This window comes from Carcharodon carcharias, chromosome 10, assembly GCF_017639515.1.
Source record: "Carcharodon carcharias isolate sCarCar2 chromosome 10, sCarCar2.pri, whole genome shotgun sequence".
NCBI lineage: Eukaryota > Metazoa > Chordata > Chondrichthyes > Lamniformes > Lamnidae > Carcharodon > Carcharodon carcharias.
The window spans coordinates 107,135,033-107,270,523 of NC_054476.1; positions in this window are offsets into that span (position 1 = coordinate 107,135,033).

The window sequence follows — 135,491 nt, forward strand, 5'->3', positions numbered from 1 at the left end:
AGGAGGAGATGGAGAGACTCAGGGTAATCTGAGGGTCAGGGTGTCGGGAGGAGATGGAGAGACTCTGGGTGAGGAGAGGATCAGGGTTTCAGGAGGAGATGGACAGGCTCAGGGTGTGGAGCGGTTCAGGGTTTCGGGAGAAGTTGGACAGGCTCTAGTTGAGGAGAGATTCAGACTGTCAGGAGGAGTTGGAGAGACTCTCGGTGAGGAGAGGGTCAGAGTGTCAGTAGTAGTTGGAGAGACTCTGGGTCAGGAGAGAGTCAGAGGGTCAGGAGTTGATGAAGAGACTCTGGGTTAGGAGATGGTCAGAGTGTCAGAAGGAGTTGGAGAGACACCGGGTGAGCAGAGGGGTAGGGTGTCATGAGAAGTTGGACAGATTCTGGGTGAGGAGCGGGTCAGAGTGTCAGGAGGAAATGGAGAGACTCATGGTGAGGAGAGGGTCAGAGTGCTGGAAGAAGTTGCAGAAACTCTGTGACAGGAGAGGATCAGAGTGTCAGGAGGAAATGGAGAGACTCAGGGAGAGGAGAGGGTCAGAGTGTCAGGAGGAGATGGAGAGACTCTGGGTAATCTGAGGGTCAGGGTGTCGGGAGGAGATGGAGAGACTCTGGGTGAGGAGAGAGTCAGTTTGTTGGTAGAAGTTGGACAGGCTCTGGGTGAGCAAAGGGTCAGTGTGTCAGGAGGCGTTGGACAGACTCTGGGTGAGGAGAGGATCAGGGTTTAAGGAGGAGATGGACAGACTCTAGTTGAGGAGAGGTTCAGACTGTCAGGAGGAGTTGGAGAAACTCTAGGTGAGGAGAGGGTCAGAGTGTCTGTAGGAGTTGGTCAGACTCTGGGTGAGGAGAGGGTCAGAGTGTCAGAAGAAGTTGGAGAGACACCGGGTGAGCAGAGGGGTAGGGTGTCAGGAGAAGTTGGACAGATTCTGGTTGAGGAGAGGGTCAGAGTGTCAGGAGGAGATGGAGAGAATCTGGGTTAGCAGAAGGTCAGGGTGTCGGGAGGAGATGAAGAGACTCTGGGTTAGGAGAGGTTCAGAGTGTCAGGAGGAAATGGACAGAATCTGGGGGAGCAGAGGGTCAGGATGTTAGGAGGAGTTGGTCAGACTCTGGGAGAGGAGAGGGTCAGAGTGTCAGGAGGAGATGGAGAGACTCTGGGTCAGCAGAAGCTCAGGGTGTCGGGAGAAGATGGTGAGACTCTGGGTGCGGAGGGGGTCAGTTTGTTGGGAGAAATTGAAAAGGCTCTGGGTGAGCAAAGGGTCAGTGTGTCAGGAGGAGTTGGACAGACTCTGGGTGAGGAGAGTTTCAGACTGTCAGGAGGAGTTGGAGTGACTCTGGGTGAGGAGAGGGTCAGGGTGTATGGTGAAGTTGGACATACTCTAGGTGAGGAGAGCGTCAGAGTGTCAGGAGCAGTTGGAGAGAATCTATGAGAGGAGAGGGTCAGCGTGTCAAGAGGTGTTCGAGAGAAGCTGGTGGAGGAGATGTTCAGGGTGTCAGGAAGAGTTGGACAGGCTCCGGGTGAGGAGAAGGCCAGAGAGTCTGGAGCTGATGGAGAGAATCTGGGTGAGCAGAGGGTCAGGTGTCAGGAGGAGTTGAAGAGATGCTGGGTGAGGAGAGGGTCAGGGTGGCGGGAAAAGTTGGAGAGACTCTGGGTGAGGAGAGGGTCGGAGTGTCAGGAGGAGATGCAGAGAATCTGGGTAAACAGAGGGTCAGAGTGTCAGGAGGATTTGCACCGACTCTGGGTGAGGAGATGGTCAGGGTGGTGGGAGAAGTTGGAGAGTCTCTGGGTGAGGAGAGGGTCCGAGTGTCAGGACAATTTGGAGAGTCTCTGAGTAAGCAGACATTCAGGGTGTTAGAAGGAGTTGGACAGACACTGGGAGCGGAGCGGGTCACACTGTCAGGAGGAGATGGTGCGTCTCTAGGGGAGGAGAGGGTCAGGTTGTCAGGAGAAGTTGGACAGACTCTGGGTCAGGAGAAGGTCAGGGTGTCAGGAGGAGTTGGACAGACTCAGGGTGAGGAGAGGGACAGAGTGTCAGGAGGGGTTGGACAGACTCTGGGTGAGGAGAGGGTTCAAGTGTCAGGAGGTGATGGAGAGACTCTGGGTTAGGAGAGGGTCAGGGTGTCTGTAGGAGTTGGTCGGACTCTGGGTGAGGAGATGGTCAGAGTGTCAGAAGGAGCTGGAGAGATACCGGGTGAGCAGAGGGGTAGGGTGTCAGGAGAAGTTGGACAGATTCTGGGTGAGGAGAGGGTCCGAGTGTCACGAGGAGTTGGAGAAACTCTGGGAGAGGAGAGGGTCAAGGTGGCGGCTGAAGTTTGACAGACATTGGTGAGGAGAGGGTCAGAGCATCAGGAGGATTTAGAGACACACTGGGTGAGAAGAGGGTCAGAGTGTCGGGAGGAGTTTGTCAGACTCTGGGTGAGGAGATGGTCAGAGTGTCAGAAGGAGTTGGAGAGACACCGGGTGAGCAGAGGGGTAGGGTGTCAGGAGAAGCTGGACAGATACTGGGTGAGGAGAGGGTCAGAGTGTCAGGAGGAGATGAAGAGACTCTGGGTGAGGAGAGGGTCAAGGTGTCAGGTGAAGTTGGACAGACATTGGTGAGGAGAGGTTCAGAGTGTCAGAAGGATTTGGAGACACTCTGGGTGAGGAGAGGGTCAGAGTGTCGGGAGGAGTTGGACAGACTCTGGATGAGGAGATGGTCAGAGTGTCAGGAGGAGATGGAGAGACTCTGGGTGAGGAGAGGGTCAGAATGCTGGGAGGAGTTGTAGAATCTCTGGGTAAGGAGAGATTCAGATTGTCAGGAGGAGTTGGAGAGACTCTGGTTGCGGAGTGGGACAGGGTGAGAGGAGGAGTTGGACAGGCTCTGGGAGAAGAGTGGGTCAAGGTGTCGGGTGAAGTTGGACAGATTCTAGGGGAGGAGAGGGACAGATTGTCAGGAGGAGTTGGACAGCCTCTGGTTGAGGAGAGGGTCAGTGTGTCAGGAGGAGATGGACAGACTCTGGGTGAGAAGAGGGTCAGAGTGTCAGGAGGAGATGGAGAGTCTCTGGTTGAGGAGAGGGTCAGAGTGTCGGGAGATGTTAGACAGATTCTGGGTGAGGAGAGGATCAGGTTCTCAGGAGGAGTTGGGGAGACGTCTGGTGAGCAGAGGGTCAGGTTGTCGGGAGGAGTTGAAGAGATCTGCGTGAGCAAAGGTTCAGGCTGTCAGGAGGAGTTGGACAGACTCTGGGTGCGGAGAGGGTCAGAGTGTCAGGAAGAGTTGGAGAGACTCTGGGTGAGGAGAGGGTCTTGTTGTCGGGAGGTATAGAAGAATCTCTTGGGCAGGAGAGGTTCAGGTTGTCAGGAGGTGTTGGAGAGCCTCTAGCCGAGGAGAGGGTCAGAGTGCCAGGAGGAGTTGGAGAGACTCAGGTTGAGGAGAAGGTCAGATTGTCATGAGGAGTTGGAGAGACTCTGGGTGAGCAAAGGGTCAGTGTGTCAGGAGGAGTTGGACAGACTCTGGGTGAGGAGAGTGTCAGGGTTTCAGGAGTAGATGGACAGGCTCTGGGTGAGGAGCGGGTCAGTGTTTCGGGAGAAGTTGGACAGACTCTAGTTGAGGAGAGGTTCAGACTGTCAGGAGGTGTTGGAGAGACTCTAGGTGAGGAGAGGGACAGAGTGTCAGTAGTAGTTGGAGAGACTCTGGGTGAGGAGAGGGTCAGGGTGTCAGGAGGAGTTGGACAGGCTCTGGGTGAGGAGAGGGTCAGGGTGTCGGGTGAAGTTGGACAGACTCTAGGTGAGGAGAGGGTCAGAGTTTCAGGAGGAGTTGAAGAGAATCTTGGAGAGGAGAGGGTCAGCGTGTCAGGAGGTGTTCGAGAGACGCTGGGTGAGGAGATGTTCAGGGTGTCAGGAAGAGTTGGACTGGCTCTGGGTGAGGAGAGGGCCAGAGTGTCAGGAGGTGATGTAGAGAATCTGGGTGAGCAGAGGGTCAGGTGTCAGGAGGAGTTGGAGAGACTCGGGTGAGGAGAGGGTCAGGGTGGCGGGAGAGGTTGGAGAGACTCTGGGTGAGGAGAGGGTCCGAGTGTCAGGAGAAGTTGGAGAATGTCTGGGTGAGCAGAGGTTCAGTGTGTTAGGAGGAGTTGGACAGACACTTGGAGAGGAGCGGGTCTCACTGTCAGGAGGAGATAAAGCGTCTGAAGGGGAGGAGAGGTTCAGGTTGTCAGGAGAAGTTGGACATACACTGGGTGAGCAGAGGGTCAGAGTGTCAGGAGGAGATGGACAGACTCTGGGTGAGGAGAGGGTCAGAGTGTCAGGAGGTGTTGGAGAGACTCTGGGTGAGCAGAGGGTCAGGGTGTCTGGAAAAGTTGGACAGACTCTGGGTGAGGAGATGGTCAGGGTGGCTGGAGAAGTTGGAGAGATTCTGGGTGAGGTGAGGGTCCGAGTGTCAGGAGAAGTTGGAGAGTCTCTGTGTGAGCAGAGGTTCAGGGTGTTAGGAGGAGTTGGACAGACACTGGGAGAGGAGCGGATCACACTGTCAGGTGGAGTTGCAGAGACTCCGGGTGAGCAGAGGGGTAGGGTGTCAGGAGAAGTTTGACAGACTCTGGGTGAGGAGAGGGTCAGAGTGTAAGGAGGAGATGGAGAGACTCTGGGTGAGGAGAGGGTCAGAGTGCTGGAAGGAGTTGGAAAAACTCTGGGTTAGGAGAGATTCAGAGTGTCAGGAGGAGTTGGAGAGACTCTGGGTGAGGAGTGGGTAAGGGTGACAGGAGGTGTTGGACAGGCTCTGGAGAAGAGTGGGTCAAGGTGTCGGGTGAAGTTGGACAGACTCTAGGTGAGGAGAGGGTCAGTGTGTCAGGAGAAGTTGGACTGACTCTGGATGAGGAGAGGTTCAGAATGTCAGGCGGAGATGGAGAGACTCTGGGTGAGGCGATAATCAGAGTGTTGGGAGGAGATGGAGAAACTCTGGGTGAGGAGAGGATCAGAGTGTTGGGAGGAGATGGATAGATTCTAGTTGAGGAGAGGGTCAGATTGTTGGGAGGAGAGGATCAGAGTGTTGGGAGGAGTTGGAGAGACTCTGGTTGAGGAGAGGGTCACAGTGTTGGGAGTAGTTGGAGAGACTCAGGGTGAGGAGAGGATCAGAGTGTCGGGAGATGTTAGACAGATTCTGGGTGAGGAGAGGATGAGGTTCTCAGGAGGAGTTGGGAAGATTTTGGGAGAGGAGAGGGTCAAGGTGTCGGTTGAATTTGGACAGACTGTAGTTGAGGAGAGGGTCAGAGTGTTCGGAGGAATTGGAGAAACACTGGGTTAGGAGAGGGTCAGGGTTTCTGTAGGAGTTGGTCAGACTCTGGGTGAGGTGAGGGTCAGAGTGTCAGGAGGAGTAGGAGAGATTCTGGGTGAGCAGAGGTTCAGGGTGTTAGGAGCAGTTGGACAGACACTGGGAGAGGAGCGGGTCACACTGTCAGGAGGAGTTGAAGCGTCTCTAGGGGAGGAGAGGGTCAGGTTGTCAGGAGAAGTTGGACAGACTCTGGGGGAGGAGAGGGTCAGAGTTTCAGGAGGAGATGGAGAGACTCTGGGTAAACAGAGGGTCAGAGTGTCAGGAGGAGTTGGACAGACTCTTGGCGAGGAGAGGGTCTGAGTGTCAGGAGGAGTTGGACAGACTCTGGGTGAGGAGAGGGTCAGAGTTTCAGGAGGTGATGGAGAGACTCTGGATGAGCAGAGGGTCAGGGTGTCAGGAGGAGTTGGACAGAGTCTGGGTGAGGAGATGGTCAGGGTGGCGGTAGAAGTTGGAGGGACCCTGGGTGAGGAGAGGGTCCGAATGTCAGGAGAAGTTGGAGAGTCTCTGGGTGAGCAGAGGTTCAGGGTGTTAGGAGGAGTTGGACAGACACTGGGAGAGGAGCAGATTACACTGTCAGGACGAGATGGTGCGTCTCTAGGGGAGGTGAAGGTCAGGTTGTCAGGAGAAGTTGGACAGACTCTGGGAAAGGAGAGGGTCAAAGTGTCAGGAGGAGATGGACAGACTCTGGGTAAACAGAGGGTCAGAGTGTCAGGTGGAGTTGGACAGACTCTAGGTGAGCAGATGGACAGGGTGTCAGGAGGAGCTGGACAGACTCTGGGTAATGAGAGGGTCAGAGTGTCAGGAGGTGATGGAGAGACTCTGGGTGAGCAGAGGGTCAGGGTGTCAGGAGGAGTTGGACAGACCCTGGGTGAGGAGATGGTCAGGGTGGCGGTAGAAGTTGGAGGGACTCTGGGTGAGGAGATGGTCCGAGTGTCAGGAGAAGTTGGAGATTCTCTGGGTGAGCAGAGGTTAAGGTGATAGGAGGAGTTGGACAGACACTGGGAGAGGAGCAGATCACACTGTCAGGAGGAGATGGTGCGTCTCTAGGTGAGGAGAGGGTCAGGTTGTCAGGAGAAGTTGGACAGACTCTGGGTGAGGAGAGGGTCAGAGTGTTTGGAGGAGATGGAGAGACTCTGGGTAAACAGAGGGTCAGAGTGTCAGGAGGTGTTGGACAGAATCTGGGTGAGGAGATGGTCAGGGTGGCGGTAGAAGTTGGAGGGACTCTGGGTGAGGATAGGTTCCGAATGTCAGGAGAAGTTGGAGAGTCTCTGGGTGAGCAGAGGTTCAGGGTGTTAGGAGGAGTTGGACAGACACTGGGAGAGGAGCGGATCACACTTTCAGGACGAGGTGGTGCGTCTCTAGGGGAGGAGAGGGTCATGTTGTCAGGAGAAGTTGGACAGACTCTGGGTGAGGAGAGGGTCAAAGTGTCAGGAGGAGATGGAGAGACTCTGGGTAAACAGAGGGTCAGCGTGTCAGGAGGAGTTGGACAGACTCTGGGTGAGGTGAGGGTCAGAGTGTTTGGAGGAGATGGAGAGAATCTGGGTAAACAGAGGGTGAGAGTGTCAGGAGGAATTGCACAGACTCTGGGTGAGGAGAAGGTCAAGATGTCAGGAGGAGTTGGACAGACTCAGGGTGAGGAGTGGGTCAGAGTGTCAGGAGGAGTTGGACAGACTCTGGGTCAGGGGAGAGTCAGAGGATCAGGAGGTGACGGAGAGACTCTGGGTTAGGAGATGGTCAGGGTGTCTGTAGGAGTTGGTGAGACTCTGGGTGAGGAGAGCGTCAGAGTGTCAGAAGGAGTTGGAGAGACACCGGGTGAGCAGAGGGGTAGGGTGTCAGGAGGAGTTGGACAGATTCTGGGTGAGGAGAGGGTCAGAGTGTTGGAAGGAGTTGGAGAAACTCTGGGTTAGGAGAGGATCAGAGTGTCAGAAGGAAATGGAGAGACTCAGGGAGAGGAGAGGGTCAGAGTGTCAGGAGGAGATGGAGAGACTCTGGGTAATCTGAGGGTCAGGGTGTCGGGAGTAGATGGAGAGACTCTGGGCGAGGAGAGAGTCAGTTTGTTGGTAGAAGTTGGACAGGCTCTGGGTGAGCAAAGGGTCAGTGTTTCAGGAGGAGTTGGACAGACTCTGGGTGAGGAGAGGATCAGGGTTTCAGGAGGAGATGGACAGGCTCAGGGTGTCGAGCGGGTCAGGGTTTCGGGAGAAGTTGGACAGACTCTAGTTGAGGAGAGGTTCAGACTGTCAGGAGGAATTGGAGAGACTCTGGGTGAGGAGAGGGTCAGGGTGTCTGTAGGAATTGATGAGAATCGGGGTGAGGAGAGCGTCAGAGTGTCAGAAGAAGTTGGAGCGACACCGGGTGAGCAGAGGGGTAGGGTTTCAGGAGATGTTGGACAGATTCTGGGTGAGGAGAGGGTCAGAGTGTCAGGAGGAGATGGAGAGAATCTTGGGGAGCAGAGGGTCAGGATGTTAGGAGGAGTTGGTCTCGCTCTGGGAGAGGAGAGGGTCAGAGTGTTAGGAGGAGATGGAGAGACTCTGGGTTAGCAGAAGGTCAGGGTGTCGGAAGAAGATGGAGAGACTCTGGTTGAGGAGAGGGTCAGTTTGTTGGGAGAAGTTGAACAGGCTCTGGGTGAGCAAAGGGTCAGTGTGTCAGGAGGAGTTGGACAGACTCTGGGTGAGGAGAGGGTCAGAGTGTCAGGAGGAGTTGGAGAGACTCTTGATGAGGAGAGGGTCACGGTGTCGGGTGAAGTTGGACATACTCTAGGTGAGGAGAGCGTCAGAGTGTCAGGAGAAGTTGGAGAGAATCTATGAGAGGAGAGGGTCAGCGTGTCAGGAGGTGTTCGAGAGACGCTTGTGGAGGAGATGTTCAGGGTGTCAGAAAGAGTTTGACAGGCTCTGGGTGAGGAGAGGGCCAGAGTGTCAGGAGCTGATGGAGAGACTCTGGGTGAGGAGAGGGTCGGAGTGTCAGGAGGAGATGCAGAGAATCTGGGTAAACAGAGGGTCAGAGTGTCAGGAGGAGTTGCACAGACTCTGGGTGAGGAGATGGTCAGGGTGGCGGGAGAAGTTGGAGAGTCTCTGGGTGAGGAGAGGGTCCGAGTGTCAGGAGAATTTGGAGAGTCTCTGGGTAAGCAGAGGTTCAGGGTGTTAGGAGGAGTTGGACAGACACTGGGAGAGGAGCGGATCACACTGTCAGGTGGAGTTGCAGAGACTCCGGGTGAGCAGAGGGGTAGGGTGTCCGGAGAAGTTTGACAGACTCTGGGTGAGGAGAGGGTCAGAGTGTAAGGAGGAGATGGAGAGACTCTGGGTGAGGAGAGGGTCAGAGTGCTGGAAGGAGTTGGAAAAACTCTGGGTTAGGAGAGATTCAGAGTGTCAGGAGGAGTTGGAGAGACTCTGGGTGAGGAGTGGGTAAGGGTGACAGGAGGAGTTGGACAGGCTCTGGAGAAGAGTGGGTCAAGGTGTCGGGTGAAGTTGGACAGACTCTAGGTGAGGAGAGGGTCAGTGTGTCAGGAGAAGTTGGACTGACTCTGGATGAGGAGAGGTTCAGAATGTCAGGCGGAGATGGAGAGACTCTGGGTGAGGCGATAATCAGAGTGTTGGGAGGAGATGGAGAAACTCTGGGTGAGGAGAGGATCAGAGTGTTGGGAGGAGATGGATAGATTCTAGTTGAGGAGAGGGTCAGATTGTTGGGAGGAGAGGATCAGAGTGTTGGGAGGAGTTGGAGAGACTCTGGTTGAGGAGAGGGTCACAGTGTTGGGAGTAGTTGGAGAGACTCAGGGTGAGGAGAGGATCAGAGTGTCGGGAGATGTTAGACAGATTCTGGGTGAGGAGAGGATGAGGTTCTCAGGAGGAGTTGGGAAGATTTTGGGAGAGGAGAGGGTCAAGGTGTCGGTTGAATTTGGACAGACTGTAGTTGAGGAGAGGGTCAGAGTGTTCGGAGGAATTGGAGAAACACTGGGTTAGGAGAGGGTCAGGGTTTCTGTAGGAGTTGGTCAGACTCTGGGTGAGGTGAGGGTCAGAGTGTCAGGAGGAGTAGGAGAGATTCTGGGTGAGCAGAGGTTCAGGGTGTTAGGAGCAGTTGGACAGACACTGGGAGAGGAGCGGGTCACACTGTCAGGAGGAGTTGAAGCGTCTCTAGGGGAGGAGAGGGTCAGGTTGTCAGGAGAAGTTGGACAGACTCTGGGGGAGGAGAGGGTCAGAGTTTCAGGAGGAGATGGAGAGACTCTGGGTAAACAGAGGGTCAGAGTGTCAGGAGGAGTTGGACAGACTCTTGGCGAGGAGAGGGTCTGAGTGTCAGGAGGAGTTGGACAGACTCTGGGTGAGGAGAGGGTCAGAGTTTCAGGAGGTGATGGAGAGACTCTGGATGAGCAGAGGGTCAGGGTGTCAGGAGGAGTTGGACAGAGTCTGGGTGAGGAGATGGTCAGGGTGGCGGTAGAAGTTGGAGGGACCCTGGGTGAGGAGAGGGTCCGAATGTCAGGAGAAGTTGGAGAGTCTCTGGGTGAGCAGAGGTTCAGGGTGTTAGGAGGAGTTGGACAGACACTGGGAGAGGAGCAGATTACACTGTCAGGACGAGATGGTGCGTCTCTAGGGGAGGTGAAGGTCAGGTTGTCAGGAGAAGTTGGACAGACTCTGGGAAAGGAGAGGGTCAAAGTGTCAGGAGGAGATGGACAGACTCTGGGTAAACAGAGGGTCAGAGTGTCAGGTGGAGTTGGACAGACTCTAGGTGAGCAGATGGACAGGGTGTCAGGAGGAGTTGGACAGACTCTGGGTAATGAGAGGGTCAGAGTGTCAGGAGGTGATGGAGAGACTCTGGGTGAGCAGAGGGTCAGGGTGTCAGGAGGAGTTGGACAGACTCTGGGTGAGGAGATGGTCAGGGTGGCGGTAGAAGTTGGAGGGACTCTGGGTGAGGAGATGGTCCGAGTGTCAGGAGAAGTTGGAGATTCTCTGGGTGAGCAGAGGTTAAGGTGATAGGAGGAGTTGGACAGACACTGGGAGAGGAGCAGATCACACTGTCAGGAGGAGATGGTGCGTCTCTAGGTGAGGAGAGGGTCAGGTTGTCAGGAGAAGTTGGACAGACTCTGGGTGAGGAGAGGGTCAGAGTGTTTGGAGGAGATGGAGAGACTCTGGGTAAACAGAGGGTCAGAGTGTCAGGAGGAGTTGGACAGAATCTGGGTGAGGAGATGGTCAGGGTGGCGGTAGAAGTTGGAGGGACTCTGGGTGAGGATAGGTTCCAAATGTCAGGAGAAGTTGGAGAGTCTCTGGGTGAGCAGAGGTTCAGGGTGTTAGGAGGAGTTCGACAGACACAGGGAGAGGAGCGGATCACACTTTCAGGACGAGGTGGTGCGTCTCTAGGGGAGGAGCGGGTCATGTTGTCAGGAGAAGTTGGACAGACTCTGGGTGAGGAGAGGGTCAAAGTGTCAGGAGGAGATGGAGAGACTCTGGGTAAACAGAGGGTCAGCGTGTCAGGAGGAGTTGGACAGACTCTGGGTGAGGAGAGGGTCAGAGTGTTTGGAGGAGATGGAGAGAATCTGGGTAAACAGAGGGTGAGAGTGTCAGGAAGAATTGCACAGACTCTGGGTGAGGAGAAGGTCAAGATGTCAGGAGGAGTTGGACAGACTCAGGGTGAGGAGTGGGTCAGAGTGTCAGGAGGAGTTGGACAGACTCTGGGTCAGGGGAGAGTCAGAGGATCAGGAGGTGATGGAGAGACTCTGGGTTAGGAGATGGTCAGGGTGTCTGTAGGAGTTGGTGAGACTCTGGGTGAGGAGAGCGTCAGAGTGTCAGAAGGAGTTGGAGAGACACCGGGTGAGCAGAGGGGTAGGGTGTCAGGAGGAGTTGGACAGATTCTGGGTGAGGAGAGGGTCAGAGTGTTGGAAGGAGTTGGAGAAACTCTGGGTTAGGAGAGGATCAGAGTGTCAGAAGGAAATGGAGAGACTCAGGGAGAGGAGAGGGTCAGAGTGTCAGGAGGAGATGGAGAGACTCTGGGTAATCTGAGGGTCAGGGTGTCGGGAGTAGATGGAGAGACTCTGGGCGAGGAGAGAGTCAGTTTGTTGGTAGAAGTTGGACAGGCTCTGGGTGAGCAAAGGGTCAGTGTTTCAGGAGGAGTTGGACAGACTCTGGGTGAGGAGAGGATCAGGGTTTCAGGAGGAGATGGACAGGCTCAGGGTGTCGAGCGGGTCAGGGTTTCGGGAGAAGTTGGACAGACTCTAGTTGAGGAGAGGTTCAGACTGTCAGGAGGAGTTGGAGAGACTCTGGGTGAGGAGAGGGTCAGGGTGTCTGTAGGAATTGATGAGAATCGGGGTGAGGAGAGCGTCAGAGTGTCAGAAGAAGTTGGAGCGACACCGGGTGAGCAGAGGGGTAGGGTTTCAGGAGATGTTGGACAGATTCTGGGTGAGGAGAGGGTCAGAGTGTCAGGAGGAGATGGAGAGAATCTGGGGGAGCAGAGGGTCAGGATGTTAGGAGGAGTTGGTCTCGCTCTGGGAGAGGAGAGGGTCAGAGTGTTAGGAGGAGATGGAGAGACTCTGGGTTAGCAGAAGGTCAGGGTGTCGGAAGAAGATGGAGAGACTCTGGTTGAGGAGAGGGTCAGTTTGTTGGGAGAAGTTGAACAGGCTCTGGGTGAGCAAAGGGTCAGTGTGTCAGGAGGAGTTGGACAGACTCTGGGTGAGGAGAGGGTCAGAGTGTCAGGAGGAGTTGGAGAGACTCTTGATGAGGAGAGGGTCACGGTGTCGGGTGAAGTTGGACATACTCTAGGTGAGGAGAGCGTCAGAGTGTCAGGAGAAGTTGGAGAGAATCTATGAGAGGAGAGGGTCAGCGTGTCAGGAGGTGTTCGAGAGACGCTGGTGGAGGAGATGTTCAGGGTGTCAGAAAGAGTTTGACAGGCTCTGGGTGAGGAGAGGGCCAGAGTGTCAGGAGCTGATGGAGAGACTCTGGGTGAGGAGAGGGTCGGAGTGTCAGGAGGAGATGCAGAGAATCTGGGTAAACAGAGGGTCAGAGTGTCAGGAGGAGTTGCACAGACTCTGGGTGAGGAGATGGTCAGGGTGGCGGGAGAAGTTGGAGAGTCTCTGGGTGAGGAGAGGGTCCGAGTGTCAGGAGAATTTGGAGAGTCTCTGGGTAAGCAGAGGTTCAGGGTGTTAGGAGGAGTTGGACAGACACTGGGAGAGGAGCAGATTACACTGTCAGGACGAGATGGTGCGTCTCTAGGGGAGGTGAAGGTCAGGTTGTCAGGAGAAGTTGGACAGACTCTGGGTGAGGAGAGGGTCAAAGTGTCAGGAGGAGATGGACAGACTCTGGGTAAACAGAGGGTCAGAGTGTCAGGTGGAGTTGGACAGACTCTAGGTGAGCAGATGGACAGGGTGTCAGGAGGAGCTGGACAGACTCTGGGTAATGAGAGGGTCAGAGTGTCAGGAGGTGATGGAGAGACTCTGGGTGAGCAGAGGGTCAGGGTGTCAGGAGGAGTTGGACAGACTCTGGGTGAGGAGATGGTCAGGGTGGCGGTAGAAGTTGGAGGGACTCTGGGTGAGGAGATGGTCCGAGTGTCAGGAGAAGTTGGAGATTCTCTGGGTGAGCAGAGGTTAAGGTGATAGGAGGAGTTGGACAGACACTGGGAGAGGAGCAGATCACACTGTCAGGAGGAGATGGTGCGTCTCTAGGTGAGGAGAGGGTCAGGTTGTCAGGAGAAGTTGGACAGACTCTGGGTGAGGAGAGGGTCAGAGTGTTTGGAGGAGATGGAGAGACTCTGGGTAAACAGAGGGTCAGAGTGTCAGGAGGTGTTGGACAGAATCTGGGTGAGGAGATGGTCAGGGTGGCGGTAGAAGTTGGAGGGACTCTGGGTGAGGATAGGTTCCGAATGTCAGGAGAAGTTGGAGAGTCTCTGGGTGAGCAGAGGTTCAGGGTGTTAGGAGGAGTTGGACAGACACTGGGAGAGGAGCGGATCACACTTTCAGGACGAGGTGGTGCGTCTCTAGGGGAGGAGAGGGTCATGTTGTCAGGAGAAGTTGGACAGACTCTGGGTGAGGAGAGGGTCAAAGTGTCAGGAGGAGATGGAGAGACTCTGGGTAAACAGAGGGTCAGCGTGTCAGGAGGAGTTGGACAGACTCTGGGTGAGGTGAGGGTCAGAGTGTTTGGAGGAGATGGAGAGAATCTGGGTAAACAGAGGGTGAGAGTGTCAGGAGGAATTGCACAGACTCTGGGTGAGGAGAAGGTCAAGATGTCAGGAGGAGTTGGACAGACTCAGGGTGAGGAGTGGGTCAGAGTGTCAGGAGGAGTTGGACAGACTCTGGGTCAGGGGAGAGTCAGAGGATCAGGAGGTGACGGAGAGACTCTGGGTTAGGAGATGGTCAGGGTGTCTGTAGGAGTTGGTGAGACTCTGGGTGAGGAGAGCGTCAGAGTGTCAGAAGGAGTTGGAGAGACACCGGGTGAGCAGAGGGGTAGGGTGTCAGGAGGAGTTGGACAGATTCTGGGTGAGGAGAGGGTCAGAGTGTTGGAAGGAGTTGGAGAAACTCTGGGTTAGGAGAGGATCAGATTGTCAGAAGGAAATGGAGAGACTCAGGGAGAGGAGAGGGTCAGAGTGTCAGGAGGAGATGGAGAGACTCTGGGTAATCTGAGGGTCAGGGTGTCGGGAGTAGATGGAGAGACTCTGGGCGAGGAGAGAGTCAGTTTGTTGGTAGAAGTTGGACAGGCTCTGGGTGAGCAAAGGGTCAGTGTTTCAGGAGGAGTTGGACAGACTCTGGGTGAGGAGAGGATCAGGGTTTCAGGAGGAGATGGACAGGCTCAGGGTGTCGAGCGGGTCAGGGTTTCGGGAGAAGTTGGACAGACTCTAGTTGAGGAGAGGTTCAGACTGTCAGGAGGAGTTGGAGAGACTCTGGGTGAGGAGAGGGTCAGGGTGTCTGTAGGAATTGATGAGAATCGGGGTGAGGAGAGCGTCAGAGTGTCAGAAGAAGTTGGAGCGACACCGGGTGAGCAGAGGGTAGGGTTTCAGGAGATGTTGGACAGATTCTGGGTGAGGAGAGGGTCAGAGTGTCAGGAGGAGATGGAGAGAATCTGGGGGAGCAGAGGGTCAGGATGTTAGGAGGAGTTGGTCTCGCTCTGGGAGAGGAGAGGGTCAGAGTGTTAGGAGGAGATGGAGAGACTCTGGGTTAGCAGAAGGTCAGGGTGTCGGAAGAAGATGGAGAGACTCTGGTTGAGGAGAGGGTCAGTTTGTTGGGAGAAGTTGAACAGGCTCTGGGTGAGCAAAGGGTCAGTGTGTCAGGAGGAGTTGGACAGACTCTGGGTGAGGAGAGGGTCAGAGTGTCAGGAGGAGTTGGAGAGACTCTTGATGAGGAGAGGGTCACGGTGTCGGGTGAAGTTGGACATACTCTAGGTGAGGAGAACGTCAGAGTGTCAGGAGAAGTTGGAGAGAATCTATGAGAGGAGAGGGTCAGCGTGTCAGGAGGTGTTCGAGAGACGCTGGTGGAGGAGATGTTCAGGGTGTCAGAAAGAGTTTGACAGGCTCTGGGTGAGGAGAGGGCCAGAGTGTCAGGAGCTGATGGAGAGACTCTGGGTGAGGAGAGGGTCGGAGTGTCAGGAGGAGATGCAGAGAATCTGGGTAAACAGAGGGTCAGAGTGTCAGGAGGAGTTGCACAGACTCTGGGTGAGGAGATGGTCAGGGTGGCGGGAGAAGTTGGAGAGTCTCTGGGTGAGGAGAGGGTCCGAGTGTCAGGAGAATTTGGAGAGTCTCTGGGTAAGCAGAGGTTCAGGGTGTTAGGAGGAGTTGGACAGACACTGGGAGAGGAGCGGGTCACACTGTCAGGAGGAGATGGTGCGTCTCTAGGGGAGGAGAGGGTCAGATTGTCAGGAATAGTTGGACTGATTCTGGGTGAGGAGAGGGTCTGAGTGTCAGGAGGAGATGGACAGACTCTGGGTGAGGAGAGGGTCAGAGTGTCAGGAGGAGATGGAGAGGCTCTGGGTGAGGAGAGGGTCAGAGTGCTGGGAGGAGTTGGAGAAACTCTGGGTTAGGAGAGATTCAGAGTGTCAGGAGGAGTTGGAGAGACTCTGGGTGAGGAGTGGGTCAGGGTGACAGGAGGAGTTGGACAGGCTCTGGTATAAGAGTGGGTAAGGGGTCGGGTGAATTTGGACAGACTCTAGGTGAGGAGAGGGACAGATTGTCAGCAGGAGTTGGACATGCTCTGGGTGAGGAGAGGGTCAGTGTGTCAGGAGGAGTTGGACAGACTCTGGGTGAGGAGAGGGTCAGTGTGTCAGGAGCATTTGGAGAGACTCTGGGTGAGCAGAGGGGTAGGGTGTCAGGAGGTGTTGGAAAGACTCTGTGTGAGGAGAGTGTCATAGTGTCAGGAGGAGCTGAAGAGACTCTGGTTGAGGAGAGGGTCAGAGTGTTGGGAGGAGTTGGAGAGACTCTGGGTGAGGAGAGGGTCAGAGTGTCGGGAGATGATAGACAGATTCTGGGTGAGGAGAGGATCAGGTTCTCAGAAGGAGTTGGGGAGACTTTGGGAGAGGAGAGGGTCAAGGTGTCTGTTGAAGTTGGACAGACTGTAGTTGAGGAGAGGGTCAGAGTGTCAGGAGGATTTGGAGATCCTCTGGGTGAGCAGAGGGTCAGAGTGTCAGGAGAAGTTGGAGAGTGTCTGGGTGAGGAGAGTGTCCGAGTGTCAGGAGAAGTTGGAGAGTTTCTGGGTGAGCAGAGGTTCAGGGTGTTAGGAGGAGTTGGACAGACACTGGGAGAGCAGTGGATCACACTGTCAGGAGGAGATGGTGCGTCTCTAGGGGAGGAGAGGGTCAGGTTGTTAGGAAAAGTTGGACAGACTCTGGGTGAGGAGAGGGTCAGACAGTTTGGAGGAGATGGAGAGCCTCTGGGTAAACAGAGGGTCAGAGTGTCAGGAGGAGTTGCACAGACTCTGGGTGAGGAGAAGTTCAGGTTGTCAGGAGGAGTTGGACAGACTCTTGGTGAGGAGAGGGTCAGAGTGTCAGGAGGAGTTGTACAGATTCTGGGTGTGGAGCGATTCAGAGTGTCAGGAGGTGATGGAGAGACCCTGGGTTAGGAGAGGGTCAGAGTGTTGGGAGGAGATGGAGAGAATCTGTGGGAGCAGAGGGTCAGGATGTTAGGAGGAGTTGGTCAGACAATGGGAGATGAGAGGGTCAGAGTGTGAGGAGGCGATGGATCAGATTGTGGGAAAGCTGAGGTTCAGGGTGTCGGGAGGAATTGGAGAGACACAGGGTGAGGAGAGGGTCAGTTTGTTGGGAGAAGTTGGACAGGCTCTGGGTGAGCAAAGGGTCAGTGTATCAGGAGGATTTGGACAGACTCTGGGTGAGGAGAGTGTCAGGGTTTCAGAAGGAGATGGAGCACCTCAGGGTGTGGAGCGGGTCAGGGTTTCGGGAGATGTTGGAAAGACTCTAGTTGAGGATAGGTTCAGACTGTCAGGAGGAGTTGGAGAGACTCTAGGTGAGGAGGGGGTCAGAGTGTCAGTAGTAGTTGGAGAGACTCTGGGTGAGGAGAGGGTCAGGGTGTCAGGAGGAGTTGGACAGACTCTGGGTGAGGAGAGGGTCAGAGTGTCACGACGAGTTGCACAGACTCTGGGTGAGGAGAGGGACAGAGTGTCAGGAGGAGTTGAAGAGACTCTGGGTTAGCAGAGGGTCAGGGTGTCAGGAGGAGTTGGACAGACTCTGGGTGCGGAGTGGGTCAGAGTGTCAATAGAAGTTGGACAGACTCTGGGTGAGGAGAGGGTCAGAGTGTCAGGAGGAGTTGGAGAGACTCTGGGTGAGGAGAGGGTCTTGTTGTCGGGAGGAGTAGAAGAATCTCTTGGGCAGGGGGGTTCAGGTTGACAGGAGGTGTTGGATATCCTCTAGCTGAGGTTAGGTTCAGAGTGTCAGGAGGAGTTGGAGTCTGGGTGAGGAGAGGGTCAGATTGTCAGGAGGAGATGGAGAGACTTTGGGTGAGCCAAGGGTCAGACTGTCTGGTGGATTTGGACAGAATCTGGGTGAGGAGAGTGTCAGGGTTTCAGGAGGAGATGGAGCACCTCAGGGTGTGGAGCGGGTCAGGGTTTCGGGAGATGTTGGACAGACTCTAGTTGAGGATAGGTTCAGACTGTCAGGAGGAGTTGGAGAGACTCTAGGTGAGGAGGGGGTCAGAGTGTCAGTAGTAGTTGGAGAGACTCTGGGTGAGGAGAGGGTCAGGGTGTCGGGAGGAGTTGGACAGGCTCTGGGTGAGGAGGGGGTCAGGGTGTCGGGTGAAATTGGACATACTCTAGGTGAGGAGAGCGTCAGAGTGTCAGGAGCAGTTGTAGAGAATCTAGGAGAGGAGAGGGTCAGCGTGTCAGGAGGAGTTGCACAGACTCTGGGAAAGGAGATGGTCAGGGTGGCGGGAGAAGTTGGATAGACTCTGGGTGAGGAGAGGGTCCAAGTGTCAGGAAAATTTGGAGAGTCTCTGGGTGAGCAGAGGTTCAGGGTGTTAGAAGGAGTTGGACAGACACTGGGAGAGGAGCGGGTCACACTGTCAGGAGGAGATGGACAGTCTCTAGGGGAGGAGAGGGTCAGGTTGTCAGTAGAAGTTGGACAGACTCTGGGTGAGGAGAAGGTCAAAGTGTCAGGAGGAGTTGGACAGACTCAGGGTGAGGAGAGGGTCGGAGTGTCAGGAGGAGTTGGTCAGATTCTGGGTGAGGAGAGCTTCAGAATGTCAGGAGGTGATGGAGAGACTCTGGGTTAGGAGAGGGTCAGGGTGTCTGTAGGAGTTGGTCAGACTCTGGGTGAGGAGAGGGTCAGAGTGTCAGAAGGAGTTGGAGAGACACCGGGTGAGCAGAGGGGTAGGGTGTCAGCAGAAGTTGGACAGATTCTGGGTGAGGAGTAGGTCAGAGTGTCAGGAGGAGGTGGAGAGACTCTGGGTGAGGAGAGGGTCAGAATGTCGGGAGGAGTTTGTCAGACTCTGGGTGAGAAGAGGGTCAGAGTGTCAGAAGGAGTTGGAGAGACACCGGGTGAGCAGAGGGGTTGGGTGTCAGGAGAAGTTGGAAAGATTCTGGGTGAGGAAAGGGTCTGAGTTTCAGGAGGAGTTGGAGAGACTGCGGGTGAGGAGAGGGTCAGTGTGTTTGGAGGGGTTGGAGAAACACTGGGAGAGGAGAGGGTCAAGGTGTCGGGTGAAGTTCGACAGACATTGGTGAGGAGAGAGTCAGAGCATCAGGAGGATTTGGAGACACTCCGGGTGTGAAGAGGGTCAGAGTGTTGGGAGGAGTTGTCAGACTCTGGGTGAGGAGATGGTCAGAGTGTCAGAAGGAGTTGGAGAGACACCGGGTGAGCAGAGGGGTAGGGTGTCAGGAGAAGTTGGACCGATTCTGGGTGAGGAGAGTGTCTGAGTGTCAGGAGGAGTTGGAGAAACTCTGGGTGAGGAGTGGGTCAGGGTGACAGGAGGAGTTGGAGAGGCTCTGGGAGAAGAGTGTGTCAAGGTGTCGGGTGAAGTTGGACAGTCTCTTGGTGAGGAGAGGGTCGGTGTGTCAGGAGGAGTTGGACAGACTCTGGGTGAGGACAGGGTCAGAGTGTCAGGAGGAGATGGAGAGCCTCTGGGTGAGGAGAAGGTCAGGGTGTCAGGAGGAGTTGGACAGACTCTTGGTGAGGAGAGGGTCAGAGTGTCAGGAGGAGTTGGACAGACTCTAGGTGATGAGAGGGTCAGAGTGTCAGGAGGTGATGGAGAGACTCTGCGTGAGCAGAGGTTCAGGGTGTCAGGAGGAGTTGGACAGACTCTGGGTGAGGAGATGGTCAGGGTGGCGGGAGAAGTTGGAGAGACTCTGTGTGAGGAGAGGGTCCGAGTGTCAGGAGAAGTTGTAGAGTTTCTGGGTGAGCAGAGGTTCAGGGTGTTAGGAGGAGTTGGACAGACACTGGGAGAGCAGTGGATCACACTGTCAGGAGGAGATGGTGCGTCTCTAGGGGTGGAGAGGGTCAGGTTGTCAGGAGAAGTTGGACAGACTCTGGGTGAGGAGAGGGACAGACTGTTTGGAGGAGATGGAGAGGCTCTGGGTAATCAGAGGGTCAGAATGTCAGGAGGAGTTGCACAGACTGTGGGTGAGGAGAAGTTCAGGCTGTCAGGAGGAGTTGGACAGACTCTTGGTGAGGAGAGGGTCAGAGTGTCAGGAGGTGATGGAGAGACTCTGGGTTAGGAGAGGGTCAGGGTGTCTGTAGGAGTTGGTCAGACTCTGGATGAGGAGAGCGTCAGAGTTTCAGAAGGAGTTGGAGAGACACCAGGTGAGCAAAGGGGTAGGGTGTCAGGTGAAGTTGGAAAGATTCTGGGTGAGGAGAGGGTCAGAGTGTCAGGAGGAGATGGAGAGACTCTGGGTGAGGAGATGGTCAGAGTGTTGGGAGGAGATGGAGAGAATCTGGGGCAGCAGAGGGTCAGGATGTTAGGAGGAGTTGGTCAGACTCTGGGAGAGGAGAGGGTCAGAGTGTCAGGAGGAGATTGAGAGACTCTGGAAAAGCAGAGGGTCATGGTGTCGGGAGGAGATGGAGAGACACTGGGTGAGGTGAGTGTCAGTTTGTGGGGAGAAGTTTGAAGGTGCTGGGTGAGTAAAGGGTCAGTGAATCAGGAGGAGTTGGACAGACTCTGGGTGAGGAGAGGGTCAGGGTTTCAGGAGGAGATGGAAAGGCTCAGGGTATGGAGCGGGTCAGGGTTTCAGGAGAAGTTGGACAGACGCTAGTTGAGGAGAGGTTCAGACTGTCAGGAGGAGTTGGAGAGACTCTGGGTGAGGAGAAGGTCAGAGTGTCAGTAGTAGTTGGAGAGAATCTGGGTGAGGGGAGGGTCAGGGTGTCAGGAGGAGATGGACAGGCTCTGGGTGAGGAGGGGGTTATGGGGTCTGGGTGAAGTTGGACATTCTCTAGGTGAGGAGAGCATCAGAGTGTCAGGAGCATTTGGAGAGAATCTAGGAGAGGAGAGTGTCAGCGTGTCAGGAGGTGTTCGAGAGACGCTGGTGGAGGAGATGCTCAGGGTGTCACGAAGAGTTGGACAGGCTTTGGGTGAGGAGAGGGCCAGAGTGACAGGAGGTGATGGAGAGATTCTGGGTGAGCAGATGGTCAGGTGTCAGGAGGAGATGGAGTGACTCTGGGTAAACAGAGGGTCAGAGTGTCAGGAGGAGTTGCACAGACTCTGGGTGAGGAGATTTTCAGGGTGGCGGGAGAAGTTGGAGAGACTCTGGGTGAGGAGAGGGTCCAAGTGTCAGGAGAATTTGGAGAGTCTCTGGGTGAGCAGAGGTTCAGGGTGTTAGAAGGAGCTGGACAGACACTGGGAGAGGAGCGGGCCACACTGTCAGGAGTAGATGGAGAGTCTCAAGGGGAGGAGAGGGTCAGGTTGTCAGTAGATGTTGGACTGAATCTGGTGAGGAGAAGGTCAGGGTGTCAGGAGGAGTTGGACAGACTCAGGGTGAGGAGATGGTCAGAGTTTCAGGAGGAGTTGGACAGACTCTGGGTGAGGAGAGGGTCGGAATGTCAGGAGGTGATGGAGAGACCCTGGGTTAGGAGAGGGTCAGGGTGTCTGTAGGAGTTGGTCAGACTCTTGGTGAGGAGAGGTTCAGAGTGTCAGAAGGAGTTGGAGAGACACCGGGTGAGCAGAGGGGTAGGGTGTCAGGAGAAGTTGGACAGATTCTGGATGAGGAGAGGGTCAGAGTGTCAGGAGGAGGTGGTGCGACTCTGGGTGAGGAGAGGGTCAGAGTGCTGGGAGTTGTAGAGACTCTGGATTAGGAGAGATTCAGAGTGTCAGGAGGTGTTGGAGAGACTCTGGGTGAGGTGTGGTTCAGGGTGACAGGAGGAGTTGGCCAGGCACTGGGAGAAGAGTGTGTCAAGGTGTCGGGTGAAGTTGGACAGACTCTAGGTGAGGAGAGGGACAGATTGTCAGGAGGAGTTGAACAGGCTCTGGGTGAGGAGAGGGTCAGTGTGTCAGGAGGAGTTGGACAGACTTTGGGTGAGGAGAGGGTCAGAGGGTCAGAAGGAGTTGGAGAGACACCGGGTGAGCAGAGGGGTAGGGTGTCAGGAGAAGTTGGACAGGTTCTGTGTGAGGAGAGTGTCTGAGTGTCAGGAGGAGTTGGAGAGACTCTGGGAGTGGAGAGGGTCAAGGTGTCGGGTGAAGTTGGACAGACATTGGTGAGGAGTGGGTCAGAGCGTCAGGAGGATTTGGAGACACTCTGGGTGAGGAGAGGGTCAGAGTGTTGGGAGGAGTTGGACAGACTCTGAGTGAGGAGAGGGTCAGTATGTCAGGAGGAGTTGGAGAGACTCCGGGTGAGCAGAGGGGTAGGGTGTCTGGAGAAGATGGACAGACTCTTGGTGAGGAGAGGGTCAGAGTGTCAGGAGGAGATGGAGAGACTCTGGGTGAGGAGAGGGTCAGAGTGCTGGGAGGAGTTGGAGAAACTCTGGGTGAGGAGAGATTCAGAGTGTCAGGAGGAGTTGGAGAGACTCTGGGTGAGGAGTGGGACAGTGTGACAGGAGGAGTTGGACAGGCTCTGGGAGAAGAGTGGGTCAAGGTGTCGGGTGAAGTTGGACAGACTCTAGGTGAGGAGAGGGACAGATTGTCAAGAGGAGTTAGACAGGCTCTGGGTGAGGAGAGGGTCAGTGTGTCAGGAGGAGTTGGACAGACTCTGGGTGAGTAGAGGGTCAGTGTGTCAGGAGGAGTTGGAGAGAATCTGGGTGAGCAGAGGTTTAGGGTGTCAGGAGAAGTTGGACAGACTCTGGGTGAGGAGAGGGTCAGAGTGTTGGGTGGAGTTGGGGAGACTCTGGGTGAGGAGAGGGTCAGAGTGTCGGGAGATGTTAGACAGATTCTGTGTGAGGAGAGGATCAGGTTTTCAGGAGGAGTTGGGGAGACTTTGGGAGAGGAGAGGGTCAAGGTGTCGGTTGAAGTTGGACAGACTGTAGTTGAGGAGAGGGTCAGAGTGTCAGGAGGATTTGGAGATACTCTGGGTGAGGAGAGGGTCAGAGTATCAGGAGAAGTTGGAGAGTGTCTGGGTGAGTAGAGGTTCAGGGTGTTTGGAGGAGTTGGACAGACACTGGGAGAGGAGTGGGTCAACTGTCAGGAGGAGATGGAGCATCTCTAGGGGAGGAGATGGTCAGGTTGTCAGTAGAAGTTGTACATACTTTGGGTGAGGAGAAGGTCAGAGTGTCAGGAGGAGATGGAGAGATTCTGGGTAAAAAGAGGGTCAGAGTGTCAGGAGGAGTTGGACAGACTCTGGTTGAGGAGAAGGACAGATAGTCAGGAGGAGTTGGACAGGCTCTGAGTGAGGAGAGGGTCATTGTTTCAGGAGGAGTTGGAGAGAATCTGGGTGAGCAGAGGTTTAGGGTGTCAGGAGAAGTTGGACAGACTCTGGGTGAGGAGAGGGTCAGAGTGTTGGGTGGAGTTGGAGAGACTCTGGGTGAGGAGAGGGTCAGAGTGTCGGGAGATGTTAGACAGATTATGGGTGAGGAGAGGATCAGGTTTTCAGGAGGAGTTGGGGAGACTTTGGGAGAGGAGAGGGTCAAGGTGTCGGTTGAAGTTGGACAGACTGTAGTTGAGGAGAGGGTCAGAGTGTCGGGAGGATTTGGAGATACTCTGGGTGAGGAGAGGGTCAGAGTATCAGGAGAAGTTGGAGAGTGTCTGGGTGAGTAGAGGTTCAGGGTGTTAGGAGGAGTTGGACAGACACTGGGAGAGGAGTGGGTCACACTGACAGGAGGAAATGGAGCGTCTCTAGGTGAGGAGAGGGTCAGGTTGTCAGGAGAAGTTGGACAGACTCTGGGTGAGGAGAGGGTCAGAGTGTCAGGAGGAGATGGAGAGACTCTGGGTGAGGAGAAGGTCAGGGTGTCAGGAGGAGTTGGACAGACTCTGGGTGAGGAGAGCGTCAGAGTGTCAGGAGGTGAAGGAGAGATTCTGGGTGAACAGAGGGTCTGGGTGTCAGGAGGAGTTGGACAGACTCTGGGTGAGGAGATGGTCAGGGTTGTGGGAGAATGTGGAGAGACTTTGGGTGAGGAGAGGGTCAGTTTGTTGGGAGAAGTTGGACAGGCTCTGGGTGAGGAGAGGGTCAGGGTTTTAGGAGGAGTTGGACAGGCTCTGGGTGTGGATCGGGTCAGGGTTTCGGGAGAAGTTGGAGAGACCCTAGTTGAGGAGAGGTTCAGACTGTCAGGAGGAGTTGGAGAGACTCTAGGTGAGGAGAGGGTCAGAGTGTCAGTAGGAGTTGGAGAGACTCTGGGTGAGGAGAGGTTCAGGGTGTCAGGAGGAGTTGGACAGGCTCTGGGTGAGGAGAGTGTCAGGGTGTCGGGTGAAGTTGGACATACTCTAGGTGAGGAGAACTTCAGTGTGTCAGGAGCAGTTGGAGAGAATCTCGGAGAGGAGAGTGTCAGCGTGTCAGGAGGTGTTCGAGAGACGCTGGTGGAGGAGATGTTCAGGGTGTCAGGAAGAGTTGGACAGGCTCTGGGTGAGGAGAGGGCCAGAGTGTCAGGAGGTGATGGAGAGACTCTGGGTGAGCAGAGGGTCCGGTGTCAGGACGAGTTGGTGAGACGCTGGGTGAGGAGAGGGTCAGGGTGGCGGGAGAAGTTGGAGATTCTCTGTGTGAGGAGAGGGTCAGCGTGTCAGGAGGAAATGTAGAGACTCTGTGTAAACAGAGGGTCAGAGTGTCAGGAGGAGTTGCAAAGACTCACCATCTCATCCATGAGATGGAGAGACTCTGGGTGAGGAGAGGGTCAGAGTGTTGGGAGGAGTTGGAGAAACTCTGGGTTAGGAGAGGGTCAGAGAGTCATGAGGAGATGGATAGAATCTGGGGGAGCAGAGGGTCAGGATGTTAGGAGGAGTTGGTCAGACTCTGGTTGAGGAGAGGGTCAGAGTGTCAGGAGGAGAAGGAGAGACTCTGGGTAAGCAGAGGGAGTCGGGAGGTGATGGAGAGACTCTGGGTGTGGAGAGGGTCATTTTGTTGGCAAAAGTTGGACAGGCTCTGGGTGAGTAGAGGGTCAGGGTTTCGGGAGAAGTTGGACAGACTCTAGTTGAGGAGAGGTTCAGACTGTCAGGAGAAGTTGGAGAGACTCTAGGTGAGGAGATGGTCAGAGTGTCAGTAGTAGTTGGAGAGACTCTGGGTGAGGAGAGTATCAGGGTGTCAGGTGAAGTTCGACATACTCTAGGTGAGGAGAGCGTCAGTGTGTCAGGAGCAGTTGGAGAGAATCTAGGAGAGGAGAGGGTCAGCGTGTCATGAGGTCTTCGAGAGACGCTGGTGGCGGAGATGTTCAGGGTGTCAGGAAGAGTTGGACAGGCTTTGGGTGAGGAAAGGGCCAGAGCGTCAGGAGGTGATGGAGAGACTCTGCGTGATCAGAGGGGCAGGTGTCAGGAGGAGTTGGAGAGACGCTGGGTGAGGAGAGGGTCAGGGTGGCGGGAGAAGTTGGAGAGGCTCTGGGTGAGGAGCGGGTCAGCGTGTCAGGAGGAGATGGAGAGACTCTGGATAAACAGAGGGTCAGAGTGTCAGGAGGAATTGGACAGACTCTGGGTGAGGAGATGGTCAGGATGGTGGGAGAAGTTGGATAGACTTTTGGTGAGGAAAGGGTCCGAGTGTCAGGAGAAGTTGGAGAGTGTCTGGGTGAGCAGATGTTCAGAGTGTTAGGAGGATTTGGACAGACACAGGGAGAGGAGCGGATCACACTGTCAGGAGGAGATGGTGAGTGTTTAGAGGAGGAGAGGGTCAGGTTACCAGGAGAAGTTAGACAGACTCTGGGTGAGGAGAGGGTCAGACTGGAGGAGATGGAGAGACTCTGGGTAAACAGAGGGTCAGATTATCAGGAGGAGTTGCACAGACTCTGGGTGAGGAGAAGTTCAGGGTGTCAGGAGGAGTTGGACAGACTCAGGGTGAGGAGAGGGTCAGAGTGTCAGGAGTTGATGGAGAGACTCTGTGTTAGGAGAGGGTCAGGGTGTCTAGGAGTTGGTCAGACTCTGGGTGAGGAGAGGGTCAGAGTGTCAGAAGGAGTTGGAGAGACACCGGGTGAGCAGAGGGGTAGGGTGTCAGGAGAAATTGGACAGATTCTGGGTGAGGAGAGGGTCAGAGTGTCAGGAGGAGATGGAGAAACTGGGTTAGGAGTGGGTCAAAGAATCAGGGGGAGAGGGAGAGACTCTGGGTAAGCAGAGGGTCAAGGTGCCGGGAGGAGATGGAGAGACTCTGGGTGAGGAGAGGGTCAGACTGGAGGAGATGGAGCGACTCTGGGTAAACAGAGGGTCAGATTGTCAGGAGGAGTTGCACAGACTCTGGGTGAGGAGAAGTTCAGGGTGTCAGGAGGAGTTGGACAGACTCAGGATGAGGAGAGGGTCAGAGTGTCAGGAGTTGATGGAGGGACTCTGTGTTAGGAGAGGGTCAGGGTGTCTAGGAGTTGGTCAGACTCTGGGTGAGGAGAGGGTCAGAGTGTCAGAAGGAGTTGGAGAGACAGCGGGTGAGCAGAGGGGTAGGGTGTCAGGAGAAATTGGACAGATTCTGGGTGAGGAGAGGGTCAGAGTGTCAGGAGGAGATGGAGAAACTCTGGGTTAGGAGTGGGTCAAAGAATCAGGGGGAGAGGGAGAGACTCTGGATAAGCAGAGGGTCAAGGTGCCGGGAGGAGATGGAGAGACTCTGGCTGAGGAGAGGGTCAGTTTGTTGGGAGAAGTTGGAAAGGCTCTGAGTGAGCAAAGGGTCAGTGTGTCAGGAGGAGTTGGACAGACTCTGGGTGAGGAGAGGGTCAGGGTTTCGGGAGAAGTTGGACAGACTCTAGTTGAGGAGAGGTTCAGACTGTCAGGAGGAGTTGGAGAGACTCTAGGTGAGGATAGGGTCAGAGTGTCAGGAGGAGTTGGACAGGCTCAGGGTGAGGAGAGGGTCAGGGTGTCGGGTGAAGTTGGACATACTCTAGGTGAGGAGAGCGTCAGTGTGTCAGGAGCAGTTGGAGAGAATCTAGGAGAAGAGAGGGTCAGCGTGTCAGGAGGTGTTCGAGAGACGCTGGTGGAGGAGATGTTCAGGGTGTCAGGAAGAGTTGGACAGGCTCTGGGTGAGGAGAGGGCCAGAGTGTCAGGGTGTGATGGAGAGACTCTGGGTGAGCAGAGGGTCCGGTGTCAGGAGGAGTTGGTGAGACTCTGGGTGAGGAGAGGGTCCAAGTGGCGGGAGAAGTTGGAGATTCTCTGTGTGAGGAGAGGGTCAGTGTGTCAGGAGGAGATGTAGAGACTCTGGGTAAACAGAGGGTCAGAGTGTCAGGAGGAGTTGCAAAGACTCCGGGTGTGGAGATGGTCATGGTGGTGGGAGAAGTTGGAGAGACTCTGGGTGAGGAGAGGTTCCAAGTGTCAGGAGAATTTGGATAGTCTCTGGGTGAGCAGTGGTTCAGGGTGTTAGGAGGAGTTGGACAGACACTGGGAGAGGAGCGTATCACACTGTCAGGATGAGATGGTGCGTCTCTAGGGGAGGAGAGGTTCAGGTTGTCATGAGAAGTTGGACAGACTCTGGGTGAGGAGAGGGTCAGTGTGCCAGGAGGAGTTGAACAGACTCAGGGTGAGGAGAGGGTCAGAGTGTCAGGAGGATTTGGACAGACTCTGTTTGAGGAGAGGGTCAGAGTGTCAGAAGGAGTTTGAAAGACACCGGGTGAGCAGAGGGGTACCGTGTCAGGAGAATTTGGACAGATTCTGGGTGAGGAGAGGGTCAGAGTGTCAGGAGGAGATGGAGAGACTCTGGATGAGGAGAGGGTCAGAGTGTATGGAGGAGTTGGAGAAACTCTGGGACAGGAGAGGGTCAAGGTGTCGGGTGAAGTTGGACAGACATTGGTGAGGAGAGGGTCAGAGCGTCAGGAGGATTTGGAGACACTCTGGGTGAGAAGAGAGTCAGAGTGTCGAGAGGACTTGGTCAGACTCTGGGTGAGGAGAGGGTCAGAGTGTCAGAAAGAGTTGCAGAGACACCGGGTGAGCAGAGTGGTAGGGTGTCAGGAGAAGTTGGAAAGATTCTGTGAAAGGAAAGGGTCAGAGTGTCAGGAGGAGATGGAGAGACTCTGGGTGAGGAGAGGGTCAGAGTGTTTGGAGGAGTTGGAGAAATTCTGGGAGCGGAATGGGTCAAGATATCGGGTGAAGTTGGACAGACATTGGTGAGGAGATGGTCAGAGTGTAAGGAGGATTTGGAGACACTCTGGGTGAGGAGAGGGTCAGAGTGTTGGGAGGATTTGGACAGACTCTGGGTGAGGAGATGGTCATTGTGTCAGGAGGAGTTGGAGAGACTCCGGGTGAGCAGAGGGGTAGGGTGTCAGGAGATGTTGGACAGACTCTGGGTGAGGAGAGGTTCAGAGTGTCAGGAGGAGATTGAGAGACTCTGGGTGAGGAGAGGGTCAGAGTGCTGGGAGGAGTTGGAGAAACTCTGGGTTAGGAGAGTTTCAGAGTGTCAGGAGGAGTTGGAGATACTCTGGGTGAGGAGTGGGTCACGGTGACTGAAGGAGTTGGACAGGCACTGGGAGAAGAGTGTGTCAAGGTGTCGAGTGAAGATGGACAGATTCTAGGTGAGGAGAGGGACAGAATGTCAGGAGGAGTTGGATAGACTCTGGTGAGGAGAGGGTCAGTGTGTCAGGAGAAGTTGGAGAGACTCTGGGTGAGCAGAGGGGTAGGGTGTCAGGAGAAGTTGGACACACTCTGGGTGAGGAGAGTGTCAGAGTGTCAGGTGGAGATGGAGAGACTCTGGTTGAGGAGAGGGTCAGTGTGTTGGGAGGAGTTGGAGAGCCTCTGGGTGAGGAGAAGTTCAGTGTGTCAGTAGGATTTGGACAGTTTCTGGGTGAGGAGAGTGTCAGAGTGTCAGGAGGAGCTGGAGAGTCTCTGGGTGAGGAGAGGGTCAGAGTGTTGGGAGAAGTTGTAGAAACTCTGTGTTAGGAGAGGGTCAGGGTGTTAGGAGGAGTTGGGCAGACTCTGGTAGAGGAGTGGGTTAGAGTGTCAGGAGGAGCGGAGGGACTCTGGGTAAGCAGAGTGTCAGGGTGTCAGGAGGAGAAGGAGAAACTTGGAGAGAAGTTGGGAGAAGTTGGAGAGACTCTGGTTGAGGAGAAGGTCAGGTTGTCAGAAGGAGTTGGACAGGCTCTGGGTGAAGAGAAGGCAGGAAGTCGGGAGGAATTGGAGAGACTCTGGGAGAGGAGAGGATCAGGGTGTCAGGAGGAGTTGGAGAGACTCCAGGTGAGCAGAGGGTCAGGGTGTCGGGAGGAGTTGAAGAGACTCTGGGTTAGCAGAGGGTCAGGGTGTCAGGAGGAGTTGGACAGACTTTGGGCGCGGAGTGGGTCAGAGTGTCAATAGAAGTTGGACAGACTCTGGGTGAGGAGAGGGTCAGAGTGTCAGGAGGAGTTGGAGAGACTCTGGGTGAGGAGAGGGTCTTGTTGTCGGGAGGAGTAGAAGAATCTCTTGGGCAGGGGGGTTCAGGTTGACAGGAGGTGTTGGATATCCTCTAGCTGAGGTTAGGTTCAGAGTGTCAGGAGGAGTTGGAGAGAGTCTGGGTGAGGAGAGGGTCAGATTGTCAGGAGGAGATGGAGAGACTTTGGGTGAGCCAAGGGTCAGACTGTCAGGAGGATTTGGATAGACTCTGGATGAGGAGAGGGTCAGGGTTTCAGGAGGAGATGGACAGGCTCTGGGTGAGGAGTGGGTCAGGGTTTCGGGAGAAGTTGGACAGACTCTAGTTGAGGAGAGGTTCAGACTATCAGGAGGAGTTGGAGAGACTCTGGGTGAGAAGAGGGTCAGAGTGTCAGTAGTAGTTGGAGAGACTCTGGGTGACGAGAGGGTCAGGTTGTTGGGTGAAGTTGGGCAGACTCTAGGTGAGGAGAGGGTCAGAGTTTCAGGAGGAGTTGAAGAGAATCTAGGAGAGGAGAGGGTCAGTGTCTCAGGAGGTGTTCAAGAGACGCTGGGTGAGGAGATGTTCAGGGTGTCAGGAAGAGTTGCACAGGCTCTGGGTAAGGAGAGAGCCAAAGTGTCAGGAGGTGATGGAGAGACTCTGGGTGAGCAGAGGGTCAGGTGTCAGGAGGAGTTGGAGAGACTCTGGGTGAGGAGAGGGTCAGGGTGGCGGGAGAGGTTGGAGAGACTCTGGGTGAGGAGAGGGTCCGAGTGTCAGGAGAAGTTGGAGAGTCTCTGGGTGAGCAGAGGTTCAGGGTCTTAGGAGGAGTTGGACAGACACTGGGAGAGGAGCTGGTCACACTGTCAGGAGGAGATGGAGCGTCTCTAGGGGAGGAGAAGGTCAGTTGTCAGGAGAAGCTGGACAGACTCTGGGTGATGAGAGGGTCAGAGTGTCAGGAGGAGATGGAGAGACACAGGGTAAACAGAGGGTCAGAGTGTCAGGAGGAGTTGGACCGAATCTGGGTGAGGAGAGGGTCAGAGTGTCAGGAGGTGATGGAGAGACTCTGGGTGAGCAGATGGTCAGGGTGTCAGGAGGAGTTGCACAGACTCTTGGTGAGGAGATGGTCAGTGTGGCAGGAGAAGTGGAGAGACTCTGGGTGAGGAGAGGGTCCGAGTTTCAGGAGAAGTTGGAGAGTCTCTGGGTGAGCAGAGGTTCAGGGTGTTAGGAGGAGTTGGACAGACACTGAGAGAGGAGCGGATCACACTGTCAGGAGGAGATGATGCATCTCTAGGGGAGGAGAGGGTCAGGTTGTCAGGAGAAGTTGGACAGATTCTGGGTGAGGAGAGGGTCAGAGAGTCAGAAGGAGTTGGTGAGACACCCTATGAGCAAAGGGGTAGGGTGTCAGTAGAAGTTGGACAGATTCTGGGTGAGGAGAAGGACAGAGTGTCAGGAGGAGATGGAGAGACTCTGGGTGAGGAGAGGGTCAGAGTGTTTGGATGAGTTGCAGAAACTCTGGGAGAGGAGAGGTTCAAGGTGTCGGGTGAAGTTGGGCAGACATTGGTGAGGAGAGGGTCAGAGTGTCAGGAGGATTTGGAGACACTCTGGGTGAGGAGAGTTTCAGAGTGTCGGGATGAGTTGGACAGACTCTTGTGAGGAGAGGGTCAGGGTGTCAGGAGAAGTTGGAAAGACTCTGGGTGAGGAGAGGGTCAGAGTGTTGGGAGATGTTAGACAGATTCTGGGTGAGGAGAGCATCAGGTTCTCAGGAGGATTTGGAGGTACTCTGGGTGAGGAGAGGGTCCGAGTGTCAGGGGAAGTTGGAGAGACTCTGGGTGAGGCAAAGTTCAGGGTGTCAGGAGGAGTTTGACAGACTCTGGGTGAGGAGAGGTTCATTGTGTCAGGAGGAGTTGGACAGGCTTTGGGTGAAGAGAATGTTAGGATGTCGGGAGGAGTTGGAGAGACTCTGGGTGAGGAGGGCGTAATTGTGTCAGGAGGAGTTGGAGAGATACCGGGTGAGCAGAGGGTCAGGGTGTTGGGAGGAAATGAAGAGACTCTGGGTGAGGACAGGGTGAGGGTGTCAGGAGGAGTTGGACAGACTCTGGGTGAGGAGAGGGTCAGAGTGTCACGACGAGTTGCACAGACTCTGGGGGAGGAGACTGTCAGGTTGTAAGGAGGAGTTGGACAGACTCCAGGTGAGGAGAGGGTCAGAGTGTCCGGAAGAGTTGGAGAGACTCTGGGTGAGGAGAGGGTCAGATTGTTAGGAGGAGTTGGAGAGACTCTGGGTGAGTAGAGGGTCAGTGTGTCAGGAGGAGTTGGACAGACTCTGGGTGAGGAGAGGGTCAGGGTTTCAGGAGGAGATGGACAGGCTCTGGGTGAGGAGACGTTCAGGGTTTCGGGAGAAGTTGGACAGACTCTAGGTGAGGTGAGGTTTAGACTGTCAGGAGGAGTTGGACAGACTCTGGGTGAGGAGAGGTTCAGGTTGTCAAGAGCACTTGGAGAGACTTTGGGTGAGGAGAGGGTCAGAGTGTCAGGAGGTGTTGGAGAGACTCTGGGTGAAGAGAGGGTCAGTGTGTCAGGAGGAGTTGGACGGACTCTGGGTGAGGAGAGGGTCAGTGTGTCAGGAGGAGTTGGAGAAACTCTGGGTGAGCAGAGGGGTCGGGTGTCAGGAGAAGTTTGACAGACTCTGGGTGAGGAGAGGCTCAGAGTGTCAGGAGGAGATGGAGAGACTCTGGGTGAGGAGAGGGTCAGAGTGTCGGGAGATGTTAGACAGATTCTGGGTGAGAAGAGCATCAGGTTCTCAGGAGGAATTGGAGATACTCTGGGTGAGGAGAGGGTCCGAGTGTCAGGAGAATTTGGAGAGACTCTGGGTGAGGCAAAGTTCAGGGTGTCAGGAGGAGTTGGACAGACTCTGGGTGAGAAGAGGTTCATTGTGTCAGGAGGAGTTGGACAGGCTTTGGGTGAAGAGAATGTCAGGGTGTTGGGAGGAGTTGGAGAGACTCTGGGTGAGGAGGGCGTTATTGTGTCAGGAGGAATTGGAGAGAAACCGGGTGAGCAGAGGGTCAGGGTTTTAGGAGCAAATGAAGAGACTCTGGGTGAGGACAGGGTGAGGGTGTCAGGAGGAGTTGGACAGACTCTGGGTGAGGAGAGGGTCAGAGTGTCACGACGAGTTGCACAGACTCTGGGTGAGGAGAGGACAGAGTGTCAGGAGGAGTTGGAGAGACTCTGGATGAGGAGAGGGACATGTTGTAGGGAGGAGTAGCAGAATCTCTGGGGGAGGAGATTGTCAGGTTGTCAGGAGGAGTTGGACAGACTCTAGGTGAGGAGAGGGTCAGAGTGTCAGGAGGAGTTGGAGAGACTCTGGGTGAGGAGAGGGTCAGATTGTTAGGAGGAGTTGTAGAGACTCTGGGTGAGGAGAGGGTCAGTGTGTCAGGAGGAGTTGGACAGACTCTGGGTGAGGAGAGGGTCAGGGTTTCAGGAGGAGATGGACAGGCTCTGGGTGAGGAGAGGTTCAGGGTTTCGGGAGAAGTTGGACAGACTCTAGGTGAGGAGAGGTTTAGACTGTCAGGAGTAGTTGGACAGACTCTGGGTGAGGAGAGGTTCAGGTTGTCAAGAGGACTTGGAAAGACTTTGGGTGAGGAGAGGGTCAGAGTGTCAGGAGGTGTTGGAGAGACTCTGGGTGAGGAGAGGGTCAAGGTGTCAGGAAGAGTTGGATAGGCTCAGGGAGAGGAGCGGGTCAAGGTGTCGTGTGAATTTGGACAGACTCTAGGTGAGGAGGTGGTCAGAGCGTCAGGAGGATTTGGAGACACTCTGGGTGATGAGAGGGTTAGTGTGTCAGGAGGAGTTGGACGGACTCTGGGTGAGGAGAGGGTCAGTGTGTCAGGAGAAGTTGGAGAGAATCCAGGTGAGCAGAGGGTTAGGGTGACAGGAGAAGTTGGACAGACTCTGGGTGAGGAGAAAGTCAGAGTGTCAGAATGAGATAGAGAGACTCTGGGTGAGGTGAGGGTCAGAGTGTTGGGAGGAGTTGGAGAAACACTGGGTTAAGAGAGGGTCACAGTGTCAGGAGAAAAGGGAGAGCCTCTGGGTGAGGAGAATGTCAGTGTGTCAGTAGGATTTGGACAGATTCTGGGTGAGGAGAGTGTCAGAGCGTCAGGAGGAGCTGGAGAGACTCTGGGTGAGGAGAGGGTCAGAGTGCTGGGAGAAGTTGGAGAAACTCTGGGTTAGGAGAGGGTCAGGGTGTTAGGAGGAGTTGGACAGACTCTGGTAGAGGAGAGGGTCAGAGTGTCAGGAGGAACTGGAGGGACTCTGGGTGAGCAGAGGGTCAGGGTGTCAGGAGGAGAAGGAGAGACTCTGGGTGAGGAGAGGGTACGAGTGTGAGCAGAAGATGGAGAGAATTTGGTTGAGGAGAAGGTCAGGGTGTCAGGAGCAGTTGGACAGGCTCTGGGTGAAGAGAAGTTCAGGATGTCGGGAGGAATTGGAGAGACTCTGGGAGAGGAGAGGATCAGGGTGTCAGGAGGAGTTGGAGAGACTCCGGGTGAGCAGAGGGTCAGAGAGTCGGGAGGAGTTGAAGTGACTCTGGGTGAGCAGAGGGTCAATGTGTCAGGCGGAGTTGGAAAGAATCTGGGCGCAGAGAGAGTCAAAGTGTCAGGAGGAGTTGGAGAGACACTGGGTGAGGAGATGGTCTTGTTGTCGGGAGGAATAGAAGAATCTCTTGGGCAGGAGAGGTTCAGGTTGTCAGGAGGTGTTGGACAGCCTCTAGCTGAGGAGAAGGTCAGAGCGTCAGGAGGAGTTGGAGAGACTCTGGGTGAGTAAAGGGTCAGTGTGTCAGGAGGAGTTGTACAGACTCTGGGTGAGGAGAGGGTCAGGGTTTCAGGAGGAGATGGACAGGCTCTGGGTGAGGAGCGGGTCAGGGTTTCGGGAGAAGTTGGACAGACTCTAGTTGAGGAGAGGTTCAGACTGTCAGGATTAGTGGGAGAGACTCTGGGTGAGGAGAGGGTCAGAGTGTCAGTAGTAGTTGGAGAGACTCTGGGTGAGGAGAGGGTCAGGGTGTCAGGAGGAGTTGGACAGGCTCTGGTGAGGAGAGGGTCAGGGTGTCGGGTGAATTTGGACAGACTCTAGGTGAGGAGAGGTTCAGAGATTCAGGAGGAGTTGGAGAGAATCTAGGAGAGGAGAGGGTCAGCGTGTCAGGAGGTGTTCGAGAGACGCTGGGTGAGGAGATGTTCAGGGTGTCAGGAAGAGTTGGACAGGCTCTGGGTGAGGAGAGAGCCAGAGTGTCAGGAGGTGATGGAGAGACTTTGGGTGAGCAAAGGGTCAGTGTGTCAGATTAAGTTGGACAGACTCTGGGTGAGGAGAGGGTCAGGGTTTCGGGAGAAGTTGGACAGACTCTAGTTGAGGAGATGTTCAGGGTGTCAGGAGGAGATGGAGAGACACTGGGTAAACAGATGGTCAGAGTGTCAGGAGGAGTTGGACAGACTCTGGGTGAGGAGAGGGTTAGAGTGTCAGGAGGTGTTGGAGAGATTCTGGGTGAGGAGAGGGTCAAGGTGTCAGGAAGAGTTGGATAGGCTCATGGAGAGGAGCGGGTCAAGGTGTCGTGTGAATTTGGACAGACTCTAGGTGATGAGATGGTCAGAGCATCAGGAGGATTTGGAGACACTCTGGGTGATGAGCGGGTTAGTGTGTCAGGAGGAGTTGGACGGACTCTGGGTGAGGAGAAAGTCAGAGTGTCAGAATGAGATAGAGAGACTCTGGGTGAGGAGAGGGTCAGTGTGTCAGGAGGAGTTGGACAGACTCTTGGTGAGGAGAGGGTCAGGGTTTCAGTAGGAGATGGACAGGCTCTGGGTGAGGAGAGGTTCAGGGTTTCGGGAGAAGTTGGACAGACTCTAGGTGAGGAGAGGTTTAGACTGTCAGGAGTAGTTGGACAGACTCTGGGTGAGGAGAGGTTCAGGTTGTCAAGAGGACTTGGAAAGACTTTGGGTGAGGAGAGGGTCAGAGTGTCAGGAGGTGTTGGAGAGACTCTGGGTGAGGAGAGGGTCAAGGTGTCAGGAAGAGTTGGATAGGCTCAGGGAGAGGAGCGGGTCAAGGTGTCGTGTGAATTTGGACAGACTCTAGGTGAGGAGGTGGTCAGAGCGTCAGGAGGATTTGGAGACACTCTGGGTGATGAGAGGGTTAGTGTGTCAGGAGGAGTTGGACGGACTCTGGGTGAGGAGAGGGTCAGTGTGTCAGGAGAAGTTGGAGAGAATCCAGGTGAGCAGAGGGTTAGGGTGACAGGAGAAGTTGGACAGACTCTGGGTGAGGAGAAAGTCAGAGTGTCAGAATGAGATAGAGAGACTCTGGGTGAGGAGAGGGTCAGTGTGTCAGGAGAAGTTGGAGAGAATCCAGGTGAGCAGAGGGTTAGGGTGACAGGAGAAGTTGGACAGACTCTGGGTGAGGAGAAAGTCAGAGTGTCAGAATGAGATAGAGAGACTCTGGGTGAGGTGAGGGTCAGAGTGTTGGGAGGAGTTGGAGAAACACGGGGTTAGGAGAGGGTCACAGTGTCAGGAGAAAAGGGAGAGCCTCTGGGTGAGGAGAATGTCAGTGTGTCAGTAGGATTTGGACAGATTCTGGGTGAGGAGAGTGTCAGAGCGTCAGGAGGAGCTGGAGAGACTCTCGGTGAGGAGAGGGTCAGAGTGCTGGGAGAAGTTGGAGAAACTCTGGGTTAGGAGAGTGTCAGGGTGTTAGGAGGAGTTGGACAGACTCTGGTAGAGGAGAGGGTCAGAGTGTCAGGAGGACCTGGAGGGACTCTGGGTGAGCAGATGTTCAGGGTGTCAGGAGGAGAAGGAGAGACTCTGGGTGAGGAGAGGGTACGAGTGTGAGCAGAAGATGGAGAGAATTTGGTTGAGGAGAAGGTCAGGGTGTCAGGAGCAGTTGGACAGGCTCTGGGTGAAGAGAAGTTCAGGATGTCGGGAGGAATTGGAGAGACTCTGGGAGAGGAGAGGATCAGGGTGTCAGGAGGAGTTGGCAGACTCCGGGTGAGCAGAGGGTCAGGGAGTCGGGAGGAGTTGAAGAGACTCTGGGTGAGCAGAGGGTCAATGTGTCAGGCGGAGTTGGAAAAAATCTGGGCGCAGAGAGAGTCAGAGTGTCAGGAGGAGTTGGAGAGACACTGGGTGAGGAGAGGGTCTTGTTGTCGGGAGGAATAGAAGAATCTCTTGGGCAGGAGAGGTTCAGGTTGTCCGGAGGTGTTGGACAGCCTCTAGCTGAGGAGAAGGTCAGAGCGTTAGGAGGAGTTGGAGAGACTCTGGGTGAGTAAAGGGTCAGTGTGTCAGGAGGAGTTGTACAGACTCTGGGTGAGGAGAGGGTCAGGGTTTCAGGAGGAGATGGACAGGCTCTGGGTGAGGAGCGGGTCAAGGTTTCGGGAGAAGTTGGACAGACTCTAGTTGAGGAGAGGTTCAGACTGTCAGGATTAGTGGGAGAGACTCTGGGTGAGGAGAGGGTCAGAGTGTCAGTAGTAGTTGGAGAGACTCTGGGTGAGGAGAGGGTCAGGGTGTCAGGAGGAGTTGGACAGGCTCTGGTGAGGAGAGGGTCAGGGTGTCGGGTGAATTTGGACAGACTCTAGGTGAGGAGAGTTTCAGAGATTCAGGAGGAGTTGGAGAGAATCTAGGATTGGAGAGGGTCAGCGTGTCAGGAGGTGTTCGAGAGACGCTGGGTGAGGAGATGTTCAGGGTGTCAGGAAGAGTTGGACAGGCTCTGGGTGAGGAGAGAGCCAGAGTGTCAGGAGGTGATGGAGAGACTTTGGGTGAGCAAAGGGTCAGTGTGTCAGATTGAGTTGGACAGACTCTGGGTGAGGAGAGGGTCAGGGTTGCGGGAGAAGTTGGACAGATTCTAGTTGAGGAGATGTTCAGGGTGTCAGGAGGAGATGGAGAGACACTGGGTAAACAGATGGTCAGAGTGTCAGGAGGAGTTGGACAGACTCTGGGTGAGGAGAGGGTCAGAGTGTCAGGAGGAGTTGGACAGACTCTGGGTGACGAGAGGGTCAGGTTGTTGGGTGAAGTTGGACAGACTCTAGGTGAGGAGAGGGTCCGAGTGTCAGGAGAAGTTGGAGAGTCTCTGGGTGAGCAGAGGTTCAGGGTGTTAGGAGGAGTTGGACAGACACTGGGAGAGGAGCAGGTCACACTGTCAGGAGGAGATGGAGCGTCTCTAGGGGAGGAGAAGGTCAGGTTGTCAGGAGAAGTTGGACAGACTCTGGGTGAGGAGAGGGTCAGAGTGTCAGGAGGAGATGGAGAGACACAGGGTAAACAGAGGGTCAGGTTGTCTGTAGGAGTTGGTCAGACTCTGGGTGAGGAGAGGGTCAGAGTGTCAGAAGGAGTTGGAGATACACCGGGTGAGCAGAGGGGTAGGGTGTCAGGAGAAGTTGGACAGATTCTGGGTGAGGAGAGGGTCAGAGAGTCAGAAGGAGTTGGTGAGACACCCTATGAGCAAAGGGGTAGGGTGTCAGTAGAAGTTGGACAGATTCTGGGTGAGGAGAAGGACAGAGTGTCAGGAGGAGATGGAGAGACTCTGGGTGAGTCGAGGGTCAGAGTGTTTGGATGAGTTGCAGAAACTCTGGGAGAGGAGAGGTTCAAGGTGTCTGGTGAAGTTGGGCAGACATTGGTGAGGAGAGGGTCAGAGTGTCAGGAGGATTTGAAGACACTCTGGGTGAGGAGAGGGTCAGAGTGTCAGAAGGAGTTGGAGATACACCGGGTGAGCAGAGGGGTAGGGTGTCAGGAGAAGTTGGACAGATTCTGGGTGAGGAGAGGGTCAGAGAGTCAGAAGGAGTTGGTGAGACACCCTATGAGCAAAGGGGTAGGGTGTCAGGAGAAGTTGGACAGACTCTGGGTGAGGAGAGGGTCAGAGTGTTGGGAGATGTTAGACAGATTCTGGGTGAGGAGAGCATCAGGTTCTCAGGAGGATTTGGAGGTACTCTGGGTGAGGAGAGGGTTCGAGTGTCAGGGGAAGTTGGAGAGACTCTGGGTGAGGCAAAGTTCCGGGTGTCAGGAGGAGTTGGACAGACTCTCGGTGAGGAGAGGTTCACTGTGTCAGGAGGAGTTGGACAGGCTTTGGGTGAAGAGAATGTCAGGGTGTCGGGAGGAGTTGGAGAGACTCTGGGTGAGGAGGGCGTAATTTTGTCAGGAGGAGTTGGAGAGAAACCGGGTGAGCAGAGGGTCAGGGTGTTGGGAGGAAATGAAGAGACTCTGGGTGAGGACAGGGTGAGGGTGTCAGGAGGAGTTGGACAGACTCTGGGTGTTAAGAGGGTCAGAGTGTCACGACGAGTTGCACAGACTCTGGGGGAGGAGACTGTCAGGTTGTCAGGAGGAGTTGGAGAGACTCCAGGTGAGGAGAGGGTCAGAGTGTCCGGAGGAGTTGGAGAGACTCTGGGTGAGTAGAGGGTCAGTGTGTCAGCAGGAGTTGGACAGACTCTGGGTGAGGAGAGGGTCAGGGTTTCAGGAGGAGATGGACAGGCTCTGGGTGAGGAGAGGTTCAGGGTTTCGGGAGAAGTTGGACAGACTCTAGGTGAGGAGAGGTTTAGACTGTCAGGAAGAGTTGGACAGACTCTGGGTGAGGAGAGGTTCAGGTTGTCAAGAGCACTTGGAGAGACTTTGGGTGAGGAGAGGGTCAGAGTGTCAGGAGGTGTTGGAGAGACAATGGGTGAGGAGAGGGTCAGGGTTTCAGGAGGAGATGGACAGGCTCTGGGTGAGGAGAGGTTCAGGGTTTCAAGAGAAGTTGGACAGACTCTAGGTGAGGAGAGGTTTAGACTGTCAGGAAGAGTTGGACAGACTCTGGGTGAGGAGAGGTTCAGGTTGTCAAGAGCACTTGGAGAGACTTTGGGTGAGGAGAGGGTCAGAGTGTCAGGAGGTGTTGGAGAGACTCTGGGTGAGGAGAGGTTCAATGTGTCAGGAAGAGTTGGATAGGCTCGGGGAGAGGAGCGGGTCAAGGTGTCGGGTGAATTTGGACAGACTCTAGGTGAGGAGATGGTCAGAGTGTCAGGAGGATTTGGAGACACTCTGGGTGATGAGAGGGTCAGTGTGTCAGGAGAAGTTTGACAGACTCTGGGTGAGGAGAGTCTCAGAGTGTCAGGATGAGAAGGAGAGACTCTGGGTGAGGAGAGGGTCAGAGTGTCAGGAGATGTTAGACAGATTCTGGGTGAGAAGAGCATCAGGTTCTCAGGAGGAATTGGAGATACTCTGGGTGAGGAGAGGGTCCGAGTGTCAGGAGAATTTGGAGAGACTCTGGGTGAGGCAAAGTTCAGGGTGTCAGGAGGAGTTGGACAGACTCTGGGTGAGAAGAGGTTCATTGTGTCAGGAGGAGTTGGACAGGCTTTGGGTGAAGAGAATGTCAGGGTGTCGGGAGGAGTTGGAGAGACTCTGGGTGAGGAGGGCGTTATTGTGTCAGGAGGAATTGGAGAGAAACCGGGTGAGCAGAGTGTCAGGGTGTTGGGAGCAAATGAAGAGACTCTGGGTGAGGACAGGGTGAGGGTGTCAGGAGGAGTTGGACAGACTCTGGGTGAGGAGAGGGTCAGAGTGTCACGACGAGTTGCACAGACTCTGGGTGAGGAGAGGGACAGAGTGTCAGGAGGAGTTGAAGAGACTCTGGGTTAGCAGAGGGTCAGGGTGTCAGGAGGAGTTGGACAGACTCTGGGCGCGGAGTGGGTCAGTGTGTCAATAGAAGTTGTACAGACTCTGGGTGAGGAGAGGGTCAGAGTGTCAGGAGGAGTTGGAGAGACTCTGGGTGAGGAGAGGGTCTTGTTGTCGGGAGGAGTAGAAGAATCTCTTGGGCAGGGGGGTTCAGGTTGACAGGAGGTGTTGGATATCCTCTAGCTGAGGTTAGGTTCAGAGTGTCAGGAGGAGTTGGAGAGAGTCTGGGTGAGGAGAGGGTCAGATTGTCAGGAGGAGATGGAGAGACTTTGGGTGAGCAAAGGGTCAGACTGTCAGGAGGATTTGGACAGACTCTGGGTGAGGAGAGGGTCAGGGTTTCAGGAGGAGATGGACAGGCTCTGGGTGAGGAGCGGGTCAGGGTTTCGGGAGAAGTTGGACAGACTCTAGTTGAGGAGAGGTTCAGACTATCAGGAGGAGTTGGAGAGACTCTGGGTGTGAAGAGGTTCAGAGTGTCAGTAGTAGTTGGAGGGACTCTGGGTGAGGAGAGGGTCAGGTTGTTGGGTGAAGTTGGACAGACTCTAGGTGAGGAGAGGGTCAGAGTTTCAGGAGGAGTTGAAGAGAATCTAGGAGAGGAGAGGGTCAGCGTCTCAGGAGGTGTTCAAGAGACGCTGGGTGAGGAGATGTTCAGCGTGTCAGGAAGAGTTGGACAGGCTCTGGGTGAGGAGAGAGCCAAAGTGTCAGGAGGTGATGGAGAGACTCTGGGTGAGGAGAGGGTCAGGTGTCAGGAGGAGTTGGAGAGACTCTGGGTGAGGAGAGGGTCCGAGTGTCAGGAGAAGTTGGAGAGTCTCTGGGTGAGCAGAGGTTCAGGGTGTTAGGAGGAGTTGGACAGACACTGGGAGAGGAGCTGGTCACACTGTCAGGAGGAGATGGAGCGTCTCTAGGGGACGAGCAGGTCAGGTTGTCAGGAGAAGTTGGACAGACTCTGGGTGAGGAGAGGGTCAGAGTGTCAGGAGGAGATGGAGAGACACAGGGTAAACAGAGGGTCAGAGTGTCAGGAGGAGTTGGACAGACTCTGGGTGAGCAGATGGTCAGGGTGTCAGCAGCAGTTGCACAGACTCTTGGTGAGGAGATGGTCAGGGTGGCGGGAGAAGTTGGAGAGACTCTGGGTGAGCAGAGGTTCAGGGTGTTAGGAGGAGTTGGACAGACACTGGGAGAGGAGCGGATCACACTGTCAGGAGGAGATGATGTGTCTCTAGGGGAGGAGAGGGTCAGGTTGTCAGGAGAAGTTGGACAGACTCTGGGTGAGGAGAGGGTCAGAGTGTTTGGAGGTGATGGAGAGACTCTGGGTAAACAGAGGGTCAGATTGTCAGGAGGTGATGGAGAGACTCTGGGTTAGGAGAGGGTCAGGGTGTCTGTAGGAGTTGGTCAGACTCTGGGTGAGGAGAGGGTCAGAGTGTCAGAAGGAGTTGGAGATGCACCGGGTGAGCAGAGGGGTAGGGTGTCAGGAGAAGTTGGACAGATTCTGGGTGAGGAGAGGGTCAGAGAGTCAGAAGGATTTATTGAGACACCCTATGAGCAAAGGGGTAGGGTCTCAGTAGAAGTTGGACAGATTCTGGGTGAGGAGAAGGACAGAGTGTCAGGAGGAGATGGAGAGACTCTGGGTGAGGAGAGGGTCAGAGTGTTTGGATGAGTTGCAGAAACTCTGGGAGAGGAGAGGTTCAAGGTGTCGGGTGAAGTTGGGCAGACATTGGTGAGGAGAGGGTCAGAGTGTCAGGAGGATTTGGAGACACTCTGGGTGAGGAGAGTTTCAGAGTGTCGGGATGAGTTGGACAGACTCTGTGTGAGGAGAGGGTCAGTGTGTCAGGAGGAGTTGGAGAGATTCCGGGTAAGCAGAGGGGTAAGGTGTCAGGAGAAGTTGGACAGACTCTGAGTGAGGAGAGGGTCAGAGTGTTGGGAGATGTTAGACAGATTCTGGGGGAGGAGAGCATCAGGTTCTCAGGAGGATTTGGAGGTACTCTGGGTGAGGAGAGGGTCCGAGTGTCAGGGGAAGTTGGAGAGACTCTGGGTGAGGCAAAGTTCAGGGTGTCAGGAGGAGTTGGACAGACTCTGGGTGAGGAGAGGTTCATTGTGTCAGGAGGAGTTGGACAGGCTTTGGGTAAAGAGAATGTCAGGGTGTCGGGAGGAGTTGGAGAGTCTCTGGGTGAGGAGGGCGTAATTGTGTCAGGAGGAGTTGGAGAGAAACCGGGTGAGCAGAGGGTCAGGGTGTTGGGAGGAAATGAAGAGACTCTGGGTGAGGAGAGGGTCAGAGTGTCACGACGAGTTGCACAGACTCTGGGGGAGGAGACTGTCAGGTTGTCAGGAGGAGTTGGACAGACTCCAGGTGAGGAGAGGGTCAGAGTGTCCGGAGGAGTTGGAGAGACTCTGGGTGAGGAGAGGGTCAGATTGTTAGGAGGAGTTGGAGAGGCTCTGGGTGAGTAGAGGGTCAGTGTGTCAGGAGGAGTTGGACAGACTCTGGGTGAGGAGAGGGTCAGGGTTTCAGGAGGAGATGGACAGGCTCTGGGTGAGGAGAGGTTCAGGGTTTCGGGAGAAGTTGGACAGACTCTAGGTGAGGAGAGGTTTAGACTGTCAGGAGGAGTTGGACAGACTCTGGGTGAAGAGAGGTTCAGGTTGTCAAGAGCACTTGGAGAAAATTTGGGTAAGGAGAGGGTCAGAGTGTCAGGAGGTGTTGGAGAGACTCTGGGTGAGGAGAGGTTCAATGTGTCAGGAAGAGTTGGATAGGCTCGGGGAGAGGAGCGGGTCAAGGTGTCGGGTGAATTTGGACAGACTCTAGGTGAGGAGATGGTCAGAGTGTCAGGAGGATTTGGAGACACTCTGGGTGATTAGAGGGTCAGTATGTCAGGAGGAGTTGGACGGACTCTGGGTGAGGAGAGGGTCAGTGTGTCAGGAGGAGTTGGAGAGACTCTGGGTGAGCAGAGGGGTCGGGTGTCAGGAGAAGTTTGACAGACTCTGGGTGAGGAGAGGCTCAGAGTGTCAGGAGGAGATGGAGAGACTCTGGGTGAGGAGAGGGTCAGAGTGTCGGGAGATGTTAGACAGATTCTGGGTGAGAAGAGCATCAGGTTCTCAGGAGGAATTGGAGATACTCTGGGTGAGGAGAGGGTCCGAGTGTCAGGAGAATTTGGAGAGACTCTGGGTGAGGCAAAGTTCAGGGTGTCAGGAGGAGTTGGACAGACTCTGGGTGAGAAGAGGTTCATTGTGTCAGGAGGAGTTGGACAGGCTTTGGGTGAAGAGAATGTCAGGGTGTTGGGAGGAGTTGGAGAGACTCTGGGTGAGGAGGGCGTTATTGTGTCAGGTGGAATTGGAGAGAAACCGGGTGAGCAGAGGGTCAGGGTGTTGGGAGCAAATGAAGAGACTCTGGGTGAGGACAGGGTGAGGGTGTCAGGAGGAGTTGGACAGACTCTGGGTGAGGAGAGGGTCAGAGTGTCACGACGAGTTGCACAGACTCTGGGTGAGGAGACTGTCAGGTTGTCAGGAGGAGTTGGACAGACTCCAGGTGAGGAGAGGGTCAGAATGTCCGGAGGAGTTGGAGAGACTCTGGGTGAGGAGAGGGTCAGATTGTTAGGAGGAGTTGGAGAGGCTCTGGGTGAGTAGAGGGTCAGTGTGTCAGGAGGAGTTGGACAGACTCTGGGTGAGGAGAGGGTCAGTGTGCCAGGAGGAGTTGAACAGACTCAGGGTGAGGAGAGGGTCAGAGTGTCAGGAGGATTTGGACAGACTCTGTTTGAGGAGAGGGTCAGAGTGTCAGAAGGAGTTTGAAAGACACCGGGTGAGCAGAGGGGTACGGTGTCAGGAGAATTTGGACAGATTCTGGGTGAGGAGAGGGTCAGAGTGTCAGGAGGAGATGGAGAGACTCTGGATGAGGAGAGGGTCAGAGTGTTTGGAGGAGTTGGAGAAACTCTGGGACAGGAGAGGGTCAAGGTGTCGGGTGAAGTTGGACAGACATTGGTGAGGAGAGGGTCAGAGCGTCAGGAGGATTTGGAGACACTCTGGGTGAGAAGAGAGTCAGAGTGTCGAGAGGACTTGGTCAGACTCTGGGTGAGGAGAGGGTCAGAGTGTCAGAAAGAGTTGCAGAGACACCGGGTGAGCAGAGTGGTAGGGTGTCAGGAGAAGTTGGAAAGATTCTGTGAAAGGAAAGGGTCAGAGTGTCAGGAGTAGATGGAGAGACTCTGGGTGAGGAGAGGGTCAGAGTGTTTGGAGGAGTTGGAGAAATTCTGGGAGAGGAATGGGTCAAGATGTCGGGTGAAGTTGGACAGACATTGGTGAGGAGATGGTCAGAGTGTAAGGAGGATTTGGAGACACTCTGGGTGAGGAGAGGGTCAGAGTGTCGGGAGGATTTGGACAGACTCTGGGTGAGGAGAGGGTCCGAGTTTCAGGAGAAGTTGGAGAGTCTCTGGGTGAGCAGAGGTTCAGGGTGTTAGGAGGAGTTGGACAGACACTGGGAGAGGAGCGGATCACACTGTCAGGAGGAGATGATGTGTCTCTAGGGGAGGAGAGGGTCAGGTTGTCAGGAGAAGTTGGACAGACTCTGGGTGAGGAGAGGGTCAGAGTGTTTGGAGGTGATGGAGAGACTCTGGGTAAACAGAGGGTCAGATTGTCAGGAGGTGATGGAGAGACTCTGGGTTAGGAGAGGGTCAGGGTGTCTGTAGGAGTTGGTCAGACTCTGGGTGAGGAGAGGGTCAGAGTGTCAGAAGGAGTTGGAGATACACCGGGTGAGCAGAGGGGTAGGGTGTCAGGAGAAGTTGGACAGATTCTGGGTGAGGAGAGGGTCAGAGAGTCAGAAGGATTTATTGAGACACCCTATGAGCAAAGGGGTAGGGTGTCAGTAGAAGTTGGACAGATTCTGGGTGAGGAGAAGGACAGAGTGTCAGGAGGAGATGGAGAGACTCTGGGTGAGGAGAGGGTCAGAGTGTTTGGATGAGTTGCAGAAACTCTGGGAGAGGAGAGGTTCAAGGTGTCGGGTGAAGTTGGGCAGACATTGGTGAGGAGAGGGTCAGAGTGTCAGGAGGATTTGGAGACACTCTGGGTGAGGAGAGTTTCAGAGTGTCGGGATGAGTTGGACAGACTCTGTGTGAGGAGAGGGTCAGTGTGTCAGGAGGAGTTGGAGAGATTCCGGGTGAGCAGAGGGGTAGGGTGTCAGGAGAAGTTGGACAGACTCTGAGTGAGGAGAGGGTCAGAGTGTTGGGAGATGTTAGACAGATTCTGGGGGAGGAGAGCATCAGGTTCTCAGGAGGATTTGGAGGTACTCTGGGTGAGGAGAGGGTCCGAGTGTCAGGGGAAGTTGGAGAGACTCTGGGTGAGGCAAAGTTCAGGGTGTCAGGAGGAGTTGGACAGACTCTGGGTGAGGAGAGGTTCATTGTTTCAGGAGGAGTTGGACAGGCTTTGGGTAAAGAGAATGGCAGGGTGTCGGGAGGAGTTGGAGAGTCTCTGGGTGAGGAGGGCGTAATTGTGTCAGGAGGAGTTGGAGAGAAACCGGGTGAGCAGAGGGTCAGGGTGTTGGGAGGAAATGAAGAGACTCTGGGTGAGGACAGGGTGAGGGTGTCAGGAGGAGTTGGACAGACTCTGGGTGAGGAGAGGGTCAGAGTGTCACGACGAGTTGCACAGACTCTGGGGGAGGAGACTGTCAGGTTGTCAGGAGGAGTTGGACAGACTCCAGGTGAGGAGAGGGTCAGAGTGTCCGGAGGAGTTGGAGAGACTCTGGGTGAGGAGAGGGTCAGATTGTTAGGAGGAGTTGGAGAGGCTCTGGGTGAGTAGAGGGTCAGTGTGTCAGGAGGAGTTGGACAGACTCTGGGTGAGGAGAGGGTCAGGGTTTCAGGAGGAGATGGACAGGCTCTGGGTGAGGAGAGGTTCAGGGTTTCGGGAGAAGTTGGACAGACTCTAGGTGAGGAGAGGTTTAGACTGTCAGGAGGAGTTGGACAGACTCTGGGTGAAGAGAGGTTCAGGTTGTCAAGAGCACTTGGAGAAACTTTGGGTAAGGAGCGGGTCAGAGTGTCAGGAGGTGTTGGAGAGACTCTGGGTGAGGAGAGGTTCAATGTGTCAGGAAGAGTTGGATAGGCTCGGGGAGAGGAGCGGGTCAAGGTGTCGGGTGAATTTGGACAGACTCTAGGTGAGGAGATGGTCAGAGTGTCAGGAGGATTTGGAGACACTCTGGGTGATTAGAGGGTCAGTGTGTCAGGAGGAGTTGGACGGACTCTGGGTGAGGAGAGGGTCAGTGTGTCAGGAGGAGTTGGAGAGACTCTGGGTGAGCAGAGGGGTCGGGTGTCAGGAGAAGTTTGACAGACTCTGGGTGAGGAGAGGCTCAGAGTGTCAGGAGGAGATGGAGAGACTCTGGGTGAGGAGAGGGTCAGAGTGTCGGGAGATGTTAGACAGATTCTGGGTGAGAAGAGCATCAGGTTCTCAGGAGGAATTGGAGATACTCTGGGTGAGGAGAGGGTCCGAGTGTCAGGAGAATTTGGAGAGACTCTGGGTGAGGCAAAGTTCAGGGTGTCAGGAGGAGTTGGACCGACTCTAGGTGAGAAGAGGTTCATTGTGTCAGGAGGAGTTGGACAGGCTTTGGGTGAAGAGAATGTCAGGGTGTCGGGAGGAGTTGGAGAGACTCTGGGTGAGGAGGGCGTTATTGTGTCAGGTGGAATTGGAGAGAAACCGGGTGAGCAGAGGGTCAGGGTGTTGGGAGCAAATGAAGAGACTCTGGGTGAGGACAGGGTGAGGGTGTCAGGAGGAGTTGGACAGACTCTGGGTGAGGAGAGGGTCAGAGTGTCACGACGAGTTGCACAGACTTTGGTGAGGAGACTGTCAGGTTGTCAGGAGGAGTTGGACAGACTCCAGGTGAGGAGAGGGTCAGAGTGTCCGGAGGAGTTGGAGAGACTCTGGGTGAGGAGAGGGTCAGATTGTTAGGAGGAGTTGGAGTGGCTCTGGGTGAGTAGAGGGTCAGTGTGTCAGGAGGAGTTGGACAGACTCTGGGTGAGGAGAGGGTCAGTGTGCCAGGAGGAGTTGAACAGACTCAGGGTGAGGAGAGGGTCAGAGTGTCAGGAGGATTTGGACAGACTCTTTTTGAGGAGAGGGTCAGAGTGTCAGAAGGAGTTTGAAAGACACCGGGTGAGCAGAGGGGTACGGTGTCAGGAGAATTTCGACAGATTCTGGGTGAGGAGAGGGTCAGAGTGTCAGGAGGAGATGGAGAGACTCTGGATGAGGAGAGGGTCAGAGTGTTTGGAGGAGTTGGAGAAACTCTGGGACAGGAGATGGTCAAGGTGTCGGGTGAAGTTGGACAGACATTGGTGAGGAGAGGGTCAGAGCGTCAGGAGGATTTGGAGACACTCTGGGTGAGAAGAGAGTCAGAGTGTCGAGAGGACTTGGTCAGACTCTGGGTGAGGAGAGGGTCAGAGTGTCAGAAAGAGTTGCAGAGACACCGGGTGAGCAGAGTGGTAGGGTGTCAGGAGAAGTTGGAAAGATTCTGTGAAAGGAAAGGGTCAGAGTGTCAGGAGTAGATGGAGAGACTCTGGGTGAGGAGAGGGTCAGAGTGTTTGGAGAAGTTGGAGAAATTCTGGGAGAGGAATGGGTCAAGATGTCGGGTGAAGTTGGACAGACATTGGTGAGGAGATGGTCAGAGTGTAAGGAGGATTTGGAGACACTCTGGGTGAGGAGAGGGTCAGAGTGTCGGGAGGATTTGGACAGACTCTGGGTGAGGAGATGTTCATTGTGTCAGGAGGAGTTGGAGAGACTCCGGGTGAGCAGAGGGGTAGGGTGTCAGGAGATGTTGGACAGACTCTGGGTGAGGAGAGGTTCAGAGTGTCAGGAGGAGATTGAGAGACTCTGGGTGAGGAGAGGGTCAGAGTGCTGGGAGGAGTTGGAGAAACTCTGGGTTAGGAGAGTTTCAGAGTGTCAGGAGGAGTTGGAGGTACTCTGGGTGAGGAGTGGGTCACGGTGACTGAAGGAGTTGGACAGGCACTGGGAGAAGAGTGTGTCAAGGTGTCGAGTGAAGATGGACAGATTCTAGGTGAGGAGAGGGACAGAATGTCAGGAGGAGTTGGATAGACTCTGGTGAGGAGAGGGTCAGTGTGTCAGGAGAAGTTGGAGAGACTCTGGGTGAGCAGAGGGGTAGGGTGTCAGGAGAAGTTGGACACACTCTGGGTGAGGAGAGGGTCAGAGTGTCAGGTGGAGATGGAGAGACTCTGGTTGAGGAGAGGGTCAGTGTGTTGGGAGGAGTTGGAGAGCCTCTGGGTGAGGAGAAGTTCAGTGTGTCAGTAGGATTTGGACAGTTTCTGGGTGAGGAGAGTGTCAGAGTGTCAGGAGGAGCTGGAGAGTCTCTGGGTGAGGAGAGGGTCAGAGTGTTGGGAGAAGTTGTAGAAACTCTGTGTTAGGAGAGGGACAGGGTGTTAGGAGGAGTTGGGCAGACTCTGGTAGAGGAGTGGGTTAGAGTGTCAGGAGGAGCGGAGGGACTCTGGGTAAGCAGAGTGTCAGGGTGTCAGGAGGAGAAGGAGAAACTTGGAGAGAAGTTGGGAGAAGTTGGAGAGACTCTGGTTGAGGAGAAGGTCAGGTTGTCAGGAGGAGTTGGACAGGCTCTGGGTGAAGAGAAGGCAGGAAGTCGGGAGGAATTGGAGAGACTCTGGGAGAGGAGAGGATCAGGGTGTCAGGAGGAGTTGGAGAGACTCCAGGTGAGCAGAGGGTCAGGGTGTCGGGAGGAGTTGAAGAGACTCTGGGTTAGCAGAGGGTCAGGGTGTCAGGAGGAGTTGGACAGACTTTGGGCGCGGAGTGGGTCAGAGTGTCAATAGAAGTTGGACAGACTCTGGGTGAGGAGAGGGTCAGAGTGTCAGGAGGAGTTGGAGAGACTCTGGGTGAGGAGAGGGTCTTGTTGTCGGGAGGAGTAGAAGAATCTCTTGGGCAGGGGGGTTCAGGTTGACAGGAGGTGTTGGATATCCTCTAGCTGAGGTTAGGTTCAGAGTGTCAGGAGGAGTTGGAGAGAGTCTGGGTGAGGAGAGGGTCAGATTGTCAGGAGGAGATGGAGAGACTTTGGGTGAGCCAGGGGGTCAGACTGTCAGGAGGATTTGGATAGACTCTGGATGAGGAGAGGGTCAGGGTTTCAGGAGGAGATGGACAGGCTCTGGGTGAGGAGTGGGTCAGGGTTTCGGGAGAAGTTGGACAGACTCTAGTTGAGGAGAGGTTCAGACTATCAGGAGGAGTTGGAGAGACTCTGGGTGAGAAGAGGGTCAGAGTGTCTGTAGTAGTTGGAGAGACTCTGGGTGACGAGAGGGTCAGGTTGTTGGGTGAAGTTGGACAGACTCTAGGTGAGGAGAGGGTCAGAGTTTCAGGAGGAGTTGAAGAGAATCTAGGAGAGGAGAGGGTCAGTGTCTCAGGAGGTGTTCAAGAGACGCTGGGTGAGGAGATTTTCAGGGTGTCAGGAAGAGTTTCACAGGCTCTGGGTAAGGAGAGAGCCAAAGTGTCAGGAGGTGATGGAGAGACTCTGGGTGAGCAGAGGGTCAGGTGTCAGGAGGAGTTGGAGAGACTCTGGGTGAGGAGAGGGTCAGGGTGGCGGGAGAGGTTGGAGAGACTCTGGGTGAGGAGAGGGTCCGAGTGTCAGGAGAAGTTGGAGAGTCTCTGGGTGAGCAGAGGTTCAGGGTCTTAGGAGGAGTTGGACAGACACTGGGAGAGGAGCTGGTCACACTGTCAGGAGGAGATGGAGCGTCTCTAGGGGAGGAGAAGGTCAGTTGTCAGGAGAAGCTGGACAGACTCTGGGTGAGGAGAGGGTCAGAGTGTCAGGAGGAGATGGAGAGACACAGGGTAAACAGAGGGTCAGAGTGTCAGGAGGAGTTGGACCGAATCTGGGTGAGGAGAGGGTCAGAGTGTCAGGAGGTGATGGAGAGACTCTGGGTGAGCAGATGGTCAGGGTGTCAGGAGGAGTTGCACAGACTCTTGGTGAGGAGATGGTCAGGGTGGCAGGAGAAGTGGAGAGACTCTGGGTGAGGAGAGGGTCCGAGTTTCAGGAGAAGTTGGAGAGTCTCTGGGTGAGCAGAGGTTCAGGGTGTTAGGAGGAGTTGGACAGACACTGAGAGAGGAGCGGATCACACTGTCAGGAGGAGATGATGCATCTCTAGGGGAGGAGAGGGTCAGGTTGTCAGGAGAAGTTGGACAGACTCTGGGTGAGGAGAGGGTCAGAGTGTTTGGAGGTGATGGAGAGACTCTGGGTAAACAGAGGGTCAGATTGTCAGGAGGTGATGGAGAGACTCTGGGTTAGGTGAGGGTCAGGGTGTCTGTAGGAGTTGGTCAGACTCTGGGTGAGGAGAGGGTCAGAGTGTCAGAAGGAGTTGGAGATACACCGGGTGAGCAGAGGGGTAGGGTGTCAGGAGAAGTTGGACAGATTCTGGGTGAGGAGAGGGTCAGAGAGTCAGAAGGAGTTGGTGAGACACCCTATGAGCAAAGGGGTAGGGTGTCAGTAGAAGTTGGACAGATTCTGGGTGAGGAGAAGGACAGAGTGTCAGGAGGAGATGGAGAGACTCTGGGTGAGGAGAGGGTCAGAGTGTTTGGATGAGTTGCAGAAACTCTGGGAGAGGAGAGGTTCAAGGTGTCGGGTGAAGTTGGGCAGACATTGGTGAGGAGAGGGTCAGAGTGTCAGGAGGATTTGGAGACACTCTGGGTGAGGAGAGTTTCAGAGTGTCGGGATGAGTTGGACAGACTCTTGTGAGGAGAGGGTCAGGGTGTCAGGAGAAGTTGGAAAGACTCTGGGTGAGGAGAGGGTCAGAGTGTTGGGAGATGTTAGACAGATTCTGGGTGAGGAGAGCATCAGGTTCTCAGGAGGATTTGGAGGTACTCTGGGTGAGGAGAGGGTCCGAGTGTCAGGGGAAGTTGGAGAGACTCTGGGTGAGGCAAAGTTCAGGGTGTCAGGAGGAGTTTGACAGACTCTGGGTGAGGAGAGGTTCATTGTGTCAGGAGGAGTTGGACAGGCTTTGGGTGAAGAGAATGTCAGGATGTCGGGAGGAGTTGGAGAGACTCTGGGTGAGGAGGGCGTAATTGTGTCAGGAGGAGTTGGAGAGATACCGGGTGAGCAGAGTGTCAGGGTGTTGGGAGGAAATGAAGAGACTCTGGGTGAGGACAGGGTGAGGGTGTCAGGAGGAGTTGGACAGACTCTGGGTGAGGAGAGGGTCAGAGTGTCACGACGAGTTGCACAGACTCTGGGGGAGGAGACTGTCAGGTTGTAAGGAGGAGTTGGACAGACTCCAGGTGAGGAGAGGGTCAGAGTGTCCGGAGGAGTTGGAGAGACTCTGGGTGAGGAGAGGGTCAGATTGTTAGGAGGAGTTGGAGAGACTCTGGGTGAGTAGAGGGTCAGTGTGTCAGGAGGAGTTGGACAGACTCTGGGTGAGGAGAGGGTCAGGGTTTCAGGAGGAGATGGACAGGCTCTGGGTGAGTAGAGGTTCAGGGTTTCGGGAGAAGTTGGACAGACTCTAGGTGAGGTGAGGTTTAGACTGTCAGGAGGAGTTGGACAGACTCTGGGTGAGGAGAGGTTCAGGTTGTCAAGAGCACTTGGAGAGACTTTGGGTGAGGAGAGGGTCAGAGTGTCAGGAGGTGTTGGAGAGACTCTGGGTGAGGAGAGGTTCAATGTGTCAGGAAGAGTTGGATAGGCTCGGGGAGAGGAGCGGGTCAAGGTGTCGGGTGAATTTGGACAGACTCTAGGTGAGGAGATGGTCAGAGTGTCAGGAGGATTTGGAGACACTCTGGGTGAAGAGAGGGTCAGTGTGTCAGGAGGAATTGGACGGACTCTGGGTGAGGAGAGGGTCAGTGTGTCAGGAAGAGTTGGAGAAACTCTGGGTGAGCAGAGGGGTCGGGTGTCAGGAGAAGTTTGACAGACTCTGGGTGAGGAGAGGCTCAGAGTGTCAGGAGGAGATGGAGAGACTCTGGGTGAGGAGAGGGTCAGAGTGTCGGGAGATGTTAGACAGATTCTGGGTGAGAAGAGCATCAGGTTCTCAGGAGGAATTGGAGATACTCTGGGTGAGGAGAGGGTCCGAGTGTCAGGAGAATTTGGAGAGACTCTGGGTGAGGCAAAGTTCAGGGTGTCAGGAGGAGTTGGACAGACTCTGGGTGAGAAGAGGTTCATTGTGTCAGGAGGAGTTGGACAGGCTTTGGGTGAAGAGAATGTCAGGGTGTTGGGAGGAGTTGGAGAGACTCTGGGTGAGGAGGGCGTTATTGTGTCAGGAGGAATTGGAGAGAAACCGGGTGAGCAGAGGGTCAGGGTTTTAGGAGCAAATGAAGAGACTCTGGGTGAGGACAGGGTGAGGGTGGCAGGAGGAGTTGGACAGACTCTGGGTGAGGAGAGGGTCAGAGTGTCACGACGAGTTGCACAGACTCTGGGTGAGGAGAGGGACAGAGTGTCAGGAGGAGTTGGAGAGACTCTGGATGAGGAGAGGGACATGTTGTAGGGAGGAGTAGCAGAATCTCTGGGGGAGGAGATTGTCAGGTTGTCAGGAGGAGTTGGACAGACTCTAGGTGAGGAGAGGGTCAGAGTGTCAGGAGGAGTTGGAGAGACTCTGGGTGAGGAGAGGGTCAGATTGTTAGGAGGAGTTGTAGAGACTCTGGGTGAGTAGAGGGTCAGTGTGTCAGGAGGAGTTGGACAGACTCTGGGTGAGGAGAGGGTCAGGGTTTCAGGAGGAGATGGACAGGCTCTGGGTGAGGAGAGGTTCAGGGTTTCGGGAGAAGTTGGACAGACTCTAGGTGAGGAGAGGTTTAGACTGTCAGGAGTAGTTGGACAGACTTTGGGTGAGGAGAGGGTCAGAGTGTCAGGAGGTGTTGGAGAGACTCTGGGTGTGGAGAGGGTCAAGGTGTCAGGAAGAGTTGGATAGGCTCATGGAGAGGAGCGGGTCAAGGTGTCGTGTGAATTTGGACAGACTCTAGGTGATGAGATGGTCAGAGCAGCAGGAGGATTTGGAGACACTCTGGGTGATGAGCGGGTTAGTGTGTCAGGAGGAGTTGGACGGACTCTGGGTGAGGAGAAAGTCAGAGTGTCAGAATGAGATAGAGAGACTCTGGGTGAGGAGAGGGTCAGTGTGTCAGGAGGAGTTGAACAGACTCTTGGTGTGGAGAGGGTCAGGGTTTCAGTAGGAGATGGACAGGCTCTGGGTGAGGAGAGGTTCAGGTTGTCAAGAGGACTTGGAAAGACTTTGGGTGAGGAGAGGGTCAGAGTGTCAGGAGGTGTTGGAGAGACTCTGGGTGAGGAGAGGGTCAGGTTGTCAAGAGGACTTGGAAAGACTTTGGGTGAGGAGAGGGTCAGAGTGTCAGGAGGTGTTGGAGAGACTCTGGGTGAGGAGAGGGTCAAGGTGTCAGGAAGAGTTGGATAGGCTCACGGGAGAGGAGCGGGTCAAGGTGTCGTGTGAATTTGGACAGACTCTAGGTGAGGAGGTGGTCAGAGCGTCAGGAGGATTTGGAGACACTCTGGGTGATGAGAGGGTTAGTGTGTCAGGAGGAGTTGGACGGACTCTGGGTGAGGAGAGGGTCAGTGTGTCAGGAGAAGTTGGAGAGAATCCAGGTGAGCAGAGGGTTAGGGTGACAGGAGAAGTTGGACAGACTCTGGGTGAGGAGAAAGTCAGAGTGTCAGAATGAGATAGAGAGACTCTGGGTGAGGAGAGGGTCAGTGTGTCAGGAGAAGTTGGAGAGAATCCAGGTGAGCAGAGGGTTAGGGTGACAGGAGAAGTTGGACAGACTCTGGGTGAGGAGAAAGTCAGAGTGTCAGAATGAGATAGAGAGACTCTGGGTGAGGTGAGGGTCAGAGTGTTGGGAGGAGTTGGAGAAACACTGGGTTAGGAGAGGGTCACAGTGTCAGGAGAAAAGGGAGAGCCTCTGGGTGAGGAGAATGTCAGTGTGTCAGTAGGATTTGGACAGATTCTGGGTGAGGAGAGTGTCAGAGCGTCAGGAGGAGCTGGAGAGACTCTGGGTGAGGAGAGGGTCAGAGTGCTGGGAGAAGTTGGAGAAACTCTGGGTTAGGAGAGGGTCAGGGTGTTAGGAGGAGTTGGACAGACTCTGGTAGAGGAGAGGGTCAGAGTGTCAGGAGGACCTGGAGGGACTCTGGGTGAGCAGAGGGTCAGGGTGTCAGGAGGAGAAGGAGAGACTCTGGGTGAGGAGAGGGTACGAGTGTGAGCAGAAGATGGAGAGAATTTGGTTGAGGAGAAGGTCAGGGTGTCAGGAGCAGTTGGACAGGCTCTGGGTGAAGAGAAGTTCAGGATGTCAGGAGGAGTTGGAGAGATACCGGGTGAGCAGAGTGTCAGGGTGTTGGGAGGAAATGAAGAGACTCTGGGTGAGGACAGGGTGAGGGTGTCAGGAGGAGTTGGACAGACTCTGGGTGAGGAGAGGGTCAGAGTGTCACGACGAGTTGCACAGACTCTGGGGGAGGAGACTTTCAGGTTGTAAGGAGGAGTTGGACAGACTCCAGGTGAGGAGAGGGTCAGAGTGTCCGGAGGAGTTGGAGAGACTCTGGGTGAGGAGAGGGTCAGATTGTTAGGAGGAGTTGGAGAGACTCTGGGTGAGTAGAGGGTCAGTGTGTCAGGAGGAGTTGGACAGACTCTAGGTGAGGAGAGGGTCAAAGTGTCAGGAGGAGTTGGAGAGACTCTGGGTGAGGAGAGGGTCAGATTGTTAGGAGGAGTTGTAGAGACTCTGGGTGAGTAGAGGGTCAGTGTGTCAGGAGGAGTTGGACAGACTCTGGGTGAGGAGAGGGTCAGGGTTTCAGGAGGAGATGGACAGGCTCTGGGTGAGGAGAGGTTCAGGGTTTCGGGAGAAGTTGGACAGACTCTAGGTGAGGAGAGTTTTAGACTGTCAGGAGTAGTTGGACAGACTTTGGGTGAGGAGAGGGTCAGAGTGTCAGGAGGTGTTGGAGAGACTCTGGGTGTGGAGAGGGTCAAGGTGTCAGGAAGAGTTGGATAGGCTCATGGAGAGGAGCGGGTCAAGGTGTCGTGTGAATTTGGACAGACTCTAGGTGATGAGATGGTCAGAGCAGCAGGAGGATTTGGAGACACTCTGGGTGATGAGCGGGTTAGTGTGTCAGGAGGAGTTGGACGGACTCTGGGTGAGGAGAAAGTCAGAGTGTCAGAATGAGATAGAGAGACTCTGGGTGAGGAGAGGGTCAGTGTGTCAGGAGGAGTTGAACAGACTCTTGGTGTGGAGAGGGTCAGGGTTTCAGTAGGAGATGGACAGGCTCTGGGTGAGGAGAGGTTCAGGTTGTCAAGAGGACTTGGAAAGACTTTGGGTGAGGAGAGGGTCAGAGTGTCAGGAGGTGTTGGAGAGACTCTGGGTGAGGAGAGGGTCAGGTTGTCAAGAGGACTTGGAAAGACTTTGGGTGAGGAGAGGGTCAGAGTGTCAGGAGGTGTTGGAGAGACTCTGGGTGAGGAGAGGGTCAAGGTGTCAGGAAGAGTTGGATAGGCTCACGGGAGAGGAGCGGGTCAAGGTGTCGTGTGAATTTGGACAGACTCTAGGTGAGGAGGTGGTCAGAGCGTCAGGAGGATTTGGAGACACTCTGGGTGATGAGAGGGTTAGTGTGTCAGGAGGAGTTGGACGGACTCTGGGTGAGGAGAGGGTCAGTGTGTCAGGAGAAGTTGGAGAGAATCCAGGTGAGCAGAGGGTTAGGGTGACAGGAGAAGTTGGACAGACTCTGGGTGAGGAGAAAGTCAGAGTGTCAGAATGAGATAGAGAGACTCTGGGTGAGGAGAGGGTCAGTGTGTCAGGAGAAGTTGGAGAGAATCCAGGTGAGCAGAGGGTTAGGGTGACAGGAGAAGTTGGACAGACTCTGGGTGAGGAGAAAGTCAGAGTGTCAGAATGAGATAGAGAGACTCTGGGTGAGGTGAGGGTCAGAGTGTTGGGAGGAGTTGGAGAAACACTGGGTTAGGAGAGGGTCACAGTGTCAGGAGAAAAGGGAGAGCCTCTGGGTGAGGAGAATGTCAGTGTGTCAGTAGGATTTGGACAGATTCTGGGTGAGGAGAGTGTCAGAGCGTCAGGAGGAGCTGGAGAGACTCTGGGTGAGGAGAGGGTCAGAGTGCTGGGAGAAGTTGGAGAAACTCTGGGTTAGGAGAGGGTCAGGGTGTTAGGAGGAGTTGGACAGACTCTGGTAGAGGAGAGGGTCAGAGTGTCAGGAGGACCTGGAGGGACTCTGGGTGAGCAGAGGGTCAGGGTGTCAGGAGGAGAAGGAGAGACTCTGGGTGAGGAGAGGGTACGAGTGTGAGCAGAAGATGGAGAGAATTTGGTTGAGGAGAAGGTCAGGGTGTCAGGAGCAGTTGGACAGGCTCTGGGTGAAGAGAAGTTCAGGATGTCAGGAGGAGTTGGAGAGATACCGGGTGAGCAGAGTGTCAGGGTGTTGGGAGGAAATGAAGAGACTCTGGGTGAGGACAGGGTGAGGGTGTCAGGAGGAGTTGGACAGACTCTGGGTGAGGAGAGGGTCAGAGTGTCACGACGAGTTGCACAGACTCTGGGGGAGGAGACTGTCAGGTTGTAAGGAGGAGTTGGACAGACTCCAGGTGAGGAGAGGGTCAGAGTGTCCGGAGGAGTTGGAGAGACTCTGGGTGAGGAGAGGGTCAGATTGTTAGGAGGAGTTGGAGAGACTCTGGGTGAGTAGAGGGTCAGTGTGTCAGGAGGAGTTGGACAGACTCTGGGTGAGGAGAGGGTCAGGGTTTCAGGAGGAGATGGACAGGCTCTGGGTGAGGAGAGGTTCAGGGTTTCGGGAGAAGTTGGACAGACTCTAGGTGAGGTGAGGTTTAGACTGTCAGGAGGAGTTGGACAGACTCTGGGTGAGGAGAGGTTCAGGTTGTCAAGAGCACTTGGAGAGACTTTGGGTGAGGAGAGGGTCAGAGTGTCAGGAGGTGTTGGAGAGACTCTGGGTGAGGAGAGGTTCAATGTGTCAGGAAGAGTTGGATAGGCTCGGGGAGAGGAGCGGGTCAAGGTGTCGGGTGAATTTGGACAGACTCTAGGTGAGGAGATGGTCAGAGTGTCAGGAGGATTTGGAGACACTCTGGGTGAAGAGAGGGTCAGTGTGTCAGGAGGAATTGGACGGACTCTGGGTGAGGAGAGGGTCAGTGTGTCAGGAGGAGTTGGAGAAACTCTGGGTGAGCAGAGGGGTCGGGTGTCAGGAGAAGTTTGACAGACTCTGGGTGAGGAGAGGGTCAGAGTGTCGGGAGATGTTAGACAGATTCTGGGTGAGAAGAGCATCAGGTTCTCAGGAGGAATTGGAGATACTCTGGGTGAGGAGAGGGTCCGAGTGTCAGGAGAATTTGGAGAGACTCTGGGTGAGGCAAAGTTCAGGGTGTCAGGAGGAGTTGGACAGACTCTGGGTGAGAAGAGGTTCATTGTGTCAGGAGGAGTTGGACAGGCTTTGGGTGAAGAGAATGTCAGGGTGTTGGGAGGAGTTGGAGAGACTCTGGGTGAGGAGGGCGTTATTGTGTCAGGAGGAATTGGAGAGAAACCGGGTGAGCAGAGGGTCAGGGTTTTAGGAGCAAATGAAGAGACTCTGGGTGAGGACAGGGTGAGGGTGGCAGGAGGAGTTGGACAGACTCTGGGTGAGGAGAGGGTCAGAGTGTCACGACGAGTTGCACAGACTCTGGGTGAGGAGAGGGAAGAGTGTCAGGAGGAGTTGGAGAGACTCTGGATGAGGAGAGGGACATGTTGTAGGGAGGAGTAGCAGAATCTCTGGGGGAGGAGATTGTCAGGTTGTCAGGAGGAGTTGGACAGACTCTAGGTGAGGAGAGGGTCAGAGTGTCAGGAGGAGTTGGAGAGTCTCTGGGTGAGGAGAGGGTCAGATTGTTAGGAGGAGTTGTAGAGACTCTGGGTGAGTAGAGGGTCAGTGTGTCAGGAGGAGTTGGACAGACTCTGGGTGAGGAGAGGGTCAGGGTTTCAGGAGGAGATGGACAGGCTCTGGGTGAGGAGAGGTTCAGGGTTTCGGGAGAAGTTGGACAGACTCTAGGTGAGGAGAGGTTTAGACTGTCAGGAGTAGTTGGACAGACTTTGGGTGAGGAGAGGGTCAGAGTGTCAGGAGGTGTTGGAGAGACTCTGGGTGTGGAGAGGGTCAAGGTGTCAGGAAGAGTTGGATAGGCTCATGGAGAGGAGCGGGTCAAGGTGTCGTGTGAATTTGGACAGACTCTAGGTGATGAGATGGTCAGAGCAGCAGGAGGATTTGGAGACACTCTGGGTGATGAGCGGGTTAGTGTGTCAGGAGGAGTTGGACGGACTCTGGGTGAGGAGAAAGTCAGAGTGTCAGAATGAGATAGAGAGACTCTGGGTGAGGAGAGGGTCAGTGTGTCAGGAGGAGTTGAACAGACTCTTGGTGTGGAGAGGGTCAGGGTTTCAGTAGGAGATGGACAGGCTCTGGGTGAGGAGAGGTTCAGGTTGTCAAGAGGACTTGGAAAGACTTTGGGTGAGGAGAGGGTCAGAGTGTCAGGAGGTGTTGGAGAGACTCTGGGTGAGGAGAGGGTCAGGTTGTCAAGAGGACTTGGAAAGACTTTGGGTGAGGAGAGGGTCAGAGTGTCAGGAGGTGTTGGAGAGACTCTGGGTGAGGAGAGGGTCAAGGTGTCAGGAAGAGTTGGATAGGCTCACGGGAGAGGAGCGGGTCAAGGTGTCGTGTGAATTTGGACAGACTCTAGGTGAGGAGGTGGTCAGAGCGTCAGGAGGATTTGGAGACACTCTGGGTGATGAGAGGGTTAGTGTGTCAGGAGGAGTTGGACGGACTCTGGGTGAGGAGAGGGTCAGTGTGTCAGGAGAAGTTGGAGAGAATCCAGGTGAGCAGAGGGTTAGGGTGACAGGAGAAGTTGGACAGACTCTGGGTGAGGAGAAAGTCAGAGTGTCAGAATGAGATAGAGAGACTCTGGGTGAGGAGAGGGTCAGTGTGTCAGGAGAAGTTGGAGAGAATCCAGGTGAGCAGAGGGTTAGGGTGACAGGAGAAGTTGGACAGACTCTGGGTGAGGAGAAAGTCAGAGTGTCAGAATGAGATAGAGAGACTCTGGGTGAGGTGAGGGTCAGAGTGTTGGGAGGAGTTGGAGAAACACTGGGTTAGGAGAGGGTCACAGTGTCAGGAGAAAAGGGAGAGCCTCTGGGTGAGGAGAATGTCAGTGTGTCAGTAGGATTTGGACAGATTCTGGGTGAGGAGAGTGTCAGAGCGTCAGGAGGAGCTGGAGAGACTCTGGGTGAGGAGAGGGTCAGAGTGCTGGGAGAAGTTGGAGAAACTCTGGGTTAGGAGAGGGTCAGGGTGTTAGGAGGAGTTGGACAGACTCTGGTAGAGGAGAGGGTCAGAGTGTCAGGAGGACCTGGAGGGACTCTGGGTGAGCAGAGGGTCAGGGTGTCAGGAGGAGAAGGAGAGACTCTGGGTGAGGAGAGGGTACGAGTGTGAGCAGAAGATGGAGAGAATTTGGTTGAGGAGAAGGTCAGGGTGTCAGGAGCAGTTGGACAGGCTCTGGGTGAAGAGAAGTTCAGGATGTCGGGAGGAATTGGAGAGACTCTGGGAGAGGAGAGGATCAGGGTGTCAGGAGGAGTTGGAGAGACTCCGGGTGAGCAGAGGGTCAGGGAGTCGGGAGGAGTTGAAGAGACTCTGGGTGAGCAGAGGGTCAATGTGTCAGGCGGAGTTGGAAAGAATCTGGGCGCAGAGAGAGTCAGAGTGTCAGGAGGAGTTGGAGAGACACTGGGTGAGGAGATGGTCTTGTTGTCGGGAGGAATAGAAGAATCTCTTGGGCAGGAGAGGTTCAGGTTGTCAGGAGGTGTTGGACAGCCTCTAGCTGAGGAGAAGGTCAGAGCGTCAGGAGGAGTTGGAGAGACTCTGGGTGAGTAAAGGGTCAGTGTGTCAGGAGGAGTTGTACAGACTCTGGGTGAGGAGAGGGTCAGGGTTTCAGGAGGAGATGGACAGGCTCTGGGTGAGGAGCGGGTCAGGGTTTCGGGAGAAGTTGGACAGACTCTAGTTGAGGAGAGGTTCAGACTGTCAGGATTAGTGGGAGAGACTCTGGGTGAGGAGAGGGTTAGAGTGTCAGTAGTAGTTGGAGAGACTCTGGGTGAGGAGAGGGTCAGGGTGTCAGGAGGAGTTGGACAGGCTCTGGTGAGGAGAGGGTCAGGGTGTCGGGTGAATTTGGACAGACTCTAGGTGAGGAGAGGTTCAGAGATTCAGGAGGAGTTGGAGAGAATCTAGGAGAGGAGAGGGTCAGCGTGTCAGGAGGTGATCGAGAGACGCTGGGTGAGGAGATGTTCAGGGTGTCAGGAAGAGTTGGACAGGCTCTGGGTGAGGAGAGAGCCAGAGTGTCAGGAGGTGATGGAGAGACTTTGGGTGAGCAAAGGGTCAGTGTGTCAGATTGAGTTGGACAGACTCTGGGTGAGGAGAGGGTCAGGGTTTCGGGAGAAGTTGGACAGACTCTAGTTGAGGAGATGTTCAGGGTGTCAGGAGGAGATGGAGAGACACTGGGTAAACAGATGGTCAGAGTGTCAGGAGGAGTTGGACAGACTCTGGGTGAGGAGAGGGTCAGAGTGTCAGGAGGAGTTGGACAGACTCTGGGTGACGAGAGGGTCAGGTTGTTGGGTGAAGTTGGACAGACTCTAGGTGAGGAGAGGGTCCGAGTGTCAGGAGAAGTTGGAGAGTCTCTGGGTGAGCAGAGGTTCAGGGTGTTAGGAGGAGTTGGACAGACACTGGGAGAGGAGCAGGTCACACTGTCAGGAGGAGATGGAGCGTCTCTAGGGGAGGAGAAGGTCAGGTTGTCAGGAGAAGTTGGACAGACTCTGGGTGAGGAGAGGGTCAGAGTGTCAGGAGGAGATGGAGAGACACAGGGTAAACAGAGGGTCAGGTTGTCTGTAGGAGTTGGTCAGACTCTGGGTGAGGAGAGGGTCAGAGTGTCAGAAGGAGTTGGAGATACACCGGGTGAGCAGAGGGGTAGGGTGTCAGGAGAGGTTGGACAGATTCTGGGTGAGGAGAGGGTCAGAGAGTCAGAAGGAGTTGGTGAGACACCCTATGAGCAAAGGGGTAGGGTGTCAGTAGAAGTTGGACAGATTCTGGGTGAGGAGAAGGACAGAGTGTCAGGAGGAGATGGAGAGACTCTGGGTGAGTCGAGGGTCAGAGTGTTTGGATGAGTTGCAGAAACTCTGGGAGAGGAGAGGTTCAAGGTGTCGGGTGAAGTTGGGCAGACATTGGTGAGGAGAGGGTCAGAGTGTCAGGAGGATTTGAAGACACTCTGGGTGAGGAGAGGGTCAGAGTGTCAGAAGGAGTTGGAGATACACCGGGTGAGCAGAGGGGTAGGGTGTCAGGAGAAGTTGGACAGATTCTGGGTGAGGAGAGGGTCAGAGAGTCAGAAGGAGTTGGTGAGACACCCTATGAGCAAAGGGGTAGGGTGTCAGGAGAAGTTGGACAGACTCTGGGTGAGGAGAGGGTCAGAGTGTTGGGAGATGTTAGACAGATTCTGGGTGAGGAGAGCATCAGGTTCTCAGGAGGATTTGGAGGTACTCTGGGTGAGGAGAGGGTCCGAGTGTCAGGGGAAGTTGGAGAGACTCTGGGTGAGGCAAAGTTCAGGGTGTCAGGAGGACTTGGACAGACTCTGGGTGAGGAGAGGTTCACTGTGTCAGGAGGAGTTGGACAGGCTTTGGGTGAAGAGAATGTCAGGGTGTCGGGAGGAGTTGGAGAGACTCTGGGTGAGGAGGGCGTAATTGTGTCAGGAGGAGTTGGAGAGAAACCGGGTGAGCAGAGGGTCAGGGTGTTGGGAGGAAATGAAGAGACTCTGGGTGAGGACAGGGTGAGGGTGTCAGGAGGAGTTGGACAGACTCTGGGTGTTAAGAGGGTCAGAGTGTCACGACGAGTTGCACAGACTCTGGGGGAGGAGACTGTCAGGTTGTCAGGAGGAGTTGGAGAGACTCCAGGTGAGGAGAGGGTTAGAGTGTCCGGAGGAGTTGGAGAGACTCTGGGTGAGTAGAGGGTCAGTGTGTCAGCAGGAGTTGGACAGACTCTGGGTGAGGAGAGGGTCAGGGTTTCAGGAGGAGATGGACAGGCTCTGGGTGAGGAGAGGTTCAGGGTTTCGGGAGAAGTTGGACAGACTCTAGGTGAGGAGAGGTTTAGACTGTCAGGAAGAGTTGGACAGACTCTGGGTGAGGAGAGGTTCAGGTTGTCAAGAGCACTTGGAGAGACTTTGGGTGAGGAGAGGGTCAGAGTGTCAGGAGGTGTTGGAGAGACTCTGGGTGAGGAGAGGTTCAATGTGTCAGGAAGAGTTGGATAGGCTCGGGGAGAGGAGCGGGTCAAGGTGTCGGGTGAATTTGGACAGACTCTAGGTGAGGAGATGGTCAGAGTGTCAGGAGGATTTGGAGACACTCTGGGTGATGAGAGGGTCAGTGTGTCAGGAGAAGTTTGACAGACTCTGGGTGAGGAGAGTCTCAGAGTGTCAGGATGAGAAGGAGAGACTCTGGGTGAGGAGAGGGTCAGAGTGTCAGGAGATGTTAGACAGATTCTGGGTGAGAAGAGCATCAGGTTCTCAGGAGGAATTGGAGATACTCTGGGTGAGGAGAGGGTCCGAGTGTCAGGAGAATTTGGAGAGACTCTGGGTGAGGCAAAGTTCAGGGTGTCAGGAGGAGTTGGACAGACTCTGGGTGAGAAGAGGTTCATTGTGTCAGGAGGAGTTGGACAGGCTTTGGGTGAAGAGAATGTCAGGGTTTCGGGAGGAGTTGGAGAGACTCTGGGTGAGGAGGGCGTTATTGTGTCAGGAGGAATTGGAGAGAAACCGGGTGAGCAGAGTGTCAGGGTGTTGGGAGCAAATGAAGAGACTCTGGGTGAGGACAGGGTGAGGGTGTCAGGAGGAGTTGGACAGACTCTGGGTGAGGAGAGGGTCAGAGTGTCACGACGAGTTGCACAGACTCTGGGTGAGGAGAGGGACAGAGTGTCAGGAGGAGTTGAAGAGACTCTGGGTTAGCAGAGGGTCAGGGTGTCAGGAGGAGTTGGACAGACTCTGGGCGCGGAGTGGGTCAGAGTGTCAATAGAAGTTGGACAGACTCTGGGTGAGGAGAGGGTCAGAGTGTCAGGAGGAGTTGGAGAGACTCTGGGTGAGGAGAGGGTCTTGTTGTCGGGAGGAGTAGAAGAATCTCTTGGGCAGGGGGGTTCAGGTTGACAGGAGGTGTTGGATATCCTCTAGCTGAGGTTAGGTTCAGAGTGTCAGGAGGAGTTGGAGAGAGTCTGGGTGAGGAGAGGGTCAGATTGTCAGGAGGAGATGGAGAGACTTTGGGTGAGCAAAGGGTCAGACTGTCAGGAGGATTTGGACAGACTCTGGGTGAGGAGAGGGTCAGGGTTTCAGGAGGAGATGGACAGGCTCTGGGTGAGGAGCGGGTCAGGGTTTCGGGAGAAGTTGGACAGACTCTAGTTGAGGAGAGGTTCAGACTATCAGGAGGAGTTGGAGAGACTCTGGGTGTGAAGAGGTTCAGAGTGTCAGTAGTAGTTGGAGGGACTCTGGGTGAGGAGAGGGTCAGGTTGTTGGGTGAAGTTGGACAGACTCTAGGTGAGGAGAGGGTCAGAGTTTCAGGAGGAGTTGAAGAGAATCTAGGAGAGGAGAGGGTCAGCGTCTCAGGAGGTGTTCAAGAGACGCTGGGTGAGGAGATGTTCAGCGTGTCAGGAAGAGTTGGACAGGCTCTGGGTGAGGAGAGAGCCAAAGTGTCAGGAGGTGATGGAGAGACTCTGGGTGAGGAGAGGGTCAGGTGTCAGGAGGAGTTGGAGAGACTCTGGGTGAGGAGAGGGTCCGAGTGTCAGGAGAAGTTGGAGAGTCTCTGGGTGAGCAGAGGTTCAGGGTGTTAGGAGGAGTTGGACAGACACTGGGAGAGGAGCTGGTCACACTGTCAGGAGTAGATGGAGCGTCTCTAGGGGACGAGCAGGTCAGGTTGTCAGGAGAAGTTGGACAGACTCTGGGTGAGGAGAGGGTCAGAGTGTCAGGAGGAGATGGAGAGACACAGGGTAAACAGAGGGTCAGAGTGTCAGGAGGAGTTGGACAGACTCTGGGTGAGCAGATGGTCAGGGTGTCAGCAGCAGTTGCACAGACTCTTGGTGAGGAGATGGTCAGGGTGGCGGGAGAAGTTGGAGAGACTCTGGGTGAGCAGAGGTTCAGGGTGTTAGGAGGAGTTGGACAGACACTGGGAGAGGAGCGGATCACACTGTCAGGAGGAGATGATGTGTCTCTAGGGGAGGAGAGGGTCAGGTTGTCAGGAGAAGTTGGACAGACTCTGGGTGAGGAGAGGGTCAGAGTGTTTGGAGGTGATGGAGAGACTCTGGGTAAACAGAGGGTCAGATTGTCAGGAGGTGATGGAGAGACTCTGGGTTAGGAGAGGGTCAGGGTGTCTGTAGGAGTTGGTCAGACTCTGGGTGAGGAGAGGGTCAGAGTGTCAGAAGGAGTTGGAGATACACCGGGTGAGCAGAGGGGTAGGGTGTCAGGAGAAGTTGGACAGATTCTGGGTGAGGAGAGGGTCAGAGAGTCAGAAGGATTTATTGAGACACCCTATGAGCAAAGGGGTAGGGTGTCAGTAGAAGTTGGACAGATTCTGGGTGAGGAGAAGGACAGAGTGTCAGGAGGAGATGGAGAGACTCTGGGTGAGGAGAGGGTCAGAGTGTTTGGATGAGTTGCAGAAACTCTGGGAGAGGAGAGGTTCAAGGTGTCGGGTGAAGTTGGGCAGACATTGGTGAGGAGAGGGTCAGAGTGTCAGGAGGATTTGGAGACACTCTGGGTGAGGAGAGTTTCAGAGTGTCGGGATGAGTTGGACAGACTCTGTGTGAGGAGAGGGTCAGTGTGTCAGGAGGAGTTGGAGAGATTCCGGGTGAGCAGAGGGGTAGGGTGTCAGGAGAAGTTGGACAGACTCTGAGTGAGGAGAGGGTCAGAGTGTTGGGAGATGTTAGACAGATTCTGGGGGAGGAGAGCATCAGGTTCTCAGGAGGATTTGGAGGTACTCTGGGTGAGGAGAGGGTCCGAGTGTCAGGGGAAGTTGGAGAGACTCTGGGTGAGGCAAAGTTCAGGGTGTCAGGAGGAGTTGGACAGACTCTGGGTGAGGAGAGGTTCATTGTGTCAGGAGGAGTTGGACAGGCTTTGGGTAAAGAGAATGTCAGGGTGTCGGGAGGAGTTGGAGAGTCTCTGGGTGAGGAGGGCGTAATTGTGTCAGGAGGAGTTGGAGAGAAACCGGGTGAGCAGAGGGTCAGGGTGTTGGGAGGAAATGAAGAGACTCTGGGTGAGGACAGGGTGAGGGTGTCAGGAGGAGTTGGACAGACTCCAGGTGAGGAGAGGGTCAGAGTGTCACGACGAGTTGCACAGACTCTGGGTGAGGAGACTGTCAGGTTGTCAGGAGGAGTTGGACAGACTCCAGGTGAGGAGAGGGTCAGAGTGTCCGGAGGAGTTGGAGAGACTCTGGGTGAGGAGAGGGTCAGATTGTTAGGAGGAGTTGGAGAGGCTCTGGGTGAGTAGAGGGTCAGTGTGTCAGGAGGAGTTGGACAGACTCTGGGTGAGGAGAGGGTCAGGGTTTCAGGAGGAGATGGACAGGCTCTGGGTGAGGAGAGGTTCAGGGTTTCGGGAGAAGTTGGACAGACTCTAGGTGAGGAGAGGTTTAGACTGTCAGGAGGAGTTGGACAGACTCTGGGTGAAGAGAGGTTCAGGTTGTCAAGAGCACTTGGAGAAACTTTGGGTAAGGAGAGGGTCAGAGTGTCAGGAGGTGTTGGAGAGACTCTGGGTGAGGAGAGGTTCAATGTGTCAGGAAGAGTTGGATAGGCTCGGGGAGAGGAGCGGGTCAAGGTGTCGGGTGAATTTGGACAGACTCTAGGTGAGGAGATGGTCAGAGTGTCAGGAGGATTTGGAGACACTCTGGGTGATTAGAGGGTCAGTGTGTCAGGAGGAGTTGGACGGACTCTGGGTGAGGAGAGGGTCAGTGTGTCAGGAGGAGTTGGAGAAACTCTGGGTGAGCAGAGGGGTCGGGTGTCAGGAGAAGTTTGACAGACTCTGGGTGAGGAGAGGCTCAGAGTGTCAGGAGGAGATGGAGAGACTCTGGGTGAGGAGAGGGTCAGAGTGTCGGGAGATGTTAGACAGATTCTGGGTGAGAAGAGCATCAGGTTCTCAGGAGGAATTGGAGATACTCTGGGTGAGGAGAGGGTCCGAGTGTCAGGAGAATTTGGAGAGACTCTGGGTGAGGCAAAGTTCAGGGTGTCAGGAGGAGTTGGACAGACTCTGGGTGAGAAGAGGTTCATTGTGTCAGGAGGAGTTGGACAGGCTTTGGGTGAAGAGAATGTCAGGGTGTCGGGAGGAGTTGGAGAGACTCTGGGTGAGGAGGGCGTTATTGTGTCAGGTGGAATTGGAGAGAAACCGGGTGAGCAGAGGGTCAGGGTGTTGGGAGCAAATGAAGAGACTCTGGGTGAGGACAGGGTGAGGGTGTCAGGAGGAGTTGGACAGACTCTGGGTGAGGAGAGGGTCAGAGTGTCACGACGAGTTGCACAGACTCTGGGTGAGGAGACTGTCAGGTTGTCAGGAGGAGTTGGACAGACTCCAGGTGAGGAGAGGGTCAGAGTGTCCGGAGGAGTTGGAGAGACTCTGGGTGAGGAGAGGGTCAGATTGTTAGGAGGAGTTGGAGAGGCTCTGGGTGAGTAGAGGGTCAGTGTGTCAGGAGGAGTTGGACAGACTCTGGGTGAGGAGAGGGTCAGGGTTTCAGGAGGAGATGGACAGGCTCTGGGTGAGGAGAGGTTCAGGGTTTCGGGAGAAGTTGGACAGACTCTAGGTGAGGTGAGGTTTAGACTGTCAGGAGGAGTTGGACAGACTCTGGGTGAGGAGAGGTTCAGGTTGTCAAGAGCACTTGGAGAAACTTTGGGTGAGGAGAGGGTCAGAGTGTCAGGAGGTGTTGGAGAGACTCTGGGTGAGGAGAGGTTCAATGTGTCAGGAAGAGTTGGATAGGCTCGGGGAGAGGAGCGGGTCAAGGTGTTGGGTGAATTTGGACAGACTCTAGGTGAGGAGATGGTCAGAGTGTAAGGAGGATTTGGAGACACTCTGGGTGATGAGAGGGTCAGTGTGTCAGGAGGAGTTGGACGGACTCTGGGTGAGGAGAGGGTCAGTGTGTCAGGAGGAGTTGGAGAGACTCTGGGTGAGCAGAGGGGTCGGGTGTCAGGAGAAGTTTGACAGACTCTGGGTGAGGAGAGGCTCAGAGTGTCAGGAGGAGATGGAGAGACTCTGGGTGAGGAGAGGGTCAGAGTGTCGGGAGATGTTAGACAGATTCTGGGTGAGAAGAGCATCAGGTTCTCAGGAGGAATTGGAGATACTCTGGGTGAGGAGAGGGTCCGAGTGTCAGGAGAATTTGGAGAGACTCTGGGTGAGGCAAAGTTCAGGGTGTCAGGAGGAGTTGGACAGACTCTGGGTGAGAAGAGGTTCATTGTGTCAGGAGGAGTTGGACAGGCTTTGGGTGAAGAGAATGTCAGGGTGTCGGGAGGAGTTGGAGAGACTCTGGGTGAGGAGGGCGTTATTGTGTCAGGTGGAATTGGAGAGAAACCGGGTGAGCAGAGGGTCAGGGTGTTGGGAGCAAATGAAGAGACTCTGGGTGAGGACAGGGTGAGGGTGTCAGGAGGAGTTGGACAGACTCTGGGTGAGGAGAGGGTCAGAGTGTCACGACGAGTTGCACAGACTCTGGGTGAGGAGAGGGACAGAGTGTCAGGAGGAGTTGAAGAGACTCTGGGTTAGCAGAGGGTCAGGGTGTCAGGAGGAGTTGGACAGACTCTGGGCGCGGAGTGGGTCTGAGTGTCAATAGAAGTTGGACAGACTCTGGGTGAGGAGAGGGTCAGAGTGTCAGGAGGAGTTGGAGAGACTCTGGGTGAGGAGAGGGTCTTGTTGCCGGGAGGAGTAGAAGAATCTCTTGGGCAGGGGGGTTCAGGTTGACAGGAGGTGTTGGATATCCTCTAGTTGAGGTTAGGTTCAGAGTGCCAGGAGGAGTTGGAGAGAGTCTGGGTGAGGAGAAGGTCAGATTGTCAGGAGGAGATGGAGAGACTTTGGGTGAGCAAAGGGTCAGACTGTCAGGAGGATTTGGACAGACTCTGGGTGAGGAGAGGGTCAGGGTTTCAGGAGGAGATGGACAGGCTCTGGGTGAGGAGCGGGTCAGGGTTTCGGGAGAAGTTGGACAGACTCTAGTTGAGGAGAGGTTCAGACTATCAGGAGGAGTTGGAGAGACTCTGGGTGAGAAGAGGGTCAGAGTGTCAGTAGTAGTTGGAGAGACTCTCGGTGAGGAGAGGGTCAGTTTGTTGGGTGAAGTTGCACAGACTCTAGGTGAGGAGAGGGTCAGAGTTTCAGGAGGAGTTGAAGAGAATCTAGGAGAGGAGAGGGTCAGCGTCTCAGGAGGTGTTCAAGAGACGCTGGGTGAGGAGATGTTCAGGGTGTCAGGAAGAGTTGGACAGGCTCTGGGTGAGGAGAGAGCCAAAGTGTCAGGAGGTGATGGAGAGACTCTGGGTGAGCAGAGGGTCAGGTGTCAGGAGGAGTTGGAGAGGCTCTGGGTGAGGAGAGGGTCCGAGTGTCAGGAGAAGTTGGAGAGTCTCTGGGTGAGCAGAGGTTCAGGGTGTTAGGAGGAGTTGGACAGACACTGGGAGAGGAGCTGGTCACACTGTCAGGAGGAGATGGAGAGTCTCTAGGGGAGGAGAAGGTCAGGTTGTCAGGAGAAGTTGGACAGACTCTGGGTGAGCAGATGGTCAGGGTGTCAGCAGGCGTTGCACAGACTCTTGGTGAGGAGATGGTCAGGGTGGCGGGAAAAGTTGGAGAGACTCTGGGTGAGGAGAGGGTCCGAGTTTCAGGAGAAGTTGGAGAGTCTCTGGGTGAGCAGAGGTTCAGGGTGTTAGGAGGAGTTGGACAGACACTGGGAGAGGAGCGGATCACACTGTCAGGAGGAGATGATGCGTCTCTAGGGGAGGAGAGGGTCAGGTTGTCAGGAGAAGTTGGACAGACTCTGGGTGAGGAGAGGGTCAGAGTGTTTGGAGGTGATGGAGAGACTCTGGGTAAACAGAGGGTCAGATTGTCAGGAGGTGATGGAGGGACTCTGGGTTAGGAGAGGGTCAGGGTGTCTGTAGGAGTTGGTCAGACTCGGGTGAGGAGAGGGTCAGAGTGTCAGAAGGAGTTGGAGATACACCAGGGGAGCAGAGGGGTAGGGTGTCAGGAGAAGTTGGACAGATTCTGGGTGAGGAGAGGGTCAGAGAGTCAGAAGGATTTATTGAGACACCCTATGAGCAAAGGGGTAGGGTGTCAGTAGAAGTTGGACAGATTCTGGGTGAGGAGAAGGACAGAGTGTCAGGAGGAGATGGAGAGACTCTGGGTGAGGAGAGGGTCAGAGTGTTTGGATGAGTTGCAGAAACTCTGGGAGAGGAGAGGTTCAAGGTGTCGGGTGAAGTTGGGCAGACATTGGTGAGGAGAGGGTCAGAGTGTCAGGAGGATTTGGAGACACTCTGGGTGAGGAGAGTTTCAGAGTGTCGGGATGAGTTGGACAGACTCTGGGTGAGGAGAGGGTCAGAGTGTTGGGAGATGTTAGACAGATTCTGGGGGAGGAGAGCATCAGGTTCTCAGGAGGATTTGGAGGTACTCTGGGTGAGGAGAGGGTCCGAGTGTCAGGGGAAGTTGGAGAGACTCTGAGTGAGGCAACGTTCAGGGTGTCAGGAGGAGTTGGACAGACTCTGGGTGAGGAGAGGTTCATTGTGTCAGGAGGAGTTGGACAGGCTTTGGGTGAAGAGAATGTCAGGGTGTCGGGAGGAGTTGGAGAGACTCTGGGTGAGGAGGGCGTAATTGTGTCAGGAGGAATTGGAGAGAAACCGGGTAAGCAGAGGGTCAGGGTGTTGGGAGGAAATGAAGAGACTCTGGGTGAGGACAGGGTGAGGGTGTCAGGAGGAGTTGGACAGACTCTGGGGGAGGAGAGGCTCAGGTCGTCAGGAGGAGTTAGACAGACTCCAGGTGAGTAGAGGGTCAGAGTGTCCGGAGGAGTTGGAGAGACTCTGGGTGAGGAGAGGGTCAGATTGTTAGGAGGAGTTGGAGAGAGTCTGGGTGAGGAGAGGGACAGATTGTTTGGAGGAGTTGGAGAGACTCTGGGTGAGTAGAGGGTCAGTGTGTCAGGAGGAGTTGGACAGATTCTGGGTGAGGAGAGGGTCAGGGTTTCAGGAGGAGATGGATAGGCTCTGGGTGAGGAGAGGTTCAGGGTTTCGGGAGAAGTTGGACAGACTCTAGGTGAGGAGAGGTTTAGACTGTCAGGAGGAGTTGGACAGACTCTGGGTGAGGAGAGGTTCAATGTGTCAGGAAGAGTTGGATAGGCTCGGGGAGAGGAGCGGGTCAAGGTGTCGGGTGAATTTGGACAGACTCTAGGTGAGGAGATGGTCAGAGTGTCAGGAGGATTTGGAGACACTCTGGGTGATGAGAGGGTCAGTGTGTCAGGAGGAGTTGGACGGACTCTGGGTGAGGAGCGGGTCAGGGTTTCGGGAGAAGTTGGACAGACTCTAGTTGAGGAGAGGTTCAGACTATCAGGAGGAGTTGGAGAGACTCTGGGTGAGAAGAGGGTCAGAGTGTCAGTAGTAGTTGGAGAGACTCTCGGTGAGGAGAGGGTCAGGTTGTTGGGTGAAGTTGGACAGACTCTAGGTGAGGAGAGGGTCAGAGTTTCAGGAGGTGTTGAAGAGAATCTAGGAGAGGAGAGGGTCAGCGTCTCAGGAGGTGTTCAAGAGACGCTGGGTGAGGAGATGTTCAGGGTGTCAGGAAGAGTTGGACAGGCTCTGGGTGAGGAGAGAGCCAAAGTGTCAGGAGGTGATGGAGAGACTCTGGGTGAGCAGAGGGTCAGGTGTCAGGAGGAGTTGGAGAGGCTCTGGGTGAGGAGAGGGTCCGAGTGTCAGGAGAAGTTGGAGAGTCTCTGGGTGAGCAGAGGTTCAGGGTGTTAGGAGGAGTTGGACAGACACTGGGAGAGGAGCTGGTCACACTGTCAGGAGGAGATGGAGAGTCTCTAGGGGAGGAGAAGGTCAGGTTGTCAGGAGAAGTTGGACAGACTCTGGGTGAGCAGATGGTCAGGGTGTCAGCAGGCGTTGCACAGACTCTTGGTGAGGAGATGGTCAGGGTGGCGGGAAAAGTTGGAGAGACTCTGGGTGAGGAGAGGGTCCGAGTTTCAGGAGAAGTTGGAGAGTCTCTGGGTGAGCAGAGGTTCAGGGTGTTAGGAGGAGTTGGACAGACACTGGGAGAGGAGCGGATCACACTGTCAGGAGGAGATGATGCGTCTCTAGGGGAGGAGAGGGTCAGGTTGTCAGGAGAAGTTGGACAGACTCTGGGTGAGGAGAGGGTCAGAGTGTTTGGAGGTGATGGAGAGACTCTGGGTAAACAGAGGGTCAGATTGTCAGGAGGTGATGGAGGGACTCTGGGTTAGGAGAGGGTCAGGGTGTCTGTAGGAGTTGGTCAGACTCGGGTGAGGAGAGGGTCAGAGTGTCAGAAGGAGTTGGAGATACACCAGGGGAGCAGAGGGGTAGGGTGTCAGGAGAAGTTGGACAGATTCTGGGTGAGGAGAGGGTCAGAGAGTCAGAAGGATTTATTGAGACACCCTATGAGCAAAGGGGTAGGGTGTCAGTAGAAGTTGGACAGATTCTGGGTGAGGAGAAGGACAGAGTGTCAGGAGGAGATGGAGAGACTCTGGGTGAGGAGAGGGTCAGAGTGTTTGGATGAGTTGCAGAAACTCTTGGAGAGGAGAGGTTCAAGGTGTCGGGTGAAGTTGGGCAGACATTGGTGAGGAGAGGGTCAGAGTGTCAGGAGGATTTGGAGACACTCTGGGTGAGGAGAGTTTCAGAGTGTCGGGATGAGTTGGACAGACTCTGGGTGAGGAGAGGGTCAGAGTGTTGGGAGATGTTAGACAGATTCTGGGGGAGGAGAGCATCAGGTTCTCAGGAGGATTTGGAGGTACTCTGGGTGAGGAGAGGGTCCGAGTGTCAGGGGAAGTTGGAGAGACTCTGAGTGAGGCAACGTTCAGGGTGTCAGGAGGAGTTGGACAGACTCTGGGTGAGGAGAGGTTCATTGTGTCAGGAGGAGTTGGACAGGCTTTGGGTGAAGAGAATGTCAGGGTGTCGGGAGGAGTTGGAGAGACTCTGGGTGAGGAGGGCGTAATTGTGTCAGGAGGAATTGGAGAGAAACCGGGTAAGCAGAGGGTCAGGGTGTTGGGAGGAAATGAAGAGGCTCTGGGTGAGGACAGGGTGAGGGTGTCAGGAGGAGTTGGACAGACTCTGGGGGAGGAGAGGCTCAGGTCGTCAGGAGGAGTTAGACAGACTCCAGGTGAGTAGAGGGTCAGAGTGTCCGGAGGAGTTGGAGAGACTCTGGGTGAGGAGAGGGTCAGATTGTTAGGAGGAGTTGGAGAGAGTCTGGGTGAGGAGAGGGACAGATTGTTAGGAGGAGTTGGAGAGACTCTGGGTGAGTAGAGGGTCAGTGTGTCAGGAGGAGTTGGACAGATTCTGGGTGAGGAGAGGGTCAGGGTTTCAGGAGGAGATGGATAGGCTCTGGGTGAGGAGAGGTTCAGGGTTTCGGGAGAAGTTGGACAGACTCTAGGTGAGGAGAGGTTTAGACTGTCAGGAGGAGTTGGACAGACTCTGGGTGAGGAGAGGTTCAATGTGTCAGGAAGAGTTGGATAGGCTCGGGGAGAGGAGCGGGTCAAGGTGTCGGGTGAATTTGGACAGACTCTAGGTGAGGAGATGGTCAGAGTGTCAGGAGGATTTGGAGACACTCTGGGTGATGAGAGGGTCAGTGTGTCAGGAGGAGTTGGACGGACTCTGGGTGAGGAGAGGGTCAGGGTTTCAGGAGGAGATGGATAGGCTCTGGGTGAGGAGAGGTTCAGGGTTTCGGGAGAAGTTGGACAGGCTCTAGGTGAGGAGAGGTTTAGACTGTCAGGAGGAGTTGGACAGACTCTGGGTGAGGAGAGGTTCAATGTGTCAGGAAGAGTTGGATAGGCTCGGGGAGAGGAGCGGGTCAAGGTGTCGGGTGAATTTGGACAGACTCTAGGTGAGGAGATGGTCAGAGTGTCAGGAGGATTTGGACACACTCTGGGTGATGAGAGGGTCAGTGTGTCAGGAGGAGTTGGACGGACTCTGGGTAAGGAGAGGGTCAGTGTGTCAGGAGGAGTTGGAGTGACTCTGGGTGAGGAGAGGCTCAGAGTGTCAGGAGGAGATGGAGAGACTCTGGGTGAGGAGAGGGTCAGAGTGTCGGGAGATGTTAGACAGATTCTGGGTGAGAAGAGCATCAGGTTCTCAGGAGGAATTGGAGATACTCTGGGTGAGGAGAGGATCCGAGTGTCAGGAGAATTTGGAGAGACTCTGGGTGAGGCAAAGTTCAGGGTGTCAGAAGGAGTTTGACAGACTCTGGGTGAGAAGAGGGTCAGAGTGTTTGGAGGTGATGGAGAGACTCTGGGTAAACAGAGGGTCAGATTGTCAGGAGGTGATGGAGGGACTCTGGGTTAGGAGAGGGTCAGGGTGTCTGTAGGAGTTGGTCAGACTCTGGGTGAGGAGAGGGTCAGAGTGTCAGAAGGAGTTGGAGATACACCGGGGGAGCAGAGGGGTAGGGTGTCAGGAGAAGTTGGACAGATTCTGGGTGAGGAGAGGGTCAGAGAGTCAGAAGGATTTATTGAGACACCCTATGAGCAAAGGGGTAGGGTGTCAGTAGAAGTTGGACAGATTCTGGGTGAGGAGAAGGACAGAGTGTCAGGAGGAGATGGAGAGACTCTGGGTGAGTCGAGGGTCAGAGTGTTTGGATGAGTTGCAGAAACTCTGGGAGAGGAGAGGTTCAAGGTGTCGGGTGAAGTTGGGCAGACATTGGTGAGGAGAGGGTCAGAGTGTCAGGAGGATTTGGAGACACTCTGGGTGAGGAGAGTTTCAGAGTGTCGGGATGAGTTGGACAGACTCTGTGTGAGGAGAGGGTCAGTGTGTCAGGAGGAGTTGGAGAGACTCCGGGTGAGCAGAGGGGTAGGGTGTCAGGAGAAGTTGGACAGACTCTGGGTGAGGAGAGGGTCAGAGTGTTGGGAGATGTTAGACAGATTCTGGGGGAGGAGAGCATCAGGTTCTCAGGAGGATTTGGAGGTACTCTGGGTGAGGAGAGGGTCCGAGTGTCAGGGGAAGTTGGAGAGACTCTGGGTGAGGCAAAGTTCAGGGTGTCAGGAGGAGTTGGACAGACTCTGGGTGAGGAGAGGTTCATTGTGTCAGGAGGAGTTGGACAGGCTTTGGGTGAAGAGAATGTCAGGGTGTCGGGAGGAATTGGAGAGACTCTGGGTGAGGAGGGCGTAATTGTGTCAGGAGGAATTGGAGAGAAACCGGGTGAGCAGAGGGTCAGGGTGTTGGGAGGAAATGAAGAGACTCTGGGTGAGGACAGGGTGAGGGTGTCAGGAGGAGTTGGACAGACTCCAGGTGAGTAGAGGGTCAGAGTGTCCGGAAGAGTTGGAGAGACTCTGGGTGAGGAGAGGGTCAGATTGTTAGGAGGAGTTGGAGAGAGTCTGGGTGAGGAGAGGGTCAGATTGTTAGGAGGAGTTGGAGAGACTCTGGGTGAGTAGAGGGTCAGTGTGTCAGGAGGAGTTGGACAGATTCTGGGTGAGGAGAGGGTCAGGGTTTCAGGAGGAGATGGACAGGCTCTGGGTGAGGAGAGGTTCAGGGTTTCGGGAGAAGTTGGACAGACTCTAGGTGAGGAGAGGTTTAGACTGTCAGGAGGAGTTGGACAGACTCTGGGTGAGGAGAGGTTCAATGTGTCAGGAAGAGTTGGATAGGCTCGGGGAGAGGAGCGGGTCAAGGTGTCGGGTGAATTTGGACAGACTCTAGGTGAGGAGATGGTCAGAGTGTCAGGAGGATTTGGAGACACTCTGGGTGATGAGAGGGTCAGTGTGTCAGGAGGAGTTGGACGGACTCTGGGTGAGGAGAGGGTCAGGGTTTCAGGAGGAGATGGATAGGCTCTGTGTGAGGAGAGGTTCAGGGTTTCGGGAGAAGTTGGACAGGCTCTAGGTGAGGAGAGGTTTAGACTGTCAGGAGGAGTTGGACAGACTCTGGGTGAGGAGAGGTTCAATGTGTCAGGAAGAGTTGGATAGGCTCGGGGAGAGGAGCGGGTCAAGTTGTCGGGTGAATTTGGACAGACTCTAGGTGAGGAGATGGTCAGAGTGTCAGTAGGATTTGGACACACTCTGGGTGATGAGAGGGTCAGTGTGTCAGGAGGAGTTGGACGGACTCTGGGTAAGGAGAGGGTCAGTGTGTCAGGAGGAGTTGGAGTGACTCTGGGTGAGGAGAGGCTCAGAGTGTCAGGAGGAGATGGAGAGACTCTGGGTGAGGAGAGGGTCAGAGTGTCGGGAGATGTTAGACAGATTCTGGGTGAGAAGAGCATCAGGTTCTCAGGAGGAATTGGAGATACTCTGGGTGAGGAGAGGATCCGAGTGTCAGGAGAATTTGGAGAGACTCTGGGTGAGGCAAAGTTCAGGGTGTCAGAAGGAGTTTGACAGACTCTGGGTGAGAAGAGGTTCATTGTGTCAGGAGGAGTTGGACAGGCTTTGGGTGAAGAGAATGTCAGGGTGTCGGGAGGAGTTGGAGAGACTCTGGGTGAGGAGGGCGTTATTGTGTCAGGAGGAATTGGAGAGAAACCGGGTGAGCAGAGTGTCAGGGTGTTGGGAGGAAATGAAGAGACTCTGGGTGAGGACAGGGTGAGGGTGTCAGGAGGAGTTGGACAGACTCTGGGTGAGGGGAAGGTCAGAGTGTCACGACGAGTTGCACAGACTCTGGGTGAGGAGAGGGACAAAGTGTCAGGAGGAGTTGGAGAGACTCTGGATGAGGAGAGGGACATGTTGTAGGGAGGAGTAGCAGAATCTCTGGGGGAGGGGACTGTCAGGTTGTCAGGAAGAGTTGGACAGACTCTAGGTGAGGAGAGGGTCAGAGTGTCAGGAGGAGTTGGAGAGACTCTGGGTGAGGAGAGGGTCAGATTGTTATGAGGTGTTGTAGAGACTCTGGGTGAGTAGAGGGTCAGTGTGTCAGGAGGAGTTGGACAGACTCTGGGTGAGGAGAGGGTCAGGGTTTCAGGAGGAGATGGACAGTCTCTTGGTGAGGAGAGGTTCAGGGTTTCGGGAGAAGTTGGACAGACTCTAGGTGAGGAGAGGTTTAGACTGTCAGGACTAGTTGGACAGACTCTGGGCGAGGAGAGGTTCAGGTTGTCAAGAGGACTTGGAGAGACTTTGGGTGAGGAGAGGGTCAGAGTGTCAGGAGGTGTTGGAGAGACTCTGGGTGACGAGGGGGTCAAGGTGTCAGGAAGAGTTGGATAGGCTCAGGGAGAGGAGCGGGTCAAGGTGTCGTGTGAATTTGGACAGACTCTAGGTGAGGAGGTGGTCAGAGCGTCAGGAGGATTTGGAGACACTCTGGGTGATGAGAGGGTTAGTGTGTCAGGAGGAGTTGGACGGACTCTGGGTGAGGAGAGGGTCAGTGTGTCAGGAGAGGTTGGAGAGAATCCAGGTGAGCAGAGGGTTAGGGTGACAGGAGAAGTTGGACAGACTCTGGGTGAGGAGAAATTCAGAGTGTCAGAATGAGATAGAGAGACTCTGGGTGAGGAGAGGGTCAGGGTGTCAGTAGGAGGTGGACAGATTCTGGGTGAGGACAGGCTCAGAGTGTCAGGAGGAGCTGGAGAGACTCTGTGTGTGGTGAAGGTCAGAGTGTTGGGAGGAGTTGGAGAAACACTGGGTTAGGAGAGGGTCAGAGTGTCAGGAGAAAAGGGAGAGCCTCTGGGTGAGGAGAATGTCAGTGTGTCAGTAGGATTTGGACAGATTCTGGGTGAGGAGAGTGTCAGAGTGTCAGGAGGATCTGGAGAGACTCTGGGTGAGGAGAGGATCAGAGTGCTGGGAGAAGTTGGAGAAACTCTGGGTTAGGAGAGGGTCAGGGTGTTAGGAGGAGTTGGAGGGACTCTGGGTGAGCAGTGGGTCAGGGTGTCAGGAGGAGAAGGAGAGACTCTTGGTGAGGAGAGGGTACGAGTGTGAGCAGAAGATGGAGAGAATTTGGTTGAGGAGAAGGTCAGGGTGTCAGGAGCAGTTGGACAGGCTCTGGGTGAAGAGAAGTTCAGGATGTCGGGAGGAATTGGAGAGACTCTGGGAGAGGAGAGGATCAGGGTGTCAGGAGGAGTTGGAGAGACTCCGGGTGAGCAGAGGGTCAGGGAGTCGGGAGGAGTTGAAGAGACTCTGGGTGAGCAGAGGGTCAATGTGTCAGGCGGAGTTGGAAAGAATCTGGGCGCAGAGAGGGTCAGAGTGTCAGGAGGAGTTGGAGAGACACTGGGTGAGGAGAGGGTCTTGTTGTCGGGAGGAATAGAAGAATCTCTTGGGCAGGAGAGGTTCAGGTTGTCAGGAGGTGTTGGACAGCCTCTAGCTGAGGAGAAGGTCAGAGCGTCAGGAGGAGTTGGAGAGACTCTGGGTGAGCAAAGGGTCAGTGTGTCAGGAGGAGTTGTACAAACTCTGGGTGAGGAGAGGGTCAGGGTTTCAGGAGGAGATGGACAGGCTCTGGGTGAGGAGCGGGTCAGGGTTTCGGGAGAAGTTGGACAGACTCTAGTTGAGGAGAGGTTCAGACTGTCAGGATTAGTTGGAGAGACTCTGGGTGAGGAGAGGGTCAGAGTGTCAGTAGTAGTTGGAGAGACTCTGGGTGAGGAGAGGGTCAGGGTGTCAGGAGGAGTTGGACAGGCTCTGGTGAGGAGAGTGTCAGGGTGTCGGGTGAATTTGGACAGACTCTAGGTGAGGAGAGGTTCAGAGATTCAGGAGGAGTTGGAGAGAATCTAGGAGAGGAGAGGGTCAGCGTGTCAGGAGGTGTTCGAGAGACGCTGGGTGAGGAGATGTTCAGGGTGTCAGGAAGAGTTGGACAGGCTCTGGGTGAGGAGAGAGCCAGAGTGTCAGGAGGTGATGGAGAGACTTTGGGTGAGCAAAGGGTCAGTGTGTCAGATTGAGTTGGACAGACTCTGGGTGAGGAGAAGGTCAGGGTTTCGGGAGAAGTTGGACAGACTCTAGTTGAGGAGATGTTCAGGGTGTCAGGAGGAGATGGAGAGACACTGGGTAAACAGATGGTCAGAGTGTCAGGAGGAGTTGGACAGACTCTGGGTGAGGAGAGGGTCAGAGTGTCAGGAGGAGTTGGACAGACTCTGGGGGAGGAGAGGGTCAGAGTGTCAGGAGGTGTTGGAGAGACTCTGGGCGAGCAGATGGTCAGGGTGTCAGGAGGACTTGGACAGTCTCTGGGTGAGGAGATGGTCACGGTGGCGGGAGAAGTTTGATAGACTCTGGGTGAGGAGAGGGTCCGAGTGTCAGGAGAAGTTGGAGAGTCTCTGGGTGAGCAGAGGTTCCGGGTGCTAGGAGGAGTTGGACAGACACTGGGAGAGGAGCGGGTCACACTGTCAGGAGGAGATGGAGAGTCTCTAGGGGAGGAGAGGGTCAGATTTTCGGAGAAGTTGGACAGACTCTGGGTGAGGAGAGGGTCAGAGTGTCAGGAGCAGATGGAGAGACTCTGCGTAAACAGAGGCTCAGAGTGTCAGGAGGAGTTGCACAGATTCTGGGTGAGGAGAAGTTCAGGGTGTCAGGAGTAGTTCGACAGACTCAGGGTGAGGAGAGGGTCAGAGTTTCAGGAGGAGTTGGACAGACTCTGGGTGAGGAGAGGGTCAGAGCGTCAGGAGGTGATGGAGAGACTCTGGGTTAAAAGAGGGTGAGGGTGTCTGTAGGAGTTGGTCAGACCTTGGGTGAGGAGAGGGTCAGAGTGTCAGAAGGATTTGGAGGGACACCAGGTGAGCAGAGGGGTACGGTGTCAGGAGAAGTTGGACAGATTCTGGGTGAGGAGAGATTCAGATTGTCAGGAGGAGATGGAGAGACTCTGAGTAAGCAGAGGGTCAGGGTGTCGGGAGGAGATGGAGAGGCTCTGGGTGAGGAGAGGGTCAGTTTGTCGGGAGAAGTTGGACAGACTCTTTGTGAGGAGAGGGTCGGAGTGTCAGGAGGAGTTGGTCAGACTCTGGGTGAGGAGAGGTTCAGAGTGTCAGGAGGAGTTGGACAGACTCTAGGTGAGGAGAGGGTCAGTGTGTCAGGAGGATTTGTAGTGACTCTGGGTGAGGAGAGTCTCAGCTTGTCAGGAGAAGTTGGAGAGACTCTGGGTGAGGAGATGGTCAGGGTTTCAGGAACAGTTGGACAGGCTCTGGGTGAGGAGAGGGTCAGCGTGTCTGACGAAGTTGGACAGAAGCTAGGTGAGGAGAGGGTCAGAGTGTCAGGTGGATTTGGAGATACTCTGGGTGAGGAGAGGGTCAGGGTGTCAGGAGGAGTTGAACAGGCTCTGCGTGAAGAGAATGTCAGGGTGTCAGGTGGAGTTGGAAAATCTCTGGTTGAGTAGAGGGTCAGGGTGTCGGCATGAGTTGGAGAAACTCTGAATGAGGAGAGGGTCAGGGTGTAAGGAGAAGTTGGAGAGACTCCGGAAGAGGAGAGGGTCAGAGTGTCAGGAGGAGTTGGAGAGACTCTGGGTGAGGAGATGTTCAGGTGTTCGGGAGGAGTAGAAGAATCTCTGGGTGAGGAGAGGGTCAGAGTGTCGGGAGGAGTTGAACAGGCTCTGGGAGATGAGTGGGTCAAGGTGTCGAGTGAAGTTGGAAAGACTGTAGGTGAGGAGAGGCTCAGAGTGTCAGGAGGATTTGGAGACACTCTGGGTGAGGAGTGTGTCAGTGTTTCAGGAGGAGTTGGACAGAGTCTTGGTGAGGAGAGGGTCAGTGTGTCAGGAGGAGTTGGAGAGACTCTGGGTGAGCAGGGGGGTAGGGTGTCAGGAGAAGTTGGACAGACTCTGGATGAGGAGAGGGTCAGAGTGTCAGGAGGAGATGGAGAGACTCTAGGTGAGGAGAGGTTCAGGGTGTTGGGAGGAGTTGGAGAGACACTGGGTGAGGAGAGGGTCAGAGTGTCAGGAGATTTTGGACAGACTCTGGGGGAGGAGAGGATCAGGTTGTCAGGAGGAGTTGGGGAGACTTTGGGTGAGGAGAGGGTCAGAGGGTCAGGAGGAGTTTGAGAGACTCAGGTTGAGGAGAGGGTCAGGGTGTCAGGAGGAGTTGGAAAGGCTCTATGAGAGGAGAGGGTCCACGTGTCGGATGAAGTTGGACAGACTCTAGGTGAGGAGAGGGTCAGAGTGTCAGGAGGATTTGGAGATACTCGGGGTGAGGAGAGGGTCAGTGTGTCAGGAGGAGTTGGACAGATTCTGGGTGAGGAGAGGGTCAGAGTGTCAGGAGGAGCTGGAGAGACTCTGGGTGAGGAGAGGGTCAGTGTGTCAGGATGAGTAGGAGAGACTCCGGGTGAGCAGAGGTCTAGGGTGTCAGGAGAAGTTGGACAGACTCTGGGTGAGGAGTGGGTCAGAGTGTGAGGAGGAGATGGAGAGTCTCTGCTTTAGGAGAGGGTCAGCTTGTCAGGAGGATTTGGAGATACTCGGGGTGAGGAGGGGGTCAGTGTGTCAGGAGGAGTTGGACAGATTCTGGGTGAGAAGAGGGTCAGGGTGTCAGTAGGAGTTGGTCAGACTTTGGGAGAGGAGAGGGTCAAAGAGTCAGGAGGAGTTGGAGAGACTCTGGGTGACGAGAGGGTCAGAGTGTCAGGAGGAGCTGGAGAAACTCTGGGTAAGTAGAGTGTCAGTGTGTTAGGAGGATTTGGACAGATTCTGGGTGAGGAGTGGGTCAGGGTGTCAGTAGGAGTTGGTCAGACTTTGGGAGAGGAGAGGGTCAGAGTGTCATGAGGAGTTATAGAGACTCTGGGTGAGGTGAGGGTCAGGGTGTCAGCAGGAGTTGGACAGGCTCTGGGAGAGGAGAAGGTCAAAGGTGTCAGGTGAAGTTGGACAGACTCTATTTGAGGAGAGGGTCTCACGTCAGGAGGATTTGGATACCCTCTTGCTGAGGAGAGTGTAATTGTGTCAGGAGGAGTTGGACAGACTCTGGGTGAGGAGAGGTTCAGAGTGTCAGGAGATTTTGGACAGACTCTGGGTGAGGAGAGGGTCAGGTTGTCAAGAGAAGTTGGGGAGACTTTGGGTGAGGAAAGGGTCAGAGTGTCAGGAGGTGTTTGAGAGATTCTGGCTGTCGAGAGGGTCAGGGTGTCAGGAGGAGTTGGACAGGCTCTATGAGAGGACAGGGTCAATGTGTCAGATGAAGTTGGACAGACTCTAGGTGAGGAGAGGGTCAGAGTGTCAGGAGGAGTTGGACAGACTCTGGGTGAGGAGAGGGTCAGGGTGTCAGTAGGAGTTGGTCAGACTTTGGGTGAGGAGAGGGTCAGAGTGTCAGGAGGAGTTGGAGAGACTCTGGGTGACGAGAGAGTAAGGGTGTCAGTAGGAGTTGGACAGATTCTGGGTGAGGAGAGGGTCAGAGTGTCAGGAGGAGCTGGAGAGACTCTGGCTGAGTAGAGGGTCAGAGTGTTGGGAGGAGTTGTAGAAACTCTGCGTTAGTAGACTGTCAGGGTGTTAGGAGGAGTTGGACAGACTCTGGGAGAGGAGAGGGTCAGAGTGTCATGAGGAGTTGGAGAGACTCTGGGTGAGGAGAGGGTCATGGTGTCAGGAGGAGTTGGACAGGCTCTGGGAGAGGAGAGGGTCAAGGTGTCGGGTGAAGTTGGACAGACTCTAGGTGAGGAGAGGGTCAGACGTCAGGAGGATTTCGATACCCTCTTGCTGAGGAGAGTGTAAGTGTGTCAGGAGGAGTTGGAGAGACTCTGGGTGAGGAGAAGGTCAGAGTGTCAGGAGATTTTGGACAGAATCTGTGGGAGGAGAGGATCAGGTTGTCAGGAGGAGTTGGGGAGGCTTTGGGTGAGGAGAGGGTCAGAGTGTCAGGAAGAGTTTGAGAGACTCAGGTTGAGGAGAGGGTCAGAGTGTCAGGAGTAGTTTGAGAGACTCAGGTTGAGGAGAGGGTCAGGGTGTTAGTATGAGTTGGTCAGACTTTGGGTGAGGAGAGGGTCAGAGTGTCAGGAGGAGTTGGAGAGACTCTGGGTGAGGAGAGGGTCAGGGTGTCAGTAGGAGTTGGACAGATTCTGGGTGAGGAGAGGGTCAGAGTGTCAGGAGGATCTGGAGAGACTCTGGGAGTGTAGATGGTCAGCGTGTTGGGAGGAGTTGGAGAAACTCTGGGTTAGTAGAGTGTCAGGGTGTTAGGAGGAGTTGGACAGCCTCTGGGAGAGGTGAGGGTCAGAGTGTCATGAGGAGTTGGAGAGACTCTGGGTGAGGAGAGTGTCAGGGAGTCAGGAGGAGTTGGACAGTCTCTGGGAGAGGAGAGGGTCAAGGTGTCTGGTGAAGTTGGACAGACCCTAGGTGAGGAGAGGGTCAGACGCCAGGAGGATTTGGAGACCCTGTTGCTGAGGAGAGTGGAAGTGTGTCAGGAGGAGTTGGACGGACTCTGGGTGAGGAGAGGGTCAGTGTGTCAGGATGAGTAGGAGAGACTCCGGGTGAGCAGAGGTCTAGGGTGTCAGGAGAAATTGGACAGACTCTGGGTGAGGAGTGGGTCAGAGAGTGAGGAGGAGATGGAGAGTCTCTGGTTTAGTAGAGGGTCAGCTTGTCAGGAGGATTTGGAGATACTCGGGGTGAGGAGAGGGCCAGAGTAACAGGAGGAGTTGGAGAGACTCTGGGTGAGGAGAGGGTCAGAGTGTCATGAGGATTTGGAGATACTCGGGGTGAGGAGAGGGTCTTGGTGTCAGTAGGAGTTGGTCAGACTTTGGGAGAGGAGTGGGTCAGACTGTCAGGAGGAGTTGGAGAGATTCTGGGTGAGGAGAGGGTCAGAGTGTCAGGAGGAGCTGGAGAGACTCTGGGTGAGTAGATGGTCAGAGTGTTGGGAGGAGTTGGAGAAACACTGGGTTAGTAGAGTGTCAGTGTGTTAGTAGGATTTGGACAGACTCTGGGAGAGGAGAGGGTCAGAGTGTCATGAGGAGTTTGACAGGCTCTGGGAGAGGAGAGGGTCAAAGTGTCGGGTGAAGTTGGACAGACTCCATTTGAGGAGAGGCTCACACGTCAGGAGGATTTGGAGACCCTCTTGCTGAGGAGAGTGTAAGTGTGTCAGGAGGAGTTGGACAGACTCTGGGTGAGGAGAGGGTCAGAGTGTCAGGAGATTTTGGACAGACTCTGGGTGAGGAGAGGGTCAGGTTGTCAAGAGAAGTTGCGGAGACTTTGGGTGAGGAAAGGGTCAGAGTGTCAGGAGGTGTTTGAGAGATTCTGGCTGTCGAGAGGGTCAGGGTGTCAGGAGGAGTTGGACAGGCTCTATGAGAGGACAGGGTCAATGTGTCAGATGAAGTTGGACAGACTCTAGGTGAGGAGAGGGTCAGAGTGTCAGGAGGAGATGGAGAGTCTCTGGTTGAGGAGAGGGTCAGATTGTCAGGAGGATTTGGAGATAATCGGGGTGAGGAGAGGGTCAGTGTGTAAGGAGGAGTTGGACAGACTCTGGGTGAGGAGAGGGTCAGTGTATCAGGAGTTGGAGAGGTTCTGGTTGAGGAGAGGGTCAGGGTGTCAGTAGGAGTTGTTCAGACTTTGGGTGAGGAGAGGGTCAGAGTGTCAGGAGGAGTTGGAGAGACTCTGGGTGAGGAGAGGGTCAGAGTGTCAGGAGGAGCTGGAGAGACTCTGTGTGAGTAGAGGGTCATAGTGTTTGGAGGAGTTGGAGAAACTCTGGGTTAGAAGAGTACCTGTGTGTTAGGAGGAGTTGGACAGACTCTGGGAGAGGAGAGGGTCAGAGTGTCATGAGGAGTTGGAGAGAATCTGGGTGAGGAGAGGGTCAGGGTGTCAGGAGGAGTTGGACAGGCTTTGGGATAGGAGAGGGTCAAGGTGTCGGGTGAAGTTGGACAGTCTCTAGGTGAGGAGAGGTTCAGACGTCAGGAGGATTTGGAGACCCTCTTGCTGAGGAAAGTGTAAGTGTGTCAGGAGGAGTTGGAGAGACTCTGGGTGAGGAGAGGAGTCAGTGTGTCAGGATTAGTAGGAGAGACTCCGGGTGAGCAGAGGGCTAGGGTGACAGGAGAAGTTGGACAGACTCTGGGTGAGGAGAGGGTCAGAGTGTCAGGAGGAGATGGAGAGACTCTGGTTGAGGAGAGGGTCAGATTGTTGGGGGGAATTGCAGAAACTCTCGGTGAGGAAAGGGTCAGAGTGTCAGGAGGAGTTGGAGAGACAATGGGTGAGGAGAGGGTCAGGGTGTCAGGAGGAGTTGGACAGGTTCTGGGAGAGGAGAGGGTCAAGGAATCGGGTGATGTTGGACATACTCTAGGAGAGGAGAGGGTCAGAGTGTCAGGCGGGTTTGGAGACTCTCTGGGTGAGGAGTGGGCTATTGTGTCAGGAGGAGTTGGACAGACTCTGGGTGAGGAGAGGGTTAGTGTGTCGGAGGAGATGGAAAGTCTCTGGATGAGGAGATGGTCAGAGTGTCAGGAGGAGATGGAAAGGCTCTGGGTGAGGGGAGGGTCAGAGTGTCAGGAGGAGTTGGAGAGACTCTGAGTGAGGAGAGTGTCACGGTTTGAGGAGGAGTTGGACAGGCTCTGGAATAGGAAAGGGTCAAGGTGTGGGGTGAAGTTGGACAGACTCTAGGTGAGGAGAGGGACTATGTGTCAGGAGGATTTGGAGATACTCTGGGTGAGAAGAGGGTCTGTTTGTAAGGAGGAGTTGGACAGACTCTGGGTGAGGAGAGGGTCAGGGTGTCAGGAGGAGTTGGACAGGCTCTGGGAGAGGAGAGGGTCAAGGTGTCGGTTGAAGTTGGACAGTCTCTAGGTGAGGAGAGGGTCAGACGTCAGGAGGATTTGGAGACCCTCTTGCTGAGGAGAGTATAAGTGTGTCAGGAGGCGCTGGAGAGACTCTGGGTGAGCAGAGGGGTAGGGTGTCAGGAGAAGTTGGAAAGACTCTGGTTGAGGAGAGGGTCAGAGTGTCAGGAGGAGATGGTGAGACTCTGGGTGAGGAGAGGGTCAGGGTGTTGGGAGGAGTTTGAAAGACTCTAGGTGAGGAGAGGGTCAGTGTGTCAGGAGGATTTGTAGTGACTCTGGGTGAGGAGAGTCTCAGCTTGTCAGGAGAAGTTGGAGAGACTCTGGGTGAGGAGATGGTCAGGGTTTCAGGAACAGTTGGACAGGCTCTGGGTGAGGAGAGGGTCAGCGTGTCTGACGAAGTTGGACAGAAGCTAGGTGAGGAGAGGGTCAGAGTGTCAGGTGGATTTGGAGATACTCTGGGTGAGGAGAGGGTCAGGGTGTCAGGAGGAGTTGAACAGGCTCTGCGTGAAGAGAATGTCAGGGTGTCAGGTGGAGTTGGAAAATCTCTGGTTGAGTAGAGGGTCAGGGTGTCGGCATGAGTTGGAGAAACTCTGAATGAGGAGAGGGTCAGGGTGTAAGGAGAAGTTGGAGAGACTCCGGAAGAGGAGAGGGTCAGAGTGTCAGGAGGAGTTGGAGAGACTCTGGGTGAGGAGATGTTCAGGTGTTCGGGAGGAGTAGAAGAATCTCTGGGTGAGGAGAGGGTCAGAGTGTCGGGAGGAGTTGAACAGGCTCTGGGAGATGAGTGGGTCAAGGTGTCGAGTGAAGTTGGAAAGACTGTAGGTGAGGAGAGGCTCAGAGTGTCAGGAGGATTTGGAGACACTCTGGGTGAGGAGTGTGTCAGTGTTTCAGGAGGAGTTGGACAGAGTCTTGGTGAGGAGAGGGTCAGTGTGTCAGGAGGAGTTGGAGAGACTCTGGGTGAGCAGGGGGGTAGGGTGTCAGGAGAAGTTGGACAGACTCTGGATGAGGAGAGGGTCAGAGTGTCAGGAGGAGATGGAGAGACTCTAGGTGAGGAGAGGTTCAGGGTGTTGGGAGGAGTTGGAGAGACACTGGGTGAGGAGAGGGTCAGAGTGTCAGGAGATTTTGGACAGACTCTGGGGGAGGAGAGGATCAGGTTGTCAGGAGGAGTTGGGGAGACTTTGGGTGAGGAGAGGGTCAGAGGGTCAGGAGGAGTTTGAGAGACTCAGGTTGAGGAGAGGGTCAGGGTGTCAGGAGGAGTTGGAAAGGCTCTATGAGAGGAGAGGGTCCACGTGTCGGATGAAGTTGGACAGACTCTAGGTGAGGAGAGGGTCAGAGTGTCAGGAGGATTTGGAGATACTCGGGGTGAGGAGAGGGTCAGTGTGTCAGGAGGAGTTGGACAGATTCTGGGTGAGGAGAGGGTCAGAGTGTCAGGAGGAGCTGGAGAGACTCTGGGTGAGGAGAGGGTCAGTGTGTCAGGATGAGTAGGAGAGACTCCGGGTGAGCAGAGGTCTAGGGTGTCAGGAGAAGTTGGACAGACTCTGGGTGAGGAGTGGGTCAGAGTGTGAGGAGGAGATGGAGAGTCTCTGCTTTAGGAGAGGGTCAGCTTGTCAGGAGGATTTGGAGATACTCGGGGTGAGGAGGGGGTCAGTGTGTCAGGAGGAGTTGGACAGATTCTGGGTGAGAAGAGGGTCAGGGTGTCAGTAGGAGTTGGTCAGACTTTGGGAGAGGAGAGGGTCAAAGAGTCAGGAGGAGTTGGAGAGACTCTGGGTGACGAGAGGGTCAGAGTGTCAGGAGGAGCTGGAGAAACTCTGGGTAAGTAGAGTGTCAGTGTGTTAGGAGGATTTGGACAGATTCTGGGTGAGGAGTGGGTCAGGGTGTCAGTAGGAGTTGGTCAGACTTTGGGAGAGGAGAGGGTCAGAGTGTCATGAGGAGTTATAGAGACTCTGGGTGAGGTGAGGGTCAGGGTGTCAGCAGGAGTTGGACAGGCTCTGGGAGAGGAGAAGGTCAAAGGTGTCAGGTGAAGTTGGACAGACTCTATTTGAGGAGAGGGTCTCACGTCAGGAGGATTTGGATACCCTCTTGCTGAGGAGAGTGTAATTGTGTCAGGAGGAGTTGGACAGACTCTGGGTGAGGAGAGGTTCAGAGTGTCAGGAGATTTTGGACAGACTCTGGGTGAGGAGAGGGTCAGGTTGTCAAGAGAAGTTGGGGAGACTTTGGGTGAGGAAAGGGTCAGAGTGTCAGGAGGTGTTTGAGAGATTCTGGCTGTCGAGAGGGTCAGGGTGTCAGGAGGAGTTGGACAGGCTCTATGAGAGGACAGGGTCAATGTGTCAGATGAAGTTGGACAGACTCTAGGTGAGGAGAGGGTCAGAGTGTCAGGAGGAGTTGGACAGACTCTGGGTGAGGAGAGGGTCAGGGTGTCAGTAGGAGTTGGTCAGACTTTGGGTGAGGAGAGGGTCAGAGTGTCAGGAGGAGTTAGAGAGACTCTGGGTGACGAGAGAGTAAGGGTGTCAGTAGGAGTTGGACAGATTCTGGGTGAGGAGAGGGTCAGAGTGTCAGGAGGAGCTGGAGAGACTCTGGCTGAGTAGAGGGTCAGAGTGTTGGGAGGAGTTGTAGAAACTCTGCGTTAGTAGACTGTCAGGGTGTTAGGAGGAGTTGGACAGACTCTGGGAGAGGAGAGGGTCAGAGTGTCATGAGGAGTTGGAGAGACTCTGGGTGAGGAGAGGGTCATGGTGTCAGGAGGAGTTGGACAGGCTCTGGGAGAGGAGAGGGTCAAGGTGTCGGGTGAAGTTGGACAGACTCTAGGTGAGGAGAGGGTCAGACGTCAGGAGGATTTCGATACCCTCTTGCTGAGGAGAGTGTAAGTGTGTCAGGAGGAGTTGGAGAGACTCTGGGTGAGGAGAAGGTCAGAGTGTCAGGAGATTTTGGACAGAATCTGTGGGAGGAGAGGATCAGGTTGTCAGGAGGAGTTGGGGAGGCTTTGGGTGAGGAGAGGGTCAGAGTGTCAGGAAGAGTTTGAGAGACTCAGGTTGAGGAGAGGGTCAGAGTGTCAGGATTAGTTTGAGAGACTCAGGTTGAGGAGAGGGTCAGGGTGTTAGTATGAGTTGGTCAGACTTTGGGTGAGGAGAGGGTCAGAGTGTCAGGAGGAGTTGGAGAGACTCTGGGTGAGGAGAGGGTCAGGGTGTCAGTAGGAGTTGGACAGATTCTGGGTGAGGAGAGGGTCAGAGTGTCAGGAGGATCTGGAGAGACTCTGGGAGTGTAGATGGTCAGCGTGTTGGGAGGAGTTGGAGAAACTCTGGGTTAGTAGAGTGTCAGGGTGTTAGGAGGAGTTGGACAGCCTCTGGGAGAGGTGAGGGTCAGAGTGTCATGAGGAGTTGGAGAGACTCTGGGTGAGGAGAGTGTCAGGGAGTCAGGAGGAGTTGGACAGTCTCTGGGAGAGGAGAGGGTCAAGGTGTCTGGTGAAGTTGGACAGACCCTAGGTGAGGAGAGGGTCAGACGCCAGGAGGATTTGGAGACCCTGTTGCTGAGGAGAGTGGAAGTGTGTCAGGAGGAGTTGGACGGACTCTGGGTGAGGAGAGGGTCAGTGTGTCAGGATGAGTAGGAGAGACTCCGGGTGAGCAGAGGTCTAGGGTGTCAGGAGAAATTGGACAGACTCTGGGTGAGGAGTGGGTCAGAGAGTGAGGAGGAGATGGAGAGTCTCTGGTTTAGTAGAGGGTCAGCTTGTCAGGAGGATTTGGAGATACTCGGGGTGAGGAGAGGGCCAGAGTAACAGGAGGAGTTGGAGAGACTCTGGGTGAGGAGAGGGTCAGAGTGTCATGAGGATTTGGAGATACTCGGGGTGAGGAGAGGGTCTTGGTGTCAGTAGGAGTTGGTCAGACTTTGGGAGAGGAGTGGGTCAGACTGTCAGGAGGAGTTGGAGAGATTCTGGGTGAGGAGAGGGTCAGAGTGTCAGGAGGAGCTGGAGAGACTCTGGGTGAGTAGATGATCAGAGTGTTGGGAGGAGTTGGAGAAACACTGGGTTAGTAGAGTGTCAGTGTGTTAGTAGGATTTGGACAGACTCTGGGAGAGGAGAGGGTCAGAGTGTCATGAGGAGTTTGACAGGCTCTGGGAGAGGAGAGGGTCAAAGTGTCGGGTGAAGTTAGACAGACTCCATTTGAGGAGAGGCTCACACGTCAGGAGGATTTGGAGACCCTCTTGCTGAGGAGAGTGTAAGTGTGTCAGGAGGAGTTGGACAGACTCTGGGTGAGGAGAGGGTCAGAGTGTCAGGAGATTTTGGACAGACTCTGGGTGAGGAGAGGGTCAGGTTGTCAAGAGAAGTTGCGGAGACTTTGGGTGAGGAAAGGGTCAGAGTGTCAGGAGGTGTTTGAGAGATTCTGGCTGTCGAGAGGGTCAGGGTGTCAGGAGGAGTTGGACAGGCTCTATGAGAGGACAGGGTCAATGTGTCAGATGAAGTTGGACAGACTCTAGGTGAGGAGAGGGTCAGAGTGTCAGGAGGAGATGGAGAGTCTCTGGTTGAGGAGAGGGTCAGATTGTCAGGAGGATTTGGAGATAATCGGGGTGAGGAGAGGGTCAGTGTGTAAGGAGGAGTTGGACAGACTCTGGGTGAGGAGAGGGTCAGTGTATCAGGAGTTGGAGAGGTTCTGGTTGAGGAGAGGGTCAGGGTGTCAGTAGGAGTTGTTCAGACTTTGGGTGAGGAGAGGGTCAGAGTGTCAGGAGGAGTTGGAGAGACTCTGGGTGAGGAGAGGGTCAGAGTGTCAGGAGGAGCTGGAGAGACTCTGTGTGAGTAGAGGGTCATAGTGTTTGGAGGAGTTGGAGAAACTCTGGGTTAGAAGAGTACCTGTGTGTTAGGAGGAGTTGGACAGACTCTGGGAGAGGAGAGGGTCAGAGTGTCATGAGGAGTTGGAGAGAATCTGGGTGAGGAGAGGGTCAGGGTGTCAGGAGGAGTTGGACAGGCTTTGGGATAGGAGAGGGTCAAGGTGTCGGGTGAAGTTGGACAGTCTCTAGGTGAGGAGAGGTTCAGACGTCAGGAGGATTTGGAGACCCTCTTGCTGAGGAAAGTGTAAGTGTGTCAGGAGGAGTTGGAGAGACTCTGGGTGAGGAGAGGAGTCAGTGTGTCAGGATTAGTAGGAGAGACTCCGGGTGAGCAGAGGGCTAGGGTGACAGGAGAAGTTGGACAGACTCTGGGTGAGGAGAGGGTCAGAGTGTCAGGAGGAGATGGAGAGACTCTGGTTGAGGAGAGGGTCAGATTGTTGGGAGGAATTGCAGAAACTCTCGGTGAGGAAAGGGTCAGAGTGTCAGGAGGAGTTGGAGAGACAATGGGTGAGGAGAGGGTCAGGGTGTCAGGAGGAGTTGGACAGGTTCTGGGAGAGGAGAGGGTCAAGGAATCGGGTGATGTTGGACATACTCTAGGAGAGGAGAGGGTCAGAGTGTCAGGCGGGTTTGGAGACTCTCTGGGTGAGGAGTGGGCTATTGTGTCAGGAGGAGTTGGACAGACTCTGGGTGAGGAGAGGGTTAGTGTGTCGGAGGAGATGGAAAGTCTCTGGATGAGGAGATGGTCAGAGTGTCAGGAGGAGATGGAAAGGCTCTGGGTGATGGGAGGGTCAGAGTGTCAGGAGGAGTTGGAGAGACTCTGAGTGAGGAGAGTGTCACGGTTTGAGGAGGAGTTGGACAGGCTCTGGAATAGGAAAGGGTCAAGGTGTGGGGTGAAGTTGGACAGACTCTAGGTGAGGAGAGGGACTATGTGTCAGGAGGATTTGGAGATACTCTGGGTGAGAAGAGGGTCTGTTTGTAAGGAGGAGTTGGACAGACTCTGGGTGAGGAGAGGGTCAGGGTGTCAGGAGGAGTTGGACAGGCTCTGGGAGAGGAGAGGGTCAAGGTGTCGGTTGAAGTTGTACAGTCTCTAGGTGAGGAGAGGGTCAGACGTCAGGAGGATTTGGAGACCCTCTTGCTGAGGAGAGTATAAGTGTGTCAGGAGGCGCTGGAGAGACTCTGGGTGAGCAGAGGGGTAGGGTGTCAGGAGAAGTTGGAAAGACTCTGGTTGAGGAGAGGGTCAGAGTGTCAGGAGGAGATGGTGAGACTCTGGGTGAGGAGAGGGTCAGGGTGTTGGGAGGAGTTTGAAAGACTCTAGGTGAGGAGAGGGTCAGTGTGTCAGGAGGATTTGTAGTGACTCTGGGTGAGGAGAGTCTCAGCTTGTCAGGAGAAGTTGGAGAGACTCTGGGTGAGGAGATGGTCAGGGTTTCAGGAACAGTTGGACAGGCTCTGGGTGAGGAGAGGGTCAGCGTGTCTGACGAAGTTGGACAGAAGCTAGGTGAGGAGAGGGTCAGAGTGTCAGGTGGATTTGGAGATACTCTGGGTGAGGAGAGGGTCAGGGTGTCAGGAGGAGTTGAACAGGCTCTGCGTGAAGAGAATGTCAGGGTGTCAGGTGGAGTTGGAAAATCTCTGGTTGAGTAGAGGGTCAGGGTGTCGGCATGAGTTGGAGAAACTCTGAATGAGGAGAGGGTCAGGGTGTAAGGAGAAGTTGGAGAGACTCCGGAAGAGGAGAGGGTCAGAGTGTCAGGAGGAGTTGGAGAGACTCTGGGTGAGGAGATGTTCAGGTGTTCGGGAGGAGTAGAAGAATCTCTGGGTGAGGAGAGGGTCAGAGTGTCGGGAGGAGTTGAACAGGCTCTGGGAGATGAGTGGGTCAAGGTGTCGAGTGAAGTTGGAAAGACTGTAGGTGAGGAGAGGCTCAGAGTGTCAGGAGGATTTGGAGACACTCTGGGTGAGGAGTGTGTCAGTGTTTCAGGAGGAGTTGGACAGAGTCTTGGTGAGGAGAGGGTCAGTGTGTCAGGAGGAGTTGGAGAGACTCTGGGTGAGCAGGGGGGTAGGGTGTCAGGAGAAGTTGGACAGACTCTGGATGAGGAGAGGGTCAGAGTGTCAGGAGGAGATGGAGAGACTCTAGGTGAGGAGAGGTTCAGGGTGTTGGGAGGAGTTGGAGAGACACTGGGTGAGGAGAGGGTCAGAGTGTCAGGAGATTTTGGACAGACTCTGGGGGAGGAGAGGATCAGGTTGTCAGGAGGAGTTGGGGAGACTTTGGGTGAGGAGAGGGTCAGAGGGTCAGGAGGAGTTTGAGAGACTCAGGTTGAGGAGAGGGTCAGGGTGTCAGGAGGAGTTGGAAAGGCTCTATGAGAGGAGAGGGTCCACGTGTCGGATGAAGTTGGACAGACTCTAGGTGAGGAGAGGGTCAGAGTGTCAGGAGGATTTGGAGATACTCGGGGTGAGGAGAGGGTCAGTGTGTCAGGAGGAGTTGGACAGATTCTGGGTGAGGAGAGGGTCAGAGTGTCAGGAGGAGCTGGAGAGACTCTGGGTGAGGAGAGGGTCAGTGTGTCAGGATGAGTAGGAGAGACTCCGGGTGAGCAGAGGTCTAGGGTGTCAGGAGAAGTTGGACAGACTCTGGGTGAGGAGTGGGTCAGAGTGTGAGGAGGAGATGGAGAGTCTCTGCTTTAGGAGAGGGTCAGCTTGTCAGGAGGATTTGGAGATACTCGGGGTGAGGAGGGGGTCAGTGTGTCAGGAGGAGTTGGACAGATTCTGGGTGAGAAGAGGGTCAGGGTGTCAGTAGGAGTTGGTCAGACTTTGGGAGAGGAGAGGGTCAAAGAGTCAGGAGGAGTTGGAGAGACTCTGGGTGACGAGAGGGTCAGAGTGTCAGGAGGAGCTGGAGAAACTCTGGGTAAGTAGAGTGTCAGTGTGTTAGGAGGATTTGGACAGATTCTGGGTGAGGAGTGGGTCAGGGTGTCAGTAGGAGTTGGTCAGACTTTGGGAGAGGAGAGGGTCAGAGTGTCATGAGGAGTTATAGAGACTCTGGGTGAGGTGAGGGTCAGGGTGTCAGCAGGAGTTGGACAGGCTCTGGGAGAGGAGAAGGTCAAAGGTGTCAGGTGAAGTTGGACAGACTCTATTTGAGGAGAGGGTCTCACGTCAGGAGGATTTGGATACCCTCTTGCTGAGGAGAGTGTAATTGTGTCAGGAGGAGTTGGACAGACTCTGGGTGAGGAGAGGTTCAGAGTGTCAGGAGATTTTGGACAGACTCTGGGTGAGGAGAGGGTCAGGTTGTCAAGAGAAGTTGGGGAGACTTTGGGTGAGGAAAGGGTCAGAGTGTCAGGAGGTGTTTGAGAGATTCTGGCTGTCGAGAGGGTCAGGGTGTCAGGAGGAGTTGGACAGGCTCTATGAGAGGACAGGGTCAATGTGTCAGATGAAGTTGGACAGACTCTAGGTGAGGAGAGGGTCAGAGTGTCAGGAGGAGTTGGACAGACTCTGGGTGAGGAGAGGGTCAGGGTGTCAGTAGGAGTTGGTCAGACTTTGGGTGAGGAGAGGGTCAGAGTGTCAGGAGGAGTTGGAGAGACTCTGGGTGACGAGAGAGTAAGGGTGTCAGTAGGAGTTGGACAGATTCTGGGTGAGGAGAGGGTCAGAGTGTCAGGAGGAGCTGGAGAGACTCTGGCTGAGTAGAGGGTCAGAGTGTTGGGAGGAGTTGTAGAAACTCTGCGTTAGTAGACTGTCAGGGTGTTAGGAGGAGTTGGACAGACTCTGGGAGAGGAGAGGGTCAGAGTGTCATGAGGAGTTGGAGAGACTCTGGGTGAGGAGAGGGTCATGGTGTCAGGAGGAGTTGGACAGGCTCTGGGAGAGGAGAGGGTCAAGGTGTCGGGTGAAGTTGGACAGACTCTAGGTGAGGAGAGGGTCAGACGTCAGGAGGATTTCGATACCCTCTTGCTGAGGAGAGTGTAAGTGTGTCAGGAGGAGTTGGAGAGACTCTGGGTGAGGAGAAGGTCAGAGTGTCAGGAGATTTTGGACAGAATCTGTGGGAGGAGAGGATCAGGTTGTCAGGAGGAGTTGGGGAGGCTTTGGGTGAGGAGAGGGTCAGAGTGTCAGGAAGAGTTTGAGAGACTCAGGTTGAGGAGAGGGTCAGAGTGTCAGGAGTAGTTTGAGAGACTCAGGTTGAGGAGAGGGTCAGGGTGTTAGTATGAGTTGGTCAGACTTTGGGTGAGGAGAGGGTCAGAGTGTCAGGAGGAGTTGGAGAGACTCTGGGTGAGGAGAGGGTCAGGGTGTCAGTAGGAGTTGGACAGATTCTGGGTGAGGAGAGGGTCAGAGTGTCAGGAGGATCTGGAGAGACTCTGGGAGTGTAGATGGTCAGCGTGTTGGGAGGAGTTGGAGAAACTCTGGGTTAGTAGAGTGTCAGGGTGTTAGGAGGAGTTGGACAGCCTCTGGGAGAGGTGAGGGTCAGAGTGTCATGAGGAGTTGGAGAGACTCTGGGTGAGGAGAGTGTCAGGGAGTCAGGAGGAGTTGGACAGTCTCTGGGAGAGGAGAGGGTCAAGGTGTCTGGTGAAGTTGGACAGACCCTAGGTGAGGAGAGGGTCAGACGCCAGGAGGATTTGGAGACCCTGTTGCTGAGGAGAGTGGAAGTGTGTCAGGAGGAGTTGGACGGACTCTGGGTGAGGAGAGGGTCAGTGTGTCAGGATGAGTAGGAGAGACTCCGGGTGAGCAGAGGTCTAGGGTGTCAGGAGAAATTGGACAGACTCTGGGTGAGGAGTGGGTCAGAGAGTGAGGAGGAGATGGAGAGTCTCTGGTTTAGTAGAGGGTCAGCTTGTCAGGAGGATTTGGAGATACTCGGGGTGAGGAGAGGGCCAGAGTAACAGGAGGAGTTGGAGAGACTCTGGGTGAGGAGAGGGTCAGAGTGTCATGAGGATTTGGAGATACTCGGGGTGAGGAGAGGGTCTTGGTGTCAGTAGGAGTTGGTCAGACTTTGGGAGAGGAGTGGGTCAGACTGTCAGGAGGAGTTGGAGAGATTCTGGGTGAGGAGAGGGTCAGAGTGTCAGGAGGAGCTGGAGAGACTCTGGGTGAGTAGATGGTCAGAGTGTTGGGAGGAGTTGGAGAAACACTGGGTTAGTAGAGTGTCAGTGTGTTAGTAGGATTTGGACAGACTCTGGGAGAGGAGAGGGTCAGAGTGTCATGAGGAGTTTGACAGGCTCTGGGAGAGGAGAGGGTCAAAGTGTCGGGTGAAGTTGGACAGACTCCATTTGAGGAGAGGCTCACACGTCAGGAGGATTTGGAGACCCTCTTGCTGAGGAGAGTGTAAGTGTGTCAGGAGGAGTTGGACAGACTCTGGGTGAGGAGAGGGTCAGAGTGTCAGGAGATTTTGGACAGACTCTGGGTGAGGAGAGGGTCAGGTTGTCAAGAGAAGTTGCGGAGACTTTGGGTGAGGAAAGGGTCAGAGTGTCAGGAGGTGTTTGAGAGATTCTGGCTGTCGAGAGGGTCAGGGTGTCAGGAGGAGTTGGACAGGCTCTATGAGAGGACAGGGTCAATGTGTCAGATGAAGTTGGACAGACTCTAGGTGAGGAGAGGGTCAGAGTGTCAGGAGGAGATGGAGAGTCTCTGGTTGAGGAGAGGGTCAGATTGTCAGGAGGATTTGGAGATAATCGGGGTGAGGAGAGGGTCAGTGTGTAAGGAGGAGTTGGACAGACTCTGGGTGAGGAGAGGGTCAGTGTATCAGGAGTTGGAGAGGTTCTGGTTGAGGAGAGGGTCAGGGTGTCAGTAGGAGTTGTTCAGACTTTGGGTGAGGAGAGGGTCAGAGTGTCAGGAGGAGTTGGAGAGACTCTGGGTGAGGAGAGGGTCAGAGTGTCAGGAGGAGCTGGAGAGACTCTGTGTGAGTAGAGGGTCATAGTGTTTGGAGGAGTTGGAGAAACTCTGGGTTAGAAGAGTACCTGTGTGTTAGGAGGAGTTGGACAGACTCTGGGAGAGGAGAGGGTCAGAGTGTCATGAGGAGTTGGAGAGAATCTGGGTGAGGAGAGGGTCAGGGTGTCAGGAGGAGTTGGACAGGCTTTGGGATAGGAGAGGGTCAAGGTGTCGGGTGAAGTTGGACAGTCTCTAGGTGAGGAGAGGTTCAGACGTCAGGAGGATTTGGAGACCCTCTTGCTGAGGAAAGTGTAAGTGTGTCAGGAGGAGTTGGAGAGACTCTGGGTGAGGAGAGGAGTCAGTGTGTCAGGATTAGTAGGAGAGACTCCGGGTGAGCAGAGGGCTAGGGTGACAGGAGAAGTTGGACAGACTCTGGGTGAGGAGAGGGTCAGAGTGTCAGGAGGAGATGGAGAGACTCTGGTTGAGGAGAGGGTCAGATTGTTGGGAGGAATTGCAGAAACTCTCGGTGAGGAAAGGGTCAGAGTGTCAGGAGGAGTTGGAGAGACAATGGGTGAGGAGAGGGTCAGGGTGTCAGGAGGAGTTGGACAGGTTCTGGGAGAGGAGAGGGTCAAGGAATCGGGTGATGTTGGACATACTCTAGGAGAGGAGAGGGTCAGAGTGTCAGGCGGGTTTGGAGACTCTCTGGGTGAGGAGTGGGCTATTGTGTCAGGAGGAGTTGGACAGACTCTGGGTGAGGAGAGGGTTAGTGTGTCGGAGGAGATGGAAAGTCTCTGGATGAGGAGATGGTCAGAGTGTCAGGAGGAGATGGAAAGGCTCTGGGTGAGGGGAGGGTCAGAGTGTCAGGAGGAGTTGGAGAGACTCTGAGTGAGGAGAGTGTCACGGTTTGAGGAGGAGTTGGACAGGCTCTGGAATAGGAAAGGGTCAAGGTGTGGGGTGAAGTTGGACAGACTCTAGGTGAGGAGAGGGACTATGTGTCAGGAGGATTTGGAGATACTCTGGGTGAGAAGAGGGTCTGTTTGTAAGGAGGAGTTGGACAGACTCTGGGTGAGGAGAGGGTCAGGGTGTCAGGAGGAGTTGGACAGGCTCTGGGAGAGGAGAGGGTCAAGGTGTCGGTTGAAGTTGGACAGTCTCTAGGTGAGGAGAGGGTCAGACGTCAGGAGGATTTGGAGACCCTCTTGCTGAGGAGAGTATAAGTGTGTCAGGAGGCGCTGGAGAGACTCTGGGTGAGCAGAGGGGTAGGGTGTCAGGAGAAGTTGGAAAGACTCTGGTTGAGGAGAGGGTCAGAGTGTCAGGAGGAGATGGTGAGACTCTGGGTGAGGAGAGGGTCAGGGTGTTGGGAGGAGTTTGAAAGACTCTAGGTGAGGAGAGGGTCAGTGTGTCAGGAGGATTTGTAGTGACTCTGGGTGAGGAGAGTCTCAGCTTGTCAGGAGAAGTTGGAGAGACTCTGGGTGAGGAGATGGTCAGGGTTTCAGGAACAGTTGGACAGGCTCTGGGTGAGGAGAGGGTCAGCGTGTCTGACGAAGTTGGACAGAAGCTAGGTGAGGAGAGGGTCAGAGTGTCAGGTGGATTTGGAGATACTCTGGGTGAGGAGAGGGTCAGGGTGTCAGGAGGAGTTGAACAGGCTCTGCGTGAAGAGAATGTCAGGGTGTCAGGTGGAGTTGGAAAATCTCTGGTTGAGTAGAGGGTCAGGGTGTCGGCATGAGTTGGAGAAACTCTGAATGAGGAGAGGGTCAGGGTGTAAGGAGAAGTTGGAGAGACTCCGGAAGAGGAGAGGGTCAGAGTGTCAGGAGGAGTTGGAGAGACTCTGGGTGAGGAGATGTTCAGGTGTTCGGGAGGAGTAGAAGAATCTCTGGGTGAGGAGAGGGTCAGAGTGTCGGGAGGAGTTGAACAGGCTCTGGGAGATGAGTGGGTCAAGGTGTCGAGTGAAGTTGGAAAGACTGTAGGTGAGGAGAGGCTCAGAGTGTCAGGAGGATTTGGAGACACTCTGGGTGAGGAGTGTGTCAGTGTTTCAGGAGGAGTTGGACAGAGTCTTGGTGAGGAGAGGGTCAGTGTGTCAGGAGGAGTTGGAGAGACTCTGGGTGAGCAGGGGGGTAGGGTGTCAGGAGAAGTTGGACAGACTCTGGATGAGGAGAGGGTCAGAGTGTCAGGAGGAGATGGAGAGACTCTAGGTGAGGAGAGGTTCAGGGTGTTGGGAGGAGTTGGAGAGACACTGGGTGAGGAGAGGGTCAGAGTGTCAGGAGATTTTGGACAGACTCTGGGGGAGGAGAGGATCAGGTTGTCAGGAGGAGTTGGGGAGACTTTGGGTGAGGAGAGGGTCAGAGGGTCAGGAGGAGTTTGAGAGACTCAGGTTGAGGAGAGGGTCAGGGTGTCAGGAGGAGTTGGAAAGGCTCTATGAGAGGAGAGGGTCCACGTGTCGGATGAAGTTGGACAGACTCTAGGTGAGGAGAGGGTCAGAGTGTCAGGAGGATTTGGAGATACTCGGGGTGAGGAGAGGGTCAGTGTGTCAGGAGGAGTTGGACAGATTCTGGGTGAGGAGAGGGTCAGAGTGTCAGGAGGAGCTGGAGAGACTCTGGGTGAGGAGAGGGTCAGTGTGTCAGGATGAGTAGGAGAGACTCCGGGTGAGCAGAGGTCTAGGGTGTCAGGAGAAGTTGGACAGACTCTGGGTGAGGAGTGGGTCAGAGTGTGAGGAGGAGATGGAGAGTCTCTGCTTTAGGAGAGGGTCAGCTTGTCAGGAGGATTTGGAGATACTCGGGGTGAGGAGGGGGTCAGTGTGTCAGGAGGAGTTGGACAGATTCTGGGTGAGAAGAGGGTCAGGGTGTCAGTAGGAGTTGGTCAGACTTTGGGAGAGGAGAGGGTCAAAGAGTCAGGAGGAGTTGGAGAGACTCTGGGTGACGAGAGGGTCAGAGTGTCAGGAGGAGCTGGAGAAACTCTGGGTAAGTAGAGTGTCAGTGTGTTAGGAGGATTTGGACAGATTCTGGGTGAGGAGTGGGTCAGGGTGTCAGTAGGAGTTGGTCAGACTTTGGGAGAGGAGAGGGTCAGAGTGTCATGAGGAGTTATAGAGACTCTGGGTGAGGTGAGGGTCAGGGTGTCAGCAGGAGTTGGACAGGCTCTGGGAGAGGAGAAGGTCAAAGGTGTCAGGTGAAGTTGGACAGACTCTATTTGAGGAGAGGGTCTCACGTCAGGAGGATTTGGATACCCTCTTGCTGAGGAGAGTGTAATTGTGTCAGGAGGAGTTGGACAGACTCTGGGTGAGGAGAGGTTCAGAGTGTCAGGAGATTTTGGACAGACTCTGGGTGAGGAGAGGGTCAGGTTGTCAAGAGAAGTTGGGGAGACTTTGGGTGAGGAAAGGGTCAGAGTGTCAGGAGGTGTTTGAGAGATTCTGGCTGTCGAGAGGGTCAGGGTGTCAGGAGGAGTTGGACAGGCTCTATGAGAGGACAGGGTCAATGTGTCAGATGAAGTTGGACAGACTCTAGGTGAGGAGAGGGTCAGAGTGTCAGGAGGAGTTGGACAGACTCTGGGTGAGGAGAGGGTCAGGGTGTCAGTAGGAGTTGGTCAGACTTTGGGTGAGGAGAGGGTCAGAGTGTCAGGAGGAGTTGGAGAGACTCTGGGTGACGAGAGAGTAAGGGTGTCAGTAGGAGTTGGACAGATTCTGGGTGAGGAGAGGGTCAGAGTGTCAGGAGGAGCTGGAGAGACTCTGGCTGAGTAGAGGGTCAGAGTGTTGGGAGGAGTTGTAGAAACTCTGCGTTAGTAGACTGTCAGGGTGTTAGGAGGAGTTGGACAGACTCTGGGAGAGGAGAGGGTCAGAGTGTCATGAGGAGTTGGAGAGACTCTGGGTGAGGAGAGGGTCATGGTGTCAGGAGGAGTTGGACAGGCTCTGGGAGAGGAGAGGGTCAAGGTGTCGGGTGAAGTTGGACAGACTCTAGGTGAGGAGAGGGTCAGACGTCAGGAGGATTTCGATACCCTCTTGCTGAGGAGAGTGTAAGTGTGTCAGGAGGAGTTGGAGAGACTCTGGGTGAGGAGAAGGTCAGAGTGTCAGGAGATTTTGGACAGAATCTGTGGGAGGAGAGGATCAGGTTGTCAGGAGGAGTTGGGGAGGCTTTGGGTGAGGAGAGGGTCAGAGTGTCAGGAAGAGTTTGAGAGACTCAGGTTGAGGAGAGGGTCAGAGTGTCAGGAGTAGTTTGAGAGACTCAGGTTGAGGAGAGGGTCAGGGTGTTAGTATGAGTTGGTCAGACTTTGGGTGAGGAGAGGGTCAGAGTGTCAGGAGGAGTTGGAGAGACTCTGGGTGAGGAGAGGGTCAGGGTGTCAGTAGGAGTTGGACAGATTCTGGGTGAGGAGAGGGTCAGAGTGTCAGGAGGATCTGGAGAGACTCTGGGAGTGTAGATGGTCAGCGTGTTGGGAGGAGTTGGAGAAACTCTGGGTTAGTAGAGTGTCAGGGTGTTAGGAGGAGTTGGACAGCCTCTGGGAGAGGTGAGGGTCAGAGTGTCATGAGGAGTTGGAGAGACTCTGGGTGAGGAGAGTGTCAGGGAGTCAGGAGGAGTTGGACAGTCTCTGGGAGAGGAGAGGGTCAAGGTGTCTGGTGAAGTTGGACAGACCCTAGGTGAGGAGAGGGTCAGACGCCAGGAGGATTTGGAGACCCTGTTGCTGAGGAGAGTGGAAGTGTGTCAGGAGGAGTTGGACGGACTCTGGGTGAGGAGAGGGTCAGTGTGTCAGGATGAGTAGGAGAGACTCCGGGTGAGCAGAGGTCTAGGGTGTCAGGAGAAATTGGACAGACTCTGGGTGAGGAGTGGGTCAGAGAGTGAGGAGGAGATGGAGAGTCTCTGGTTTAGTAGAGGGTCAGCTTGTCAGGAGGATTTGGAGATACTCGGGGTGAGGAGAGGGCCAGAGTAACAGGAGGAGTTGGAGAGACTCTGGGTGAGGAGAGGGTCAGAGTGTCATGAGGATTTGGAGATACTCGGGGTGAGGAGAGGGTCTTGGTGTCAGTAGGAGTTGGTCAGACTTTGGGAGAGGAGTGGGTCAGACTGTCAGGAGGAGTTGGAGAGATTCTGGGTGAGGAGAGGGTCAGAGTGTCAGGAGGAGCTGGAGAGACTCTGGGTGAGTAGATGATCAGAGTGTTGGGAGGAGTTGGAGAAACACTGGGTTAGTAGAGTGTCAGTGTGTTAGTAGGATTTGGACAGACTCTGGGAGAGGAGAGGGTCAGAGTGTCATGAGGAGTTTGACAGGCTCTGGGAGAGGAGAGGGTCAAAGTGTCGGGTGAAGTTAGACAGACTCCATTTGAGGAGAGGCTCACACGTCAGGAGGATTTGGAGACCCTCTTGCTGAGGAGAGTGTAAGTGTGTCAGGAGGAGTTGGACAGACTCTGGGTGAGGAGAGGGTCAGAGTGTCAGGAGATTTTGGACAGACTCTGGGTGAGGAGAGGGTCAGGTTGTCAAGAGAAGTTGCGGAGACTTTGGGTGAGGAAAGGGTCAGAGTGTCAGGAGGTGTTTGAGAGATTCTGGCTGTCGAGAGGGTCAGGGTGTCAGGAGGAGTTGGACAGGCTCTATGAGAGGACAGGGTCAATGTGTCAGATGAAGTTGGACAGACTCTAGGTGAGGAGAGGGTCAGAGTGTCAGGAGGAGATGGAGAGTCTCTGGTTGAGGAGAGGGTCAGATTGTCAGGAGGATTTGGAGATAATCGGGGTGAGGAGAGGGTCAGTGTGTAAGGAGGAGTTGGACAGACTCTGGGTGAGGAGAGGGTCAGTGTATCAGGAGTTGGAGAGGTTCTGGTTGAGGAGAGGGTCAGGGTGTCAGTAGGAGTTGTTCAGACTTTGGGTGAGGAGAGGGTCAGAGTGTCAGGAGGAGTTGGAGAGACTCTGGGTGAGGAGAGGGTCAGAGTGTCAGGAGGAGCTGGAGAGACTCTGTGTGAGTAGAGGGTCATAGTGTTTGGAGGAGTTGGAGAAACTCTGGGTTAGAAGAGTACCTGTGTGTTAGGAGGAGTTGGACAGACTCTGGGAGAGGAGAGGGTCAGAGTGTCATGAGGAGTTGGAGAGAATCTGGGTGAGGAGAGGGTCAGGGTGTCAGGAGGAGTTGGACAGGCTTTGGGATAGGAGAGGGTCAAGGTGTCGGGTGAAGTTGGACAGTCTCTAGGTGAGGAGAGGTTCAGACGTCAGGAGGATTTGGAGACCCTCTTGCTGAGGAAAGTGTAAGTGTGTCAGGAGGAGTTGGAGAGACTCTGGGTGAGGAGAGGAGTCAGTGTGTCAGGATTAGTAGGAGAGACTCCGGGTGAGCAGAGGGCTAGGGTGACAGGAGAAGTTGGACAGACTCTGGGTGAGGAGAGGGTCAGAGTGTCAGGAGGAGATGGAGAGACTCTGGTTGAGGAGAGGGTCAGATTGTTGGGAGGAATTGCAGAAACTCTCGGTGAGGAAAGGGTCAGAGTGTCAGGAGGAGTTGGAGAGACAATGGGTGAGGAGAGGGTCAGGGTGTCAGGAGGAGTTGGACAGGTTCTGGGAGAGGAGAGGGTCAAGGAATCGGGTGATGTTGGACATACTCTAGGAGAGGAGAGGGTCAGAGTGTCAGGCGGGTTTGGAGACTCTCTGGGTGAGGAGTGGGCTATTGTGTCAGGAGGAGTTGGACAGACTCTGGGTGAGGAGAGGGTTAGTGTGTCGGAGGAGATGGAAAGTCTCTGGATGAGGAGATGGTCAGAGTGTCAGGAGGAGATGGAAAGGCTCTGGGTGAGGGGAGGGTCAGAGTGTCAGGAGGAGTTGGAGAGACTCTGAGTGAGGAGAGTGTCACGGTTTGAGGAGGAGTTGGACAGGCTCTGGAATAGGAAAGGGTCAAGGTGTGGGGTGAAGTTGGACAGACTCTAGGTGAGGAGAGGGACTATGTGTCAGGAGGATTTGGAGATACTCTGGGTGAGAAGAGGGTCTGTTTGTAAGGAGGAGTTGGACAGACTCTGGGTGAGGAGAGGGTCAGGGTGTCAGGAGGAGTTGGACAGGCTCTGGGAGAGGAGAGGGTCAAGGTGTCGGTTGAAGTTGGACAGTCTCTAGGTGAGGAGAGGGTCAGACGTCAGGAGGATTTGGAGACCCTCTTGCTGAGGAGAGTATAAGTGTGTCAGGAGGCGCTGGAGAGACTCTGGGTGAGCAGAGGGGTAGGGTGTCAGGAGAAGTTGGAAAGACTCTGGTTGAGGAGAGGGTCAGAGTGTCAGGAGGAGATGGTGAGACTCTGGGTGAGGAGAGGGTCAGGGTGTTGGGAGGAGTTTGAAAGACTCTAGGTGAGGAGAGGGTCAGTGTGTCAGGAGGATTTGTAGTGACTCTGGGTGAGGAGAGTCTCAGCTTGTCAGGAGAAGTTGGAGAGACTCTGGGTGAGGAGATGGTCAGGGTTTCAGGAACAGTTGGACAGGCTCTGGGTGAGGAGAGGGTCAGCGTGTCTGACGAAGTTGGACAGAAGCTAGGTGAGGAGAGGGTCAGAGTGTCAGGTGGATTTGGAGATACTCTGGGTGAGGAGAGGGTCAGGGTGTCAGGAGGAGTTGAACAGGCTCTGCGTGAAGAGAATGTCAGGGTGTCAGGTGGAGTTGGAAAATCTCTGGTTGAGTAGAGGGTCAGGGTGTCGGCATGAGTTGGAGAAACTCTGAATGAGGAGAGGGTCAGGGTGTAAGGAGAAGTTGGAGAGACTCCGGAAGAGGAGAGGGTCAGAGTGTCAGGAGGAGTTGGAGAGACTCTGGGTGAGGAGATGTTCAGGTGTTCGGGAGGAGTAGAAGAATCTCTGGGTGAGGAGAGGGTCAGAGTGTCGGGAGGAGTTGAACAGGCTCTGGGAGATGAGTGGGTCAAGGTGTCGAGTGAAGTTGGAAAGACTGTAGGTGAGGAGAGGCTCAGAGTGTCAGGAGGATTTGGAGACACTCTGGGTGAGGAGTGTGTCAGTGTTTCAGGAGGAGTTGGACAGAGTCTTGGTGAGGAGAGGGTCAGTGTGTCAGGAGGAGTTGGAGAGACTCTGGGTGAGCAGGGGGGTAGGGTGTCAGGAGAAGTTGGACAGACTCTGGATGAGGAGAGGGTCAGAGTGTCAGGAGGAGATGGAGAGACTCTAGGTGAGGAGAGGTTCAGGGTGTTGGGAGGAGTTGGAGAGACACTGGGTGAGGAGAGGGTCAGAGTGTCAGGAGATTTTGGACAGACTCTGGGGGAGGAGAGGATCAGGTTGTCAGGAGGAGTTGGGGAGACTTTGGGTGAGGAGAGGGTCAGAGGGTCAGGAGGAGTTTGAGAGACTCAGGTTGAGGAGAGGGTCAGGGTGTCAGGAGGAGTTGGAAAGGCTCTATGAGAGGAGAGGGTCCACGTGTCGGATGAAGTTGGACAGACTCTAGGTGAGGAGAGGGTCAGAGTGTCAGGAGGATTTGGAGATACTCGGGGTGAGGAGAGGGTCAGTGTGTCAGGAGGAGTTGGACAGATTCTGGGTGAGGAGAGGGTCAGAGTGTCAGGAGGAGCTGGAGAGACTCTGGGTGAGGAGAGGGTCAGTGTGTCAGGATGAGTAGGAGAGACTCCGGGTGAGCAGAGGTCTAGGGTGTCAGGAGAAGTTGGACAGACTCTGGGTGAGGAGTGGGTCAGAGTGTGAGGAGGAGATGGAGAGTCTCTGCTTTAGGAGAGGGTCAGCTTGTCAGGAGGATTTGGAGATACTCGGGGTGAGGAGGGGGTCAGTGTGTCAGGAGGAGTTGGACAGATTCTGGGTGAGAAGAGGGTCAGGGTGTCAGTAGGAGTTGGTCAGACTTTGGGAGAGGAGAGGGTCAAAGAGTCAGGAGGAGTTGGAGAGACTCTGGGTGACGAGAGGGTCAGAGTGTCAGGAGGAGCTGGAGAAACTCTGGGTAAGTAGAGTGTCAGTGTGTTAGGAGGATTTGGACAGATTCTGGGTGAGGAGTGGGTCAGGGTGTCAGTAGGAGTTGGTCAGACTTTGGGAGAGGAGAGGGTCAGAGTGTCATGAGGAGTTATAGAGACTCTGGGTGAGGTGAGGGTCAGGGTGTCAGCAGGAGTTGGACAGGCTCTGGGAGAGGAGAAGGTCAAAGGTGTCAGGTGAAGTTGGACAGACTCTATTTGAGGAGAGGGTCTCACGTCAGGAGGATTTGGATACCCTCTTGCTGAGGAGAGTGTAATTGTGTCAGGAGGAGTTGGACAGACTCTGGGTGAGGAGAGGTTCAGAGTGTCAGGAGATTTTGGACAGACTCTGGGTGAGGAGAGGGTCAGGTTGTCAAGAGAAGTTGGGGAGACTTTGGGTGAGGAAAGGGTCAGAGTGTCAGGAGGTGTTTGAGAGATTCTGGCTGTCGAGAGGGTCAGGGTGTCAGGAGGAGTTGGACAGGCTCTATGAGAGGACAGGGTCAATGTGTCAGATGAAGTTGGACAGACTCTAGGTGAGGAGAGGGTCAGAGTGTCAGGAGGAGTTGGACAGACTCTGGGTGAGGAGAGGGTCAGGGTGTCAGTAGGAGTTGGTCAGACTTTGGGTGAGGAGAGGGTCAGAGTGTCAGGAGGAGTTGGAGAGACTCTGGGTGACGAGAGAGTAAGGGTGTCAGTAGGAGTTGGACAGATTCTGGGTGAGGAGAGGGTCAGAGTGTCAGGAGGAGCTGGAGAGACTCTGGCTGAGTAGAGGGTCAGAGTGTTGGGAGGAGTTGTAGAAACTCTGCGTTAGTAGACTGTCAGGGTGTTAGGAGGAGTTGGACAGACTCTGGGAGAGGAGAGGGTCAGAGTGTCATGAGGAGTTGGAGAGACTCTGGGTGAGGAGAGGGTCATGGTGTCAGGAGGAGTTGGACAGGCTCTGGGAGAGGAGAGGGTCAAGGTGTCGGGTGAAGTTGGACAGACTCTAGGTGAGGAGAGGGTCAGACGTCAGGAGGATTTCGATACCCTCTTGCTGAGGAGAGTGTAAGTGTGTCAGGAGGAGTTGGAGAGACTCTGGGTGAGGAGAAGGTCAGAGTGTCAGGAGATTTTGGACAGAATCTGTGGGAGGAGAGGATCAGGTTGTCAGGAGGAGTTGGGGAGGCTTTGGGTGAGGAGAGGGTCAGAGTGTCAGGAAGAGTTTGAGAGACTCAGGTTGAGGAGAGGGTCAGAGTGTCAGGAGTAGTTTGAGAGACTCAGGTTGAGGAGAGGGTCAGGGTGTTAGTATGAGTTGGTCAGACTTTGGGTGAGGAGAGGGTCAGAGTGTCAGGAGGAGTTGGAGAGACTCTGGGTGAGGAGAGGGTCAGGGTGTCAGTAGGAGTTGGACAGATTCTGGGTGAGGAGAGGGTCAGAGTGTCAGGAGGATCTGGAGAGACTCTGGGAGTGTAGATGGTCAGCGTGTTGGGAGGAGTTGGAGAAACTCTGGGTTAGTAGAGTGTCAGGGTGTTAGGAGGAGTTGGACAGCCTCTGGGAGAGGTGAGGGTCAGAGTGTCATGAGGAGTTGGAGAGACTCTGGGTGAGGAGAGTGTCAGGGAGTCAGGAGGAGTTGGACAGTCTCTGGGAGAGGAGAGGGTCAAGGTGTCTGGTGAAGTTGGACAGACCCTAGGTGAGGAGAGGGTCAGACGCCAGGAGGATTTGGAGACCCTGTTGCTGAGGAGAGTGGAAGTGTGTCAGGAGGAGTTGGACGGACTCTGGGTGAGGAGAGGGTCAGTGTGTCAGGATGAGTAGGAGAGACTCCGGGTGAGCAGAGGTCTAGGGTGTCAGGAGAAATTGGACAGACTCTGGGTGAGGAGTGGGTCAGAGAGTGAGGAGGAGATGGAGAGTCTCTGGTTTAGTAGAGGGTCAGCTTGTCAGGAGGATTTGGAGATACTCGGGGTGAGGAGAGGGCCAGAGTAACAGGAGGAGTTGGAGAGACTCTGGGTGAGGAGAGGGTCAGAGTGTCATGAGGATTTGGAGATACTCGGGGTGAGGAGAGGGTCTTGGTGTCAGTAGGAGTTGGTCAGACTTTGGGAGAGGAGTGGGTCAGACTGTCAGGAGGAGTTGGAGAGATTCTGGGTGAGGAGAGGGTCAGAGTGTCAGGAGGAGCTGGAGAGACTCTGGGTGAGTAGATGGTCAGAGTGTTGGGAGGAGTTGGAGAAACACTGGGTTAGTAGAGTGTCAGTGTGTTAGTAGGATTTGGACAGACTCTGGGAGAGGAGAGGGTCAGAGTGTCATGAGGAGTTTGACAGGCTCTGGGAGAGGAGAGGGTCAAAGTGTCGGGTGAAGTTGGACAGACTCCATTTGAGGAGAGGCTCACACGTCAGGAGGATTTGGAGACCCTCTTGCTGAGGAGAGTGTAAGTGTGTCAGGAGGAGTTGGACAGACTCTGGGTGAGGAGAGGGTCAGAGTGTCAGGAGATTTTGGACAGACTCTGGGTGAGGAGAGGGTCAGGTTGTCAAGAGAAGTTGCGGAGACTTTGGGTGAGGAAAGGGTCAGAGTGTCAGGAGGTGTTTGAGAGATTCTGGCTGTCGAGAGGGTCAGGGTGTCAGGAGGAGTTGGACAGGCTCTATGAGAGGACAGGGTCAATGTGTCAGATGAAGTTGGACAGACTCTAGGTGAGGAGAGGGTCAGAGTGTCAGGAGGAGATGGAGAGTCTCTGGTTGAGGAGAGGGTCAGATTGTCAGGAGGATTTGGAGATAATCGGGGTGAGGAGAGGGTCAGTGTGTAAGGAGGAGTTGGACAGACTCTGGGTGAGGAGAGGGTCAGTGTATCAGGAGTTGGAGAGGTTCTGGTTGAGGAGAGGGTCAGGGTGTCAGTAGGAGTTGTTCAGACTTTGGGTGAGGAGAGGGTCAGAGTGTCAGGAGGAGTTGGGACAGGTTCTGGGAGAGGAGAGGGTCAAGGAATCGGGTGATGTTGGACATACTCTAGGAGAGGAGAGGGTCAGAGTGTCAGGCGGGTTTGGAGACTCTCTGGGTGAGGAGTGGGCTATTGTGTCAGGAGGAGTTGGACAGACTCTGGGTGAGGAGAGGGTTAGTGTGTCGGAGGAGATGGAAAGTCTCTGGATGAGGAGATGGTCAGAGTGTCAGGAGGAGATGGAAAGGCTCTGGGTGAGGGGAGGGTCAGAGTGTCAGGAGGAGTTGGAGAGACTCTGAGTGAGGAGAGTGTCACGGTTTGAGGAGGAGTTGGACAGGCTCTGGAATAGGAAAGGGTCAAGGTGTGGGGTGAAGTTGGACAGACTCTAGGTGAGGAGAGGGACTATGTGTCAGGAGGATTTGGAGATACTCTGGGTGAGAAGAGGGTCTGTTTGTAAGGAGGAGTTGGACAGACTCTGGGTGAGGAGAGGGTCAGGGTGTCAGGAGGAGTTGGACAGGCTCTGGGAGAGGAGAGGGTCAAGGTGTCGGTTGAAGTTGGACAGTCTCTAGGTGAGGAGAGGGTCAGACGTCAGGAGGATTTGGAGACCCTCTTGCTGAGGAGAGTATAAGTGTGTCAGGAGGCGCTGGAGAGACTCTGGGTGAGCAGAGGGGTAGGGTGTCAGGAGAAGTTGGAAAGACTCTGGTTGAGGAGAGGGTCAGAGTGTCAGGAGGAGATGGTGAGACTCTGGGTGAGGAGAGGGTCAGGGTGTTGGGAGGAGTTTGAAAGACTCTAGGTGAGGAGAGGGTCAGTGTGTCAGGAGGATTTGTAGTGACTCTGGGTGAGGAGAGTCTCAGCTTGTCAGGAGAAGTTGGAGAGACTCTGGGTGAGGAGATGGTCAGGGTTTCAGGAACAGTTGGACAGGCTCTGGGTGAGGAGAGGGTCAGCGTGTCTGTCGAAGTTGGACAGAAGCTAGGTGAGGAGAGGGTCAGAGTGTCAGGTGGATTTGGAGAGACTCTGGGTGAGGAGAGGGTCAGGGTGTCAGGAGGAGTTGAACAGGCTCTGCGTGAAGAGAATGTCAGGGTGTCAGGTGGAGTTGGAAAATCTCTGGTTGAGTAGAGGGTCAGGGTGTCGGCATGAGTTGGAGAAACTCTGAATGAGGAGAGGGTCAGGGGTGTAAGGAGAAGTTGGAGAGACTCCGGAAGAGGAGAGGGTCAGAGTGTCAGGAGGAGTTGGAGAGACTCTGGGTGAGGAGATGTTCAGGTGTTCGGGAGGAGTAGAAGAATCTCTGGGTGAGGAGAGGGTCAGAGTGTCGGGAGGAGTTGAACAGGCTCTGGGAGATGAGTGGGTCAAGGTGTCGAGTGAAGTTGGAAAGACTGTAGGTGAGGAGAGGCTCAGAGTGTCAGGAGGATTTGGAGACACTCTGGGTGAGGAGTGTGTCAGTGTTTCAGGAGGAGTTGGACAGAGTCTTGGTGAGGAGAGGGTCAGTGTGTCAGGAGGAGTTGGAGAGACTCTGGGTGAGAGACTCAGGTTGAGGAGAGGGTCAGGGTGTCAGGAGGAGTTGGAAAGGCTCTATGAGAGGAGAGGGTCCACGTGTCGGATGAAGTTGGACAGACTCTAGGTGAGGAGAGGGTCAGAATGTCAGGAGGATTTGGAGATACTCGGGGTGAGGAGAGGGTCAGTGTGTCAGGAGGAGTTGGACAGATTCTGGGTGAGGAGAGGGTCAGAGTGTCAGGAGGAGCTGGAGAGACTCTGGGTGAGGAGAGGGTCAGTGTGTCAGGATGAGTAGGAGAGACTCCGGGTGAGCAGAGGTCTAGGGTGTCAGGAGAAGTTGGACAGACTCTGGGTGAGGAGTGGGTCAGAGTGTGAGGAGGAGATGGAGAGTCTCTGCTTTAGGAGAGGGTCAGCTTGTCAGGAGGATTTGGAGATACTCGGGGTGAGGAGGGGGTCAGTGTGTCAGGAGGAGTTGGACAGATTCTGGGTGAGAAGAGGGTCAGGGTGTCAGTAGGAGTTGGTCAGACTTTGGGAGAGGAGAGGGTCAAAGAGTCAGGAGGAGTTGGAGAGACTCTGGGTGACGAGAGGGTCAGAGTGTCAGGAGGAGCTGGAGAAACTCTGGGTAAGTAGAGTGTCAGTGTGTTAGGAGGATTTGGACAGATTCTGGGTGAGGAGTGGGTCAGGGTGTCAGTAGGAGTTGGTCAGACTTTGGGAGAGGAGAGGGTCAGAGTGTCATGAGGAGTTATAGAGACTCTGGGTGAGGTGAGGGTCAGGGTGTCAGCAGGAGTTGGACAGGCTCTGGGAGAGGAGAAGGTCAAAGGTGTCAGGTGAAGTTGGACAGACTCTATTTGAGGAGAGGGTCTCACGTCAGGAGGATTTGGATACCCTCTTGCTGAGGAGAGTGTAATTGTGTCAGGAGGAGTTGGACAGACTCTGGGTGAGGAGAGGTTCAGAGTGTCAGGAGATTTTGGACAGACTCTGGGTGAGGAGAGGGTCAGGTTGTCAAGAGAAGTTGGGGAGACTTTGGGTGAGGAAAGGGTCAGAGTGTCAGGAGGTGTTTGAGAGATTCTGGCTGTCGAGAGGGTCAGGGTGTCAGGAGGAGTTGGACAGGCTCTATGAGAGGACAGGGTCAATGTGTCAGATGAAGTTGGACAGACTCTAGGTGAGGAGAGGGTCAGAGTGTCAGGAGGAGTTGGACAGACTCTGGGTGAGGAGAGGGTCAGGGTGTCAGTAGGAGTTGGTCAGACTTTGGGTGAGGAGAGGGTCAGAGTGTCAGGAGGAGTTGGAGAGACTCTGGGTGACGAGAGAGTAAGGGTGTCAGTAGGAGTTGGACAGATTCTGGGTGAGGAGAGGGTCAGAGTGTCAGGAGGAGCTGGAGAGACTCTGGCTGAGTAGAGGGTCAGAGTGTTGGGAGGAGTTGTAGAAACTCTGCGTTAGTAGACTGTCAGGGTGTTAGGAGGAGTTGGACAGACTCTGGGAGAGGAGAGGGTCAGAGTGTCATGAGGAGTTGGAGAGACTCTGGGTGAGGAGAGGGTCATGGTGTCAGGAGGAGTTGGACAGGCTCTGGGAGAGGAGAGGGTCAAGGTGTCGGGTGAAGTTGGACAGACTCTAGGTGAGGAGAGGGTCAGACGTCAGGAGGATTTCGATACCCTCTTGCTGAGGAGAGTGTAAGTGTGTCAGGAGGAGTTGGAGAGACTCTGGGTGAGGAGAAGGTCAGAGTGTCAGGAGATTTTGGACAGAATCTGTGGGAGGAGAGGATCAGGTTGTCAGGAGGAGTTGGGGAGGCTTTGGGTGAGGAGAGGGTCAGAGTGTCAGGAAGAGTTTGAGAGACTCAGGTTGAGGAGAGGGTCAGAGTGTCAGGAGTAGTTTGAGAGACTCAGGTTGAGGAGAGGGTCAGGGTGTTAGTATGAGTTGGTCAGACTTTGGGTGAGGAGAGGGTCAGAGTGTCAGGAGGAGTTGGAGAGACTCTGGGTGAGGAGAGGGTCAGGGTGTCAGTAGGAGTTGGACAGATTCTGGGTGAGGAGAGGGTCAGAGTGTCAGGAGGATCTGGAGAGACTCTGGGAGTGTAGATGGTCAGCGTGTTGGGAGGAGTTGGAGAAACTCTGGGTTAGTAGAGTGTCAGGGTGTTAGGAGGAGTTGGACAGCCTCTGGGAGAGGTGAGGGTCAGAGTGTCATGAGGAGTTGGAGAGACTCTGGGTGAGGAGAGTGTCAGGGAGTCAGGAGGAGTTGGACAGTCTCTGGGAGAGGAGAGGGTCAAGGTGTCTGGTGAAGTTGGACAGACCCTAGGTGAGGAGAGGGTCAGACGCCAGGAGGATTTGGAGACCCTGTTGCTGAGGAGAGTGGAAGTGTGTCAGGAGGAGTTGGACGGACTCTGGGTGAGGAGAGGGTCAGTGTGTCAGGATGAGTAGGAGAGACTCCGGGTGAGCAGAGGTCTAGGGTGTCAGGAGAAATTGGACAGACTCTGGGTGAGGAGTGGGTCAGAGAGTGAGGAGGAGATGGAGAGTCTCTGGTTTAGTAGAGGGTCAGCTTGTCAGGAGGATTTGGAGATACTCGGGGTGAGGAGAGGGCCAGAGTAACAGGAGGAGTTGGAGAGACTCTGGGTGAGGAGAGGGTCAGAGTGTCATGAGGATTTGGAGATACTCGGGGTGAGGAGAGGGTCTTGGTGTCAGTAGGAGTTGGTCAGACTTTGGGAGAGGAGTGGGTCAGACTGTCAGGAGGAGTTGGAGAGATTCTGGGTGAGGAGAGGGTCAGAGTGTCAGGAGGAGCTGGAGAGACTCTGGGTGAGTAGATGGTCAGAGTGTTGGGAGGAGTTGGAGAAACACTGGGTTAGTAGAGTGTCAGTGTGTTAGTAGGATTTGGACAGACTCTGGGAGAGGAGAGGGTCAGAGTGTCATGAGGAGTTTGACAGGCTCTGGGAGAGGAGAGGGTCAAAGTGTCGGGTGAAGTTGGACAGACTCCATTTGAGGAGAGGCTCACACGTCAGGAGGATTTGGAGACCCTCTTGCTGAGGAGAGTGTAAGTGTGTCAGGAGGAGTTGGACAGACTCTGGGTGAGGAGAGGGTCAGAGTGTCAGGAGATTTTGGACAGACTCTGGGTGAGGAGAGGGTCAGGTTGTCAAGAGAAGTTGCGGAGACTTTGGGTGAGGAAAGGGTCAGAGTGTCAGGAGGTGTTTGAGAGATTCTGGCTGTCGAGAGGGTCAGGGTGTCAGGAGGAGTTGGACAGGCTCTATGAGAGGACAGGGTCAATGTGTCAGATGAAGTTGGACAGACTCTAGGTGAGGAGAGGGTCAGAGTGTCAGGAGGAGATGGAGAGTCTCTGGTTGAGGAGAGGGTCAGATTGTCAGGAGGATTTGGAGATAATCGGGGTGAGGAGAGGGTCAGTGTGTAAGGAGGAGTTGGACAGACTCTGGGTGAGGAGAGGGTCAGTGTATCAGGAGTTGGAGAGGTTCTGGTTGAGGAGAGGGTCAGGGTGTCAGTAGGAGTTGTTCAGACTTTGGGTGAGGAGAGGGTCAGAGTGTCAGGAGGAGTTGGAGAGACTCTGGGTGAGGAGAGGGTCAGAGTGTCAGGAGGAGCTGGAGAGACTCTGTGTGAGTAGAGGGTCATAGTGTTTGGAGGAGTTGGAGAAACTCTGGGTTAGAAGAGTACCTGTGTGTTAGGAGGAGTTGGACAGACTCTGGGAGAGGAGAGGGTCAGAGTGTCATGAGGAGTTGGAGAGAATCTGGGTGAGGAGAGGGTCAGGGTGTCAGGAGGAGTTGGACAGGCTTTGGGATAGGAGAGGGTCAAGGTGTCGGGTGAAGTTGGACAGTCTCTAGGTGAGGAGAGGTTCAGACGTCAGGAGGATTTGGAGACCCTCTTGCTGAGGAAAGTGTAAGTGTGTCAGGAGGAGTTGGAGAGACTCTGGGTGAGGAGAGGAGTCAGTGTGTCAGGATTAGTAGGAGAGACTCCGGGTGAGCAGAGGGCTAGGGTGACAGGAGAAGTTGGACAGACTCTGGGTGAGGAGAGGGTCAGAGTGTCAGGAGGAGATGGAGAGACTCTGGTTGAGGAGAGGGTCAGATTGTTGGGGGGAATTGCAGAAACTCTCGGTGAGGAAAGGGTCAGAGTGTCAGGAGGAGTTGGAGAGACAATGGGTGAGGAGAGGGTCAGGGTGTCAGGAGGAGTTGGACAGGTTCTGGGAGAGGAGAGGGTCAAGGAATCGGGTGATGTTGGACATACTCTAGGAGAGGAGAGGGTCAGAGTGTCAGGCGGGTTTGGAGACTCTCTGGGTGAGGAGTGGGCTATTGTGTCAGGAGGAGTTGGACAGACTCTGGGTGAGGAGAGGGTTAGTGTGTCGGAGGAGATGGAAAGTCTCTGGATGAGGAGATGGTCAGAGTGTCAGGAGGAGATGGAAAGGCTCTGGGTGAGGGGAGGGTCAGAGTGTCAGGAGGAGTTGGAGAGACTCTGAGTGAGGAGAGTGTCACGGTTTGAGGAGGAGTTGGACAGGCTCTGGAATAGGAAAGGGTCAAGGTGTGGGGTGAAGTTGGACAGACTCTAGGTGAGGAGAGGGACTATGTGTCAGGAGGATTTGGAGATACTCTGGGTGAGAAGAGGGTCTGTTTGTAAGGAGGAGTTGGACAGACTCTGGGTGAGGAGAGGGTCAGGGTGTCAGGAGGAGTTGGACAGGCTCTGGGAGAGTAGAGGGTCAAGGTGTCGGTTGAAGTTGGACAGTCTCTAGGTGAGGAGAGGGTCAGACGTCAGGAGGATTTGGAGACCCTCTTGCTGAGGAGAGTATAAGTGTGTCAGGAGGCGCTGGAGAGACTCTGGGTGAGCAGAGGGGTAGGGTGTCAGGAGAAGTTGGAAAGACTCTGGTTGAGGAGAGGGTCAGAGTGTCAGGAGGAGATGGTGAGACTCTGGGTGAGGAGAGGGTCAGGGTGTTGGGAGGAGTTTGAAAGACTCTGGATGAGGAGAGGGTCAGAGTGTCAGGTGATTTTGGATAGACTCTGGGTGAGAAGAGGGTCAGGTTGTCAAGAGAAGTTGGGGAGACAATGGGTGAGGAGAGGGTCAGAGTGTCAGGAGGAGTTGGACAGGCTCTATGAGAGGAGAGGGTCAAGGTGTCGGATGAAATGGACAGACACTAGGTGATGAGAGGGTCAGGGTGTCAGGAGGATTTGGAGATACTCGGGGTGAGGAGAGGGTCAGTGTGTCAGGAGGAGTTGGACAGACTCTGGGTGTGGAGAGGGTCAAGGTGTCATTAGGAGTTGGTCAGACCTTGGGTGAGGAGAGGGTCAGAGTGTCAGGCGGATTTGGAACAGGCTCTGGGAGAGGAGAGGATCAAGGTGTCGGGTGAAGTTGGACAGACTCTAGGTGAGGAGAGGGTCAGACATCAGGAGGATTTGGAGACCCTCTTGCTGAGGAGAGTGTAAGTGTGTCAGGAGGAGTTGGACAGACTCTGGATGAGGAGAGGGTCAGTGTGTCAGGATGAGTAGGAGAGACTCCGGGTGAGCAGAGGGCAAGGGTGTCAGGAGAAGTTGGAGAGACTCTGGGTGAGGAGAGGGTCAGAGTGTCAGGAGGAGATGGAGAGTCTCTGGTTGAGGAGAGGGTCAGATTTTTGGGAGGAGTTGGAGAAACTCTGGGTGAGGAGAGGGTCAGAGTGTCAGGAGGAGTTGGAGAGACAATGGGTGAGGAGAGGGTCAGAGTGTCAGGAGGGTTTGGAGACTCTCTGGCTGAGGAGTGGGCTATTGTGTCAGGAGGAGTTGGACAGACTCTGGGAGAGGAGAGGCTTCGTGTGTCAGGAGGAGATGGAGAGTCTGTGGATGAGGAGATGGTCAGAGTGTCAGGAGGAGATGGAAAGAATCTGGGTGAGGGGAGGGTCAGAGTGTCAGGAGGAGTTGGAGAACTCTGGGTGAGGAGAGGGTCAGAGTGTCCGGAGATGTTGGACAGACTCTGGGTGAGGAGAGTGTCAGGCTGTCAGGAGGAGTTGGAGAGACTCTGAGTGAGGAGAAGGTCACGGTTTCAGCAGGAGATGGAGAGGCTCTGAAATAGGAGAGGGTCAAGGTGTGGGGTGAAGTTGGACAGATTCTGGGTGAGGAGAGTGTCTAAGTGTCAGGAGGATTTGGAGATACTCTGGGTGAGAAGAGGGTCTGTTTGTAAGGAGGAGTTGGACAGACTCTGGGTGAGGAGAGGGTCAGACATCAGGAGGATTTGGAGACCCTCTTGCTGAGGAGAGTGCAAGTGTGTCAAGAGGAGTTGGACAGACTCTGGGTGAGGAGAGGGTCAGTGTGTCTGGATGAGTAGGAGAGACTCCGGGTTAGCAGAGGTCTAGGGTGTCAGGAGAAATTGGACAGACTCTAGGTGAGGAGTGGGTCGGAGTGTGAGGACGAGATGGAGAGTCTCTGGTTTAGGAGAGGGTCAGCTTTTCAGGAGGATTTGGAGATACCCGGGGTGAGGAGAGGGTCAGTGTGTCAGGAGGAGTATGACAGACTCTGGGTGAGGAGAGTGTCAGAGTAACAGGAGGAGTTGGAGAGAATCTGGGTGAGGAGAGGGTCAGGATGTCAATAGGAGTTGCTCAGACTTTGGGAGAGGAGAGGGTCAGAGTGTCAGGAGGAGCTGGAGAAACTCTGGGTTAGTAGAGTGTCAGTGTGTGAGGAGGATTTGGACAGACTCTGGGAGAGGAGAGGGTCAGAGTGTCATGAGGAGTTATAGAGACTCTGGGTGAGGAGAGGGTCAGGGTGTCAGGAGGAGTTGGACAGTCTTTGGTAGAGGAGAGGGTCAAGGTGTTGGGTGAAGTTGGACAGACTCCAGGTGAGGAGAGGGTCACACGTCAGGAGGATTTGGAGACCCTCTTGCTGAGGAGAGTGTAAGTGTGTCAGGAGGAGTTGGACAGACTCTGGGTGAGGAGAGGGTCAGTGTGTCAGGAGAAGTTGGACAGACTTTGGGTGAGGAGAGGGTCAGAGTGTCAGGAGATTTTGGACAGACTCTGGGTGTGGAAGGGGTCAGGTTGTCAAGAGAAGTTGGGGAGAATTTGGGTGAGGAAAGGTTCAGAGTGTCAGGAGGTGTTTGAGAAACTCTGGGCGTGGAAAGGGTCACGGTGTCAGGAGGAGTTGGACAGGCTCTATGAGAGGAGAGGGTCAAGGTGTCAGATGAAGTTGGACAGACTCTAGTTGAGGAGAGGGTCAGAGTGTCAGGAGGAGTTGGACAGACTCTGGGTGAGGAGAGGGTCAGGGTGTTAGTAGGAGTTGGTCAGACCTTGGGTGAGGAGAGGGTCAGTGTGTCAGCAGAAGTTGGACAGACTCTGGGTGAGGAGAGGGGAAGAGTGTCAAGAGATTTTGGACAGACTCTGCGTGAGGAGAGGGTCAGGTTGTCCAGAGAAGTTGGGGAGACATTGGGTGAGGAGAGGGTCAGAGTGTCAGGAGGAGTCTGACAGACTCTGGGTGAGGAGAGGGTCAGGGTGTCAGTAGGAGTTGGTCAGACTTTGGGTGATTAGAGGGTCAGAGTGTCAGGAGGAGTTGGAGAGACTCGGGGTGAGGAGTGGGTCAGTGTGGCAGTAGGAGTTGGACAGATTCTGGGTGAGGAGAGGGTCAGAGTGTCAGGTGGAGCTGGAGAGACTCTAGGTGAGGAGTGGGTCAGGGTGTTGGGAGGAGATTGAGAGACTCTGGGTGAGGAGAGGGTCATAGTGTCAGGAGATTTTGGACAGATTCTCGGTGAGAAGAGTGTCAGGTTGTCAAGAGAAGTTGGGGAGACTTTGGGTGAGGAGAGGGTCAGAGTGTCAGGAGGAGTTTGAGAGACTCTGGGTGAGGAGAGGGTGAGGGTGTCAGAAGGATTTGGAGATACTCGGGGTGAGGAGAGGGTCAGTGTGTCAGGAGGAGTTGGACAGCCTCTGGGTGTGGAGAGGGTCAAGGTGTCAGTAGGAGTTGGTCAGACTTTGGGTGAGGAGAGGGTCAGAGTGTCAGGAGGAGTTGGAGAGACTCTGGGTGAGGAGAGGTTCAGGGTGTTAGGAGGATTTGGACAGGCTCTGGGAGAGGAGGGGGTCAAGGTATCAGGTGAAGATGGACAGACCCTAGGTGAGGAGAGGGTCAGACGTCTGGAGGATTTGGAGACACTCTTGCTGAGGAAAGTGTAAGTGTGTCAGGAGGAGTTGGACAGACTCTGGGTGAGGAGTGGGTCAGAGTGTCAGGAGGAGATGGAGAGTCTCTTGTTGAGGAGATGGTCAGATTGTCAGGAGGATTTGGAGATAATCGGGGTGAGGAGAGGGTCAGTGTGTAAGGAGGAGTTGGACAGACTTTGGGTGAGGAGAGGGTCAGTGTATCAGGAGGAGTTGGAGAGGTTCTGGGTGAGGAGAGGGTCAGGGTGTCAGTAGGAGTTGTTCAGACTTTGGGTGAGGAGAGGGTCAGAGTGTCCAGAGGAGTTGGAGAGATTCTGGGTGAGGAGAGGGTCAGAGTGTCAGGAGGAGCTGGAGAGACTCTGGGTGAGTAGAGGGTTAGAGTATTGGGATGAGATGGAGAATCTCTGGTTTAGGAGAGTATCAGTGTGTTAGGAGCAGTTGGACAGACTGTGGGAGAGGAGAGTGTCAGAGTGTCATGAGGAGTTGGAGAGACTCTGGGCGAGGAGGGGGTCAGTGTGTCAGGAGGAGTTGGACAGGCTCTGGGAGAGGAGAGGGTCAAGGTGTCGGGTGAAGTTGGACAGACTCTAGGTGAGGAGAGGGTCAGACGTCAGGAGGATTTGGAGACACTCTTGCTGAGGTAAATGTAAGTGTGTCTGGAGGAGTTGGACAGACTCTGGGTGAGGAGAGGGTCAGTGTGTCAGGATGAGTAGGAGAGACTCCAGATGAGCAGAGGGCTAGGGTGTCAGGAGAAGTTGGACAGACTCTGGGTGAGGAGTGGGTCAGAGTGTCAGGAGGAGATGGAGAGTCTCTTGTTGAGGAGATGGTCAGATTGTCAGGAGGATTTGGAGATAATCGGGGTGAGGAGAGGGTCAGTGTGTAAGGAGGAGTTGGACAGACTCTGGCTGAGTAGAGGGTCAGAATGTTGGGAGAAGTTGGAGAAACTCTGGGATAGTAGAGTGTCAGTGTTTTAGGAGCAGTTGGACAGACTCTGGTAGAGGAGAGGGTCAGAGTGTCAGGAGGAGTTGTTCAGACTTTGGGTGAGGAGAGGGTCAGAGTGTCAGGAGGAGCTGGAGAGACTCTGGGTGAGTAGAGGGTCAGAGTATTGGGAGGAGATGGAGAATCTCTGGGTTAGGAGAGTATCAGTGTGTCAGGAGGAGTTGGACAGACTCTGAGAGAGGATAGGGTCAGAGTGTCATGAGGAGTTGGAGAGAATCTGGTTGAGGACAGGGTCAGGGTGTCAGGAGGAGTTGGACTGGCTCTGGGTGAGGAGAGGGTCAAGGTGTCAGGTGAAGTTGGAGAGACTCTAGGTGAGGAGAGGTTCAGACGTCAGGAGGATTTGGAGACCCTCTTGCTGAGGAGAGTGTAAGTGTGTCAGGAGGAGCTGGAGAGACTCTGGCTGAGTAGAGGGTCAGAATGTTGGGAGAAGTTGGAGAAACTCTGGGATAGTACAGTGTCAGTGTGTTAGGAGCAGTTGGACAGACTCTGGGAGAGGAGAGGGTCAGAGTGTCATGAGGAGTTGGAGAGACTCTGGGTAAGGAGAGGGTCAGGGTGTCAGGAGGAGTTGGACAGGCTCTGGGAGAGGAGAGGGTCAAGGTGTCGGGTGAAGTTGGACAGACTCTAGGTGAGGAGAGTTTCAGACGTCAGGAGGATTTGGAGACCCTCTTGCTGAGGAGAGTGTAAGTGTGTCAGGAGGAGTTGGACAGACTCTGGGTGAGGAGAGGTTCAGTGTGTCAGGATGAGTAGGAGAGACTCCGGGTGAGCAGAGGGATAGGGTGTGTGGAGAAATTGGACAGACTCTAGGTGAGGAGTGGGTCAGAGTGTGAGGAGGAGATGGAGAGTCTCTGGTTGAGGAGAGGGTCAGATAGTTGGGAGGAGATGGAGAGTCTCTGTTTGAGGAGAGGGTCAGATTGTCAGGAGGATTTGGAGATACTCGGGGTGAGGAGAGGGTCAGTGTGCCAGGAGGAGTTGGACAGACTCTGGGTGAGGAGAGGGTCAGAGTGTCAGGAGGAGTTGGAGAGACTCTGGGTGAGGAGAGGGTCAGGTTGTCAGTAGGAGTTGGTCAGACTTTGGGAGAGGAGAGGGTCAGAGTGTCAGGAGGAGTTGGAGAGACTCTGGGTGAGGAGAGGGTCAAAGTGTTGGGAGGAGTTGGAGAAACTCTGGGTGAGTAGAGTGTCAGTGTGTTAGGAGCAGTTGGACAGACTGTGGGAGAGGAGAGTGTCAGAGTGTCCTGAGGAGTTGGAGAGAATCTGGGTGAGGAGAGGGTCAGGGTGTCAGGAGGAGTTGGACTGGCTCTGGGTGAGGAGAGGGTCAAGGTGTCGGGTGAAGTTGGACAGACTCTAGGTGAGGAGAGGTTCAGACGTCAGGAGGATTTGGAGACCCTCTTGCTGAGGAGAGTGTAAATGTGTCAGGAGGAGCTGGAGAGACTCTGGCTGAGTAGAGGGTCAGAATGTTGGGAGAAGTTGGAGAAACTCTGGGATAGTAGAGTGTCAGTGTTTTAGGAGCAGTTGGACAGACTCTGGTAGAGGAGAGGGTCAGAGTGTCATGAGGAGTTGGAGAGACTCTGGGTAAGGAGAGGGTCAGGGTGTCAGGAGGAGTTGGACAGGCTCTGGGAGAGGAGAGGGTCAAGGTGTCGGGTGAAGTTGGACAGACTCTGGGTGAGGAGAGGGTCAGACGTCAGGAGGATTTGGAGACCCTCTTGCTGAGGAGAGTGTAAGTGTGTCAGGAGGAGTTGGACAGACTCTGGGTGAGGAGAGGTTCAGTGTGTCAGGATGAATAGGAGAGACTCCGGGTGAGCAGAGGGCGAGGGTGTCAGGAGAAATTGGACAGACTCTGGGTGAGGAGTGGGTCAGAGTGTGAGGAGGAGATGGAGAGTCTCTGGTTGAGGAGAGGATCAGATTGTTGGGAGGAGATGGAGAGTCTCTGTTTGAGGAGAGGGTCAGATTGTCAGGAGGATTTGGATATAATCGGGGTGAGGAGAGGGTCAGTGTGCCAGGAGGAGTTGGACAGACTCTGGGTGAGGAGAGGGTCAGAGTGTCAGGAGGAGTTGGAGAGACTCTGGGTGAGGAGAGGGTCAGGTTGTCAGTAGGAGTTGGTCAGACTTTGGGAGAGGAGAGGGTCAGAGTGTCAGGAGGAGTTGGAGAGACTCTGGGTGAGGAGAGGGTCAGAGTGTTGGGGGGGAGTTGGAGAAACTCTGGGATCGTAGAGTGTCAGTGTGTTAGGAGCAGTTGGACAGACTGTGGGAGAGGAGAGTGTCAGAGTGTCATGAGGAGTTGGAGAGACTCTGGGCGAGGAGGGGGTCAGTGTGTCAGGAGGAGTTGGACAGGCTCTGGGAGAGGAGAGGGTCAAGGTGTCGGGTGAAGTTGGACAGACTCTAGGTGAGGAGAGGGTCAGACGTCAGGAGGATTTGGAGACACTCTTGCTGAGGTAAGTGTAAGTGTGTCTGGAGGAGTTGGACAGACTCTGGGTGAGGAGAGGGTCAGTGTGTCAGGATGAGTAGGAGAGACTCCAGATGAGCAGAGGGCTAGGGTGTCAGGAGAAGTTGGACAGACTCTGGGTGAGGAGTGGGTCAGAGTGTCAGGAGGAGATGGAGAGTCTCTTGTTGAGGAGATGGTCAGATTGTCAGGAGGATTTGGAGATAATCGGGGTGAGGAGAGGGTCAGTGTGTAAGGAGGAGTTGGACAGACTCTGGCTGAGTAGAGGGTCAGAATGTTGGGAGAAGTTGGAGAAACTCTGGGATAGTAGAGTGTCAGTGTTTTAGGAGCAGTTGGACAGACTCTGGTAGAGGAGAGGGTCAGAGTGTCATGAGGAGTTGGAGAGACTCTGGGTAAGGAGAGGGTCAGGGTGTCAGGAGGAGTTGGACAGGCTCTGGGAGAGGAGAGGGTCAAGGTGTCGGGTGAAGTTGGACAGACTCTGGGTGAGGAGAGGGTCAGACGTCAGGAGGATTTGGAGACCCTCTTGCTGAGGAGAGTGTAAGTGTGTCAGGAGGAGTTGGACAGACTCTGGGTGAGGAGAGGTTCAGTGTGTCAGGATGAATTGGAGAGACTCCGGGTGAGCAGAGGGCGAGGGTGTCAGGAGAAATTGGACAGACTCTGGGTGAGGAGTGGGTCAGAGTGTGAGGAGGAGATGGAGAGTCTCTGGTTGAGGAGAGGGTCAGATTGTTGGGAGGAGATGGAGAGTCTCTGTTTGAGGAGAGGGTCAGATTGTCAGGAGGATTTGGAGATACTCGGGGTGAGGAGAGGGTCAGTGTGCCAGGAGGAGTTGGACAGACTCTGGGTGAGGAGAGGGTCAGAGTGTCAGGAGGAGTTGGAGAGACTCTGGGTGAGGAGAGGGTCAGGTTGTCAGTAGGAGTTGGTCAGACTTTGGGAGAGGAGAGGGTCAGAGTGTCAGGAGGAGTTGGAGAGACTCTGGGTGAGGAGAGGGTCAGAGTGTTGGGGGGGAGTTGGAGAAACTCTGGGATCGTAGAGTGTCAGTGTGTTAGGAGCAGTTGGACAGACTGTGGGAGAGGAGAGTGTCAGAGTGTCATGAGGAGTTGGAGAGACTCTGGGCGAGGAGGGGGTCAGTGTGTCAGGAGGAGTTGGACAGGCTCTGGGAGAGGAGAGGGTCAAGGTGTCGGGTGAAGTTGGACAGACTCTAGGTGAGGAGAGGGTCAGACGTCAGGAGGATTTGGAGACACTCTTGCTGAGGTAAGTGTAAGTGTGTCTGGAGGAGTTGGACAGACTCTGGGTGAGGAGAGGGTCAGTGTGTCAGGATGAGTAGGAGAGACTCCAGATGAGCAGAGGGCTAGGGTGTCAGGAGAAGTTGGACAGACTCTGGGTGAGGAGTGGGTCAGAGTGTCAGGAGGAGATGGAGAGTCTCTTGTTGAGGAGATGGTCAGATTGTCAGGAGGATTTGGAGATAATCGGGGTGAGGAGAGGGTCAGTGTGTAAGGAGGAGTTGGACAGACTCTGGCTGAGTAGAGGGTCAGAATGTTGGGAGAAGTTGGAGAAACTCTGGGATAGTAGAGTGTCAGTGTTTTAGGAGCAGTTGGACAGACTCTGGTAGAGGAGAGGGTCAGAGTGTCAGGAGGAGCTGGAGAGACTCTGGGTGAGTAGAGGGTCAGAGTATTGGGAGGAAATGGAGAATCTCTGGGTTAGGAGAGTATCAGTGTGTCAGGAGGAGTTGGACAGACTCTGAGAGAGGATAGGGTCAGAGTGTCATGAGGAGTTGGAGAGAATCTGGTTGAGGACAGGGTCAGGGTGTCAGGAGGAGTTGGACTGGCTCTGGGTGAGGAGAGGGTCAAGGTGTCGGGTGAAGTTGGAGAGACTCTAGGTGAGGAGAGGTTCAGACGTCAGGAGGATTTGGAGACCCTCTTGCTGAGGAGAGTGTAAGTGTGTCAGGAGGAGCTGGAGAGACTCTGGCTGAGTAGAGGGTCAGAATGTTGGGAGAAGTTGGAGAAACTCTGGGATAGTACAGTGTCAGTGTGTTAGGAGCAGTTGGACAGACTCTGGGAGAGGAGAGGGTCAGAGTGTCATGAGGAGTTGGAGAGACTCTGGGTAAGGAGAGGGTCAGGGTGTCAGGAGGAGTTGGACAGGCTCTGGGAGAGGAGAGGGTCAAGGTGTCGGGTGAAGTTGGACAGACTCTAGGTGAGGAGAGTTTCAGACGTCAGGAGGATTTGGAGACCCTCTTGCTGAGGAGAGTGTAAGTGTGTCAGGAGGAGTTGGACAGACTCTGGGTGAGGAGAGGTTCAGTGTGTCAGGATGAGTAGGAGAGACTCCGGGTGAGCAGAGGGCTAGGGTGTGAGGAGAAATTGGACAGACTCTAGGTGAGGAGTGGGTCAGAGTGTGAGGAGGAGATGGAGAGTCTCTGGTTGAGGAGAGGGTCAGATAGTTGGGAGGAGATGGAGAGTCTCTGTTTGAGGAGAGGGTCAGATTGTCAGGAGGATTTGGAGATACTCGGGGTGAGGAGAGGGTCAGTGTGCCAGGAGGAGTTGGACAGACTCTGGGTGAGGAGAGGGTCAGAGTGTCAGGAGGAGTTGGAGAGACTCTGGGTGAGGAGAGGGTCAGGTTGTCAGTAGGAGTTGGTCAGACTTTGGGAGAGGAGAGGGTCAGAGTGTCAGGAGGAGTTGGAGAGACTCTGGGTGAGGAGAGGGTCAAAGTGTTGGGAGGAGTTGGAGAAACTCTGGGATCGTAGAGTGTCAGTGTGTTAGGAGCAGTTGGACAGAATGTGGGAGAGGAGAGTGTCAGAGTGTCATGAGGAGTTGGAGAGAATCTGGGTGAGGAGAGGGTCAGGGTGTCAGGAGGAGTTGGACTGGCTCTGGGTGAGGAGAGGGTCAAGGTGTCGGGTGAAGTTGGACAGACTCTAGGTGAGGAGAGGTTCAGACGTCAGGAGGATTTGGAGACCCTCTTGCTGAGGAGAGTGTAAGTGTGTCAGGAGGAGCTGGAGAGACTCTGGCTGAGTAGAGGGTCAGAATGTTGGGAGAAGTTGGAGAAACTCTGGGATAGTAGAGTGTCAGTGTTTTAGGAGCAGTTGGACAGACTCTGGTAGAGGAGAGGGTCAGAGTGTCATGAGGAGTTGGAGAGACTCTGGGTAAGGAGAGGGACAGGGTGTCAGGAGGAGTTGGACAGGCTCTGGGAGAGGAGACGGTCAAGGTGTCGGGTGAAGTTGGACAGACTCTGGGTGAGGAGAGGGTCAGACGTCAGGAGGATTTGGAGACCCTCTTGCTGAGGAGAGTGTAAGTGTGTCAGGAGGAGTTGGACAGACTCTGGGTGAGGAGAGGTTCAGTGTGTCAGGATGAGTAGGAGAGACTCCGGGTGAGCAGAGGGCTAGGGTGTGAGGAGAAATTGGACAGACTCTAGGTGAGGAGTGGGTCAGAGTGTGAGGAGGAGATGGAGAGTCTCTGGTTGAGGAGAGGGTCAGATTGTTGGGAGGAGATGGAGAGTCTCTGTTTGAGGAGAGGGTCAGATTGTCAGGAGGATTTGGAGATACTCGGGGTGAGGAGAGGGTCAGTGTGCCAGGAGGAGTTGGACAGACTCTGGGTGAGGAGAGGGTCAGAGTGTCAGGAGGAGTTGGAGAGACTCTGGGTGAGGAGAGGGTCAGGTTGTCAGTAGGAGTTGGTCAGACTTTGGGAGAGGAGAGGGTCAGAGTGTCAGGAGGAGTTGGAGAGACTCTGGGTGAGGAGAGGGTCAGAGTGTTGGGAGGAGTTGGAGAAACTCTGGGATCGTAGAGTGTCAGTGTGTTAGGAGCAGTTGGACAGACTGTGGGAGAGGAGAGTGTCAGAGTGTCATGAGGAGTTGGAGCGACTCTGGGTGAGGAGGGGGTCAGTGTGTCAGGAGGAGTTGGACACGCTCTGGGAGAGGAGAGGGTCAAGGTGTCGGGTGAAGTTGGACAGACTGTAGGTGAGGAGAGGCTCAGACGTCAGGAGGATTTGGAGACCCTCTTGCTAAGGAGAGTGTAAGTGTGTCAGGAGGAGTTGGACAGACTCTTGGTGAGGAGAGGGTCAGTTTGTCAGGAGGAGCCCGAGAGACTCTACGTGATCAGAGGGGTAGGGTGTCAGGAGAAGTTGGACAGACTCTGGTTGAGGAGAGGGTCAGAGTGTCAAGAGGAGATGGAGAGAGTCTAGGTGAGGAGAGGGTCAGGCTGTTGGGAGGAGATTGAGAGACTCTGGGTGAGGAGAGGGTCAGAGTGTCAGGAGATTTTGGACAGACTCTGGGTGAGAAGAGAGTCAGGTTGTCAAGAGAAGTTGGGGAGACTTTGGGTGAGGAGAGGGTCAGAGTGTCAGGAGGAGTTTGAGAGACTCTGGGTGAGGAGAGGGTGAGGGTGTCAGAAGGATTTGGAGATACTCGGGGTGAGGAGAGTTTCAGTGTGTCAGGAGGAGTTGGACAGCCTCTGGGTGTGGAGAGGGTCAAGGTGACAGTAGGAGTTGGTCAGACTTTGGGTGAGGAGAGGGTCAGAGTGTCAGGAGGAGTTGGAGAGACTCTGGGTGAGGAGAGGTTCAGGGTGTTAGGAGGATTTGGACAGGCTCTGGGAGAGGAGGTGGTCAAGGTGTCGGGTGAAGTTGAACAGACCCTAGGTGAGGAGAGGGTCAGACGTCTGGAGGATTTGGAGACACTCTTGCTGAGGAAAGTGTAAGTGTGTCAGGAGGAGTTGGACAGACTCTGGGTAAGGAGAGGGTCAGTTTGTCAGGATGAGTAGGAGAGACTCCGGGTGAGCAGAGGGCTAGGGTGTCAGGAGAAGTTCGACAGACTCTGGGTGAGGAGTTGGTCTGAGTGTCAGGAGGAGATGGAGAGTCTCTTGTTGAGGAGATGGTCAGATTTTCAGGAGGATTTGGAGATAATCGGGGTGAGGAGAGGGTCAGTGTGTAAGGAGGAGTTAGACAGACTCTGGGTGAGGAGAGGGTCAGTGTATCAGGAGGAGTTGGAGAGGTTCTGGGTGAGGAGAGGGTCAGGTTGTCAGTAGGAGTTGTACAGACTTTGGGTGAGGAGAGGGTCAGAGTGTCCAGAGGAGTTGGAGAGATTCTGGGCGAGGAGAGGGTCAGAGTGTCAGGAGGAGCTGGAGAGACTCTGGGTGAGTAGAGGGTCAGAGTATTGGGTGGAGATGGAGAATCTCTGGTTTAGGAGAGTATCAGTGTGTCAGGAGGAGTTGGACAGACTCTGAGAGAGGATAGGGTCAGAGTGTCATGAGGAGTTGGAGAGAATCTGGGTGAGGAGATGGTCAGGGTGTCAGGAGGAGTTGGACTGGCTCTGGGTGAGGAGAGGGTCAAGGTGTCGGGTGAAGTTGGAGAGACTCTAGGTGAGGAGACGTTCAGACGTCAGGAGGATTTGGAGACCCTCTTGCTGAGGAGAGTGTAAGTGTGTCAGGAGGAGCTGGAGAGACTCTGGCGGAGTAGAGGGTCAGAATGTTGGGAGAAGTTGGAGAAACTCTGGGATAGTACAGTGTCAGTGTGTTAGGAGCAGTTGGACAGACTCTGGGAGAGGAGAGGCTCAGGGTGTTGGGAGGAGATTTAGAGACTCTGGGTGAGGAGAGGGTCAGAGTGTCAGGAGATTTTGGACAGACTCTGGGTGAGAAGAGTGTCAGGTTGTCAAGAGAAGTTGGGGAGACTTTGGGTGAGGAGAGGGTCAGAGTGTCAGGAGGAGTTGGAGAGACTCTGGGTGAGGAGAGGTTCAGGGTGTTAGGAGGATTTGGACAGGCTCTGGGAGAGGAGGTGGTCAAGGTGTCGGGTGAAGTTGGACAGACCCTAGGTGAGGAGACGGTCAGACGTCTGGAGTATTTGGAGACACTCTTGCTGAGGAAAGTGTAAGTGTGTCAGGAGGAGTTGGAGAGACTCTGGGTGAGGAGAGGGTCAGGTTGTCAGTAGGAGTTGGTCAGACTTTGGGAGAGGAGAGGGTCAGAGTGTCAGGAGGAGTTGGAGAGACTCTGGGTGAGGAGAGGGTCAGAGTGTTGGGGGGGAGTTGGAGAAACTCTGGGATCGTAGAGTGTCAGTGTGTTAGGAGCAGTTGGACAGACTGTGGGAGAGGAGAGTGTCAGAGTGTCATGAGGAGTTGGAGAGACTCTGGGCGAGGAGGGGGTCAGTGTGTCAGGAGGAGTTGGACAGGCTCTGGGAGAGGAGAGGGTCAAGGTGTCGGGTGAAGTTGGACAGACTCTAGGTGAGGAGAGGGTCAGACGTCAGGAGGATTTGGAGACACTCTTGCTGAGGTAAGTGTAAGTGTGTCTGGAGGAGTTGGACAGACTCTGGGTGAGGAGAGGGTCAGTGTGTCAGGATGAGTAGGAGAGACTCCAGATGAGCAGAGGGCTAGGGTGTCAGGAGAAGTTGGACAGACTCTGGGTGAGGAGTGGGTCAGAGTGTCAGGAGGAGATGGAGAGTCTCTTGTTGAGGAGATGGTCAGATTGTCAGGAGGATTTGGAGATAATCGGGGTGAGGAGAGGGTCAGTGTGTAAGGAGGAGTTGGACAGACTCTGGGTGAGGAGAGGGTCAGTGTATCAGGAGGAGTTGGAGAGGTTCTGGGTGAGGAGAGGGTCAGGGTGTCAGGAGGAGTTGTTCAGACTTTGGGTGAGGAGAGGGTCAGAGTGTCAGGAGGAGCTGGAGAGACTTTGGGTGAGGAGAGGGTCAGAGTGTCAGGAGGAGCTGGAGAGACTCTGGGTGAGTAGAGGGTCAGAGTATTGGGAGGAGATGGAGAATTTCTGGGTTAGGAGAGTATCAGTGTGTCAGGAGGAGTTGGACAGACTCTGAGAGAGGATAGGGTCAGAGTGTCATGAGGAGTTGGAGAGAATCTGGTTGAGGACAGGGTCAGGGTGTCAGGAGGAGTTGGACTGGCTCTGGGTGAGGAGAGGGTCAAGGTGTCGGGTGAAGTTGGAGAGACTCTAGGTGAGGAGAGGTTCAGACGTCAGGAGGATTTGGAGACCCTCTTGCTGAGGAGAGTGTAAGTGTGTCAGGAGGAGCTGGAGAGACTCTGGCTGAGTAGAGGGTCAGAATGTTGGGAGAAGTTGGAGAAACTCTGGGATAGTACAGTGTCAGTGTGTTAGGAGCAGTTGGACAGACTCTGGGAGAGGAGAGGGTCAGAGTGTCATGAGGAGTTGGAGAGACTCTGGGTAAGGAGAGGGTCAGGGTGTCAGGAGGAGTTGGACAGGCTCTGGGAGAGGAGAGGGTCAAGGTGTCGGGTGAAGTTGGACAGACTCTAGGTGAGGAGAGTTTCAGACGTCAGGAGGATTTGGAGACCCTCTTGCTGAGGAGAGTGTAAGTGTGTCAGGAGGAGTTGGACAGACTCTGGGTGAGGAGAGGTTCAGTGTGTCAGGATGAGTAGGAGAGACTCCGGGTGAGCAGAGGGCTAGGGTGTGAGGAGAAATTGGACAGACTCTAGGTGAGGAGTGGGTCAGAGTGTGAGGAGGAGATGGAGAGTCTCTGGTTGAGGAGAGGGTCAGATAGTTGGGAGGAGATGGAGAGTCTCTGTTTGAGGAGAGGGTCAGATTGTCAGGAGGATTTGGAGATACTCGGGGTGAGGAGAGGGTCAGTGTGCCAGGAGGAGTTGGACAGACTCTGGGTGAGGAGAGGGTCAGAGTGTCAGGAGGAGTTGGAGAGACTCTGGGTGAGGAGAGGGTCAGGTTGTCAGTAGGAGTTGGTCAGACTTTGGGAGAGGAGAGGGTCAGAGTGTCAGGAGGAGTTGGAGAGACTCTGGGTGAGGAGAGGGTCAAAGTGTTGGGAGGAGTTGGAGAAACTCTGGGATCGTAGAGTGTCAGTGTGTTAGGAGCAGTTGGACAGACTGTGGGAGAGGAGAGTGTCAGAGTGTCATGAGGAGTTGGAGCGACTCTGGGTGAGGAGGGGGTCAGTGTGTCAGGAGGAGTTGGACAGGCTCTGGGAGAGGAGAGGGTCAAGGTGTCGGGTGAAGTTGGACAGACTGTAGGTGAGGAGAGGCTCAGACGTCAGGAGGATTTGGAGACCCTCTTGCTAAGGAGAGTGTAAGTGTGTCAGGAGGAGTTGGACAGACTCTTGGTGAGGAGAGGGTCAGTTTGTCAGGAGGAGCCCGAGAGACTCTACGTGATCAGAGGGGTAGGGTGTCAGGAGAAGTTGGACAGACTCTGGTTGAGGAGAGGGTCAGAGTGTCAGGAGGAGATGGAGAGAGTCTAGGTGAGGAGAGGGTCAGGGTGTTGGGAGGAGATTGAGAGACTCTGGGTGAGGAGAGGGTCAGAGTGTCAGGAGATTTTGGACAGACTCTGGGTGAGAAGAGAGTCAGGTTGTCAAGAGAAGTTGGGGAGACTTTGGGTGAGGAGAGGGTCAGAGTGTCAGGAGGAGTTTGAGAGACTCTGGGTGAGGAGAGGGTGAGGGTGTCAGAAGGATTTGGAGATACTCGGGGTGAGGAGAGTGTCAGTGTGTCAGGAGAAGTTGGACAGCCTCTGGGTGTGGAGAGGGTCAAGGTGACAGTAGGAGTTGGTCAGACTTTGGGTGAGGAGAGGGTCAGAGTGTCAGGAGGAGTTGGAGAGACTCTGGGTGAGGAGAGGTTCAGGGTGTTAGGAGGATTTGGACAGGCTCTGGGAGAGGAGGTGGTCAAGGTGTCGGGTGAAGTTGGACAGACCCTAGGTGAGGAGAGGGTCAGACGTCTGGAGGATTTGGAGACACTCTTGCTGAGGAAAGTGTAAGTGTGTCAGGAGGAGTTGGACAGACTCTGGGTGAGGAGAGGGTCAGTTTGTCAGGATGAGTAGGAGAGACTCCGGGTGAGCAGAGGGCTAGGGTGTCAGGAGAAGTTGGACAGACTCTGGGTGAGGAGTTGGTCAGAGTGTCAGGAGGAGATGGAGAGTCTCTTGTTGAGGAGATGGTCAGATTTTCAGGAGGATTTGGAGATAATCGGGGTGAGGAGAGGGTCAGTGTGTAAGGAGGAGTTAGACAGACTCTGGGTGAGGAGAGGGTCAGTGTATCAGGAGGAGTTGGAGAGGTTCTGGGTGAGGAGAGGGTCAGGTTGTCAGTAGGAGTTGTTCAGACTTTGGGTGAGGAGAGGGTCAGAGTGTCCGGAGGAGTTGGAGAGATTCTGGGTGAGGAGAGGGTCAGAGTGTCAGGAGGAGCTGGAGAGACTCTGGGTGAGTAGAGGGTCAGAGTATTGGGTGGAGATGGAGAATCTCTGGGTTAGGAGAGTATCAGTGTGTCAGGAGGAGTTGGACAGACTCTGAGAGAGGATAGGGTCAGAGTGTCATGAGGAGTTGGAGAGAATCTGGGTGAGGAGAGGGTCAGGGTGTCAGGAGGAGTTGGACTGGCTCTGGGTGAGGAGAGGGTTAAGGTGTCGGGTGAAGTTGGAGAGACTCTAGGTGAGGAGAGGTTCAGACGTCAGGAGGATTTGGAGACCCTCTTGCTGAGGAGAGTGTAAGTGTGTCAGGAGGAGTTGGACAGACTCTGGGTGAGGAGAGGGTCAGTTTGTCAGGATGAGTAGGAGAGACTCCGGGTGAGCAGAGGGCTAGGGTGTCAGGAGAAGTTCGACAGACTCTGGGTGAGGAGTTGGTCAGAGTGTCAGGAGGAGATGGAGAGTCTCTTGTTGAGGAGATGGTCAGATTTTCAGGAGGATTTGGAGATAATCGGGGTGAGGAGAGGGTCAGTGTGTAAGGAGGAGTTAGACAGACTCTGGGTGAGGAGAGGGTCAGTGTATCAGGAGGAGTTGGAGAGGTTCTGGGTGAGGAGAGGGTCAGGTTGTCAGTAGGAGTTGTTCAGACTTTGGGTGAGGAGAGGGTCAGAGTGTCCGGAGGAGTTGGAGAGATTCTGGGTGAGGAGAGGGTCAGAGTGTCAGGAGGAGCTGGAGAGACTCTGGGTGAGTAGAGGGTCAGAGTATTGGGTGGAGATGGAGAATCTCTGGGTTAGGAGAGTATCAGTGTGTCAGGAGGAGTTGGACAGACTCTGAGAGAGGATAGGGTCAGAGTGTCATGAGGAGTTGGAGAGAATCTGGGTGAGGAGAGGGTCAGGGTGTCAGGAGGAGTTGGACTGGCTCTGGGTGAGGAATGGGTCAAGGTGTCGGGTGAAGTTGGAGAGACTCTAGGTGAGGAGAGGTTCAGACGTCAGGAGGATTTGGAGACCCTCTTGCTGAGGAGAGTGTAAGTGTGTCAGGAGGAGCAGGAGAGACTCTGGCTGAGTAGAGGGTCAGAATGTTGGGAGAAGTTGGAGAAACTCTGGGATAGTACAGTGTCAGTGTGTTAGGAGCAGTTGGACAGACTCTGGGAGAGGAGAGGGTCAGAGTGTCATGAGGAGTTGGAGAGACTCTGGGTAAGGAGAGGGTCAGGGTGTCAGGAGGAGTTGGACAGGCTCTGGGAGAGGAGAGGGTCAAGGTGTCGGGTGAAGTTGGACAGACTCTAGGTGAGGAGAGTTTCAGACGTCAGGAGGATTTGGAGACCCTCTTGCTGAGGAGAGTGTAAGTGTGTCAGGAGGAGTTGGACAGACTCTGGGTGAGGAGAGGTTCAGTGTGTCAGGATGAGTAGGAGAGACTCCGGGTGAGCAGAGGGCTAGGGTGTGAGGAGAAATTGGACAGACTCTAGGTGAGGAGTGGGTCAGAGTGTGAGGAGGAGATGGAGAGTCTCTGGTTGAGGAGAGGGTCAGATTGTTGGGAGGAGATGGAGAGTCTCTGTTTGAGGAGAGGGTCAGATTGTCAGGAGGATTTGGAGATACTCGGGGTGAGGAGAGGGTCAGTGTGCCAGGAGGAGTTGGACAGACTCTGGGTGAGGAGAGGGTCAGAGTGTCAGGAGGAGTTGGAGAGACTCTGGGTGAGGAGAGGGTCAGGTTGTCAGTAGGAGTTGGTCAGACTTTGGGAGAGGAGAGGGTCAGAGTGTCAGGAGGAGTTGGAGAGACTCTGGGTGAGGAGAGGGTCAGAGTGTTGGGAGGAGTTGGAGAAACTCTGGGATCGTAGAGTGTCAGTGTGTTAGGAGCAGTTGGACAGATTGTGGGAGAGGAGAGTGTCAGAGTGTCATGAGGAGTTGGAGCGACTCTGGGTGAGGAGGGGGTCAGTGTGTCAGGAGGAGTTGGACACGCTCTGGGAGAGGAGAGGGTCAAGGTGTCGGGTGAAGTTGGACAGACTGTAGGTGAGGAGAGGCTCAGACGTCAGGAGGATTTGGAGACCCTCTTGCTAAGGAGAGTGTAAGTGTGTCAGGAGGAGTTGGACAGACTCTTGGTGAGGAGAGGGTCAGTTTGTCAGGAGGAGCCCGAGAGACTCTACGTGATCAGAGGGGTAGGGTGTCAGGAGAAGTTGGACAGACTCTGGTTGAGGAGAGGGTCAGAGTGTCAGGAGGAGATGGAGAGAGTCTAGGTGAGGAGAGGGTCAGGGTGTTGGGAGGAGATTGAGAGACTCTGGGTGAGGAGAGGGTCAGAGTGTCAGGAGATTTTGGACAGACTCTGGGTGAGAAGAGAGTCAGGTTGTCAAGAGAAGTTGGGGAGACTTTGGGTGAGGAGAGGGTCAGAGTGTCAGGAGGAGTTTGAGAGACTCTGGGTGAGGAGAGGGTGAGGGTGTCAGAAGGATTTGGAGATACTCGGGGTGAGGAGAGTTTCAGTGTGTCAGGAGGAGTTGGACAGCCTCTGGGTGTGGAGAGGGTCAAGGTGACAGTAGGAGTTGGTCAGACTTTGGGTGAGGAGAGGGTCAGAGTGTCAGGAGGAGTTGGAGAGACTCTGGGTGAGGAGAGGTTCAGGGTGTTAGGAGGATTTGGACAGGCTCTGGGAGAGGAGGTGGTCAAGGTGTCGGGTGAAGTTGAACAGACCCTAGGTGAGGAGAGGGTCAGACGTCTGGAGGATTTGGAGACACTCTTGCTGAGGAAAGTGTAAGTGTGTCAGGAGGAGTTGGACAGACTCTGGGTAAGGAGAGGGTCAGTTTGTCAGGATGAGTAGGAGAGACTCCGGGTGAGCAGAGGGCTAGGGTGTCAGGAGAAGTTCGACAGACTCTGGGTGAGGAGTTGGTCAGAGTGTCAGGAGGAGATGGAGAGTCTCTTGTTGAGGAGATGGTCAGATTTTCAGGAGGATTTGGAGATAATCGGGGTGTGGAGAGGGTCAGTGGGTAAGGAGGAGTTAGACAGACTCTGGGTGAGGAGAGGGTCAGTGTATCAGGAGGAGTTGGAGAGATTCTGGGTGAGGAGAGGGTCAGGGTGTCAGTAGGAGTTGTTCAGACTTTGGGTGAGGAGAGGGTCAGAGTGTCCAGAGGAGTTGGAGAGATTCTGGGTGAGGAGAGGGTCAGAGTGTCAGGAGGAGCTGGAGAGACTCTGGGTGAGTAGAGGGTCAGAGTATTGGGTGGAGATGGAGAATCTCTGGTTTAGGAGAGTATCAGTGTGTCAGGAGGAGTTGGACAGACTCTGAGAGAGGATAGGGTCAGAGTGTCATGAGGAGTTGGAGAGAATCTGGCTGAGGAGAGGGTCAGGGTGTCAGGAGGAGTTGGACTGGCTCTGGGTGAGGAGAGGGTCAAGGTGTCGGGTGAAGTTGGAGAGACTCTAGGTGAGGAGACGTTCAGACGTCAGGAGGATTTGGAGACCCTCTTGCTGAGGAGAGTGTAAGTGTGTCAGGAGGAGCTGGAGAGACTCTGGCGGAGTAGAGGGTCAGAATGTTGGGAGAAGTTGGAGAAACTCTGGGATAGTACAGTGTCAGTGTGTTAGGAGCAGTTGGACAGACTCTGGGAGAGGAGAGGCTCAGGGTGTTGGGAGGAGATTTAGAGACTCTGGGTGAGGAGAGGGTCAGAGTGTCAGGAGATTTTGGACAGACTCTGGGTGAGAAGAGTGTCAGGTTGTCAAGAGAAGTTGGGGAGACTTTTGGTGAGGAGAGGGTCAGAGTGTCAGGAGGAGTTGGAGAGACTCTGGGTGAGGAGAGGTTCAGGGTGTTAGGAGGATTTGGACAGGCTCTGGGAGAGGAGGTGGTCAAGGTGTCGGGTGAAGTTGGACAGACCCTAGGTGAGGAGACGGTCAGACGTCTGGAGTATTTGGAGACACTCTTGCTGAGGAAAGTGTAAGTGTGTCAGGAGGAGTTGGACAGACTCTGGGTGAGGAGAGGGTCAGTGTGTCAGGATGAGTAGGAGAGACTCCGGGTGAGCAGAGGGCTAGGGTGTCAGGAGAAGTTGGACAGACTCTGGGTGAGGAGAGGGTCAGAGTGTCAGGAGGATATGGAGAGACTCTGGGTGAGGTGAGGGTCAAGGTATCGGGTGTTGTTGGACATACTCAAGGTGAGGAGAGGGTCAGAGTGTCAGGTGGGTTTGTGGACTCTCTGGGTGAGGAGTGGGCTATTGTGTCAGGAGGATTTGGACAGACTCTGGGTGAGGAGAGGGTTAGTGTGTCAGGAGGAGATGGAAAGACTCTGGGTGAGGGGAGGGTCAGAGTGTCAGGAGGAGTTGGAGAGAATCTGGGTGAGGAGAGGGTCAGGGTGTCAGGAGGAGTTGGACTGGCTCTGGGTGAGGAGAGGGTCAAGGTGTCGGGTGAAGTTGGAGAGACTCTAGGTGAGGAGACGTTCAGACGTCAGGAGGATTTGGAGACCCTCTTGCTGAGGAGAGTGTAAGTGTGTCAGGAGGAGCTGGAGAGACTCTGGCGGAGTAGAGGGTCAGAATGTTGGGAGAAGTAGGAGAAACTCTGGGATAGTACAGTGTCAGTGTGTTAGGAGCAGTTGGACAGACTCTGGGAGAGGAGAGGCTCAGGGTGTTGGGAGGAGATTTAGAGACTCTGGGTGAGGAGAGTGTCAGAGTGTCAGGAGATTTTGGACAGACTCTGGGTGAGAAGAGTGTCAGGTTGTCAAGAGAAGTTGGGGAGACTTTGGGTGAGGAGAGGGTCAGAGTGTCAGGAGGAGTTGGAGAGACTCTGGGTGAGGAGAGGTTCAGGGTGTTAGGAGGATTTGGACAGGCTCTGGGAGAGGAGGTGGTCAAGGTGTCGGGTGAAGTTGGACAGACCCTAGGTGAGAAGACGGTCAGACGTCTGGAGTATTTGGAGACACTCTTGCTGAGGAAAGTGTAAGTGTGTCAGGAGGAGTTGGACAGACTCTGGGTGAGGAGAGGGTCAGTGTGTCAGGATGAGTAGGAGAGACTCCGGGTGAGCAGAGGGCTAGGGTGTCAGGAGAAGTTGGACAGACTCTGGGTGAGGAGAGGGTCAGAGTGTCAGGAGGATATGGAGAGACTCTGGGTGAGGTGAGGGTCAAGGTATCGGGTGTTGTTGGACATACTCAAGGTGAGGAGAGGGTCAGAGTGTCAGGTGGGTTTGTGGACTCTCTGGGTGAGGAGTGGGCTATTGTGTCAGGAGGATTTGGACAGACTCTGGGTGAGGAGAGGGTTAGTGTGTCAGGAGGAGATGGAGAGTCTCAGGATGAGGAGATGGTCAGAGTGTCAGGAGGAGATGGAAAGACTCTGGGTGAGGGGAGGGTCAGAGTGTCAGGAGGAGTTGGAGAACTCTGGGTGAGGAGAGGTTCAGAGTGTCCGGAGATGTTGGACAGACTCTGGGTGAGGAGAGTGTCAGGCTGTCAGGAGGAGTTGGAGAGACTTTAAGTGAGGAGAGGGTCACGGTTTCAGGAGGGGTTGGACAGGCTCTGGGATAGGAGAGGGTCAAGGTGTGAGGTGAAGTTGGACAGACTCTAGGTGAGGAGAGGGTCTAAGTGTCAGGAGGATTTGGAGATACTCTGGGTGAGAAGAGGGTCTGTTTGTAAGGAGGATTTGGACAGAATCTGGGTGAGGAGAGGGTCAGAGTGTCAGCAGGAGTTGGACAGACTTTGGGTGACGAGAGGCTAAGAGTGTCAGCTGGAGTTTGAGAAACACCGGGTGAGCAGAGGTGTGGAGTTTCAGGAGAAGTTGGACAGATTCTGGGTGAGGCGAGGGTCAAAGTGTCAGGAGGAGATGGAGAGAATCTGGGGGAGCAGAGGTTCATGATGTTAGGAGGAGTTGGTCAGACTCTGGGAGAGAAGAGGGTCAGAGTGTCAGGAGGAGATGGAGAGACTTCGGTTAAGCAGAGGGTCAGGGTGTCGGGAGGAGATGGATAGACTCTGGGTGAGGAGAGGGTCAGTTTGTTGGGAGAAGTTGGACAGACTCTGGGTGAGGAGACGGTCATAGTGTCAGGAGGAGTTAGTCAGACTCTGGGTGAGGAGAGTTTCAGAGTGTCAGGAGGTGTTGGACAGACTCTAGGTGAGGAGAGGGTCAGAGCATCAGGAGGAGTTCGACAGTCTCCGGTTGAGGAGAGGGTCAGGGTGTCGGGAGAAGTTGGACAGACTCTAGGTGAGGAGAGGGTCAGAGTGTCAGGAGGAGTTGTAGTGACTCTGGGTGAGGAGAGTCTCAACTTGTCAAGAGAAGTTGGAGAGACTCTGGGTTAGGAGATGGTCAGGGTGTCAGGAACAGTTGGACAGGCTCTGGGTGAGGAGAGGTTCAGCGTGTCTGGCGAAGTTGGACAGAAGCTAGGTGAGGAGAGGGTCAGAGTGTCAGGAGGAGTTGGAGATACTCTGGGTGAGGAGAGGGTCAGGGTGTCAGGAAGTGTTGGACAGGCTCTGGGTGAAGAGAATGTCAGGGTGTCAGGTGGAGTTGGAGAATCTCTGGCTGAGTAGAGGGTCAGGGTGTCGGCATGAGTTGGAGAAACTCTGGGTGAGGAGAGGGTCAGGTTGTCAGGAGGAGATGGAGAGACTCTGGTTGAGGAGAGGGTCAGATTGTTGGGAGGAGTTGGAGAAACTCTGGGTGAGGAGAGGGTCAGAGTGTCAGGAGGAGTTGGAGAGACAATGGGTGCGGACAGGGTCAGGGTGTCAGGAGGATTTAGCCAGGCTCTGGGAGAGTAGAGGGTCAAGGTATCGGGTGATGTTGGACATACTCAAGGTGAGGAGAGGGTCTGAGTGTCAGGAGGGTTTGGAGACTCTCTGGGTGAGGAGTGGGCTATTGTGTCAGGAGGAGTTGGACAGACTCTGGGTGAGGAGAGGGTTAGTGTTTCAGAAGGAGATGGAGAGTCTCTGGATGAGGAGATTGTCAGAGTGTCAGGAGGAGATGGAAAGACTCTGGGTGAGGGGAGGGTCAGCGTGTCAGGAGGAGTTGGAGAACTCTGGGTGAGGAGAGGGTCAGAGTGTCCGGAGATGTTGGACAGACTCTGGGTGAGGAGAGTGTCAGGCTGTCAGGAGGAGTTGGAGAGACTCTGAGTGAGGAGAGGGACAGGGTTTCAGGAGGAGTTGCACAGGCTCTGGGATAGGAGAGGGTCAAGGTGTGGGGTGAAGTTGGACAGACTCTAGGTGAGGAGAGGGTCTAAGTGTCAGGAGGATTTGGAGATACTCTGGGTGAGAAGAGGGTCTGTTTGTAAGGAGGAGTTGGACAGAATCTGGGTGAGGAGAGGGTCAGATTGTCAGGAGGAGTTGGAGAGACTCTG